A 132,899-nucleotide genomic window follows, 5' to 3' on the forward strand; every position below is an offset into this window, starting at 1 on the left:
GAAAAAAATTGTGCAAACTTTTTTCTTATTGCAAGGTAAAAATGTTTTAAGTTTAATTGAATAAAGTTTGAGCTTGAATAATCTTTAAATTTAGTTACCGTAACCTTATTCTTTTTAATTTAGGGGTCCTTCTCAATACTTTGAAGTAGTTTAGCAACTAGTGTTTCACCTTGAGATAATATTAACTTTTTTGACTTTTAAACAAAGGATAGTATATATATTACAAGAATGACATAAGTAGAAAGATAGAATGAAAAAGGGGTGATATAATAGAAAAAGGAATGAGTGTTTAGTATATATTGATTGGTGTGATGAATTACATAGGAAAGGGTTCAAACATGAGATACCACACACTTCACTTCCCCGTCTTCTGCCATTGCTTTCACTCGCGTGAAAATTAGACTCTGATACTAGTTGTTGGGGATCCCAAACGCACTCACACACACAATTGCAAGAGAGAAAGTAAATTAACAAGATATAAATATTTACGTGGTTCGTCAACATAACCTACGTCCACGACTGCACTAGATGGTATTTTCTATTTCATATTATTAAGTTTACAATTACATGAATATTTATAAAAAAAGAAAGAAAGCAAATGGGTCAAGCCCAATAAACCCTTCAGACTCCACATAGTATTTATAAAAAAGAAAGAAAGCAAATGGGCCAAGCCCAATAAATCCTTCAGACTCCACATACTCAACAGAGTATTGATTTATCATCTTGTTAGCAAATTGACATCGTATCTATAGAATTAAAGAGGCTTTTTGAGTAAAATTCTAATTTCTCAACTTCATACCAAGTGAAAATTGGAGCAACCAGTGGCATGGAAAAATCAAGTAAGAAACAACATCAAGGATTTTATGCTAACAACAAGACCACTTGTTTTACTTTAAAATTACAAAACAATTATTGGCGAGAGAGAAGAAAAAAAGAAAAATAGTGTAAGATGAATGAAATTGTGGTTCTCTAATATGCACCATTTCTATGTTATCACAAACCACCTATAGCATAGTCATTTCATATGAATAAAATATGAAAAAACATAGAAGTATATTTGGTAGTATAGCTTGATCTTTTTATCCTTTTTTTTTGTTCTCTCCAAGTTTCCCTAGTTTTTAATCAAACTATCCAATAAATAATATTCAAAAATGTTTTTTCTTTTAGAGATATTCAAATGGATTAAAGAACTGCCCCAATAATAAATATTCTAAGTTTAATTGGATAGAGCTCGTTCGAGCTTGAATAATCTTTGAATCTAGTTACCATAGCCTTATCCTTTTTAATTTAGGGGTCCTTCTCATTACTTTGAAGTAGTTTAGCAACTAGTATTTCACCTAGAGATAATATTAATTAGCTTTTCTAACTTTAAAACAAAGAATAGTATATATATTACAAAAATGACATAAATAGAATGAAAAAGGGATGATATAATAGGAAAAGGAAGGAGTGTTTAGTATATATTAATTGGTGAGATAAATTACATATATATAGGAAAGGGTTGAAACATGAGATACCACACACTTACACGATAAAAGATGGATTATAGCTAATTAATATGGAACGGGGAGATGAATAAGAGAAGAAAATGGTTTAAATTGTGTAGGGTGGTGGCTTGGGCAAATCCTTGACAATACCACAGAGAAGCTGGTTGTCAGGAAGACTATACTCATCCCTGAGAGAATGCTCAGGAGACAAGACACTGACGTACATTTGTTGGCCAAGGTAACGATTCTCGGCGAGCTCTGACCTCAAGTTCCACATTCCAGCATTGTCAAAGGTCAACATGATTGCGGCCCAAGACTTAGGGAACACCTGAATGGTGTGTCGGCTGACAGCATCAAGAAGGTTGTAGTTCTTTCTCTTCTCGGGGGTCCACTTTCCAGGCTCAATGCTATAATAAGATGAACAAGGAAAATAATGAATGTAAGAGAAGAGATAATTAAAAAGAGTGGTTAATTAAGAGTATGAGAGACTTACGCGACTGCAAAGAAAGAGTAGCCATCCAAGTTGTAAGATTGGGGAACCTTGGTGGGGTTCTCTAGAATGATTTCAATGTAGTTGCGGAAGGTGGCGTTGATGACGTTGGGAGCAACGGTGAGGTCGCCGAGAGTGGGAGCGGGTTCATCACTAATGAGGCCGTACTTGAAGACCTGGTCGGCGACTCCGAAGTATTCAGCGAGCTTAAGAGGGGTCTCAGGGTCGACGTGGGAGACACCGTTAAGTCCGTAACGGAGTTTCCCAGTGGCGCGGCTGAAGGAGTTAACGAGCTTGATGGTGCGGGTGATGTTGATTTGGCCGTAATGGTATGAGCCTTGTGGGTTGGGCCTTGCAGCGCTGGCAGTAAGGTTCCAACGGAAGGAGCGAAACTGGTTCAAGGACCAGGCCCAGCCCTCGGGTGCGGGTGGGAGCTCGGGGGAGGCGGGGCCGACGCCATTGGTGTAGCGAATGACACGTGTGGCGGTCAAGACCTTCTTGGTGAAGCGTGTAGAGGCAACCATGAAGTAGTCCTTGGGTTGCTGGTCAGCGGTGACGAGGACGGAGAAGCACTGTCCCACATGGACATCGAGGGAGTTGTAGACGTTCTGAACAACGTGTGAGCCTTCCATCTCAACGAGCTTCATGGGGTGGTTTTGGATTCTAAAGTTGAGGGCATCCTTGAGGCCAACGTTACAGATTCTGAATTTGTAAGTCTTGCCGGGCTCCATTGTGTAGAGGGGCTCAAGCCCAGCATTGGCCCCGTTGATGTGGACCCCGCTGGGCCTGCCGAGGCTGCGTCCACTGTCCAAGAACTGCTTTAGGGTCTGGTGTGTCTTGGCGAACCAGTCCCCGAGGAGGACCCAGTACTCGTCAGCAGGATCAGCATATGGAACGGGGATCAACAGGCGACTGTAGATCCTAAGACCACCAAATCCACCGACAGCACGGTGCATACCTGTGGTAGGATAATAAAAGTAGCTTCCGATTTGGTCCTTGACCTGGAAGTGGTAAGTGTAGTTGGTGCCTGGGGCAATGGGGCATTGGGTGCCCAATGTGCCATCTTGCCATGAGTTTTTCCTCAACTGGATACCGCTCCACGTGAACAAGAGGGGCTCGTCCAGGTAGTTGAATACGTTGATGACAATGTTGTTGTTGCTGGTGGAGTTGATTTCTGGACCTGGGAATTGGCCGTTGATGAGGATACCCTGTTGGGGAACACCCAATGGGGCTACGCTTCCGTATGTGACGTTCCACGTGAAGTAGAGGTAAGGGTCCTCGCTCCTCACCGTTGCTGCCATCAGGCAAAGCATCAACGCGATCATCGAAACCCTACCCATTTTTATTTTCACCAAGGATTTGTTTTTTTAATTTTCTTATTCAACCCTTTCCTATCTCCTTCCTTTTATTTTTGGGAAGAAGATAGTTTTTAGCTATCTCCTTCTACTTTTCCTTTGGGGTTCTAAAACTGCCCTTTTATAACTTAGTCTCAGTTTCCACCACCCGAACATGTCTCTCTGCCACCATACTTTTGTTTGGCTCACCTTGCATGTCGCTACCCAACGTCCTCGTATCTTTCGCTCTTCCACTCTTTTCTTTCCCACTTTGATTTTGAATTCTCGCCAATTTAATAGCTATGTCATAGTGATAATAACACTAAATAATTTAGAGAACAATTAGGCCATACAAAGTCAATAACAAATGGAAAAAGACAAAAAAAAAAATTTATATATAATAACAAGTAGATTTGCAAATATAATATAAAATTTTGGATATTGTAATAACTATAATAAATCATTCAGTTTTACAACAAAATCAATTATTATTTTATTAATTTATTCACTTCAGAATAAGAATATAGTAAGTAAACGAATTTCAATTTTAATAACTATCTCATAGTGATAATAACACTCGATAATTTAGAGAACAGTTAGGGCATACAAAGTCAATAACAAATGGAAAAAAATGGTATTTATAGTATATATAAAGAGAATAAATTTTTCAGTAATTATTTTTCACTAAAACTTTCGTCCAACATATTTTTATATATAAGTTTTATAAAATCATTTTAGTTTATGATTCAAAAACTACTATATATAAGTTAGATTTCTTCGTACTAACAGACACATATTCAACCCCCCTTCTATGTGTTTTTTCGCTAACTTCAAACCTTAGGTTGTGTAGCGCCCAGTGTGACCAAGACAAAAGCTCTATGCCAAGTGACATTGGACTTGAGATAAAATTGTCTTTAGCTGAAATGGGGTTGGGCGTGGGTTTAGCCACGCCAAACATAATTTGTTGAGGGCATTTTTGTTCACATCCACATCAGGTAGGAGTTGAATGGCGTGGGACATAGATGAGACAAAGAGTTCTCTATCTCAGTGATGTCGGGTGCAGGGTGGATAACATCGGACGTGAGTTGTTTCATGAAAACTTGTTGGATTAAGAATATGTTGAACATATATAGGTTAGGTGAATCTATTGCAATATTGTATGTTGATTAATGTTGTTAGTTCTATATTTGTTGATTTGGGATATTGCATATAGATGAATAATTATTTATTGTTGAGGTGATGATGATGAGAATGCTTTAGGTGTTTAGGCATGTTATGCTAATTAATTATTGACTATTGAGATGAGGATGTTGAGAATGCTTAAGGAAATCAACTGAGATCACTTTAATCAATTATTTTGAGCAATCTAACTTATATAGTGCGAAGAAATCTAACTTATATATAGTAGTTTTTGAATCATAAACTAAAATGATTTTATAAAACTTATATATAAAAATATGTTGGAGGAAAGTTTTAGTGAAAAATAATTACTGAAAAATTTATTCTCTTTATATATACTATAAATACCATTTTTTTCCATTTGTTATTGACTTTGTATGCTCTAACTGTTCTCTAAATTATCGAGTGTTATTATCACTATGAGATAGTTATTAAAATTGAAATTCGTTTACTTACTATATTCTTATTCTAAAGTGAATAAATTAATAAAATAATAATTGATTTTGTTGTAAAACTGAATGATTTATTATAGTTATTACAATATCCAAAATTTTATATTATATTTGCAAATCTACTTGTTATTATATATAAATTTTTTTTTTGTCTTTTTCCATTTGTTATTGACTTTGTATGGCCTAATTGTTCTCTAAATTATTTAGTGTTATTATCACTATGACATAGCTATTAAATTGGCGAGAATTCAAAATCAAAGTGGGAAAGAAAAGAGTGGAAGAGCGAAAGATACGAGGACGTTGGGTAGCGACATGCAAGGTGAGCCAAACAAAAGTATGGTGGCAGAGAGACATGTTCGGGTGGTGGAAACTGAGACTAAGTTATAAAAGGGCAGTTTTAGAACCCCAAAGGAAAAGTAGAAGGAGATAGCTAAAAACTATCTTCTTCCCAAAAATAAAAGGAAGGAGATAGGAAAGGGTTGAATAAGAAAATTAAAAAAACAAATCCTTGGTGAAAATAAAAATGGGTAGGGTTTCGATGATCGCGTTGATGCTTTGCCTGATGGCAGCAACGGTGAGGAGCGAGGACCCTTACCTCTACTTCACGTGGAACGTCACATACGGAAGCGTAGCCCCATTGGGTGTTCCCCAACAGGGTATCCTCATCAACGGCCAATTCCCAGGTCCAGAAATCAACTCCACCAGCAACAACAACATTGTCATCAACGTATTCAACTACCTGGACGAGCCCCTCTTGTTCACGTGGAGCGGTATCCAGTTGAGGAAAAACTCATGGCAAGATGGAACATTGGGCACCCAATGCCCCATTGCCCCAGGCACCAACTACACTTACCACTTCCAGGTCAAGGACCAAATCGGAAGCTACTTTTATTATCCTACCACAGGTATGCACCGTGCTGTCGGTGGATTTGGTGGTCTTAGGATCTACAGTCGCCTGTTGATCCCCGTTCCATATGCTGATCCTGCTGACGAGTACTGGGTCCTCCTCGGGGACTGGTTCGCCAAGACACACCAGACCCTAAAGCAGTTCTTGGACAGTGGACGCAGCCTCGGCAGGCCCAACGGGGTCCACATCAACGGGGCCAATGCTGGGCTTGAGCCCCTCTACACAATGGAGCCCGGCAAGACTTACAAATTCAGAATCTGTAACGTTGGCCTCAAGGATGCCCTCAACTTTAGAATCCAAAACCACCCCATGAAGCTCGTTGAGATGGAAGGCTCACACGTTGTTCAGAATGTCTACAACTCCCTCGATGTCCATGTGGGACAGTGCTTCTCCGTCCTCGTCACCGCTGACCAGCAACCCAAGGACTACTTCATGGTTGCCTCTACACGCTTCACCAAGAAGGTCTTGACTGCCACACGTGTCATTCGCTACACCAATGGCGTCGGCCCCGCCTCCCCCGATCTCCCACCCGCACCTGAGGGCTGGGCCTGGTCCTTGAACCAGTTCCGCTCCTTCCGTTGGAACCTTACCGCCAGCGCTGCAAGGCCCAACCCACAAGGCTCATACCATTACGGCCAAATCAACATCACCCGCACCATCAAGCTCGTTAACTCCTTCAGCCGCGCCACTGGGAAACTCCGTTACGGACTTAACGGTGTCTCTCACGTCGACCCTGAGACCCCTCTTAAGCTCGCTGAATACTTCGGAGTCGCCGACCAGGTCTTCAAGTACGGCCTCATTAGTGATGAACCCGCTCCCACTCTCGGCGACCTCACCGTTGCTCCCAACGTCATCAACGCCACCTTCCGCAACTACATTGAAATCATTCTAGAGAACCCCACCAAGGTTCCCCAATCTTACAACTTGGATGGCTACTCTTTCTTTGCAGTCGCGTAAGTCTCTCATACTCTTAATTAACCACTCTTTTTAATTATCTCTTCTCTTACATTCATTATTTTCCTTGTTCATCTTATTATAGCATTGAGCCTGGCAAGTGGACCCCCGAGAAGAGAAAGAACTACAACCTTCTTGATGCTGTCAGCCGACACACCATTCAGGTGTTCCCTAAGTCTTGGGCCGCAATCATGTTGACCTTTGACAATGCTGGAATGTGGAACTTGAGGTCAGAGCTCGCCGAGAATCGTTACCTTGGCCAACAAATGTACGTCAGTGTCTTGTCTCCTGAGCGTTCTCTCAGGGATGAGTACAGTCTTCCTGACAACCAGCTTCTCTGTGGTATTGTCAAGGATTTGCCCAAGCCACCACCCTACACAATTTAAACCATTTTCTTCTCTTATTCTTCTCCCCTTTCCATATTAATTAACTCTAATCCATCTTTTATCTTGTGTAAGTGTGTGGTATCTCATGTTTCAACCCTTTCCTATCCTATGTAATTCATCACACCAATCAATATATACTAAACACTCCTTCCTTTTCCTATTATATCATCGTTTTTTCATTCTATCGTCATTTTTGTAATATATGTACTATTCTTTGTTTTAAAGTTAGAAAAGCTAATTAATATTATCTCAAGGTAAAATACTAGTTGCTAAACTACTTCAAAGTAATGAAAAGGACCCCTAAATTAAAAAGGATAAGGTTACGGTAACTAAATTCAAAGATTATTCAAGCTCGAACGAGCTCTATCCAATTAAACTTAGAATATTTATCATTGGGCAGTTCTTTAATCCATTTGAATATCTCTAAAAGAAAAAAAACTTTTTAATATTATTTAATTAATAGTTTCATTAAAAACTAGGGAAAGTTGGAGAAAATCAAAATGGAAAAAGGATAAAAAGATCAAGCTATACTACCAAAAATACATCTATGTTTTTTCATATTTTATTCATATTAAATGACTATGCTATAGGTGGTTTGTGACAACATAGAAATGGTGCATATTAGAGGACCACAATTTCATTCATCTTGCTATTTTTCTTTTTTTCTTCTCTCTTGCCAATAATTGTTTTGTAATTTTAAAGTAAAACAAGTGGTCTTGTTGTTAGCATAAAATCCTTGATGTTGTTTCTTACCTAATTTTCCCATGCCACTATTGCTCCAATTTTCACTTGGTATGAAGTTGAGAAATTAGAATTTTACTCAAAAAGCCTCTTTAATTCTATAGATACGGTGTCAATTTGCTAACAAGATGATAAATCAATACTTTGTTGAGTATGTGGAGTCTGAAGGGTTTATTGGGCTTCTCCCATTTGCTTTCTTTCTTTCTTATAAATGCTCATGTAATTGTAAACCTAATAACATGAAATAGAAAATATCATCTAGTGCAGTCGTGGACGTAGGTTATTCTGATCGAATCACGTAAATATTTGTATCTTGTTAATTTGCTTTCTCTCTTACATTGTGTGAGTGAGTGCATTTGGGATCCCAACAACTGGTATCAGAGCCTAATTTTCACGCGAGTGGGAGCAATGGAAGAAGACAGGGAAGTGAAGATTGACAAGTTCGATGGGAGTGATTTCAAATTTTGGAAGATGCAGATTGAAGATTATTTATATCAGAAGAAGTTGTATCATCCTCTAGCCTTTTTTCAATCTATCATGTCATTTTTGTAATATATATACTATCCTTTGTTTTAAAGTTAAAAAAGATAATTAATATTATATCAAGGTGAAGCACTAGTTGCTAAACTACTTCCAAGTAATGAGAAGGACCCCCTAAATTAAAATGAATTTTTTAACCCAAAACTAAAAGTATAAGGTTACGGTAACTAAATTCAAAGTTTTTACCTTGCAATAAGAAAAAAGTTTGCACCTTTTTTTCTCACTTCAAATATATATATATATATATATATATATATATATATATATATATATATATGGGGGTGGTACATCGTATAGTTTTACATTAATTAATATATTTGGAGAGGTTTCAAATTCATATATATATATATATATATATATATATATATATATATATATATATATATATATATATATATATATATGTGTGTGGTGAGGTTTCATTTTATAGTTTCACAATAATTAACTCTATTTTATATGAACAACTTAAATGTAACATATTATGCAATTGTTTATTTTGTGAAACTCAATTATGAGAAAATTGCTCTTAGAAAATGGAGACTAAATTCAACATAATATTTAATACATTTAAAATAATAAAAATATTAAATTCAATGTTTGAATCATGTTATCATCATTGTAATTTTGATAGATAAAAAATATGAATTAAAATGATGAACAAATCTACCTTTCATTCAAAATCATTCTTAATGGCCTAAAACCAGTGATTTAAAAACCGGACCGAACCGGCCGGTCGGACCGGTTGGACTGGGAACCAGTGGTCCAGCCGGTTCGAATCTTAAGTTGGATCGGTTATGCAGTCGACCCGTTTCAAACCGGATTGAACCGGTCAATTTTCCGGTTCAACCGGTGAACCGGTGGGTCAAACTGGTTCAACCACTTTTTTTTCTTTTTTTTTTTATAAATTTTTTTAAGGGACCATAAACCACAAAAATAATAATGAAAATTGAATCTCTTAATGGAAAAGCAAGAAGTCTTATTAAATATAACAATGACTACATGCTCTAATACATTTGTTTGCAATATATACAACTTAAATAACTTTTATAGTATATTATTAATTTTAAATTATATATTTAATAATATAATATCTATGTAAATATTACATATATTATTTTGTGATATTAATTGCAAGCATATTATATATGTACATATTATTTATATTTTTAATTTGTATTAATATACCGTTTAACATGTAATTTTTTATGTATTTTTTTACAAAATAAAAATAAAAATAATTTAAAATAAGATAGAAAAATTGAAATTTAAAATAAGATATGAATTTATTAAAAATTATAAGTATAAAATATATTTAATATAAATATTTTTTTAATAAAAATAAATAAAAATCGAGTCATGCAGTTCAACTAATGACCCACCGGTTCAACCTTTGACCCACTGACCCAGTACCTTAACCGGTTCGATGACCGGTCCGATTTTTAAAACTATGCCTAAAACTAAAACCTACACTACACCAAAATATTAATTAATTATAAAATAATAATATTTGTAAGATTTGTATCGCTAGATCTTCCTACACCAATCATACTTTTTGTTGCTAAATATTTATCAAATCTTAAATATTTGAGTTTATCAATCTTATCCAAAAATATTAACTTAGCATTTTTGTTTCTAAAACATATTTTTTATTATTCAAATGTAGTTACTATTTGAATATCTCTAAAAGAAAAAACACTTTTGAATATTATTTATTACATAGTTTAATTAAAATCTAGAGAACTCGGACAAATCCAAAACGGAAAAAGGGTAAAAAGATCAAGCTATATTTCACCTATTTTTCATTCTATCTTTCTACTTATGTCATTTTTGTAATATATATACTATCCTTTGTTTTAAAGTTAGAAAAGTTAATATTATCGGCAAACACTAGTTGTTAAACTATTTCAAAGTAATGAGAAGAACCCCTAAATTAAAAAGGATTTTGTTTTAACCCAGGCTACGGTAACTAATTTCAAAGATTATTTAAGCTTGAGCTCTATTCAATTAAACTTAGAACATTTTTACCTTGCAATAAGAAAAAAGTTTATTATCATCGGGGTAGTTTTTTAATCCATTTGAATATCTCTAAAAGAAAAAATATTTTTTGAATATTATTTATTAGATAGTTTCATTAAAAACTAGGGAAACTTGGACAAAACCAAAACACAAAAAGGATATAACGATCAAGCTATACTACCAAAAATACATCTATGTTTTTTCATATTTTATTCATATGAAATGACTATGCTACAAGTGGTTTTTGACAACATAGAAATGGTGCATATTAGAGGACCACAATTTCATTCATCTTGCTATTTTTCTTTTTTTCTTCTCTCTCGCCAATAATTGTTTTGTAATTTTAAAGTAAAACCAGTGGTCTTGTTGTTAGCATAAAATCTTTGATGTTGTTTCTTACCTGATTTTTCCATGCCACTGTTGCTCCAATTTTTACTTGGAATGAAGTTGAGAAATTAGAATTTTACTCAAAAAGCCTCTTTAATTCTATAGATACGGTGTCAATTTGCTAACAAGATGATAAATCAATACTCTGTTGAGTATGTGGAGTTTGAAGGGTTTATTGGGCTTCGCCCATTTGCTTTCTTTCTTTCTTATAAATGCTCATGTAATTGTAAACCTAACAAGATGAAATAGAAAATATCATCTAGTGCAGTCGTGGACGTAGGTTATTCTGATCGAACCATGTAAATATTTGTATCTTGTTAATTTACTTTCTCTCTTACAATTGTGTGAGTGAGTGCATTTGGGATCCCCAACAACTGGTATCAGAGCCTAATTTTCACGCGAGTGGGAGCAATGGGAGAAGACAGGGAAGTGAAGATTGACAAGTTCGATGGGAGTGATTTCAAATTTTGGAAGATGCAAATTGAAGATTATTTATATCAGAAGAAGTTTTATCATCCTCTGTCCGAGAATAAACCAGAAACGATATCTTAGGAAGATTGGAATTCGCTAGATCGACAGGCTCTAGGGGTTGTCAGATTGACGTTGACGAAGAATGTCGCCTACACCATTGTCAATGAGAAGACGACATATGGTTTGAGAAAGACATTATCAAACATGTACAAGAAGCCATTAGAATCAAAAAGGTATTTCTTATTCATCAACTAGTTAATACGAAGATGGGAAAAGGTGTTAGTGTTACAAATCATGTTAATGAATTTAATTCCTTATTGTCGAGCTAGATTAGTATTAGTGGATATTAAATTTGATGATGAAGTACAAGCCCTATTGTTGCTATCCTTATTGCCTAATAGTTGGTCAACAACTGTCACAACAGACGCTAGTACATCTGGGACTACGAAATTGACCTTCAAAGGAATTAGGGATTTAATCCTTTGTGAGGATGTCCGTAGGAGAAATGCCGGAGAATTAGCAGGTTCCTTATTGAGCACAGAAGGTAGAGGCAGAAGGTATGAAAGAGGGCAAGGTTCTAGACGTGATAGATCAAATTCCAAGAAGCGAGGATAGTCCAAACCTCACAAGGATATTATTTGTTAGAATTGTCAGCAGAATGACCACTTCAAAAACCAGTGTACTGCTCCTTTTGCCCCTAAAGAAAATAGGCATGAAAACACAATTAATTCAGCACAAGAAGACATTTATAATGCGTTGAGAGTAAGTTTGAATCCTGGATCATGGATTATGGTGCACCTTTCCATGCTTCTCATTACAAGGACTCGATGAAAAATTTCATAATTAGGAATTTTGGCAAAGTTCATCTAGTAGATGATGAAGCTTTAGACATCATAGGCATGGGAGATATAAATCTTAGAATTTTTGCGGGTACAATATGGAAACTGAAGGACGTCAGATATATTCTAAGACTCAAGAGAATGTTAATATTTGTGGGTATGTTAGATGTTCAAGGATATCGACTTACATTCGGAGATGGTCAGTGGAAGGTGCTGAAAGGTAATCTAGTTTTTGCTCGCAGCTGAAAGAAAGGAATCCTTTACATGGTAGAATTACTTGCAGAAGAAGTAAATTCAGTTAGTAATGATGTTGGTCACTCTTTGACTCTGTGGCACCAGAGACTTGGTCATATGAGTGAGAAGGGTATGAAGATACTAGTCTCAAAGGGGAAGATTCCATAACTGAAAGACGTAGAAGTTGGTTTCTGTGAACCATGCATGTTTGGAAAGCAGAAGAGAGTTACTTTTGCTAAGTCAGGGAGGATGCCCAAGGTTGAGAAGTTGGAGCTTGTTCATACAAATGTGTATGAACCAACATTAGTCTCATCATTGGGAGGATCACGATATTATGTCACCTTCATTGATGATTCCACTAGAAAGGTATGAGTTTATTTTTTGAAGCAAAAATCAGAAGTATTTAATACCTTTAAGAAGTGGAAAGTTGTTGAGAATGAGACAGGATTAAAAGCTAAATGTTTAAAGTCTGATAATGGTGGTGAATACAATAGTAGTGAATTTGTTAATTATTGTGTGAGAATGGAATTAGAATGCTTAAAACTATTCCTGAGACACCTCAACAAAATGGTGTTGCTGAAAGAATGAATAGAACCTTGAATGAGAGGGCAAAGAGTATGAGAATTCATGCAGGGTTACCGAAGACATTCTGGGCAGATGTAGTGAGCACAACAACATACCTCATTAATTTAGGACCCTCAATTCTCATAGGGTTCAAGATTCCTGAGGAGGAATGGCAAAGCAAGGATGTAAGTCTTTCTCATTTGAAAGTATTTGGTTTTTTATGTTCGTGTTAGAGATGCTGACAGGGAAAAGCTTGATCCACAAGCAAGAAAGTGCATTGTTATTGGCTATGGAGAAAATGATATGGGATATCGCTTTTGGAATGATCAAAACAGAAAAATCATTAGAAGCAAAGATGTTACTTTCAATGAAAATGCCATGTGAAAGGATAGACTTGAGACAAATGCTAAAGCTGAAAAGAAACCAACAAAGAAGCAAGAGGTAGTGTTAGATGACATTACAGAAGACAACATTGTAGGAAAATGTGAGATCTCAGAAAATAGGACAGTTGAGGAGACCACTCTAGTCACTCCAGTAATTGAAGTGAGGATATCTAGCAGAGTTATTAGTCCTCCTCATAGATTCTTGATGGGTTCCTTCTCCATGAAATGACGTAGAGATGAAGGAGAGGAAGCTTTGCCCTTGATCTAGGTTCAACAAGGAAGACAAAGGTAGGTACTTGGTGAAGGAAAGGAAGTTGGCGTGAAAATGATGGTGTTTGGGCGGAAGCACTTAGGGTGGTGGTGTTTGGGTGCTCAAAGTTGGCTCACTCCAAGGTAGGTGGAGGCCACTCTAGGTCTCACTCTCCAAGGGTGGAGAATGAAGGTAGGCTAGCCGAATTTAGCTAGGGACTAAGGATAGGGACTTGAGGCATAAGAATGCTCACTCAAATTCATATACATCCAAAGTATTTACAAGTGGTGGGGTGTTGGGTATTTATAGGAGGGGAGGCATCTAGGGTTGCATTTGGAGTGTGCATGGCCGAAATTCACAAGGCAAATGCATTCCAAATGACATGCCAAATGAACCCTAGATGCTACTTGGTGACCAAGTTTGGAATCTATGGGTCTAGATTGGCTACATCAAGGTGTATGATATGATCATGCAACCTTTGCCCTCCACTTGGGCCTAAGCCTTTCTATCACCAAAAATAGATCCAAAACTCACCAAAAATGTGTCACCCTTCTAGTGTAATACCCTAGCCCAAATTAAAAACCTAATCATCTAAAGTACCCCATAATACAAGGGTAAAATAGGAAATACAAAGAAAATAAATCCTATGACTAAAATACCCCAAAATACAAGGGTAGAATAGGAAATAAAATAAATTCTAAAAAAACATAGGAGCTAAGGTCCAAAAATGGCCTCACTATCCCATTCCTCTTGCCTCCTTTAGTATATCACCTCTTGGTCTTCTCGGCCTTAGTGTTATTCCATCATTCCCTCCCTCTTGAAAAGGATTTGACCTCAAATCAAGAGGTTCTTCATGGTGGGCCTCATGACCAATAAAAACATAAAAATAAGCATTAAAGGTGACAATATATAATAGAAATGGAAAGTGTATCCAAAGAGGAGTTCCACTAAAAATGCTAAAAAGATTGTCTAAACTAAAAGGACTAGACTCTCTAATGCGAAAGATAGGATCCTCCTCATAGTGAAGTCTAGGTGTATGACTAAAGCCTAAAAAGTTAAAAAGACTAAAACTATAGCACACTAATGCATTAGTCCTAAAAACTAGAACATCTTGCCTAAAGTACCTTATGTGGTAACCTAGGCATTTCCTAGAAAACAAAGGAAATACAACTAGAAAATTTCCTAAGCAATTTTGGATTATATTATTTGTTGGATAGTTATGAAAAGAATTTGTCACAAGGAACCTTGAAGGTTCATATGGTATATCCAACAAATAATATATTCCATAAATTGGGTGCATTATTGACACAACTAAGGTAGGAAAAGTCCTACACAAAGGAAGGCTATCTACCTTGGGCACCACCAAGGAAGTAGCACAAGAAGTGGAACTAAGTGAAGTCCACTTCTTCTTCACTAAATCTTGAAGTTGAGATTCTTTTTCTTTAAAAAGGATTTGCTTTTGAATCTCCACTTCATGACTAGTGGCAATGTGAGAGAAAGAATTAAGGTCTTGATGAATAAAGAGAGTTTCTTTTAAATCATTTTCAATGGGAAAGTGACTCTCTTTAAGCATAAGCCCTTTGGAGGAAACATTATCCTCCTTACTCTTCTCCAAGAGTGTTGGTTGTGTCTCATTTTCTAACCACTCTTGAACTTTCTCTATACTTTTCTTTATTTTTTCTTTCTTTTCTCTTTTCTTTTCTTTTTCTTTTCTTTTAAGTTCTTCCTCTCTTTTTGTATTTTCTTCCTCATGCATACTCCTAGGAATTCTAGCTTCTTTCTCCTTTTGAGATCTAGATGGAACAATCCTAGGGTGGGATCCACGAGTTTCTACCAACTTTGCAAGTAAATTTCTTATTTCCTTGTTATTCTTTTCAAACTCTTTTTCTTTTCTTCTCAACTCTTCCTCTCTTTTTATATTTTCCTTTTCTTTTTTTCTTAGGTACTCTTTCAATTCCCTAAGTTCATCCCTAACACTAGACCTAGTACTACGAGAATTATGACCATGGACACTAGAATGATCACTCATCTTTGATCAAGAAAAGGTTTTCACAAATTATTTTCAAAGGGGTTAGAAAAGTTTTCACAAAGAGTGAGTGATAAAATGGTTTTCACAAAAGGTTTTCAAAGTGCAAGATAGGTAGGAAAAGGCCTAAGTGTACAAAGTGAACTTTCAAGGGGAGGTGGACTACAAAGAATCACTTAAAAACCAAGCCCTATCAAGTAAAAATCACTAAGCCTTTTCTACTTTTCTTACAAAACAATTTAGCACAACAATAAAGTGTGTGTGTGCACGTTACCCCTAGTAGGCAAATAGCAAGCCTTCTAAACGGATTTGAAGACAAAGATAAAAGCCTAAACAATTATACTACCAAAAGCTATAAAGCATGCAAAAGAAAGCACTTAAAACATAGTCTAGTCGAGGTCCTAGGTGAAGGTTTTCAAATCACCTTCAAACTACACGAAGCTAAACCAAAATGAAGAGGTTTAAGAATGGCCAATTACAAACTAAAAGAATGAAAACAAGGCCAAAGAACACAAAAGGCCGAAAAGAACAATTCAAGCAAAAATTATGAAAAACAAAAGTCTTGGTCTTCAAACTCCTCCACTTGGGGTTCCTTCACAAAGAGCAAACTTGTTAGTCCTCTCCAAGTGTTTAACACTCCTTTTGTATGGTGGAAATCCCTCCAAAGGCTAGGTTTGGATTCGGTTCACTCCTCCACTCAAATCCACCAAAGGTGTGCTAGTTTGCTAGATAGGTTCTTCACCTACAAACAAAATGAAACCAACCCAAAGAGCAAGAGTCCAAGAAATAAAACTGAAAAGCACAATTAGGGAAGGCTAAACTCAGAGAGAATTAGTTGAGACAAAACAAAAGAGGTCAAAGAAAAGACAAACTAAAATTAAGACTCAATCAAAAATAGGAAGCACACAAAAGAGTAATCCTAGAATGGCACTAGAATGGATTAGTGTTTAGTCCACTTGCTTAAGTCCTTTAATTGATTCGTTCCAGCCACCTTTAAGGTCTCAAAATAGGTCAATAATGGTCTTAAGTCCAACTCCAAAAAGCATAGGTATTGGTCCAAGTCCACAAGTCTAGCAACAAGTCCTTTTTGGTCAAATTTTTTTTTTTTGTTCTTTCTTTTCCTTTCTTTTCACGTCACTTTCTTTTATACTTTGGGTCCAATTTTTTTTTTAATGTTCAGCCCAATTGTTGCTTAGGTTTTGCACTTGTGGGTGGAGAGAAATTAGGTCAAATTTTAGGAGAAGGAGAGGAGGACAAGTGGCGGTTTCTTAGTGGTGCTTAGGGAATCTTTTGAGTGGAAATTGATTTGTACTATCTAGTACAAGTTGTTTTGCATAAAATTTTCAGCACACCTCTTAGATTCTTTTAGGGTTATTAAGCATCAAATAAAGACCATAACAAGTGGAATGCAAGGGAAAAGTGGGCAGCAATTTTTATGCATGTGCAAGGAAGCATTTCACACATGGAAACTCAAAAATACAAGGAACATGCTAGGACTAAGTAGCATGCATGAATGACCCCTAAAAAGCTTCTATATGTCACGCCCACTATCATATATTTTTGATTCATGCATTCATGCAAAGTGTTTGGCATACAAACATGGAATTTTTTTTTTGACAAAATATAGGAAACAAAACTTTGACAAAACTTAAAAGATTCAAAAATCAAAAAGCATATTCATATGAGACTCAAACCTAAAAATGAAAAAGCATGGCAACACCTAATAATGGAAACCTATAATATTCAAGGAAGACTCACAAGGAACAAAGAATGAGCCCTAAACTATTCGGCCACACAAGAAATGAGAAGGAGTAGAGAAAAGACCGAATAGGAAAAACAAGCAAGAAGACAAGGAAGACAAAGTTTTACCCTTGATGAACCTTGGCTCTAGATACCACTTGATGGAGTAGTTCCTTCCATGGATGATGATAGTGGTTGAAAGGAGACTCCTTGCCCTTGATCTAGGCTCATCAAAGGTTGGACAAAGGGAGGTTTATGGTGGAGAAAGGAAGATAGGCTAGCCGAATTTAGCTAGGGACTAAGGATAGGGACTTGAGGCATAAGAATGCTCACTCAAATTCATATACATCCAAAGTATTTACAAGTGATGGGGTGTTGGGTATTTATAGGAGGGGAGGCATCTAGGGTTGCATTTGGAGTGTGCATGGCCGAAATTCACAAGGCAAATGCATTCCAAATGACATGCCAAATGAACCCTAGATGCTACTTGGTGACCAAGTTTGGAATCTATGGGTCTAGATTGGCTACATCAAGGTGTATGATATGATCATGCAACCTTTGCCCTCCACTTGGGCCTAAGCCTTTCTATCACCAAAAATAGATCCAAAACTCACCAAAAATGTGTCACCCTTCTAGTGTAATACCCTAGCCCAAATTAAAAACCTAATCATCTAAAGTACCCCATAATACAAGGGTAAAATAGGAAATACAAAGAAAATAAATCCTATGACTAAAATACCCCAAAATACAAGGGTAGAATAGGAAATAAAATAAATGCTAAAAAAACATAGGAGCTAAGGTCCAAAAATGGCCTCACTATCCCATTCCTCTTGCCTCCTTTAGTATATCACCTCTTGGTCTTCTCGGCCTTAGTGTTATTCCATCAATTCTCTCCTTCAACAAATTATTTATTGTTGACTGGCGATGGAGAACCTTTATGTTATCATGAGGCATTATAGATGGATGATGCAGCATAGTGGGAATTAGCCATGCAAGAAGAGATGAAGTCACTTGAGAAGATTAAAACTTGGTGTTTGACTGACTTACCTGCAGGAAAGAGGGCATTGCAGAAGAAGTGGGTGTTCAAGGTTAAGGAAGAAAATGATTGCAACAAGAGATACAAGGCAAGGTTAGTGGTAAAAGGTTTTTAGCAGAAAAAGGTATTGACTATAATGAGATTTTCTCTCCTAGTTAAAATGACTACCATTAGACTTGTGTTGAGCATTGTGTCTATAGAGGATTTACATCTAGAGCAGCTAGATGTTAAGATAGCATTCTTACATGGTGACCTTGATGAGAACATCTACATGGTGCAACCAGAGGGTTTTCAAATAGCAGGGAAGGAGAACTTGGTTTGTAAGTTGACTAAGAGTTTGTATGGGCTGAAGCAAGCACCAAGGCACTGGTACTTGAAGTTTGACAGTTTTATTAATAGGAAGGGGTACAAGAAGTGTGCCATGCATCAGTGTTGTTGAAAAATTTTGTTCCATCTTATATCATATTACTATTAAATGTTGATGACATGTTGGTTGCAGGATCTAATATGGATGAAATCAATAGATTGAAGACACAATTATCTGAAGAGTTTGAAATGAAGGATTTGGGTGCTACAAAGCAAATTTTGGGCATGAACATTAGTAGGAATAGATCTGAAGGTTCCTTAATATTATTTCAAGAGAAGTATATTGGGAAATTATTAGAGAAATTCAGCATGCAGGATGCCAAGATTGTAAGTACACCTTTGGGGGTTATCTCCCAAAGGAGCATTCACCTAAGATGGATGAAGACAAGGCAGTAATGGCTAAGGTTCCTTATGCATTTGCAGTTGGTAGCTTAATGTATGCAATGGTATGCACTAGACCAAACATTACTCATGTAATGGGAGTTGTTAGCAGATTCATGTCTAATCCAAGAAGGAAGCATTGGGAAGCTGTCAAGTGGTTGTTACACTACTTGAAAGGTACTTCTAAGATTGCATTATGTTTCAGTAACAATGATGTTATTTTGGAAGGATATTCTGATGCAAATTTGGGAGGTTGTTAAGACACAAGGAAAGTACTACAGGATTTGTTTTCGCAGTAGGTGGCACAACAATTAGTTGGATGTCTCGACTTCAAAAAAGCGTTGCATTTTCAACCATAGAAGCATAGTACATGGCTATTTTAAGCTGGTAAAGAAATGATTTGGTTGAAGAATTTTCTTGAAGAGTTGGGCAAGAAGCAGTGTGATAGTGTTCTTTATAGTGATAATTTGAATGTCATTCATCTTGCAAAGAATCATGTGTTTCATGCAAAGACAAAGCATATCCATTTGAGATACCATTTCATTAAAGGGCTAATCAGTGATGGTACTTTGTTCTTGAAGAAGATCCCTGGGTCAAAGAATCCTACAAATATGTTGACCAAGGTGGTTACTACTGAGAATTTGAAACTTTGCATAGCTTCAACTAACTTTCATGGTTAATTGTTGAGAAGGCATCGCACTAGTTTGGAGGTGTTATGGTTTTGAGGTTTACTAGATTTACTTTGGAGTGCAGTTGATGTGATCAGCCTCTAAGTGGGAGATTATTGAGTATGTGGAGTTGGAAGGGTTTATTGGGCTTGGTCCATTTGCGTTCTTTCTTTTTTATAAATACTCATGTAATTGTAAGTCTAATAATATGAAATAGAAAATACCATCTAGTGCAGCCGTGGACGTAGGTTATTCTGACCGAACCATGTAAATCTTTGTACAAAAACATAATGATGTAAAAATGTGCATATGCATCACATAAAGGCTAGTGGCTTGGGTCCAGTTAAGGGCATGTTCTAAAATGTGTATTGGTTTATGAGAGGGATATCATTGTAAAAATTTCAATTTCTCTCTTAAGCCATAGCACTTTTAATCCTTGACAAATCATAAGATTGTTATTACTTGACCCAAATTGTCCTAATAAAGACCTTGTGATAAGTGTCTGCATTTGCCTTACCATTGGTTTAATTTGGAAACGGAGAGCAAAGTTGAATTGTGTGGCTTGAGTAGTAGATTTGAGAGAAACACTCACCTTGATACACCAGTGTGCACAAAGAGAAACACTTTCCTAGCGAGGATGCATTCATAGATGATCATTAACTTTCCTCAGCTCTTTGATCTTTTTTGAAACTTTTATTTGCACCTTGTCATGTTCCATTGCAATAATTGTGACTGAAAGTTCATCTAAGGTTCGTGCTTTCGAAAAGAAAATCCAAGTAAGCTAGAATTTAGGAATCTGACATACATGCATTGCTTGGTGTCTACAAGATCAATTACCTGTTGTTTGAGGGCAAGCAAGGTTCTAAGTTTGGGGGAGTTGTTAAGTCTCTTTTATACTTATTTTTATATAGGAATTATTAAACAATTTCACTCATCCCACACACTTTTGCAATATAATTGTTCTCTTTTGATTAATTTTTCTGCAGATATAGATAACCCAAAAATTATTTGACAATACCCTGATACACCTCATTTTTTGTGCAGGTATTGAGTTGAAGAGTTGAGGTTGAAGACCCATTGGATTGGAAATTGAAAGAGCTAAAGAGCAGAAAAAGCAATATCACATCAGGCACAAACTAACCATGTCGGGCTTGAGAAATACAGAGAGCATCACCTCTGCACTTTAGCATTGCACTGGGTGCAAGAGCATCCGCGCCGGGCGTGCTTCAAGACAAAGAGCATTCAAAACTCTCTAGAAGTCATGGCGTCGGGCGTAGGAGTATCCATGTCGAGCGTGATTCGAGACAGAGAGTAATTACCTGTTTGGAAGACCCAGCACCGGGCATGAAGTATAATGTGTCGAGCGTGTAAACCCTATCCTGTCGCACCCAGCTTCATATTTGATCAAATCTTTGAGGCTCATTCCCTCATTCACACATTGGGCGACTTCTAGGACCTGTGGAAGGGATTCCCGATGCTTGGGACCGTTTGTGTGTGGGTCTTTCCTTTGGTTCTTCCATCTTCTCTTCCATCTCTATTTTTGTTTCACCCTCATTATTTTGAGCGATTTTACCCATTATTTTGTGGGGTTAGATGTAACCAACGTAACTCTTATGTAATCTTCACTTTATTAATGATATATATATATATATATATATATATATATATATATGTTGTTTCATTGTTGTGTTATGTTTCTATTCTTAATGCTTGCTTTGAATTGATTCTCCTTTGCTTGATATAGAGTCCATTGGGTATTGGAAAATAGCCTTTGAAACTAGCTCTGAAACAAAATACCTAGTGGAAAATGTATCTAGGAATGGAGTTTGGCCCATTAGTAGTCTTAAACTCTAACCCGTAATGCAGGTGTATATATTGGATACTCAAGGAATTGATATTCACTATATGCACCTAGGCTCTTACTCTAAGGGATTAGGTTTGAGTAAACTTATGGGTTGACTAGGCAATGAATGCAATAAGAGAACAATGATTCATCAGAGTGAAGTTCGGTAATATCTGACCCCACAATCTTACAAATTCACAATACCATGTTCTATCCCTTCCACACACACCAATAGTTTATAGTTTTAAAATTCTAACAAGTCATAACCTTTACTTCAATTGCATGACAATTTATGAAAATTTTGGAATTATTATTTAGTCACGAATAGTCATTAAATGCTTATTTTACCTAACTAGTCCCTGTGGATACGATTTAAATTTACTACTTGTACGATCGGTATACTTGCCGTGTCTAAGTCCGTTGACGGAATTAAAATGATTTATAACAAAGACAAAAACTAATGTTCACGAAAAAACTCAACATTCACACATGGATTTTGTGATGAAAGATTGATTAGAAACAATTTTTTTATTATTATCAGAAAATAATTTATGAAATTGTGTCTAATAGTTTTTAAGATATATTTTTGATAGAGTAAAATATGAGAGAATAAATATTTTTTTGAAGAAAGGATTTTTCATAAATATATTTTTATTGTTCTAGAAAGTACTTTGGAAGTATATATATTTTTACTCTTCCAAAATGTATTTTTCAGAAGTATGTTTTATAAGATACTTTCTTAAACTAATTTCAAGAATAGTAAAAATATTTTTTCAAAAAGTAAGTTTTTGCTAAGTGTCAAAGTCTTAGAAAGTCCCAATGAGTTGGATGCTAAGTGAGAGGAGGTTGGCACTAAGTATGACAGCTCCAAAGTGCAACCTTTGCTATTTATTCTCTCAACACTAAGAAATGTTTGGCACCAAGCGAAAGTGCTCTAGAGAGAAACTCTTGCTCTTTAACCTATTAACATTAAGTGTGGATTTAATTACACTAAGCCCTTGAAGTAATAGTTGTGGTGTTAAATGCTTGTTACTTATGTAATCATGTATGTTCGTAAATAAAAACCTTTTGTATGTCAACAAATATACAAAGTATAATGTATTATATAAGATGTCATGGTGTATCAGTGTATGTTCTAATAGGTAGGATTTGTCAAGTGAAATAAATGTGAAATCATGTGCATTTGTATGAGTCATGCATCATAACATGACAAAATATATTTTGGAGTACACATATGAGCCTGAATGGAGAGGTCATTAAGGATTTTCGAATTTGGGCCTTGGGGGTGTTACTTAATGTAGAATTTTTGTGAGGCCTTTGTTAATCTCATAGGTTGGAATGTCCTTGCAAAGATAAGTTACCCCAACCGATCATCTGAAAGGTATCTTCCTAGTTAAAAGTCTTAGTGTTGTATACTTATGATATGGTGATTTGTCGATTTCTTGTACATTGAGACTACTTTTAAGAAAAGAGTTTTGAATGATACCACATGCATATGAGAATAGAACCTACAAAAGTATTGACTTGGATGAATATCTGTCTATGTATATTTATGTCGCATGAAATTATTGTCATGTTCGTAACTAGTTGACCTTCATTTTTATATTGAGAGCATGTCATAAGATGTATCTCCCTTCTTTTGATTGAATTTTTTTTTTATTGTTTTGATTGAACATCACTTGTAAATAAGGTCCAGTTTGGTGTCAATAACAATGTAAAGGAGGTCTCCTTCTCTAACTTTTGATTTGATTTTGTATGCTCTAATGAGAATGGGCATTAGTTATTATGCCATGATGTCCGTTATCCTTAGGAAAGTTTTTGAAACTGTCATTTTTATTTAAATTTTGCAACATAATAATTGAGATAGTGAGTGTCACACTTGTCATCCTTTTATTGCCACAAGAAAATAAAACCCATAATTTTTAAGCTCTCTGACGGCTCCCAAGTCTTCATTGACATAGTAGAAAGTGTTTTCTTGTCAACCCACTTATATCTTCATGATGTCTTGTATATTCCAAGTTTTCACTTCAATCTCATCTTAGTTTATAAGCTTGCTAAGTCACTTGATTACAAATTAACTTTTGATTATTGGTCGATGTCAGATTCAGGACTACCTCTCCTTGAGGACAATTGGTGCTACAAAATTAGAAGGTGGATCGTATATAGTATGTCTAGAACATAAATTTCATATTTCTACTTTATTTGTAAATAGTACATGCTCATTCTTGTAACATTTCCCATGTTCATTTTCATTTGGTGGCTAATGTCCATCAAAGGTTAGTCTGTCTAGAACATAAATCTCAAATTTCTACTTTACTTCATGGGCTCACGCTTCAAACATGAAAATGAATATGGAAATGAACCAAATTTCGTGTCTCTAATTTAAATCAATTTGTATTTAGATTATACTAGAAAAATGACGACTAAGTAATTTAAAATAATATAAGCTAATAATGGACTTTTCTTTTTTTAGTTTTGGAAAACAATTTTGATAAATTCAAAACTAAATACTCTCAGAACTTCCATTCTTCATATCCATAATTTCCCAAACAAGATAACGTGAATACATTCATAATTTTAATCCTTACAAATATTTCCAAACATTTTTGCTAACAAAGCTTCTGAAAAAAATAGTAAATATAACAAAAATAACTGTAAAAACTTTATTTTCCTCTTCTTTAGAGATAAGACGAATGAAATAAAAATAATATTAAAAAAATTACATATGGACCCAAAGGTTAAAATCAGCTTTTGTCGGGAACAAATTTAATGATAACGTTTCAACTACAATTAAGATTATATAATGTTTCTTATTTTCAAGTGCATTGACTTCCATGGAACAAAATGATATGGTCCTCATTGCATTCCTCCCATACTACTGTTTACCTATCAAGATATTTCATGCAACTACAGCTAATTTCACTCCCAAAAGCATTCCCTCCTTTTCTCCTTCAAAGGGGCATGTTTAATGCAGATGAAACAGAAAAATGACGATAAAAACAGATACCACTAAGAAAGCAAAGTTCATGCTAGATGGAAACCAAACCCTACAAAATAGCTAAATCACCAACCTAACATACGGTAGGCATGCGTGGTTGATACCTCAGCATGTATGAGAACTTAAATCCAAGTGAAATCTGCGCAAGGAAATCAAAATAAACAATCAAACATTATTACAAATTGTACCTTAGGTGCCAATCTATCCAAACAAGTACAAGTCTCTGATCCATTTTTCTTCCGTTATTCCTATTCATATTAACCTTGCCAAGCAATTCAAATTATTCTGCCGACCAACCAGAGTTTGCATTATTTCAAAAGCATTAATGGAAGAACAATTTTAGAAGGAGGAGGCTGAGGGGAAATAAAATAAAATAGCACAAATCAGACTCAAAGACAACACCCATTCTTATCCCATTGAAACCTTGGCAGAGGGACTAATTATTGCCTCGGAATACCCCAAGTTAGCATTCATCTTTGAGGGGGATCAACTGTGCGAACATTAGCAACTGACATTCCCTCAATTCGGTCCTTTGTGATTTCCACAAAGTGACCAACAATCTCGTGAAACTGCTTCAGCCCTGACAGGGGAAGAATGATGGAGGATCGATCAGAACCTGCAACCTGAAACGAAATAACAAGAATTTACAGCAGAAAATCCTCTTCCCACACTATATAAAACAAAGGAAAAGGACAAAAAATAATGACAGCACACCTCAGATATTCTTAAGAAATGACCCCTATTATTGCTCCCAAGATCGAAGAAGAATCTTTTTTGATCAGCCCTAATCACTTTTGAAACCCCCAAGTTTCCAATTTCATCCTGAGCTGGCAAATCAACAGACCTGTCCACATTCAACTCAGAAGAAGTGGCAGGTTGATTACTATGACCAGATATGAAGCCAGCACCAACATCATCCGAAAGTCCAACAAGACGCTCTGAAGATTCAGAATTTTGCTATGTGGAATGCAAACAAGCAAATAAGATGAAACAAAATAAAAAAATGACAGCTTCGACAATTCTTGTGGCTAAGCAGGAAAAAAAAAAAAGTGTGATTGCAAAAGAAGGAAACCTGATTGGGTAGAATGAAAAGCCTTGAGGCTTCATTGATCTCTGCCAAAATGTTCCTGAATGCTGCCCACCCTTCATCCCTGGAACTTCCAGCAGGAACAATTATAGTGCTACGGTTTCTGCTAACAGAAGCTTCAGACACCTTCAAAAAGATAAATAAGAATCATAATCATGAAACAAGATATACATGCAGATAATATTCTGCATAAGATAGAAATTCCAAAATAAATGTAAATATGAAAACCCAAAATGATGAAAAACAGGGTGACAGCTTTTTATGAGGGACTTCATGTAGGTTCATTAAAACATTTTCAGTTGACACAGCACCAACTAGGAGAACTTTTTGCAGAAGTTTGTGCAGATTTTACTTAAGGATCAACTTTTTCCAAATTCAAATGCAAATCTATTAACAGGGACCAATATAGAAGATAGAGGAATTACAGAATATAGATAGTAGTTGACAGAATAGCTACTGTCTAGTAGTGCAGATTGGTTTACTGTTATTCCTATGTTTCACAATGACGCATACTTTAAACCTTGTTTTTGTTTAATTGTTTGGGTTGAATAATAAATGCTGTTACACCAAAAATACAAACAACTTCAAAATTTCAAATACAAATTTATCTGGTCTTCACCTTTCACACCCTTCCTGCCCTCAAACACATTTTTGGCACTTAAATTACACAAGGGCAGGCAGTTAGATATGAACAATAATTTGGCAATAAGAATAAAAGGGGGCATAGAAGGTACAACATAAAAATTCTAAACCCAAATAGTGTACCAACTACATATACCCTCCATTTGCTAATACTTCATAAGGTTGTATACTGTGTACTCTAACCATGCCAGAACCTAGTAACTGTTTCAGATTCTATCTTGGTGATAAAAGAGAAATTAAGGGAGAAATAGGATGAAGAGGGGGATGAGGAGGGCAACAAAAGTTTAATGCATTGAACATAGAAGTTACAGATTAAACAATTGGGTAAGCAAAGCATAATATAAGTACTACGATGTGATTTATACAGGTTGGAGGTTAAGGGAGTATCTTTAGAAGAAGACCAAACTTGATGATGACTTTTGGAATTTTAACATAAAAATCCCCAAAGAAGAAAGCCAAATAAAAATCATTGATCAAACAGTGAAACTAAGCTTCAGAAGTCAAATCCCAAGATAAATCAGAAATTCTGCCATAGCATGATTTCTACATAAACTAACTTGTATTATGTTTTCTTTTTCTTACGTGTAGAGTCCAAGCCATACAAATCCAACATGTTGGTATGCAAGTTTTTGTTTCCACTGCTATCATAATAATTCAACTAAAAGTTGCAAAGCTGGACATATTCTCTATATCCATCATTATTTTGACCAGGAAGGCCATGAAATTCCAAGAGCTTACAATAACATTATGCATTTCAAGCAACTACATTAGGAATTTCCAACAAGATGCCCAGCATTTGCCACACAAATCAAATTAAAAATTTTGCTTCACTTTTCTACCTTTGATAACCACTATAGGGGTGCTAAACGCTATTGCATCACAGAATTCCTCGGATACACAATCATGACTCCATCTGCTATTGTGGGCCACTATGGTGTCATTTTTGCAGCATGTATCCTATATCCTCTAGTCATCATTGCAAAGTCTCCAACTAATTGAACTTTTGAGTTAATGTTATTCAATTTTTATGCATTTTATTTTTGCTTGCATACAACTTATGTTTTTATACATATATAATTCATATATATTTTAACTGCTATGCAACTATTTCTATTTACCCCAGACGTTATCTGCTATATGATATAGCAGATTATTAGATCATTCAAAACCCACAGCTTATTAATGCCCCAATCCGTTACATGTTATGCTCTCGCTCATGAATAAAACAAGTTGTAAAAGTAAATACTTAACTACCCCTGTTATGCGTGCATTGGATTGACCAACTGTTTCATTGTCATAATTAAATTTCCTTATTTCCCACGCAAACACATATATGCCTAGATATTTCTTAGCTTCATTCTATTACAATATAGAAAAGATTTTCCACATGCACAATCAATCTATATAAACAAACAAACAAAAGAAGGTCATATTAAAAAACTTATCTTAAATTCAAACATATATACAGACACCCCTATTCTAACTCATCAGACAATAAACCATTCCAAAAAGGCACCATTGTTTTGACATAACCAACACTCTCCTATTAACCATTTCTTACCAAAGTTATTACAGCCACGAATATGAAAACAGCACATAATTAAGCGAAAAATGTTACACAATTCACTTAAAATCTTAACCTATATCTATCAAAGCTGAGGGAGGCAATTAAGTTCTTGTTTGGGTTCTTGTCCACACAACTCAAACATGGATCAAAGAAGCAACTATCAGTTGCTTTTTGTGCATTTTGACATAAAAAGAAATGATAAAACACGAATCATCGATTAGAATCCAAACATGCACTAAAACTGGGTTGTTATTAATAGAGAAAATAAGCTATACACTGACAATAAAAAGTAGTTTTGCACTATTATCCAATTACAAGCCACTGTACATGGCAAACTTTCCAATAAATAACTAAAAAGTCATAACTAAAGTCATGCAAACAGAAATTTCTGATTAGTTGACCATATAAAAGTGTTTGACATTGTCAATGCATAATCATTAAACTCTATTAATATACTCTCTCTTTCCTTTCATCTCATTTTCACCTCATTACTTTCCCTCCATTTCCCATCACATATATCAGATTCTCTCTCTTCCTTTATTTTCCCTCTCTATCTATGTCCCTCAACCTGTTCACACATGAGAAATCTATCAATTTCTCTCTTTATTCATTGTTCCTCTTGATCTATGTCTTCCTTCCATCCCATACACCCTAGTCTAACATTCTCCATTAAGAAAAAATACAAATAACACACTCTCTCTAACACACTAGCTACTATTGGCTGAAAATTTTAGTTAAAAACCACTGTTTTTGGTAATTGTTAAAAAACCACTCTCTACTATTATCTGAAATTTGTCAAAATATTATTACAAAATTGTGTGAGTCTCACTCCACATTAACAAATTCCACTCATAATTTTCTAATTATCAATAAATTTTAGTAAGTGTGTTGCATTAAAAATGGAGCGTAAGAGGGAGAGAGAGAGACAGAGACAGAGTTAAGTACCTTCAAGAAACGCCCCCTCCGATTCTCGCCAATGTCGAAGTAGAAAACCTGAAAAGGGAAAAAGAGATTAGAGAAACGGTAGGGAGCGAGGAAGAGAGTGAAAAAAGGGGTTTACCTTGGTGTCGAGCTGCAACTCCTTGCTGAAGAGGTCTTGATCGTCGGAATTAACGTAGTAATTGAAGAGATCGAGGAACCAGGAAATGCCAGAGAAGGGGACGATGATGGTGGACCTGGTGGCGGAGGTCTTCTCGGAAATCTTAAGGTAACGACCGCGAGGGTTCTCCTTCAGATCGAAGTAAAACAGCTTGTGCTCCACCTGCAGCGTTTTGCAGAGCAATTCGACGTCGTTTCCTCCGCCGCCGCCGCCACCACCTCCGCCGGAGTTCCCCTCCATCTCCGCCAATAACGAATCTCGATGCCGCGACAGATCTGGCTAGTGGCTAACTGCGCATGAGGGTTCGCGACTTCCGCAGCAGCAACGAACGGCAACAGCGACGGTCACAACGAACTCCTCAATTTCGACAATTGGGGAGTGCACTGCACACTGCGTACGAGTACGAGGACGTGCTCTCCGATGTGTCGATGTTGGTTACACAAAGCCTCTCTCGCTTCGCAGATCCATCTGATAGGATCTTTTCACCGCACGAGTCAATTAGTAGCAATCGGTAATTACTGGATTTGCAAGTTTCTCATCGTAAATTCATCAAATTTAGCCAAAAGTCAAAGAAAAAAAAAACAATTTCATAAATGAAAACAAAATTGGATGTGTGGGATTTGGTTTAGTTAAATAAGACATTATTTTTTTTTTATTATTATCTTTTGGTGAATCTTAAAAGGCTTGACTATACCCACTCAGACAATTTGAAACGTGCTTACACCTACCCCTCTATTATAATTTATACATCTAAATCATCGTATAGAATATATTTGTACCCAAAAAGGAAAAAAATATTGAATGGGAATATTTTTAAGAGTTATTATTTGTATCATTTATTTTATCTAATATAATGAAATTTATTCTTTATTTTTAAAATATTTTAATTTTGATTTAAAGAATAACTATTAGTTATTTTAAGACTTGATGAAAATCAAGGGGGGAAAACTATAGGTTAACTCCCAATAAGAAAATGGAGAAAGATCCATAATTCTCTCTTTTTCTTCCTTTTGTTTTTTTGGTAAATTGAATAATAGAAGAAAATATTTTTCAAACTTAAAATTCATGATTATTGGAAAACATAAATATTCAATCATGATTTCTAATAATAATTAAAATATATTTGATTGTTGATAGATATTTTTAAAAATATTTATATATGTTCCTAAAATTTAAATATTTTTATGACATGAAATTAAAAAATAAAGGTAATGTGGTATATTAGTGCTATAAATTTTTTCCAACAAATGTCATGATATTTTTATTTATTTATTTAATAAAATAAAAATCTTTGACTTTTTAAGTAACATTTATTATGAACAATCAAACATATTTTAACTATTCTTAAAAATTATATTTTTCAAAATTTATGATTATTCTTATAAATTATGATTCTTAAACTTTAAAAAAAACTCAATGTAACAAATGTCTCCTTAATTAAAATGTTTGATTTCCACCTCCCTGTGGAAATAATTTAGTAAAAATTTATGTAAAGAAAATAAAAATTAAAAAAAAAATTGCAAGAGACAAGGCTAATGGCTGAAGGATTTTAAACCACACTAATCTTAGTTGACCTACTACAGTCTCCCTCGGTCAATCCTAGAGTATTAAACCTCTTCATGCCTTAGCACTCGAGGTTGAGGGATTGTATATAATACCAATCTTTAGCCAATCAACCATCTCCTTCTTCCAAGCTTATTTGTGTCATATTATTTAAGATTGAGGGAATGTGTATCATATCAATCTCAAGCTAACCTACCATACCCAAGAGATATTATGAAGTCTTTGTATGGTTACTTAGATCTAAGTGACTCGTTAAATTAGTTCAATTGGTTGACAATAAATATTAGAAATATTATTTTTTAAAACAATAAATTAAACATAAAAAAAAATAATGTTTCTAACTTTAAATTCTTGGAAAAACTAGCATTTCCACATTTAAATAAAGACAGATTTTAGAAAATATAACAAATAGCATCTTCTATTATAAAATTCATTTATTTGATGAAAAAATAAATTAAAATGTATAATAGTTGATTCAAAATCTCCTAAAAATAATAAAAATATTAAATAATCCAGACTGAAGAGTGAAATTAGTAAAGTTTTCTTATGTTTGTTTTAATTACTGAAAAATAAGTAGAAAGAGTTTAAAAATATGTTGTGAAAAAATGTTTTTTTTTTTTAGTTTTCATTAATAAATTAAATAATAATAAAAATTAAAGGTTATGTGGCAGACCTATCTCACCAAATCAAAAACACCATGGTCATATTTGACTTATAAACAAGGTGACAAATTCTAGCTTGTGGAGGAAAATGTGAAGTAATACCAATTAATTAAGTTATGCATTACAAATATATGTTGCATTTTTATGGAGGCTATCCACTTTGATTTAAGGTAGGGTTTGAGAAATAATTTATTTTATTGTTGTAAATGAATTCAAGTCGTTTATTTTATACACTCATAAATGGAGGTGATATTTACTTATGTCATTGTAGATTTGGAAGTCGAAGAAGAAAAGTTGAAAAATGGTCTTATCTAAAAAGGGATAATTTAGATACTTAAAAATTTATTTACTTTCCTAGGACCTTTAATCAATTAAAAGAAACCTTTTTTTAAAAAAATTAATTGATTTAGTCCATTTTAAAAACAATTGTCAAAGGAATGCAATCTTGATCAATTTGATGGATGCAAATGACAAATAATGCACAATGTTTCTACATCATGATAGAAGATACAAAATTTATGATAGTTTACTCTTACCACTTGAGAGCAACATTTATTCTTCAATCAATATTATTTAGATCTTCGTTAAAAATAAAAATGTTTTTACGACCACATTTGCTCACACCATGATTGAATCAAGAAAGTTTTTCAATATCCCATTGGACAATACTTTCTTCACAATAACAATTAAAACACCTACTTTCCTAGTTTTCACTCACTACAAAACACACTCAAACCTAGGTGTAAAGGAAAGAAATCATGGGAAGATAATACCATATACAAACTTGCCTAAATAAGAACTATTTGGAATCTCTTTTGTCCAAATGATTTATATAAACAAGTGATCAAGTACCGATAAAACTCTTTTATTTTTCTCAAATATCTCTCTAAAGAGTTTATCACTAATATTCTTTGAGTATATTTCGTTATGTTTTAAACTGATTTATAGAAAGTTATTTATAAAACTTTTCTTAACTAATTTAATTGATTAAATAACCATGCAATTGATTAATACATTATTAATCTTTTTGGGTATAGTTTTTGAATAAATTTAAGTGATTAATTTATCATGTAATATATTAAAAAAAAGAATTTTAAAAAACTGACATTTAAAAAATAACTATCGTAATCAATTACAAAACAAAGGTAATCAATTAAAAAAAAAAGAGTTTTAGAAAATTTGAATATTTCACATACTATTACTCTATTTTAAATTGAACTTTTTCTTTTCAAAACTATATGAGATCTTTTCCAAATTCACTTTTAACTATGAGCTTTTTCTTTATTAACTTGAAAGTTAGTTTTCTCTTTAAGTGAATAAAATTTTAAACTTTGGTTTGATGAAGCTTACATGACCTCTTCATCACACAATATTTCTAATTCTAAGACACCATTACACATATCCAAGACAACACTAAAATATAACAACTAATGTTGATCTTTAATGCTTTGAGATCTTGCTTTCATCATTTAGCTCTATTACTAACAAAAGCAACTACAAATGTTATGATAGACCCTTCTATGGTTGTCTAGGGTGGAGTCAAACAATTGTAATTGTTTTGTTGGGTAGATAATGGTGTCTTATAAAGTAAAGTTTCAACATTAGGTCAGATGCAAATGGCAGATGAAGTGAAGGAAGCTTTATACCAAGTTTTGGAAAGGCAGAAATCCCACCTATTAGGTGAAGGATAGGGTGGGAGACTTTAACATTTCTCCCACCCCAAATCTTATTTATAATCGTTAGATTTAATTGTTTTCAAATTGATGGCTGTGATCTTTTTTCATTTTTATTTTTTATTTTTCTATTTTTCCCTTGCTTGTCCATGTACCCCTCTTTTTTCTTTCTCTTTTCTTTAATAGAAGTCACATTCACACCAGCGACACCATGGCTTCAACATGTCCTTTTAACTCACCAGAATCACTACTTTTCAGCTCACCACCACAAGCCATCACCACCCCTCGTTGATGTAGAGACCAGTAATGGTGCAAAACTCACTCAAAACAAAATCGCAAAAATATTCAACAACAAAGAAAAATTGCAAAATCATTCATCATTAAAGAAAAAAGTGAGAAATAAATAAATTAAGTAGAATCCCAAAAAAGGAAAATCAAATTTGAGCTTTCTTTAGCTAGATTTGAGTTTTATTTTATATTGTCAGATCTGGTTTCACTTAGAAAAATCACAATACCTACTACTACTCCCCTGCCAAGATGCTTACAAAGCACTGCTTGATTTGGATCAGTGGTGGGTAGGGAATGGGCAAGTAAGGAGAAGGGTGGAAGAACATTAGAGAGATCCAGGGCCAATTTGGGGAAAATAGGGGAAAAAAAGGAAGAAAAAAAATCTCATACATTCATTTATAAATAAATAAATTTGGATGGATCAAAATAATTTCTGATAGTGAGAGACATGTTAAGATTTCTCACCCTAGCCTACCAGATCATAAAGATGCAAAGTTTTTTATGATGTATTGTGGTTGAATTTTTGTTCTTTAAGAGATTTGTTGTTACCTCTTTGATATATTGTTCGATGAAGTACACGTATTACCCATGATAGCACCTATTAGTTAATTAGTTAATAGATTCAGAAGTGTAATGTGATGGTTGTGACCTAAATTTTAAAGCCTATAATGAAGTACTTATAACCTTTTTATTATACATTTAGTTATTAGAGTGCTCAATAAATCTTTTAAGTTTTTGCTTTCATTGGAAGAGTTTTAGCCATTATCATTAACTAGGAATGAGTAAAGGACGAATTTATTTGTTTTTATAATTAGGTCATTTATTTAAATTCCAACTAAAACACAATTAAGGTATAAAATTTTTCATTTAAGCAAAAACTAAAATGTATTAGGGATGTTCAAAATCAAAGTAACCTAATCAAAATTAAAAATCGATTTTAAAAATTGAAAACAAATAAAAAAAATCAAATAACCTACAATTTGATTCAATTTTTTTTACCAAACTGACCGATTTGATTTAATTTGCAATTATAAAATTGATCAAAATTAAACCAAACAAAATCACAATTTGTGTGTGTTTATTTTTCCAAATATGCGTAGGTATATATCATATGAATATATGACAGTGAAAAAAAATGAAAAATAAACTTATACAGTCATTTTTATAGTTAGCGTTAATTTAAGTTTTTAGTGGGTGTAAAAAAAATTATAATTTTTATCAATCAACAAAAAAATATTAATTAGAAACGTTTGGCTTAACTTATATATCAAGCCAATTAACTAAATAGATTGGTAAATCATATTATATTTATAGGATACCAAATTTATTCCATTTATTTTGTTTTTTTAGATGAATTTAACAATATAAAAAAATTAAAATTTTTAATTGTGAGTCTCATTGTTAAACCCTACAATGTATCACTTTCAAACCCAACAATGTAACAATATAGAAAATTATGATTCATTTATAACATAATATTACATTTTTTAACTAACTTTTAAATAATATATTTTTAAAACTATAAAAACCAAACCAAATTAAATCACAAAAGATTGATTTTGTTGGATTTAAAATTCATAATATATTCAAATTAAATCAAATCAAATAGTACTTAATTAGTTTATTTAATTCAAATAACTTTTGAACCATAAGTCGAATCAAACCATACTACAAACAATCCCTTGGCATATTATGTTTGCTATGCATATCTACAATTAGAGTAGCATTAAATCAAATACATTTAATCAATTCTCTCATTTGATTTAAAGATGTGAAAACAGGAAATGAATATAAAAAGAAAAAATATCCCCTTCAATTTTATTCTTTCATTTTTTTTTCTTTATTTTATCTCTACCGAACAAACAGCAAAATCTTTCCCTCCTCCACTCCTCTTCATTAAACCCTCATTTGCTTCTTTAAACTAGTCACTCTGTTATAGTATGTTTCGAAAGAATGAAAGAGAAAATTAAGGGGGGAAAAGGGAGAATAAGTAGTAAAAAAAAAAAAACAACTTATTTAGGTTGATTATTGATTGAAGAAATAGAAGATAAAAGTTTTCTTTTTGCTTTTTTTGCTTATTTGGTTGGGAAAAAAATAAAAAGAAATAAAGTGAGATATTAATGTAAAATAATAGTACATAATTTGTTTTATCGTTAAAAATAGTAAATTGCACAAAATATTGTGAATAATTGAAAACAAAAAGATGTCCCGGGACATGGGTCTGCATTAAGAGGATTTATTCAAGAAAACTGGGGTGATGGGTGTACATCAAGAGAAGGTCCACAAACTGTCTATTAATTCATTCACACAGGAACCCCTAACTCGTTGATCTTCACTATCCGTTTGTTCAGCGCAGATCGCTGCCGGTTCAAAGTTGAAGCCATAGAAGCAACCTGATCACGTGTTTGAGGCAGAGAGAAAAACAATAAGAAATGAACATTACTGAACTTTAGGGAAACACAAAGAAAAAGTTGCCTTGCCTCAGCTCGAAGTGCCAGTGACTCACGACTTGGTATATACCGCAGCTTGTCTAGCAAATCTAAAGCATGACAAATGAGGGTAAATTCCAAAGCCGCAATATATAGCAACATAATACACAGAGCAAATAAGCAAGGGAGAATTACCAAAGGAGCTCCTGATTTTCTTCATTTTAAAACCAAAAATAAAACATGCGATAGTTTTTTTTCTTCTTAATTTGGTGTATAAGAGCGTTTACTTTTGATATTTTCTCAGTTAAAAAATATTATACTGTCAATCAATTATAAAACACCTTAAACATGACTATTTAAGTAATTATTACAAAATCAACCATTTCAATTATACAGTGATCCATGATTGGGCGACACCATAAAAAAAATAAAAATAAAAAAATAAAAAAAACTTTTATAATATCAGTATATTCTAATTGAATTCAATATTTTATCACAAGTTACTTAAAAGAAAAAGAAAGATAGCATACCAGCAGCTCGGGTTTCAACCTTGTATGCTGATTTTGCCAGCTGTTGAAATTGGGTTCCAGCGCCCCTATACATTGATTGGAACTAACAAACTTCAGAAATACTAGCAGTGAGCAAATAAGTCATATCCTTTCTTTAACTGATAATACATACACTAGTTCGGTATGCCCATATTTCATTTCTTTCTCAGCAAGAGCTGTCCTTTGAAGCAATTTCACACTTTCCTTCCTCAGTAAATCCAGTGAAAGGTTCAAGTCCTTTACATTTTTCTCAGTTCTAGCATATCGTGTCTTCAAAAAAATTCATGTAAAAAGGTGAAAGAAATACCAGAATATGAACTGGTGAAATAACAAAATAATACAACTTTCAATACACAACTGTATAAGATCTTGATAAATCAAGTTACATAATAAGGAAAGAGCAAGTTAGCATCACAAATAAAGAGGGGCAGACGGAAGAACAATACGTAAGGGATGCATCTTGATTGTTCAACTGAGTAATACCTCCTCACTCTGAAATCGACCAAATGTATGACGAAACAGAAATCTTCTTGGAGCTACAAAAACAAAAAATACTTCAGTTTAAAACAAATACAAACTCAGTTGAGACTTGAGACGGAGATACAGAAAACGGCATTGAAAAAACTGGTTTTGAACATAATCAGTATAGTGCAGAAGTGTCATAATGATCACATCTTCCAAGAAAGATATGTAACACTATATGGATCAACCTCATAAATCAATCAATGGGCTATATAAAAAAACCAACTCAAGCAATTTCTAAAAAAAAAAAAATAATTCAAGCAAAGTCATTTTTTAATGGTTTCTTCTATAGTTTTCTCAGGTCTTACAATTAATCCCTATTATCTTACACCAGTTCCCCTTCACTTGAATATTTTCCTGTCTTCAAATCTTCCACTCCAGATTCAAATATATTGTAAATTTTTTAATATTTGAAAACCTTTAAATTATTTCTTGTCTCGGCCTCCATATTTTGAGCAATTTGGGATCCCTTCCACTAGCACCATTAATAGATTGGTATCTGACTTAATAAATAAAATTTTTAACATGGTAGTTGAATCAGGATACAATTTATGTATCAGAAAACCTATTTTCCGAATCGTGAATCATAAGGTTCATAATCCATAAAAACATAATATATATATATATAAATAGCGATTCACTTACTCCAAAAAGTAAGTTTTGATAGACTTATTCCACTGAGTAACATGTATTTTTTTATCAAATTTCAATGATCCAATTGTTAAACTAAAAGTTCTTAATATATAGGGTAAGTGTACAAATTTTTTAAAAATTTGAAAACTATTTGATATTTCGTTTCATTAATTTAAATTGACAGATAATCATACAAACATTTTACACATTGATTTAATCTATATAACGACATATCATATGATTTTCAAATTTATTAAAACTTTGCAGACTTGATCTATATATTAAAAAATTTTAATTCAATGGTTAGATCATTGAAATTTAATATTGAACACAAGTTATTAAATGAAATAAGTGGATCCCTCTCTCTCTCTCTCTCTCTCTCTCTCTATATATATATATATATATATATATAGACACACACATATAAATGCTCTCTAGCCATATTTTAACATAAAAATCATATGAAAAATGAAATCATACACAAATATATAATAGCATATAAGCTTCAATAAATAATAACAGTCCCAAAAGTGGCTGTCTGCACAGTTCAGCAAAGAGCCTCCCAAAAACTCAGTTTTATTCCTTCAATTCCTTTTCATTTAACAATTTAACCTTATATGACTTTTCAATTATTCATGCGAATTGGTAATCTAAGGTAAAAAGAAAAAAATAATGAATCGATGATACAAAATTGTATAGATTCATTCATGTCTCATAAGATACAAAATCATTTTAGATTCATCTTAAGATACGTATCAGTAGGTTGTCAAATTGTATTGGATCGTCAGATTCCAATCATGTACCGTAAGATTCTGATAACTATGTTTCTTAACACAGAAAATTCTAAGAGCTCAGGTATCTAAAGATTTGTATTATACTATTGAAATTTTTCAAGAGGAAAACTTCTGGAATATAACATGCATAATTTTTCATCTTTGATTTGGAAAATCATCTCCCAATTCTATTTGTTTTGTGACTTCTTCATTATATCAACTAAAAACCAATTTATTCTTTGAAGTCTTTATATACTAAATCAGATGCCTTTTGAGGACCTATGGTTCAACAGGACATTATGGATTGGTTGAAGATTCCCTTCTACAAAGATGTTTTACTCTAGACTACTCACAAGGTCAAGGCTGCCTTCTTTATTTTCCGTGCAGGCTCCCCCATGATGCTTGTCACTGTGAACTGTGAAGCATGTGTTACACATAACAAAACTTCAAGCACATGGCAAAACAATTCCAATTATACTCTAAGCCTCACCATGTCATTATTTTTTAATACCACTTGAATTGTTGCAAGGAATGTAGAAAATAGCAGCTTCTTAATAGAATTACAGGTAGGAAAAATATATCATATGAAAGTTGAATTACCGAGTCCTAAGGGCTATTTAAACCAGGTTAATTACATATTACCAAGTCCAAGCCAAATCATATAAGTCCCATCTAAACTCAGCTTTCCAGTCACTAAAAGTTCAAATGCTAGTCATGTGACTAATTAGGACAATGAAAACTACATTAAAAACAAAATAAAAAGGAAAACAACGAAATAATTCACAATACATAAAGAAAAGAGTAGCGATCCTGCATTAGATTCCCAAGTTTGACACAATATAATAACTTGTATTATGATATCATATTAAAAACTAAACTGCCTGTCACAAGAGAATTTGTTGAAGATACAAAAATATTGGATTGAGTCTTTTAAGAAAAATTGAGCTGCCAAAGTAAAATTAGTTACTTTCATTTGCTAATGATAGGAAAAGAATTACCTCGCATGGCCAGAAGGGCAGCAGAAATAGCTAAACCAGCACCTAAAGCTGGATATTCCTTTGCAGTCAACAATCCATCTGCAAAAGGGTAAGAATATAAACCAATGCTATATATAAAAGGTTACTACAAAGCAAAAACTCATTGCTGTTTCTATAGCCATCAACTTGTTTGGGGATTGATAACATTCAGTATGTTAATTTGTCTAGGAAAAAAACAATTTTAAAATAAGATTAGTAACATTAATTTCTTAAGGGGAAAAAAAAGGTACAGATGAAATGCAAAATATCCTACCAAACAGGAAAAACTAAATACAATAAAACCATGAAAAGGCTCAAATATATATATCAAGGGTGCATGATCTTAAAACCCTTGAAGAAACAATTATGAATTGAACACCAAATAGAGGCCATATGTACAATCCTATCCCATGGCAAGTATAGGTACAAAGACCAATCCAAAGAAATGAAAGCATTTCCAATCAATAATTTTTAAAATGATCACATAAATTACAGACTGCCATAAAAATAAAAAATTTAACCTTACTTTTTCCAGAACCTTTATACCAAATCATCGAAAGATCATAAAAGTTGAAGGACACAACCAACACTCACAAGATCAAGACTATCAATTTTTTATCACCTTTAACTTTGTTGAAGAAGGCATCTTCATATGTTCTATACTGTGATACTGCTTCTGGTAAAAAATCCTGCAAAAAAATCATGCATAACCAGATGAGTTTTGGCACCATTCATATTTAATTTTATTGAGAGATAATAAGGGATTACACATGCAGGAATTTCCCAAAATTATATAAGATTGAACATGGGAAAAAGAAATCACATAATGAGAAAAGATGCTATGGCATCAGAAGAATGGTTATTTTCAATAAACAAGAGTAGGAAAGCAAATTGGAGAACACTGCCACCTCTTATAAAAGAAAAAAAAATGCAAAATAGAGCCTTCAACTTATGTACAATATTTCAAAAATATAATGAAAATAACTTACATTTTATCTTTAAAATGATTTGACTGACTTTCTTTACTATTTTCTTATATATTGTCAATGCAGGGCTTATATGTTGTAAAAAAAAAAACCCTAACTAATCATGTTTCATAACTTTAGACAGGTTTACCAGTTAGACCATATGACAACATGTTAATAGATGTTTCAGAATTAAATCTGATCCAAGGTTCCTGAAATTGAATATATGATCAAGTATGTACCAGACTCTGTTTGGATAACAAATATGAAATTCATGCATGGAATCATAGTTTCTATAATTTCAATTCTATATTTCTCACAAAAATCAATTGATCAGAGCTTCATATTTTATGTACAAGTTTACAAAGAATCGAGAAATAAATTATAAATCTAATTCTAATATTGAGTGAATGATCTAAATGTTTTAAAAAGTAAGTCTATAGTACAGTTTCTATAATTTTAAAATCACATAAATAACAAACTAATATTAATTATGGACACAGAGATGGAAGTCGTGGTCCACACAACAAAAATCATGATAGTAAAAAATAATAGTAGTGATGGTTGTGACAACCTGAGCAGCAGGGTTGATGGTGGCAGCAGCAAAGATTACTAAGTTGAAGATGATGATGGTAAAGTAAGATTAGTAGTAGCAGCAACAATGATAGAGATGGTAGAACGTAGAAGTGAGTGTTGGCACTGACACTAGTAGAGGTGGAATAAGGTGGAGGCAAAGGTCATAGTGAGCAGTGCATGTAAATGTACTGGTGATACTAACGAGTAACAGATACTCTGGTACCACATTGTGTACCCATTCTTCAATATTAGGAGGTAAGCCTGGTCTAACCCATGCCAGACTGGGCAAGGCATTCACAGTAAATGTGTTTGGCCCCACAGCTTTCCAGCAAATGTAGTCTGCCCCGGTGGACTTCCCAGACACACTGGTCCCAACTTGGTCCAGTCATTATCTAGCCATGGTCTCTCCAGCATCAGCTGAATCAAACGACCAGATGCATCTATTTCCAGCAGCATCAATCTCAAGCTATTACTAAAGTATACAGTGGTTTTTTCCTGGTCTAATCAAGCTCTTTGTTTCCATTGAATCCATGTTTGATACAGCCTTGTAACAAGCTTAAAGCTTAGTAAGCTTTATATTGAGGGGGAGTGTTAAAAATAACAATATTTAATGCACTTGGGAAATAGTATGTTCATGTATCACACAATGAAATGTATTTAGAGTTCATGAGTATTAGGCTATAGTGCCTAGGAAGTTGCAGTTAAACCTGATTGATAGTAGCCAAGGAAATAGTCCCCACTAAGTCTATTAAGATATATATAGACAGATAAACCAAGTCTTTTGGTCTAGTGGTTGTAAGATCTGTCCTAAGACACAAGGAGTCGATCTAGTGTTCCTAGGTTTGATTCCCGTCAATGTTAAAAATGATCTTGGCTAACAGAGGCAACAATCCACGAGTGTAGATTAATCTTTAGTTGTCAGCTTTGGAACATTGTGTAGACTATATCCGTGAACTAAAAGAGATATATATATAGACAAAGATAGATATAAATATGGATGATATGCAAAACCTGACACTACTACTACTACATTATCTTCAATAATACAGCTTTCCCATTCTCTAAATTCTCATCATAATATCCAGTCTATCTTCTTCTAAATCTCCCCCTCTAAATTCAACAGCTTCACTGCTATGGCACAGAAGCTTGGGTGGCCCTACACTATTTTCTCTTACGTGCTCAGAAAGAAATTGAGCATGAGCTTGTGGCATTTGCAGAAAATTGCAAATATTCTCACCAAGGAACTATCACATTCATTGTTTGAAAAGGGGGGTTAAAAATAGTATTAGTATCATATAATGGGGCAGTTGCGCAACTCAAATAGTATTAGCATCATATATATAACGAATGAAATCCTTTTGTTTCTCTCAGTCCCCTTCTTTCCGTTCATTTTCGGTTAACAAAGAAGATAGGAATTGAAACCCTCAATTCGGCATGGCATTCACCTTCTAAACCAGCTAAAGAGAAATTCAGGAAATAGGGAATTTTATCTACATCGCGCATAGCGCATAATATGCAAGATCCAGACAAAAATGAAAAGGGGGAGAGATGAGGAAACCTGAAAGGCACGGAAATGAGTTGAAGAGCTATGTTGCACATTTCGAGCAGATTGAATGGCGGAACGTTGAAGATTCTCCGCAATGGACACCAACGATGACGGTGCGGCTTCTGAGGACGCGTCTCCGTCTGAAGAGGACGACGAATCTGCCTTTTCCATGGTTGCACTGCACTGCCTTCGGTGGCCGTCACGGATTATGTGTATATCAGTATATATACCAATACCAATTAAATGCCGAATAAACAACGAGAATGAATACCTTACGAACACTATTCTTTTGGCTCAGGTAATGTAATTGCATTTTTTTTTACCTAACATGTAATTAGTATTTTAATCGGTCTATGTTTGTCTTTATATAATTAATTTCATTTTTGAAGTGATATAGTTAAAAGTTATAATAAAGAAATATATTTTGAATGTATAAATTATATAATAATGAAAGTTATAATAAATAAACATGTTTGAATAGACAAATTTTAAGTTTAAATAGTTTTTATTTATTTATGTGATATATCATTTTTATTTTAGTTTTTATAAAATTAATTTTGTAAAATAGCTCTTGTATTTTTTATCTTTGTTATTTTTTTTATCCTTATAATACATTTTTTTGTCCTTGTAATGACTAAGATTAATATTATATATATATATACATATTGTAAAACTAAAATATAATAATAATAATAATAATAATAATAACCAAATTTATAAATAAATAAAAAAACTACAAGAAACTTCTGACCAAAAAGAGAAGATTGATTGAAGATCGAATAGGAAGTTGGAGGTTGGTTGTAGTGCAATCATCCAAAAATCTGTCTTAGAAATCTATAGATCTTGGTAGTTCTACCATTTCAGTTACCATTGGAAGCTTACTTGTGGGAAAAACATCACTAGATTTAGGAGCTAGCATTAATCTAATGCCCTTGTCCATGATGAGAAGGATTGGAGACTTGGAAGTTAGGCCTATTAAGATGACTTTTTAAATGCTAGATAGGTTAATGAAGTATCCTCATGAAATAGTGGAAGATGTATTTGTCAAGGTTGATAAATTCAAGTTTCCAATGGACTTTGTGCTAATGGATACAGAGGAGGATAGGGAAGTTCCATTGATTCTTGAAAGACCTTTTATGAAGGCAACTAAAGTGATCATTGATGTTGATGATGGCAAACTAAAGGTCAGAGTTCAAGATGATGAAGTGAATTTTAATATTTTTGAAGCAATTCAACATCATAGTGATAAAAAAGAATGTTTGAGAATCGATGTTATTGATGAATTGTGCTTGACAACAAGAAGACAAGCAAATGATCCAAGTCCTTTAGAGAAGGCTTTGATAGATGCATTTGAAGATTTGAATAAGATAGAGGAGAATGAGATTGAACAGTGTTTGAGGGATCTAGATCAACAAAGGAGATTCCTTCATAAAAGTAAAAAATGAAGATTTGGAGACAAATATTAAGGTGGAAACTCAAAAGCTAGAATTGAAAATGTTACCACCTCAATTGAAGTATGTGTTCCTTGAAGATGGAGGAAATAAAGTGGTAATCATTAGTAGCTCTTTTTCTCCTTCCAAGGAAGAAAAACGGATTAAGGTGTGGAAGGATAACAAGGAAGCTATAGGTAGATGCTCTTAGATCTCAAGGGAATCGGTCCCTCTTATTGCATACATAAGATTCTCAAGGAGCCAGATTTTAAGCTTGTAGCTCAACCATAAAGACACCTTAATCCAACAATGAAAGAAGTGGTGAAGAAAAAGGTCTTAAAGCTTTTGCAAGTAGGAATCATTAATCTTGTCTCAAACAATGCTTAGTTAAGTCCAATACTAGTAGTTCCAAAGAAAGGTGGGATGATAGTTGTTTAGAATGAAAAGAATGAATTAATTCTTACATGGACTGTTACTGGTTGGAGGATGTGTATAGATTACAGAAAACTCAATCTGGAAACTAGAAAATATCATTTTCCACTACCCTTCATGGATCAGATACTTGAAAGGTTAGCTAGACAAGAATACCACTGTTTTTTGGATGGCTACATTTGATACAGTAAAATTGCAATGTACCCTAAAGATAAAGAGAAAATAGAATTTACTTGTCCATTTGGTGTTTTTGCATACAAGAAAATGCCTTTGGTTTATGTAATGCCTCAACTACTTTTCTAGAGATGCATGTTAGCCATATTTTCTGACTTGGTTGAAAAGTGCATTGAAGTCTTTATGGATGATTTTTTAGTATTTGGCACTTCTTTTAATACTTGCTTGGAAAATCTTGACACTGTACTAAAGTAGTATATTTAAACCAACCTTGTTCTCAACTAGGAGAAATGTCATTTTATGGTGACTGAAGGAATAGTTTTAGGTCACAAGATTTCTTTTAGAGGCATTAAAGTAAATAAGGCTAAAGTGGAGATCATTGAGAAACTTCCTCCACCAACCAACATCAAAGGAATTCAGAGTTTCCTTGGCCATGCTAAATTTTATAGGCGATTCATCAAGGATTCTTCAAAAATTGTCAAGCAACTTAGCAATTTGCTTAATAAGGATACTCCATTTAAGTTTGATGCATTTTGTTTGAATGCTTTGAATCGTTGAAACATAAATTGATTTCAACTCCTATAATTGTTGCCCCTAATTGAAGCTTAAATTTTGAATTGATGTGTGATGTTAGTAACTATGTAGTTAGGGTAGTTTTAGGTCAAAGAAAGTCAAAGATTTTCCATGCTATATATTATGCTAGCAAGTTTTTAAATGAAACTCAAGATAATTATGCAACAATTGAAAAAGAGTTGTTAGCTATTGTATATGCATTGAAAAAATTTAGATCTTATTTGATTAGATCAAAAGTCATACTATCAAGACATGACACAACCAATTAAATACAAGACTTTTTACATAAATAGATATACAATGATGTTCATGTGAATCTATCTTCTTTTTTTACGTCTTTCTAAATCTATCTTCTTTTTGTAAATCCTTAAACATCTCTCTCAAGCTTGCTTTGTCTGTCTTCATCTTTGCTCAATGTAAAGAGAAGTGTCCATTGATACATTAAATGCATTTCACCAAACTGTAACTTCTTATCTAATCGATGAAATTACTTATCACATTTTTTGTATCAAAAGAAAGGAATCATGTGTGTGTCAATCTAGAATAGTTTTTCATATAACTTTCCATGTTTTACAAGATATGCTACTTTTTTTTTATGTAAAGAATGCTTTTAGTTCCTTTAGTGAATTGTGGGTACCAAAGAAAATTTTCCATTCGATTTGTTAAGGAATCATGTAGACAAAAATGACTTTATTATTAGACATTATAAATAATATTCATACAAAGTATTTGTCTTATAGATGAAGTGTTTAATTTCCTAATAGTTGATCGTCTTAATAGATCATCTTATCTTTATTTGTCTTAAAGTTTGATTTGAAAGTTTTTTCTCTTATAAAAACTTTTATGTTCATTATCATAAAAACTTAAAGTTTGAGGAGTCTAAGATCATCTTTTGACCTAAAAATCAAAGCAATTCAAATATAAGTATCATAGCATAATTATACTAGTCAAAAAAATATATAAAAACTTCATAAAATAAACCCCCCCTAGGATGAAGCAACAAAGTTTGAAATATGAAAAATTAATCAAAATTCAAAAACTAATCAGACTATTGCTCTCCCCATTTTGAAATCAACAAAAGTCAAGACCAAAGCAAAAACAAGACTAGTTTAAAGATTCCTTGTCAAAGTTGACTTCAATGTTAATCTTGGTAAGAAGTTTATGATATTTTCGGTCAGAGAAACATTGCTGATGAATGAACTATTGGAGGGTCATACCAAAGTGTTCACCACTAACTTCAGTTTTGAGACAATTTTCAAGAGTGACTTCAAACGAAGTTGGTAACACAAGTGCTTCCTATGTAGGCAAAGAGGGGGCAACAACAGTAGATGCAAGAGCAATATATGTATATATGGAACATATATTAATAGGTAAATAAACAATAAAATGTAAACAAAAAAACTTGTTTTAACCCCTAAAATATTTTTAAAAAATGAAACTTTTTGATAACAACAGTTTTTATTGACTATCACAAACCATGATTATGAATTTATTTTTTTGTGAAGAATTAGCATTAGCATTAGCATGTAAATATATTTAGCATTAGCATGTCATATACATATTTAATAGTGTAGTTAGTTAATTAGGACTTTTACTTGAGAACAAACAAAGTTTTAAGTTGAGGGGAGTTGATAAGTGCCCATTTTACTCAGGAATCATAACTTTTTTTTGGAACTTATCTAACTAAGTTTAAAAGAAGAACAAAAAATTCATTTTAACCCCTAAAATATTGTAGGAATCAAAAGAATGTGTAAATTGGTTATTTTGTGAAGAGTTGATAGATTTTGGACCAATAAACCCTTGTTATGTAGATTTGATCAAGTCCTAATGATTCCAAAATTTGGAAAATTGCTCAACCAATTTGAATGTGTTTAGCGAATCAGACCAAAGAGTAAGGAATTATTGCATTAGGAAAATAATTTAATTGTTTGGAAAGAGTTGATCATATTTAGTTTACAGGAGTAAGAACATTTGGATCCAAAAAAGGCTCAGTAGATAAAGCTTTCTTCAACATGAAGAATTCAAAAATCTACTTTCTTTCCAATTGGCTAATCTGATTGCTCACTAATAGGGATCTTAAGTTCATCTCCTTTTTTTTCTATGCTTTCTTTGTACATGGAGACTACTCTCATCATCATGTGTAGCTAAGCTTCTTTCTTGTTGGGATTGAATGTAATCTATCAAACTCTTATGTAATCCTTTTGATTTATATATATGATACTCTATTATTCAATATTAGTGTTTTGATTATGTTCTTAATGCTTAAGGTGAATTGATCACTCATATTTTGATTTGAGATTTAGACTTTAATTGAAAAATATTTTCTAAATCTAATTTAAACCAAATCACCTAATGATTCTAAAGGCTAGAAATAAACTTAGAGTTATTAGTTGATTATATTCATGAGCTTAATGCAAGGACTCTGATTTGGTAAAATGAAGAATCAGTTATTAAATTAGAATCCTTAGAATTTCAAAAGACAAGGAATTGATTTAGAATTACCTCAAGACTTCAATAACACTAAGTGACAGAGATCATATGTAAATAATTTTAGAAGAGCTAGGGAGTCAGATAGGTGAAATTAAGTCTCAACAATTTCTCTCACTATCATCTTTTCAAATTTACACTTGTATTCTATTACTTGTTTAGGTACTTATTTAATGTTGAAATGAAAAATAATGTGTAAAATCAGTTGTAAATCATTCTTTTACAAGTATTAATTAGGATATTAGAAATTACAAAATATCTTCCAAGTCTATGTGAAATTAGCACTCATACTTCAATTTTTACCATAGTAGACTTAGTGAACTTGTAAAAGAAATCCAACACTATGCCTTCCTATGCAATGCAAATTGCATTCCTTCTTAGACAACTTTGTGATGAGCTTGATCGAAAGTGTTGTAGTTTTCTTTAGGGAGATAGTGAAAATCATACTAATTTGCATGTTGTGGAGAAAAAGAGAGACATCAGAAAGTGATTTCAAGAGTGTCACTTAAAAACTCACTTTTTGTAATACATAAAAGTAATAAAGTTATAGTGAGGAGTGTAGACGAGGAGGTAAACAAAATGAATACAAAGTGTTTTTATATTAGTTTATCTCAATCACCGAGACTACATATCCAGTTTTTGATCCAACTAAATCAAGTTTTACTATCTTATCCGAGATACAAGTATTCTTCACCAAGTCACTTCTGACTCAACTTTCTCTTTAATTTGTCTCTTCAAGCAACTACCCGAGTATTTTTTTTACAAAAGCTTCTCCAGGATTCAAACACCAATTATTCTTTTACAAACAAGCCTCTATAGGCTCAAACCCAATAATTTAGAGTTATAGAGGTTTACAAAGTTGTTTCGTCTTCCTTTCAAGATGTGATACAACCAATAAAGTACAAAATAATTTATAGAAAGAATGAGGAAATAATATTTCTTTGTATATGAGTTCTTTTTCTCTATATCTCTATATTTCTATCTTGATATATTTGAATCATTTAATTTCCTTATATAGGTGCTTCAAAGAAGATGATCGTTGTAAATCCTTGAGCTACCCTCTCATGGCTTGCTTTGTCTATCTTTATGTTTTGCTTATTGAGGAGAGAAGTGTCTATTGGTATAATAAATGTTTGCATTAAATGTTTTCACCAGATTTTTCCTTTTTATTTGATCAAATAAGTTACTTATGTTTTTTAGGTACCAAGTGGGTAAAACCATGCATGTGTCATAAATTATTAAGTCAAAAGACAATCTTGGATCTCTCAAGTTTTAATGATAACAAATGAGAGACTTTCTTTTTAAGCAAAGTCAAGTATCTACAAAGGTATACCATATCAGATGAAATATGGAAAATGTATATCATCTATAAGATAAAGAAGATCAAATGAAGAAAAAGACAAAATATCCATTAGAAGCAAAAAGAAAAAAGCAAAATCCTAGATATCACAAGAAAGGCTCTGGAAAAGATTGCTCTGCATTGACTTCAACTACTCTATTTTGTCATAGCTTCTGTCATGCTCATTTTAGAAGGAAATGATGATAAGTAGTCTGCTAGATTAGATAAGAGATACACACTTTGCTGAAAGACAATTAATGCTTGCATTAAATGCATCAATGGTAATCTCTAGGATCAACAAAGAAGATAGCGAAGCAACTCGTGAAGCAAATTGCAAGTTCAACTCAAAGTTGCAATAATAGTCATTTTCTATGAAGCTATTATAAAAGGATCAAACCTTCAAACAACTATAAAAGTGCGACACATATAGAACAAAAGCAATATACATTAAAAAAAATTGTATAGAGAAACATACAAATATACATAGAGCTAAAAAAACTACAAAGAAACATTCTACTAAAAATCTAGTAACATATTTCTTTGTAAATTACTTGTTCTTTCATTGTTGATTACATCATGTTTAACAGAGATGAAATAATTTTGTAATCATTCATTACCTTGTTGTAAGGGTTGAGCCTAAGAAGGCTTATGTAAAAGAATACTTAGTTTTGAGCCTAGAGAGGCTTAGTTAAAAGAATACTTGGTGCTAAGCCTGAAGAGGTCTGTTTCCAAAGAAATAGAAGAGCAAGTAGTGAAACGTTTGAAAGTCTAGTTTATTGAGGAAGCCAAACAATAGACCTTAACAGATGCTAAATTAACTGCTCGTGAGGCCCAACAACTTGAGGCTACAATAAGTTTGTCGTTGGCACCATCATAGACTCTGGCTCAAGAAGAGCCTCAACTTCAATCTCTAGCTGAATAGGAGCCCCAACTTCAAACTCTAGCTCAAAAAGAGCTACAGGTTCAAACTTTGGCTCAATAGCAAGCCACACAAGTGTAGTGTGACACCCTCTACCCCAACATTAATACACAATAAATGTAAACAATAATTTTTTTTTTCCTTTTTGAGTAAATAAAACCTTTCATAGTTTGATAACATCTTTCATGGATAAAATAATTGTCTCATATCATAAGGTAGAAGATTCACATTCGTAACTCATAAATCATAAGAAGTCAACATATAAGTATCAAAACTCAAGAAATCATATAAAGGAAAATAAAGATTAATTCCAGCAAAGGTGGCAGTGCCTCCTAGTTAGGAATTAAATTATAACTTTCAAATCATATAATAAAAATAATATGACAAAGATACACATTTTGGTCTTTTATCAATAACGTTTAAAATTACAAAAGAAAGATTATAAACTTTATTTACGTTATTTCTTCGCTAGAAATTACAAAAGAAAAGAAATTAAAGTTATTAAAACAATAACATATTAGACTAGGCTAGCTATGTCCCGATGTCACATCCTATCAGAACATGCTCAATTGAAGCCTTAAGTCTCATCACCAACATTCCTCATGATGATGATCACCTGCAACATAATTTAAACATATACAAGAACAACAAGGGAGTGAGAAACATCTCACTTAGTTTCAGGTGAAGAAATTAAGGTTGGATAGCACACACACACACAACAAATATAAGTCACATGTAAACAATACACATACATAATCAATATCAAATATACACTTATTTATCATGCAATGATGTCAAGGACTCGACTCATATATGCATGCATGTGGCGCCATACGAAAGTTTCACATATCATCACTGGTGACCCTAAGACACACCTGGTTACATCACTGGTGACCCTAAGGTACACCTTGTTAGCATGTTACATCGTGGGTGACCCTAAGGTACACCTTGTCAGTCGTGGGTGACCCTAAGGTGCACCTTGTTAGTCGTAGGTGACCCTAAGGTACACCTTGTTAGTCGTGGGTGACCCTAAGATACACCTTGTTAGCATAACTGGTATGCGGCCTCAGCAGCACACCTGGAGTAATATATGCATATGATGCATGTCATACATTCATAATTTCATTGACTCGACATTTAACTTATTACAGAATTTCATTTAGTACATCATGTCATCATTTTTCATGTTCTTATAATCATAGCTTGTCTCAATAGTCCATTTTTATGTCTCATGTCATTGGTATATATTTCACATGGTCAAGTCATAAATACTTCTCATAAAGTCTGCACAGGAATTCACAGAGAACATTCTTATTTATATTAAAACTTATTTATTTTTAACATTAATTACGTATTCATTTATTATTTCCAACAAGGAACAAAGTAAAGCAAACAGAAAGTAAAACAAAACAACAGGCAAGGGATTGGGGGCCAATCCGACAATCAAACTATCCAACAATTATCCCCACACCCACGAGCGAGGTTCCTCACTCCCCCCTTACCTGGATAAGCAGGAGCTAGAACTTGGGCAGGACCTCCTCCTCTGGATTCCCTCTTTCTTTCCCTTTCTTTCTCTTTCTTTCTTTCTTTCTTTCTCTCTCTCTCTCCCTCTCTCTCTCTCCCTTTCTCTCTCTAAAATTTTCACCTTCTCAGTCAGTATAATTTTTTTCACCCCCTCCCTCCTATTTATAGGCATCCAGGGGTTCCCGGAACGGCCCGTACTGAATCTGGAACGGCTCATTCCGGAGCCTTCGATCATATACAAAAATTGCAACTGGAACGGCCCATTCTAAAATCAGAACGGCCCGTTTCCAAAAAGCAGAACGGCCCGTTCTAAAATTAGAACGGCCCGTTCTAAAATTAGAACGGCCCGTTCTGGAGTTCACTTTTACACAGATTGACCACAAGGAGAACGACCCATTTCCAACTTAGCTTTTTAAACATTTTTCTTACTCTGGAACGACCCGTTTCACTTTGGGAACGACCCGTTCCAGAAAAACCCAAATAGGCCTTTGTACAAATTCGGAACGGCCCGTTCCACTTTTGGAACGGCCCGTTCTGCCACTTTGAAAATAACTTATTTTCATTGTTTGGAACGACCTGTTCCACTTTTGGAACAGCCCGTTCCAGCCTAAAAAAAATAGAATTTATAAAAATTTTCATAAATAATTTAAATTATTAAAAACCTTTACAATATTTTATAAAAACCCCTTTTAATTAACTAAAATAACTATAAAAAATAATATTCATAAATATATAAAAATAGATAATAATTGATATTGCAATAGTAGAAATTCCAGGATGTTACATGTAGGACGCACTAGATCCACAAGGTTAGGAGGCACCCTATATAGATGCTTAGGGGGAGCCTTCATTTGATGATCTTGCTCAGGCTCATGAGGCTGACATCGAGGCCATGAGAATTTATCCATCTTGTCTGACACCATCTTAGTCTGCTCTCTAATTTCCAACTTTGGTAGAGCCTCCATGGAGTAGGACGGTAAATACTCTTTCAATAGAGGTAATTTTTAATGTAATACCTCTGAATGTTGACTACTCTATGGTGAAAACAAACATGAGAGCTCCCCAAGATTTTGCATCGTCTGTTCCACCATTTGATGATTTTGAAAGTGGTAGCCTAGACTCTAAGGAGGAGCAAGAAATGGAAAGAATATAGGAGGAGATGTCCTTAGATGATGATTGGGTACCTTTTATCTATGACTCGACCAAACACAGTGAATTCCTCAACTTCATCGAATTTGAGCACATGCATCTCATTGAGGCACCTAGCATAAGCATTAATCCTCTTATAGTTAAGCAGGTGGTTAGAAGGGAGATTTATCTCCAAAACCGTTCTTGGTTGGATAGGAAAACCATGAGGATAGTCCAACAACAAGCTAAGATGTAGAATATGCTAAATTCTCGAGCTGTAGTGGAACTAAGCCTAAAAGGCACTTCTATGAACCTCCCTTCCATGCTTGAAGAGCCTTATAAACCATGGATGCTTCAACAATGGACCAGGTTCTATACTAAAGACATTGTCTCCAAACCTTCTCTTCACTCAACACATAAAGAGAAGGAGAAGATGCCTTAGTATATGCTAATAGACACTATGCTCACTATGCTAGGCACCACACCTTTCAAGAGCCCATGCTCGCGTATGACCAACTAGAATAACTACCTTAATCTAAAGGTCGATGCTACATGGTTTATCCTCCACCTTGCCAAACTGAGCCATCCCTCTCCCACATTCTTTCTTTCCGACAATGACTGTATCATTACAATTCCCCTTTCAATTTTACTTTTCATATTTTCTTGCTAGGGAATATCATTTTTCTGTACAGGAAAATGTTTAGGTTGCTTGCCCTTGAGTCTTTAGGACTGTTTGCTGCACCACCATCATCACCACCACATTCTCAAACACTTCCTCCCCTAGCTATTGAAGAGCATCGAGATCAGGTCATCACCAGGCTTTACAGGGCTTTGCACTACTCATTAAATAGACAGACATAATTTGAGACAAAGTTCAACAAGTTGTTGTCTTGCCTCAATATTAATTTGAGCTCCGATGAAGACAAAGCCTAATCTGGCCTAGATTTATTGTTGGCCTAACCTTTACTGGTGCCAAAAAGGGGAGTGAAAAATTATAATTCTTTTATTACTTTTCTTTTGAGGATATTATTTCTTTTTTGAAGTTACATTTATTTAATGAAGTTACATTTCTTTAACTCTGTTAATTATTTCTTTAGCCTCAATATTTTGTGCTTGACATTTTTTTAGCTCTAACATTATGTTTTGAATGCTTGATAACAAAATCTTTCATGCTTTGATACTTGTTTTGTGAATGCTCTAACATGTTCATTATGCATGTTTTTAGGGGGTCTCCTATGCATTGCATATAGTCTAAGACATTTCATAATGTTCTAATTGTCTGAATGCCTTAATTAAAATCAAGATAAAACCAAGTTTTTGAAAAATCAAACAAGTTTGAATAAATTTGTTAAGCTTCTAAACTTTTTCATTTCTTAAGAAAATGCTTGGACATAAACATATATGCTCTAATATACATAAATGCTTAAATCTATTCACAAATTGTATGCTCTAAATGCTCTGACGTCTTAGTTTATCACAAACAATATATCGTTTGACTGATAAGACCAAGAAAATATGATGAATCATATGTCATAAGAAAAATATAAGAACTTAATCAAACTTGCTCATATGATTTCTCTTCAAAATCTTAGATATATAATTCACTTTAGTATGATAATTTTTTTTAAGTATACCTTGTTAATCTAAACCTTTTTTGAAAACTCTTTTCATCCTATTAAAAGAAAATCACTTTCAAAAATAAAATAAGATTAAGTTTTTTAAAGAATGTTTGTCACCATCAAAAAGGAAAAAATTGTTAAGTCAAAAGACAATCTTGAATCTTTCAGTTTTAATGATAACAAACAAAAGATTTTTTTAAAAGTAAAGTCAAATATCTACCAAGATATACTATATCAAACAAAATATAAAAAATATATATTATTTATAAGACGAAGAAAATCAAACAAAATATTTAACCTATCTTTAGACATTAAATGTATACTTCCAAGTAACATTACCATTAAATTTCATCAAATATGTTATTTCTTAATAAATCAACCAAGAAATAAACTTTAGAATTCTTAAAATTTGTTAGACTTTATTGCCTCAAACGTAGACCAACCCTAAGCGTAAGCTAGATTTACTCAAATTCAACAAGCTTTTTCCTCTCGACTAGTTTAGGGAAGGATGGCTATCCAAGGAGGAATATCATGGACTCCGCCTCGAGAAGGTGTCTACAAACTAAATAGGGACATGGCAATTACAATAGGGAAGGGGGCATCTTGTGGAAGCATTATTCGAGATCACTTGGAAATTTTGTCCTTACATATTCTTGTAAGCTTTGTAACATTCTAGTGATTTAAACTAAACTTTAGGAAATTTTCTACGGTTTGAAGGAGTTTATGAAAGAGTTTCAAGTTGAATCAAATTCACCCATTATAGTGCAATTCTTAAATGATGGAATTAATTGCCACCATACATTTTACTCCTTGTGGTAATCAATATGACAGATGATTTGATTATTGTAAGTTATAAGCATATTCTTCGTGAGACTAACCATATAACTAATTCATTGACTAATAAATGTATAGGATTAGAAGATTTTAGCTTGGTTTAGTAAAAAAAAAAAAAAAAAAAACCTAGCACATGTGACATGCTACATCCTCCAAGCACCTACCATGAAGCATGGACAAGCAATTAATTGGTTGACAAATGTGTTAATGCTCGCATCAAGTCCGAATTCCACATTTAATATTTGTTTGCCGTGGTAATACCAAAGTAAAACTCCTTTAAAATAATAATAATTGTAAAACAAATGAAAAGCAAGCAGTGAAAAAAATTATTTTAACCAATACATTTTGTCACTACATGATTGAATTGGTGTGGAGCGAGACCATAGAGGAAAAAGTTAGTTACAGGAGTGGAGAGAAAAGGGCACAATATAAGTTGCAATCGCCCTCCAAAGCGTCGTTTCGCTCTGTGGATTTGGCTCCTCGAAATGGTAATTGCTCGCTAGTCGCCAACAGAGACAGAGAAAGGAAAACGAAGAATACGAAACCAGAGTGTGAACGACACAACGCAAGAACAAGAACAAGAACGTCGCAGTTTTTAGTTAGAAAGAAAAGAAAAGAAAAGAAAGCTTCAGGGTGGGGAATGACGCATTCTCCTTTTCCACTTCACGCGATTGATTTAGATTGAAGGCTAAATCGGTCACAGGCTTTTATGATGCTTTGTTGTTCATTCTGTTTGAATTTGAGAGACCGAATTCAGCCATGGATGCGCGACTACGATAGGCTCCAGTCATTCGCTGTAATCCTCATTTACGTTCAGGTGCTAACCGAGTCTCTCTCTTTTTTTTCTTTTTTCTTTTTCGGCATTGTAGTTTCGTGAATTTCTTGTTTGCATTGTGTCTTTTTTTATAATCGAAAATGCTTTCAGATTGGGTGCGCGTTAATTGGATCGCTGGGAGCATCGTACAATGGTGTGTCGCTCATTAATCTGGCAATCGCGTTGTTCGCTTTGGTCGCAATTGAGAGTAGCAGTCAGAGCCTTGGCCGTACCTACGCCTTTCTTCTCTTCTGTGCCATCTTGCTCGATATTTCTTGGTTCATTCTTTTCGCTCACGAAATTTGGTGCGTTCTGCAATTTCTTTCTTTCTTTTATTATATATTATATAATAATTTATTCGATATAGTATTGCTTGAGAACAAATGGTTGAATCTTGGCTTACTTTCTTGCGTAATGATTCTTTCTTGCCCCTAAGGAAGGGACATTGACTGTGTCATTGTCTTTGTCGTATTTTATGACCTTAGGTTATGAAGAGCAAATGCGGATTAGGACAAAATTTACTTAATGTTCTTTAGGTGTTCTTGGTGTTGTTCTTTGATCAGAATTGAACTCTTTAGGCTGACGATCATTTCTTGCTAATTTATCTTTCCTGTAATGTGAATCTCTATGACATCTCCTGCATCCTTGAGTTATTATTTCAGCCATGTTACATGGAGGCCACTGTATCCAAAAAGCTTATTTTCTTTTCTAAATTGTTTATTTGCAATAGGGTTAAAGCTTAGTCAAGTTAAATTTGAGGTTCACAACATGCATCCTACGTTGAGTATTGTTTATGAATTTAACAATAAGAAGTTGCTGCTGTATGTAGTGAAGAGAGTATACATATTCATTGAACCAAAAAATTCTCTGCTTGTAAGAATCAAACAAGTGATCATGATTCTGACTGTGTTTTTCATTCATATTTGCTGAAGAGCATCGTGTGTGTTTGCAGGAACATTTCTACTGAGAAGTACACAGCATTTTTCACGTTTTCAGTGAAACTTACTCTGGCTATGCAAATTGTTGGTTTTATAGTGAGGCTATCATCCTCGTTGTTATGGATTCAAATTTATAGGTTGGGTGCTTCCTATGTGGACACAGTTTCTAGAGCAGCAGATTCAGACTTGAGGAGTAGTTTTATGAGTCCTGTGACACCGGCAGTAGTTAGGCAATGTTCCGGTTCCAATGAGATACTTGGAGGCGCCATCTATGATCCATCATACTACTCATCCCTATTTGAAGATGGTCAAGAAAACAAATATTCATATGGGGTAGGCTAAACTTTTCTCAGAATCATATGCCATGATTAATTTTCAGTTGGTATTGGTTTGGCACTTCGTTGTGCAATTTTATCTGATTCTACACTCATCCCTATAGAGAGAAACAATTTTATCTATTTGGGTACTTCTAGTTCACCAGTACCCTAATTTGTTACCAGCTTTATTTACTATTGAATTGAATTGTTGGTGCCCAATACAATGGTCAATAGATTGCCAATAGGGCAGAGAACTGGTGCACTGTATACTTTTTTACTAAATAGAATATCATTCATAATATGTTTTTTTATGATAGGAAAGTATTCTACTATGTGCACGAAGTTATTATTGGTCCTTTTGTGAATTGTCCAGTTAACTAACCCACCACAGAATTCTTCTAGTGATAAATTTGGTCTGTTATAATGTTGAACAAATACTGAACCGAGTGAGAGAATATTATTTTGTTATTACTGTTGAAAATGTGAAATGTACAAATGGCACCCATCCTATGTACAAGAATCTTATTTATAATAGAGAGATAGGTTGAAGACTAGTTGTTAACTGACTTGTGGTCAGTTATAAAAATCTAACAATAACATAAAGTAACAAAGTTTAGTTTACAACAGGATACTAGCAAGATACAGAAACAGAAATTACAGGAAAATAAAATTGAGAAATGATATTCTCTTACAAATGTTTTTGATTATGAATATTCTCAAGGATTAAAAAAATAGAACTGGTCAAACAACCAGAAAACTGAATAATTGTTCAGGTCAGTGTGGTTCAGAATTTTCATCAAACTAAAGTAGCCAAAAACTGGAAAGAATCAGTTCTAGTTTTTGATTCTTTTTTAATTTCAAAATTTTTCCTTATTTTGTAATTGTTTTAGAAAAGGAAAAATAAAGGTCCACACGTGGATTGCTATTTATAGCCTTTTTGTTATTTGTTGTTAAACTTTTATCTTGTAGGACATAGAACATGGTTCTTTTATATTAATTTAAAATTTTAACTAGATTTCTTGTGACTAAGTTTTACTTAATAAAAAGCGCAACCTGGTGCTACAATGCTCCCATCACAGCGGAGTCCAGGAAAGGAATGGACCCTTATAGTTCTAATTTAGGCAGTTTTACTCGAGGCTGATTCTGTGACTTGAACTAGTGACCTACTAGTCACTTGGCAACAACTCTAACTGTTGCATCAAGTGGACAACTGGTCAACCATAAAACTGAATAATTTTTTAGATCAGTGTTGCTCAGAATTTTCATCAAACTAGAGATGCCAAAAACTGATGAAGAATCAGTTGAATTACCCTAGTTAAAATACTAAAATAAACAGGTTTGTTTCTTTTTTAAAATTTTTTTTCCTTATTTTGTAATTGTTTTATAAAAGGAAAAATAAAGGTCCATGCATGGATTGCTATTTATAGCCTTTTTGTTATTTTTTGTTAAACTTTTATCTTGTTGGACATATAACATGGTTCTTTTATATTAATTTAAAATTTTAACTAGATTTCTTGTGACTAAGTTTTACTTAATAAAAAGCGCAACCTGGTGTGCTACAATGCTCCCACCACAGCGGAGTCCAGGAAAGGAATAGACCCCTTATAGTTCTATTAGGCAGTTTTACCTTGCTTTTACATGAGGCTGATTGTGTGACTTGAACTAGTGACCTACTAGTCACTTGGCAACAACTCTAACTGTTGCATCAAGGGGACAACTGGTCAATGGTCCCCTTTATGAGTTATTTATACTTAATAGATTATTTAATGTTAAAATATATTTAATTATCACCGGTTAGTCCCACATTGACTAGAGATATAAACAATGTAAAACTTTGGTATTCCTCACCTTACAAACCATTTTGTGGGATTGAGTTAAATTAGGTCTTAAAAGACCATATTTTAAGGAGCCTTAATTATAGGAAAGGCTTTGATTTCATATTTTATCATCATATGCTTTTATCTATTCAATTCTCTTTTTGGATAAACCATATTAGAATTTATCTGACTCATTTCATTTGGTTGTAGATGCACAATCATGATATTACCCAGAATGAGTCAACATCATCTCCTGAAGTTTCTCAGAAGTCATCCGTGGGCAGATCTTTCCAGGCAGTGGATGTAAGTATCTTAATATATGCCCTTTTATAGTCTCTGTTAACCTTTTACAACATATCAATATGTATTAGTTTGTCTAGAACTTTATTTAGTCATTTACTCTGATCACATATTTGCAAGGAACTAGATTTCCAACAGTTTACCAAGAGTATCTGTCAGATAAGTGTTATTCAGATTACATGATGGTGCAGATGAGTGTAATGTTATATTAATTTTTATTGGTTTTATGTAACTTTTGCAATGGTCATTTTGGAGATTTTATTTATTAATGTAGATATAGATAATTTTATGGTAAATATATGAAGAGTAGGGTCCTATTAGGATATTTCAGAGGAATAGTTTAATCAACATCCCTATTTTATTGTGCCTATGGAAGATCCTGCTATGTATACAGCGTGAAACAACTTATATTTGCAGTAATTGTTGTGTCCTGGTTTATTCTGGAGTTTCTACCTAGTGGGCTCAAGGTTGCATCTTTAAGGAGATTTCTTAGGATCATTGGTTGATTTGGGATGAGGTTAGGTGATTGATCTCTACTTGATGTAAAGCACATGGTCTTTTAAAAGGAGTAGTTTTTTAATTTCATTGATATTTTATTTGAGTGGGTTGTTTCTAAGGTTCCATTCTTGGAATTTTCATAGATATAAATAATAGGGAGACTTCAAAGTTGATCTCGGTTTTTGTTCTCTTTATTTGATTCTATTGTTTTAGTATCTTTATTGTTCTATAGATTTGGATAGGATAATTTAAAGACCCTTGGTTTATTTACTGGTAAAATTTCTTTTCAGTTATTTAAGCAGTCTTATGCTAATTAAAGTCTGTTTCTGTAATTCTTTCTGGGTAAAGGGAGGTTAAGGCTCTGTCTAAGGTGGAACTTTTTGTTTGTGGTCTATTGAACTTAATTTGATTAAATGAACGATCTGTTATTGATGGGAAGGCTATGCAAATCTCTAGGTTCTAATGTGTTGTTGCAATTGAAAGACTGAATGTCAACTTTTCATCTGTGGCTCCTAAAGTCAGCAATGGCTTTGTTTGGGTTCTTTTTGTCTATTCAGTTAATACTTTTATATTAGAATGGAGATTACACTTTTGCAAACGTATGCTATATTTGCATGAATTCAGTAAAACAATTGATATTTGGTTACTTTCAAAGTTCATACATCATAAATAATCGTTGCATGTTGCAGCATCCTCAAACTGATTAAAGGCATTCCTTGTAGTTCATTCCATCCATGTCTCAATTTTTATGCTAGTTGCTGCTACTGTTTTACTCTGTTTGTTCCTATAATGCAAAGTTGTCATCATAAAATATCATTTATATTTTTCTGTGAGAATGCAGTCAATGCCTGCTTACAATCATTGTTACAATTGTAATTAAATCCTAAACTCGCTCCCCAGTCAACTAGTGTAATATTCCTTGTGTGGTCTGTGTTATACTCTCTTTACTTTCTAGTATCAGAATCAAGTTGGTAGCAGAGTGAATTTCAACCCAACTCTCTTCTGATCCTAATTCCTTACTTCCGAATCTATTGTGCTCACGGACCTGCAGCCTGTAGGGTCTCTCCCTGAGTTACCTCAGTTTCTGGACGTTCCTTTTCCTACAGTATCTCAATTTTGGCAAGTCTTCCATCTGTGCCTCTAATTTAGCTATGTTTTTGCCATTCTCTTAATTAGAGGTGTCAAATTTGATCCAGTCCGCTGGGTGGATGTCTTTATTTTGAGGCCCAAAAAAGACTGGGCCAATGTGGTCCAGCCTGACGGGCCAAAAAGGCCAGGCTGGGCCCAGTAAAAACCAGGCCTGATAAACATTGTTGCATTTTCAGGACTTTTACTTGACTTGTACAGAAGCTGATCATTCTGATTTGAAACATCCTCCAATTGTTGCATGTATCTTATTTTTTGTGAATGTCATTATCATAACAGGGAATAATGAAGCTAGCATTAAAACAGAATTTATTCAAGCTTCTCTAGTATTATTTTCCAGTACTTCATATAGTACAGTTTCAATTGAATTAGCTCATTGCCGTGATATTTCTACATTTGTTTCTTACTGCAAAGAAAGTAGTTGATGCTTAAATTTCCTTCTTTGTTTGCTCGAGTTTTGATTTTTGCTTCTCATTTTGATTTTTAAATTCATTATGTATATGATCTGCTTATCTTTCAGATCCTAATGATTTTGCATTTATATGTTAGTCTTTTAGTTGTTTCCCATTGCGAGATATCTTGGCACTTGTAATATGATTTGGTCCTTGCAGGAAGAGAATGGTTTAATCAAGAAGGAACTTGTTTGATATAGAGCCTCAAAAGCATTGTTCTCACTCCTATATTGGTACACGTTTCTTTTTCAATATCCAGCAACCTGTATGGGAATGGGTGTTTGTACCATATGCAATTTGTTGGCAACTTTCTCATTGTGAATGTTGGTGGAAAGGAGAGGCGCACTGACTGGTGCATCTTATGACAAGAATGATATCCCGTTTTTCCTTGAAATTGTGCTAAGGAAGCCATTCTGGTTTCGTGTTAGTTGTTACTGACAAATCTCAAAGCAGTTTAGCACACTGCGCTCTAGCTTTGCATGGTGCATCAATAGGTGGAAAAGATGCCTGGGGATGTATTATCTTTTTTCCTCGGTTCTTTTTGCCTTTTTTGCTCTTTTCTTTTCTTTTTTCCTTTTCCTTTTTGCAGTGGTTGATTAGGCGGCCAGTTAGTGAATCTGTAGTTACCAAGGGAATACCAGCAAAATATTATTTTCATTTCATTTTTTTAAAAATTAGACCATGAGGATATATACGGTATAAAAGATGCTTTGAAATCAATTGGTGTTCATATTGTAATTGAATTGAGCAGCACGTTGGCGACTATCGATTCTCCAACACTTATTGGTCTAGTAAAACACTCAGATATAGAATTTAAATTGACAGGACTCTAAAGCCTGTAAATTGATATAGTCTTCGGTCGATTTGATTTCCAGGGAGGTTTTATATTTCATGGTATTGGGTAGTTAAGATTCGCAACCTTGCTTTTATAGCTGCAAAATATGATTGTTAGTATAAGTTTTTGCTTAGGTCACGGGATAAACTGCTTTGAGATGAGTATTAAAGTAGGATCAGAAGGCAATTTCTTTGCTTTAGATTCCTTAAAAGGAAGTTATTTACTATGAGTATATATACAATTTTGGGACAAAAATTAAGTATAGCTCTATAAGTGTGGTATTAATGTTGTTTTTGGATCAAAAGTGGAAATCTATCTCGATAATTTGCATTTACACTTAATGTAGACATAAGTAATTTAATTAATATATATTAATGCATATTGCTAAGGTGAAACTCTCATTATGATTGAAGAATAATATCAATTGTACCTATAAAATTGTACCTAATTTTTGCCCTTTCTATAATAGTTGGTTTAATTTAGTGTCAATTATGATTTTTTTTTCTTTTGTGATTGAGGGAAAAATTGTAAGACAACTAACTTTGATGTTACTCTTATTAATTTTAAATTGGTCTTGCCTCAAAATTTTGTTTTAGACCTAAAAATTTGTTAGGTAAGTCCTGTATTAAAGTAATTTGTCATACTCAATTCACATTATTTTAATGTTATTAATGCTTCTCCACAAACATTCAATTTTTAAGATCAAGAGTATGTTTAGATAAACTATTATAAAACTAATTAAAATTTGTAAGTGTGACATAACTAGTTAAGTCTATTGTGTTTAAATTCTTTTATGCAAACTTGTAAATAGGGTGGAATAAGTAATTTGCAATCTCATTGGGAATATTCAAAAGGTTTGGTGATTAATTCTGATTTTGCATGTTATTGTGTCTTGTCTAATCAAAATATTTATATACAAAAGAAAATTAATTTATACATAAATTAATTTGTAAATTTTTTTTCATATTTTTAATCTATGTATGAGTTAGATTTAACTTATGAAGAAAAATATTTTTTTATTTTTTTTAAATACTTTTGAAAAAAATTATTTAAAAAAGTTCCAAGTTAAATCTTGAAGTAATAGAAGCCATTATGATTAGATAAGAAGCGAGAATCGACAATTTTGAACAATTAACATTAAATTTTAGGATTTTTTTTATCGATAGAATTTTATTTTATTTTATTTAACAATAATGAGATTCAACATAGGCACTCGTGCATCTATCCCGGACACTAAATTTTAGAATTAAATTTTAATGTTATTGTTATACTGCAAAAAAATATTCTCAAATGGTCTAAGCCTTAAGTTGTTAAAAGAAAATGACAAAATCCTTTCCAAAACTATCCTTAACGGGCCTCTCAAATGGTTGTATTTAATGACCAAAAATATTGGTGGCCCGTGTTATTTGACATATTAAATGGTTGTAAACTAAGTTTTATTATGTATGTGAATGTGAACTAAATACACAGCAGAAACAAAATATAACTATTCCTTGATCAAAAAATACTAACATCTTCCAATGCACATGAATAGATTGCAACATAATGCGATCGAGGATGTTCTACGTAGGGTTAACTCTTGTATTCATAACCCTGAGTGAGAAAACTCATTTGCTTTATCTAAATAAGTAAATTATAAAGATTCGTTGGATGACTAGAATAAGATGAGAAAAGATAATTATCATATTTTATTATAATTCATTATTTATTACATCAACAGAATATAATATAATAGTCGTATTTGGTATTCTATATCTTATTCTATCATATTGGTATAGTATATTTTTTATCATGAGAAAAGAGCTAATTTAAAAATCAATAAAATAAGATAAATTATCATTTCTTCTATTTATATACATTATGTTATATATTATATTACACACACAATATACAATATTATATAATATAATTTATATATTAATTTATATAATATATATATTATAAAATTTATATTCATAAATACATCTTATATACAATTATAATAATTTTGACATATAAATTTAAATTATATTATTAACTAAAATATTAAAATAAAAATATATAAATATTTTCTTAAAAATATTTGAATAATATTTATAATTAGTATTTTAACTTGTACAATGCACAAACATACTATATATATATATAATGAAAGATCTATTAACTCTAAGATTTAGACTTACTATTTTTAATAATTCATATTTTACATTAAATTTCAACGATCCAATAGTTAAATTTAAAGTTCTTAATATATAGATCAAATTTGTAAATTTTAAAAAAATTTGAAAATCATTTGATACTTCGTTTCATTAATTCAAATCAATGTATAAAATAATTTTATAATTATTTGTCAATTTGAATTAATGAAACGATGTATCAAATGACTTTTAAATTTTTTAAAAATTTGTATATTTAATCTATGCATTAAGAACTTTAAAATCAACGGTTAGCTTGTTAAAATTTAATATAAAATATGAGTTATTGAGTGAAATGAAGTAAATCTAAGTACGCTTACTCTTAGTATAAACGGATTCCTCCTCCTCCTCCTCCTCCTCCTCCTCCTCTCTCTCTCTCTCTCTCTCTCTCTCTATATATATATATATATATATATATATATATATATATATATATTATGTTTGAATGTATAAATTATATTTAAAATTAGTATACATAAATATTTTTAAACATATAAATTATACTTTAGATTTATGATTAAATAATTTTATTGTAACAATAATTTATTTTATTTATTGATAAATTATTTTAATGCTTAAATATATTTTTAGTCCTTTAAATTTACGATAAATTTGTTTTTGATTTCTTAAATTTAAAACTGTTATTTTTAGTCCCTGTAATTTTTAAAAATCTTGTTTTAATCTCTCAAGTCACCAATAATATATCTGAAACTGAAAATTTGAAATAGTTATGCAATATCAGTTAGTTTAATGTGATGTGTTTACTAACAAGATACTAATAGATAGATTTTATGTGACAATATTTTACATATTCTCGAACAAAATTTAAGTATAAGAACTAAGACAATTTTTTTTTTGAAATTACAAGGACTAAAACACAACAGTTTTAAATTTGAGAAGGTTTTCTTTTAATTTGAGGGACTAAAAATATATTTAAACCTTATTTTAAAATATTTATAAATTTAATTCGTAAATAATTATTATAAGTAAAAATTGAATTAAATAATAAGTTAAAAATAATTCCTAAAAACCCTAATGTTAAAGAAAAGCCAGTAAATATATTAAGATAAATGTTCATGTTTAATATATAAATATTAATTTTAAAATATTAATATTTAATTCATAAATACTTATGATAAATAAAAATTAAATTAAATAAAAAAGTTAAAAAAATCCTTAAAAACTCGAAAAAGTTCCTAAAATAACTCTCGTGCAAAATAAAAATTCATGTTTAATATATGAAAATTGTTTTAATTTGTAAATAATATAATATATAACAAATGTAAAGATGATAGTCTAATTTGGTATACACATTTTTTAGACGATTTTTCTTTTTAATTTTTAAATAATAAAAAATTAACTACCCTTACTAATACAAGACTCAAATTTGAGACTTTAAAATTTAAAGATCAAATGCGATATCAATTAATCTAACAAACGTTTGTAATTCTTAAATACCTTTATTAAATAAAATATAAAGGCATAACTTGTCTTGACTTCATTAATTATGATAAATAAAAACTAAAATTAGATAAGGAGTAAACTCTAAAAATTTTTGAGCAAAATAGAAATTTGTGTTTTATATATAAGTGTTGATTTTAAAAATATTTTATAATTTCTTGTTATAATTTTAAGAAAAGCATATTATAAATAATTTTGTATTATATAGTTAAAATTATATTTTTTGTAAATTAATTTGGAAAGTACCTATAGTTTTTCCCAAGTTTTTAATTAAGTTTCTATAGTTAAAAATTCTCTTAAAATATCTTTAAAGTTTAAAAATCTTATAATTAAATCCTCTAATATTTTTTTTATTTTATATCTATATATAAAAATTAAAAATATAATAATATAGTAAACAGCAATAATGATATATATACAGAGCTTGCAAAGCTCAGAAAATCAGAGTCATACATAATCCTAAAAATGAATCCAGGGACTACTAGTGATATCTACAAACAAATGAATCAAATCCAACCCCAATCCCATTTTTAACATGACAAATTAAATAAAAGAAAATATCACTGCATCATGACTCTAAATTCATCAAAGCTAAGCAACCCATCACCATTCAAGTCAAAGTGACCAATCATAGCTCTACATTGGTCCATGGATTTTGATTCTCCTAACCTACCCAGCATCCTTTGCAAGCTTTGTGGAGTTATAAAGCCAAACATTTGAGTGTCATTATACATCTCAAAAGCCTCTTCCAAATCCTTCATCTTCTCTTCTTCACCAGCTGCCTCCATCAAGTTCACAAAATCATCCAAACTCAACAACCCATCACCATCCGAATCCAATTCCTCAATCAACATTTCAACTTCTTTCGACAATAACTCACCACCCATCATGCCTAGCCTGTTCCTCAGCTCAGATGAGGAAACCTTGCCATCCCCATCCTCATCAAAATACTTAAGGACACGCTCAAACTCACAGTTGATCACCCTCATAATGTTACAAATCACAACTCAACAAAGTTGATGCAAATCGACACTAGTGAAATTGTTATGCACGTGCGGGGTCGTGGGATAGTTTTGTACGTGGAACATGTTGTGAGGGGTGATGTTTTTATACTATATATATGTCGTGTTTGTGATGTCTAGTTGTTGGTGCAAATTCGTGGATATGTAATGGCATCGGAAAGTTCAAGATACGAAGGAAAAAGGAAAAGGGCTTAACGCGGCAAAGGACAGTGTTCGAAGATGAATGAATAATGCTTACCGAATATTATTATGAAAGACGTGTTGGTACCACTTTTCCATGCACAAGTACAAGTCAAATTTGTTAGGGAATTGTTGCGTATTTATACTTCTGAAAGAAAAAGAAAAAGTACGATTTACTTTTTTCTCTTTTTGTCTTTGAGAAAAGTACAACACAAACTAATGTCTAACAAAAAAGTTATACTCATAGCATCGGTCAAAGCAATAAAATTTAACTTTTGAAGACAGGTTTTCCATGTTACAAAAATATCTTAATTAACAAGAAGAATCTTATTTAAACAGTCGATCTATGTATTGATGAAAGGAAACGTATCAAACTTGTTATCAATAGATTTAATTCTATTAATGAGCATTACGTGTGTGTTAAGGAAAAGGTGTAATTATACATTTATAATATATTATTTATGATAAATTTGTTAGTATTTATAATATTTGTTTTAGAAGTTATATTTAAAATAACTTTTAAGCTAAAAATAACCAGTTGCCAGCAGCCTTTAATGTTATATTTATTTGTTATTTGTTAACCGCAATATTTAAATATAATGGATATTGAGTGAATTTGGATCTACGTTACATTTTACGTCAAATATGTTGAGAAAATGCAGAAGCTACTGTGAATTGATTCACAATTGACCCGAGTAAAATACGTTGAGTTTTGGAACGCGGGTGGAGGGTAAGGATATAGCAACGTATAAAGTTTGAATAATGTGAAAAACATCATTATCACTACAATAAAATACATATACTAACACACACTCTATAATGATATTATAGATATCACTAAAAATTACTTTTACTCACACAATAACTACAATATATGTTGGTATATTATTAAAAAATATGAGTATAAACTATAAAAATACACAAAATATATTATTAAGTCTCGTTTAAAATCAACACTAAAATTGTGTGTAACTATATGTCAAATAGACATATACCTATATATATTATATTTATAATAACACTTTTTGTATGTCATTATATATAACATTTCTTGTGTATATTCAGACTATTTTAAAAATAAATAAGTAAAAATGAATAGCTGGATAACTAATTTTAGTCGAATATATTTTTATTTTACTAAAAAAAGAAAAATAATATAGAGTTGAGGATAACAAATTAGTTAAAAGAAGATAAGGTTGTAAAAGCTTATTGTGGAGAGAATATAATTGTTAATTAATCTGAACTAACATATAAAATATATTTTTTTAATAATTGTTTTAATCTTCACATTTTATTGATCACTATATTTTTTTAGTTTTAAAAAATTAGAAAAAATAATTTTTTTTTATCAAATTCAAGACATTAAAGTTAATAGATTAATCATAATACCAGTTAGACCAACATATTTTTATTATTTAATTTTTATTTTTATTTTATTTTTAATAAAAGTACGAAGTATCTTAACTTCACTAGTGATGTATAAAAAAAATAGGAGATTGTAAAGTGAACTAGATTAAGAAGAGATAAATCTGTCTGTTTCATTTTAATTTTTCTATTTAAGAAAATGAAATACTCTCTCTAAAAAGAAAACTCACAAACAAAAAACTTTGGGATTGAGAGAGTCTGTCTACATGAAATCACTAATATTTCATTGCATAACATCTTGTGTGACACATTACTATATTTGTGTTTGTATAAACGTTTATCTAAACGTGAATGTATTTTTATCCAAAAATATCTCTCATATTTACTTTTCTGATTCGTGTTTGAAAAATCGGGATTATTCATTTGAAGCTCGGCAAACGGAACTCATTATTCAGCCACACGCAGTATCGCATTGTTGGTTCTTGATTTTGACCAGACTTTCTTTCTTTGTTATTCAAGGTTGTAGCTTCCTATTGATTTTTAAATCTAATACCATTCATTTTGTGTTCGCTTCTATTACAAGTTCCTATTTATTTTTCATCTTGCATGATTTTGTTTCGTTTTACTTTTTTTTTCCCTCACAATTCCATGTATATATGTAATTACTTATTAAGATATTAAAATGGGGTTTTAAAAAGTTAGTTTTAGGTTGCAATTTTTTTAGGCTTTTATTTAATGTTTGGCTTTATTTCCATTCCACGTCTCTATATGTATATACGTAAAGAAACATTCTTCTTTGGGTTAAGATTTTTTTTAAGATTTAATTTTAGTAATATCAGTGTTTTGTGGAAGATGAGAACGTTAAAGATTTATGCCATAGTTTTATATGTCAGAAGCTTTGAATTGCTATTTTTTTTATATTAAAATACAAAATAAAAATAAATTGGTTATATATGATTTTGAAAATTTGTAATAAAAATGTTTTTAATATACTTCATAAATTATGATTTATGATGTTAGTTGAGTAATTGATCGTATCATTAATGTGATTTGATTTATATACAAATAGCTATTTGTTATTATGAGTTTTGCACATAGATTAAAATAAATTACTTTTAGTAAATGAAAAATTTTTAAAAATTATTTCAATATCATCGACCAACAACATTAATTGAATAAAAATTTATCTTTAATGATATTTAATTGTGAGAATTTAATGATTAATTATTTGTTAGTTTAAGTTCTTCTGCATGAAATTTTTATTTATAAAATGTGTAAAAAATGAAATTTGTCAACTTGCGATAAAATATTATAAAATATATTGTAATTGGTAATGTTAATTGAATATTGAGTAACACTTTTACCTTTAATATTATTGTGAGAGTTTAATTATTAGATATTTATTAGTTTAAATCTTTATGCAATTTTTTTTTCTTTAAATTAAAATCTATTAAAAATAGTCTTTTTCATATTAATAAATTGAAGGATCAACAAATATCTCTTAGGAGTAAAATAAATATTTATAAAGTTACATAATTTTGCACAATTTATTAAAGGTATTGTTTTTAATCAGCCTTGTAAGATGTCAATACCTCCTTTGTATGTAATTGACTTTTAAGTCCAACTCTAATTTCAAAGACCATTTTTTCTTGAAAAGGTTTTCCAATGTTTTTTTTTTTCATAATAAAAAATTGATAGTGACTTCATTAAAAATATTTTTGCGTCATTCTTATCATGATTCTGATTGCGACTATGATTTACATGAGAAGAAAAATAAAATATAGAAGGAAAAAATAAGTGAAAATTGAAAATATATCAAGCCTTTTAACTATGTCCAACTCTTGGTGTCAAAAAAATAAATAAATAACTACGCACAATTCTTCTATAAACAAATAAAGTATTTGGGTATTATTATATCAATGATATTTAACTTGTCTAATACTTGTTTGTAGAATATATCAACACATTCGATTCAATATTAACAAATTTTATTTCCTTCTTTCCCCTACGAGACTAACTATTTTGCATTAAGGCTTAAATATGTTTTTTAGTCTCTCAAATTTAAAATTAATCTTTTTAGTCCCTGTAATACATGTGATTTGACAACATCACCAAAATACTTGTAATACAACACCATTTTTACAATTGCCCAAAATACATGTGATTTGCTCATCAACATCCATCTCTGGTATGCATGGAAGAATGAAAGGTTATCTAATAATTGTTGAAAATATTGCACTAGGCATCTAGTTTCCCCATATACCATACTTCTTTGTCTTTTTGCTTAAGAGATAATTTCTTACATCTAACCGAGTATATTGATGAGTTTTTTCGCAAACCTATCACTTGGCAAGTGAACCAAGTTTCGAAGTAGTATTTAAAGATCGTCCTCAGGGATTTGAGTGTTTAGTAATTCTTGCTCTAATGATTTATACGAAATTGATGTTCAAATTGTAGATGAGTGAAAATAGATTAAAACAACAAAATAAAACAAACGTAGTAAGGTCAATGAATAAGAAACAAGGATTGGTTCGGAAGCACTTGCTAACTCATAGATCTTCTTAAAATAAATGCTATTCTAATTCCATTATTTCCACGTTCATTAAGTAATCCAACAAGATTCCTCAAGGTTGAATCCTAAAGTCATTAAGCTCAAAACATGATTCCTCTATGTTTTGAGTTCAACACTTCGCATTAAGAACAAGAACTTGAACAATGTGACTAACCAAATCAAGTCTATCCCTAGAACAAGAATTGATTAGGTGCAAGATTCAGTTCGGGTTTTCAAAAACGTTTTCCAACTGGATTCAAAAACCAAAAATTCATACAACGGGTGATCAAGCCGATATAAGCATTAAGTAAAGAATCATACACAAATAATGAGATTAAAATGCATATATTTAAGAAGGAGAAGAGTTAGTAGTTACATCCAACCAATCCTCAATGAAATTAGCCACTCATGGCCATTACAAATTCTGCAGCAAATTCCATAAGAGAGTACAAAGTTCCAAGTGAAAAACAGAGGTTTTTGGGAGCTCCTCCTACGTGTGTATGCTAGCCCCCCAATCTGTGTGTTACTAAAAAGAACACTTGCCCCCTCCAATTGGTCTCTAGCTGTAGCCTAGTGGATGTCCAGCTGTAGCCTCCATTAGTGGTTCAATTAGTGGAAAACCACTAATTATTTTTCCCTTTTTCCTTGTTTGTTCCTCCTTAATTTAAGGCCCCTTGTCTTTCTTTTTAATTTAGTGCTCATGTGCTTCTTGTTTCTTTCCTTAATTTTTGTCCCCCACTATTTTTCTCCTTAATTTTGGGCCTCACATATGTTCTGTCCAAGGAAAAGTTGGGATTTTTAACCCAAGGCTGCAGCTCTGGAATGGGGGCTGCAGCTCTGGAAGTGTTTCCATACGCACAAGGCTTCAAGGCTGCAGCTCTGGAATGGGGGCTGCAGCTCCAACTCTCTGGAATTGGTCTATATACGCACAAAGCTCCAAGGCTGCAGCTCTGGAATGGGGGCTGCAGCTCCAACTCTCTGGAATTGGTCTTTTTGGTTCATACTTCATGGCTGCAGCTCTGGTTTTGGGGCTATAGCCTTGGATTTCCAATTTCATCAAAACCTACACAAAAAGGAAATATTTTTAGCCAAAGAAACTACACTCTTGTAACTCCTTAGATTAATCTTAGTTCATCTATTTGGAGGGTCAAACATAACCAAAATTACTTATATCTCATCCAAAATAAGTGCCAAATTAAGCATAAAAATATGCAATTTGAGCACTTATCAACTCCCCCCAACTTACTCATTTGTTTGTCCCCAAACAAAGGTTCCACTATGACTACAAATTGACAACACTTTCTAATTCACAAATTGCTTTTATATCAACAAGAGAATAAGTCATCAATTAATTCACCTTCATTAAATTAATTCCTACTTACTTGAGGTGCCCACATTTTCAAGCATACTTAATCAAAGAATTCACAAAACAAATCACAAACTTGAGCACTATGAATCAGTGATTGAATAAATACTCCTCACTGGTGTATCTCTCCTTGGGTGAGTGTTTCTCTCAACTACACTCATCATTTCTATGAACATAAGCATTGATATCATCTCTCCATTACCACTCTTGAAAAGAAGATGAAGGATCTCAAGGTCTTTTGATGGTTGTAATGGGGCTTGGTTAACAAAGAAATATGATTTTTCTGGTTAAACAAGGTTCAAAGTTCAAACTCTAGAGAGCACAATAAACATAAGCAACAAGACTCAAAATTTATTCACTCTTCAATTTTCAACTCCAACCATATCTCTCGGCCCAATTTCTACCTTCACTTTTCCCATATTTACCCTCACAATCTATTGACTCAATTGCAAGAATCCCACCTCTTTTGAGACTTTTTGTACATTAACTTAGTTTTTTTTTTTTTTTTTTTTTTTTTTTTAACTTTTTATGAAGCTATTTTGAATGGAGTTGTACAGTACAATGATAACATTAGAGATGTAATTCTCACTTTAACACTTCACAACATGGTATTTCTTTTCTTTTTCTTCAACCTTTGACAATTTTCACTCCCCCCAACTTAACCCACAATCATTTTCATCATGCTCTCTAAGGTTTGGTTAGGGTGAGGAATTTATGATTGGTATAGGCTTAAGGGTTGAATAAAGGGTAATGCTCAAATGGGTTTCAAACAAAGATTTTTCTCAAATGAAGGTTAGCTGTTTGGTTATAGGCTCAACAGATCTTCAATATGAACAACATAATGCCTTGATCTTTTCCATCACTTCTTACAAGAGCAACAATTTCAAGAATCAAACAATGCAAACACATATGCTATGATGGTGACTCTCAAACATATAAGTGTTTGTATTGGGTGTTCTCACTCACTGGCTTGGCTCAATAAATCCAACCACTGACCTTTCATGTCAAGTTAAAGAGATGCTCATGAATTCTAAGATTATGCATAAATGATAGAGTGCAACCAAAAGATGAGTATTAACAACACTTTTTTTTTTTTTCGGTGAATTTAAAGATGACAGTTTTCTTCTTGCTGATTTGAAACAACTTGACTTGTCTTTCAAAAAGAACTGAGTGTTTCAACTGTCAGTGATTATTCAAAACAACACATTTATGCAATAAAAGTCAAAACACAACATGCACAAGTATAACATCCAACACATAAAACCATAACTAACACAAAACAACAGATTTTTTAAACGCAACAAGTTAACAATAAACCATAGTATTTAAATACTAAAATTTAAAATTGCAGAAAATTAAAATGAACTCTTCTCCATAGTCTATCTCAGAAATCCTCTGACTCGGATTCCTCTTCTTCTCCTTCCTCTTCTTCCTCTGCTTCTTCATCTCTCTCAACTTCCTCTTCCTGTCCATGCTCAGCAGCAGGTTGTGCCCTATGAACTCCTGGCTGCTGCACTCCACCCCCTCTTAAGGAAATAGGACTGTCCCCAGGCCATAAAATTTGGTCAGCAAAAGTTTCTAAAGTAGGCCAAGGATAAAGACTACCTCCTGTTTCAGATTGATGTAGGGTATAATTATAGCAATAGGAATGATGTGCCAGGTGAGCTCTATGATTGGCAGCCTGTTGGAGATGCAAATGACGAAGATAAGCGAGGTGTAATTTGCTTTGCTCCAGTTGTGCTTGGTGTCGTGCTTCTGCCTTTTGATCTTGCTCAAGTATAAGAGCCCTTAGGGTTGACAGATCAAACGGGGCCTCTGGTATTAGTTGAGGAACTTGTGTGTCTTGTTGTGGTAAGATATGAGGTTGAGTTGGTAAGTGCTCAAATTCTTTGGCATTGTTTATCCGGTTTTGATAATAGGCTTTATTGATGGGTCTATTGATGAATGTGAATGGTTTAGGAATAACCACACCAAAAGCCTTGCATAATCCTGTGATAAGTCCCGGAAATGCCAATGGTCTTGCCATGCCATTTGTAGAAGGTTGAGATAGGGTAATGGCATGAATCTCCTTAGAGATTAAGCTAGCCAAGTTGACATTCTTTTGTTGAATAATGCAATACACAAGCTTGGCTCGAGGGAGACTGATGTCGGAAGAGTGGGTGGTGGGAAGAATGTTATATTGCAAGAGAGCTTGCCACATGCGAGTTAATGATTTCAAATGAGCTCTTTTAATATGTTTGGGTTGTTGCTTGGTACCCAAATGAACCACAACAAGCATGAACCACAGAATTAATCAGCATTCAACAATCAAGAGATAGAAGAAAAGCAAGAGTGAAGAAGAAGAGAAGAATTTATGGCAAAGTTAATGTTTTTATGATGAAAGAGATGAAAAGAGAAGAAAAGTTTACCTTTAGAAATGTCTAAGGATCTTCTATTAGCAAAGAAACTATTGAGAATGAGAATTAGAGTAGAAGAAAATGGGAAGGGTTTAGAGGTTGAGAGCAGAGAGAGAGAGTGAAGAGAAGTGTACGTGTTGCTTAGAAGTGGAAAATGGGTCTTAAAATCACTTAAAAATTTTGGGCATTTGAACCTGGGGCTGAAGCCATGATTTTAGAGCTGCAGCTGCAATGATGGCAGAGATATTGAGCTTGGGCTTGAAAATCGGAGCTGCAGCTGCGTTTTTTTTTTTTTTTTTTTTTTTTTTTTTTTTTTTTTTTTTTTTGCTCTCATGTGGAGCTTGGCAGAGAGTTACCGCTGCAGCCGTGAATGAGGGCTGCAGCTCTGGACCCCTGGACGTTTTTTTTTTTTTTTTTTTTTTTTTTTTTTTTTTTTTTGCTCTCATGTGGAGCTTGGCAGAGAGTTACCGCTGCAGCCGTGAATGAGGGCTGCAGCTCTGGACCCCTGGACGTTTTTTTTTTTTTTTTTTTTTTTTTTTTTTTTTTTTGCTCTCATGTGGAGCTTGGCAGAGAGTTACCGCTGCAGCCGTGAATGAGGGCTGCAGCTCTGGACCCCTGGATGTGAAACAGAAAATTAAGGCTTGAGCCTTGGATCCGGGGCTTGAGCCCTCATATCAGAAAAAAAAATTTCAGCTTTTCTGCTAAATCCGCTGCAGCTTTGGATGAGGGCTGCAACCCTGAGACTTAAAACTTCATATTTTTACTTCCTTTTTCACTCTTTCATGACTCTCAAACTATTTAAAACTTATTCCTTCACCATCCAAATCTTTGACAACTATAATTAACTCCTAACTATCAAAACAATCACACAATTAACAAGTACAACTAACATGACACTATATAACATAAAACATGCAATGAAACATGGACATCACATATTCAAACATACATTAATAATATCATACCATTTACTCATAAAACTAAAATACACAACAAGTAATAACTAAAATATGAAATTAACACAACACATACATGCAAAAACTAAATCTATAACTAATTATGCAAACATCACAAAGCTTTTTACTATTACTCTACACTAGACATCAAGTTTAACATGTACTTATCTATCATCAACAACAATATAAACTCAGCCACAATCCACCACAATCATCATGGAACCAAATCTCTCTATGGACAAAGATATTTTACTCCACACTCCACATTATCAAAATAATCACAGACCCAACACCCAAAATAATGCATCATCACTCCAAAACAACAGACTAACATCCTACATTTTAACACACAACACATAAACACAAATTAAAACAAGAACATGCTAATTTAATGTCTTTAGCTTGACAATCCTGTTTGTTTATGGCTCCTTCAAATGTGTGCTGGCAGTGAATCTCTCAACTTCACCGCCCAAATAATGTTTGAGCCTCTGACCATTAACTAACCAAGTCCTTCCAGAAACAGGATCTTCAAGTTCAATGGCTCCATAGGATTTGATAGACTTAATTGAGAAAGGACCTGACCACTTAGATTTGAGCTTCCCAGGGAAGAGTTTCAACCTGGAATTGAACAGTAATACCTGCTGGCCAGGTTGGAAGTTCCTATTTAGAATCTTCTTATCATGATACATCTTGGCTTTGTGCTTGTAAGACTTAGAAGACTCATAGGCTTGCAACCTCATTTCTTCCAATTCATGCAATTGAAGTTTTCTTTTCTCCCCTGCTGCCTTCAAATCATAATTTAAAGCCTTCAAAGCCCAAAATGCTTTATGTTCCAATTCCACTGGCAGATGACAAGCTTTACCATAGACAAGTTGAAATGGTGAAAACCCAATAGGAGACTTGAATGCAGTCCTATAGGCCCATAGTGTGTCATCTAGCTTTAAGGCCCAATCCTTCCTAGAGCTGGCCACTGTCTTCTCCAGAATCCTCTTCAATTCTCTATTGGATACCTCCACCTGCCCATTGGTTTGAGGATGATACGGTGTGGCGACCTTGTGCCTGACCTTGTAGTGTTCCAGAACTTTTTGCAATTGAGCATTACAAAAATGAGATCCACCATCACTAATGAGTACCCTTGGTGATCCAAACCTGCAAAAAATATTTTTCTTCAAAAATTTTATGACAGTTCTGGCATCAGCTTTTTGCGCAGCACTAGCCTCCACCCATTTTGAAACGTAATCCACTGCCACAAGGATATACTCATTCCCAAAAGATGATGGCAAAGGCCCAATGAAATCAATTCCCCAACAATCAAAGATTTCCACTTCTAAGATGTTTTGCAGGGGTAACTCATGTCTCTTGGAAACTGTCCCTGTTCTTTGACACTTATCACAGCTCTTGCAATGTTCATATGCATCTCTGAACAAAGTTGGCCAATAAAATCCAGATTGGAGGATCTTTGCTGCTGTTCTTTCCCCATTGTAATGTCCACCATAGGGCGAGTTATGACAATGCCAGAGAATATCTCTAATCTCAGCCCCAAATACACATCTTCTTAGCAAACCATCAGCACCTATCTTGAACAAATACGGATCATCCCAGACATAGTGATGAGAATCTCTGAAGAACTTCTTCTTTTGTTGCCAGTTGTATTCTTCTGGAATAACCCCTGCTGCTTTGTAATTTGCCATATCTGCAAACCAGGGTCTTTCACTTACGGCAAACAACTTCTCATCTGGAAATTCTTCTAATATTTCTTTTTCTTGATTGGTCACCTCCTCATTGACAAGTCTGGATAGGTGATCAGCAACGTGGTTCTCACACCCCTTTTTGTCCTTGATTTCTAAATCAAATTCTTGTAGTAGAAGAATCCACCGAATCAATCTTGGCTTTGAATCTGCCTTTGTCAACAAATACTTGATAGCAGCATGGTCAGTATAAACAATGATCTTTGAACCCACAAGGTAAGAACGAAATTTTTCTAGTGCATACACTATGGCAAGTAACTCTTTTTCAGTTGTTGCATAGTTGATTTGATTTTCATTCAGCACCTTACTTGCATAGTGAATAACATGAAAAATTTTGTCCTTCCTTTGGCCCAAAGCAGCTCCTATAGCATAATCACTTGCATCACACATTAATTCAAAATTAAGTTTCCAATCTGGAGCAGTGATTATAGGAGCTGAAACAAGCTTGGTTTTTAACAATTCAAAGGCATGTAAACAATCATGATCAAAATCAAACTTGTTATTTTTAATAAGAAGGTTACTAAGAGGCTTAGCTATCTTGGAGAAATCTTTGATAAATCTTCTGTAAAATCCTGCATGTCCCAAGAAACTTCTAATCCCCTTCACATTGATTGGAGGTGGCAACTTTGAGATGATATCAACCTTTGCTGGATCTACCTCTATACCCTTATGAGAGACTTTGTGGCCAAGAACAATGCCTTCTCTGACCATGAAATGACATTTCTCCCAGTTTAGCACCAAGTTAGTCTCTACACACCGCTTGAGTACAGTGCTGAGATTGTTAAGACAAACTTCAAAAGATGGGCCAAACACAGAAAAATCATCCATGAAAATTTCTATGCATTGTTCCACCAAATCAGAGAAGATTGCAAACATACAACGTTGAAAGGTAGCTGGTGCATTACATAACCCAAATGGCATCTTCCTGTATGCGAATACACCAAAGGGACAAGTAAAAGCTGTCTTCTCTTGGTCTTTCGGATCCACAACAATCTGATTGTATCCTGAATAACCATCCAGAAAACAATAATAAGCTTGCCCTGCTAACCTTTCAAGCATTTGATCCATGAAAGGCAATGGGTAATGGTCTTTTCTTGTGGCTTGGTTCAACTTCCTGTAGTCTATGCACATCCTCCACCCAGTCACAGTACGAGTGGGAATCAATTCATTCTTCTCATTATAAATCACAGTCATACCTCCTTTCTTAGGCACAACTTGCACAGGACTAACCCAAGCACTGTCAGAAATTGGATATATCATACCAGCTTCAAGTAACTTGGTAACTTCCTTTCTCACCACCTCTTTCATAGTTGGATTCAAGCGTCTTTGAGGTTGTGCTACTGGCTTGTAATCCTGTTCCATATGAATCTTGTGCATACAATAGGCAGGACTGATTCCTTTCAAATCAGATAGGGTCCAACCAATAGCACCTTCATTGGCTTTTATTACTTGAATCAAACTCTCCTCTTGCTCTTTTGAAAGTTGGCTGCTGATTATGATTGGTTTCCCACCATTCTCTTCTAAGAAAACATACTTTAACTGTGGTGGCAATTGTTTCAATTCCAGCTTCACTATTTGATCTTTCACCTCCTTTCTTAACTCTTCCTTTGATTGAACATTGGTTGATGAGCTTTCACCTTTGTTCAATGCATCAATCACATCCTGGACTTCCTTATCTATACTTTATCCAAATCATCATCAAACATAGACAAAGCTTTTTCCAATGTTGATGAATTCTTGAAATTGCTTTGAGTTTCCAAGTACACATTATCTAACACATCAATTCTGAAACAATCCTTATTGCCTTTAGGAAACTTCATTGCTTCAAAAACATTGAAATTCACCTCTTCATCTTGAACTCTCACCTTCAGCTTTCCATCATCCATGTCTATGATAACTCTAGCTGTCTTCATGAAGGGTCTGCCCAAAATTAGTGGAACTTCCGAATCTTCTTCCATGTCCATGATCACAAAATCAACTGGAAACATGAACTTATCGACCTTTACTATCATATCTTCCACTATGCCATATGGAAGCTTAATAGATCTGTCTGCCAACTGTAAGGTCATTCTTGTAGGTCTCACTTCCACTTCTCCTATCTTCTTCAGCATGGATAAAGGCATTAAGTTAATGCTGGCTCCAAGGTCTAAAAGTGCCTTACCCACTGATAGATTACCAATTGATACAGGAAGAGTGAAACTGCCTGGGTCTCTGGACTTTTGAGGTAGAGACTTTTGTATAATAGCACTGCAACCTGCCTCAAGCTCCACAGTCTCCTCTTCAAGAATTCTTCTCTTCTTGGTTAACAATTCCTTCATGAACCGAGCATAAGTGGGCATTTGTTCCATGGCTTCAGTGAAAGGAATATTAATCTGCAGCTTCTTGATGATGTCCAGAAACCTTGCGAATTGTCTTTCCTTCTCTTTCTTAGATGGAGCATGAGGGTAAGGTAAGTCTTTAATAGGAACAGTAGAATTGACTTCTTTACCCTTCTTTTTATTTTTCTCCTTCTCAATCTCAATTTTCTCTCTTATTTTCTCACTATTTACACTCTCAATCTTATTTTTTTCTTCCTTATTCTTCTCACTTTCTTCATCAACCTCCCTCAATTCAACATTTTCTTTCTTTTCATTTTTTTCACTCACTCCAATATCCGCACCAACTACCTTCCCACTTCTTGTTGTTATGGATTTACAATGCTCCTTGGGGTTGGTCATGGTATTGGCTGAAAATGGTCCTCCAGACATGTCAGCTAATTGTTTAGCTAGCTGACCCACCTGCACCTCCAAGTTCTTGATGGATGCCTCTGTGTTCTTCTGGTTATTCATAGACACCTGCATGAACTGGTTCAGAGTATCCTCCAATTTACTGGTTCTTGCATGCATAGAAGGATAAGCAGGCTGGTGTTGCTGTTGTTGTTGTGGTGGTGGCCTATTGGATGATCCAGCTTCATTCCTCCATCCATATCCTTGGTTGTTATTGTTGCTTCTCCAACCTTGATTTCCCTGCATATAATTGTTAGTGTTATAATTACGGGAATTAAAATTACCTCCTTGTTGTTGGTTCCCCATATAGTTGACCTCTTCTTCATTTGGAATTTCTGAACAGTGACCATTGGGATGATCTCCTCCACAAAAATCACATTTTAAGGGAGGATTTTGTTGGGTTGAAGAAGAAGCAATAGCATGAAGCTGTTGTGGAATCTTGGCCATCTGCTTAGTCAATGCTTCAATTTGTTGAGATAGCAGTTTGTTCTGAGCAAGGATTGCATCATTAGTGTTAAGATCAAGAACTCCTCTTCTATGAGATTGATGTCTTCCATGCTCTGCTTGGTGATCAGAAGATGCCAAAGACTCTATAATTTGAGTGGCTTCTTCTGGACTCACGGTCATCATGGTGCCACCAGCTGCTGCATCCAATAACATCTTCACCTCAGGTTTGATTCCATTGACAAAGAAATTAAGTTGAGCTATATCTTCAAACCCATGGTTAGGACATTTTCTGAGCAATGACTTAAATCTCTCCCAGGCTTCACAGAATGGTTCATCTGCACCTTGCCTGAAAGTAGTGATTTCTGACTTGGCCTTAATATACTTGGATGAAGGATAGAATCGGTTCACAAACTTATTTTCCACATCACCCCAGCTTGTTAAACTTTGATTTGGGTGAGATTGTAACCAAACTTTAGCTTTTCCTGTCAAAGAAAATGGAAACAACCTCAAATATACAGCTTCCTCATCAGCCTTAGGAATTCCCATAGTTCCACATAACTCATAGAAATTTGATAGGTGTGAGTATGGGTCTTCATGATCAAGGCCAGCAAATTGTTGTGAGCTAACCAAGGTAAGGAAGGCAGGTTTCATCTCCATGGCTCTAGAAGTGTTTGGAGCTGCAATGCTAGAGAAATGTCTAGGACCTTGTTGTTGTGCATAATCACCTAGGGTCCTTCTGGGAGGCCTAGTTGGTCCATTTCCACCATTATTATTTCCTGTTCCGTCTTCAGCCATTGGTTGATTTGAAGAAGTAGAAGAATTTAGAAAATCTTGCTGTTGTTCTAGGATTCTCTCTAACTGTCTCAGCCTTCTTGTTCTGCTATTATTCCTCCTTGCTGTTCTTTCGATTTCAGAGTCAAAATGCAATTCTTCAGCTGGAGTTTTTCCTCTCATACAATTTTTAAGAAATCTGCACAGGAAGGTGAATCCACAAAACACAACAAGACAGATATCTCTATATTGTAGCTATTCACAAAATGGATTATCTACACAATTGCAAAATCACAAGATTAAAAATTACTAATTAGCACCAAATCCCCGGCAACGGCGCCAGAAACTTGATGAGTTTTTTCGCAAACCTATCACTTGGCAAGTGAACCAAGTTTCGAAGTAGTATTTAAAGATCGTCCTCAGGGATTTGAGTGTTTAGTAATTCTTGCTCTAATGATTTATACGAAATTGATGTTCAAATTGTAGATGAGTGAAAATAGATTAAAACAACAAAATAAAACAAACGTAGTAAGGTCAATGAATAAGAAACAAGGATTGGTTCGGAAGCACTTGCTAACTCATAGATCTTCTTAAAATAAATGCTATTCTAATTCCATTATTTCCACGTTCATTAAGTAATCCAACAAGATTCCTCAAGGTTGAATCCTAAAGTCATTAAGCTCAAAACATGATTCCTCTATGTTTTGAGTTCAACACTTCGCATTAAGAACAAGAACTTGAACAATGTGACTAACCAAATCAAGTCTATCCCTAGAACAAGAATTGATTAGGTGCAAGATTCAGTTCGGGTTTTCAAAAACGTTTTCCAACTGGATTCAAAAACCAAAAATTCATACAACGAGTGATCAAGCCGATATAAGCATTAAGTAAAGAATCATACACAAATAATGAGATTAAAATGCATATATTTAAGAAGGAGAAGAGTTAGTAGTTACATCCAACCAATCCTCAATGAAATTAGCCACTCATGGCCATTACAAATTCTGCAGCAAATTCCATAAGAGAGTACAAAGTTCCAAGTGAAAAACAGAGGTTTTTGGGAGCTCCTCCTACGTGTGTATGCTAGCCCCCCAATCTGTGTGTTACTAAAAAGAACACTTGCCCCCTCCAATTGGTCTCTAGCTGTAGCCTAGTGGATGTCCAGCTGTAGCCTCCATTAGTGGTTCAATTAGTGGAAAACCACTAATTATTTTTCCCTTTTTCCTTGTTTGTTCCTCCTTAATTTAAGGCCCCTTGTCTTTCTTTTTAATTTAGTGCTCATGTGCTTCTTGTTTCTTTCCTTAATTTTTGTCCCCCACTATTTTTCTCCTTAATTTTGGGCCTCACATATGTTCTGTCCAAGGAAAAGTTGGGATTTTTAACCCAAGGCTACAGCTCTGGAATGGGGGCTGCAGCTCTGGAAGTGTTTCCATACGCACAAGGCTTCAAGGCTGCAGCTCTGGAATGGGGGCTGCAGCTCCAACTCTCTGGAATTGGTCTATATACGCACAAAGCTCCAAGGCTGCAGCTCTGGAATGGGGGCTGCAGCTCCAACTCTCTGGAATTGGTCTTTTTGGTTCATACTTCATGGCTGCAGCTCTGGTTTTGGGGCTATAGCCTTGGATTTCCAATTTCATCAAAACCTACACAAAAAGGAAATATTTTTAGCCAAAGAAACTACACTCTTGTAACTCCTTAGATTAATCTTAGTTCATCTATTTGGAGGGTCAAACATAACCAAAATTACTTATATCTCATCCAAAATAAGTGCCAAATTAAGCATAAAAATATGCAATTTGAGCACTTATCATATATCCAACATTAACTTGGTGCCCCGCATGTGAACTCAAGCTTAAATGACACCTTTTGACCTAATCTCGAGTCCTTAACTAAAATTATTTCATAAATTTACGGTACAAAGCAAGCACTTGTATTATTTTTACAAATTATAATCGATGAATTATGCTCTTCTAAAAACTCATATTACATATTTACCATTTTTTTCACTGACAACTCAAATCTAACATGACAATTAATTCTAGTCTGAATTATATGCTTGATAACCGTTACATCTATTTTTATCTTGCTTTTTAAACCCCTTTTTACAACAAACATATATAAAAGAGGTTATAACATTATCTTTCTTTCACTTGTTTTTGAATTATCTCCTAGCTCCAAAACCAACTTTTTGGTCATATTCCTTCCAAAATTCCTATGTTTCTTCTAGATCTCCAAACTCTAAGCCTGTATTTGATTTCACGTTTGAAACGTGATTTAACGTGAAGCTACAATAAACCAACATTCGGCTTCCAATCAAGATTTTCTGAAGTCGTAGTTAGTATTCTATTGAAAAGAGATATAGTATTATATTAATAATTAGTAAAATTAGTGATCTCCATCAAAATGCACAAGTACAAGACTTTATCTAATGGTTATGAGCTTCTCTTTTGTGTAAACACCTGTCCTGCTTCACCACCTATATTTTAGAGATTTGCCACTTTAACTGGAAAGACTGGGTGAAAAGGAGAAATACCTCGTTCCAAATATATGTCATGGGTTATCTAACTCACAAGCCAAAGAATTGGCGGAAAAAGGTGATGCGCAAGTTACTGTAGCAATCCTTGGCATGTAAACCTATGAGTTGAGAATTTGAGTGAAACGGTGAATTTTGCTAAAAACAAATCTGGATCGTTAATTCTAGAGGCGGTGGGAATAATCTCGGGTTACTTGTGAATTGAGGAGACCCGATCCCTTTTCACATCCCTCATTTATGCTGACGTACTCTTTTCACATTCATCAATAATGCTAATATGCTAATGACAAAAAAAGATTAACTTGAAAGATCATTTGAATGCAAATTGAAAAGCAGAGAAGTATTCCCACCAAATATTGACGCCGCATTTATTCAAAAGAATTCAAACAAGTTATTTCATATTCATAGAGAGAGAAAGAGGAATTACAATGGAGAGTCTGGAAGGAATAAATTGGAACAATTTTGGTGGCTGCTTCCCTTCTAGGGAGGCTGCTTCCCGTGCAGCTGCAGGCACCAGAAGAGTGTCTCTATCATCCCTTCACAACGTCATGAGCTTCACAGCCGCCATTGACTTTTGAACTTCTAAATTGTCTACCGAAAATTCATTGATAGTTTTTCAAATTATAGTTCCGAATTTCATTTCCAGAAAGTGTATATCATATCGACTTCCACAATTTAAATTCTAGAATTATGAAAAAAGAAATTGACTATATATCTTTTTAACTTTTTTTTAAAATTTTATATTATAAACAAGCTTATTTGCCAACCCATCGTAATTGGAATGGGTTAGTTTTATCAACTCAGTGTTGAAAAAAAAAAAAGGGAATAACCTAGATTTGCCAATAATACTAAGAAAAACCATACACTAATAGATTAAAACAACTTTCGACCGTAAATAATTAAAATCCAGATGTCGGCTAGTTTTTCGGTTTACCAAAAGCCTCATACAAAATCTTAAAAATGAAAACAGGTGGCCACTCGCCACAATGACAAGGCAAATGTAAAAAAGAAACAGTAACATATGTTAAGTGTAAAACAGGGTACTCATGCCAAATAAATGCTTCCAATTGAAGTTTGCATCCAATGTAGCTTTTAAATCGTATGATGAGACCTCTATTGCACCATCCAAAAAAATTGCCAAAAGCAGCAGAAGAACCCCCTTTTAATGGATGATCATTTCACAGTCAAGATCTTGATGACAGATGCAGTGCCCACACGATGCAGTGCGACGATAGAATCCCCATTATGGCAGAGACCCTTTGCCTTGGCATGTTGCGTGGCAAATTCTATTGCTTCTTCCGTTGTTTCTTCATGAGAAGCTCTAGCAGAAGCTGCACTCAATATTGGAACCAACCCACGGAATATCAGGCTGTGTCTCGCAGGAGCCTCATCACTGCATGACCAGTCAAAGGTATCAGTCTTGAGCTCAGGAACAACTACAGAAAGAATTGGCATGCCTGGCCTGTACTTAGCCACCAATTTTGCAGTACTCCCTCCTCTAGTTAAAACCAATATAAGAGCCGCTTTAGCAGAGTTGGCAGTTCTTACAGCAGAAGAAGCTAGACTCTCCAATGGGCTCATTGGAACTGGTGAGTGCTCCATAATCCTTTTAAACACATCTCCATAGTCAAGGGTGCTCTCAGCTTCAACACATATTTTAGCCATTGTTCGAACAGCAAGTTCTGGATAAGCTCCAGCAGCTGTTTCACCACTAAGCATCACACAGTCTGTACCATCCAGAACTGCATTGGCAACATCAGTAGCTTCAGCCCTTGTTGGCCTGGGAGATTTGATCATTGACTCCAACATCTGGGTTGCAGTAACAACAGGTTTTCCTTGGATATTGCACTTATAAATCATCACTTTCTGTGCGAGAAATATCTTCTCTATTGGAATTTCCATTCCAAGGTCACCACGTGCCACCATAAATGCATCTGAATTTGCAAGAATTTCATCAAAATTTGCAACCCCTTCTTGGTTTTCAACCTGCCACATTCATTTGAAGTAACAGACAGAATAAGTGACCAGAATCAAGTACAAAATGCTTGCAACAAACTCATTATAAATGAGTGAAAATATATCATTAGCATTCCTCTTAAATATAGTTTCTTTAAAGAATATCACAAATTCGTTAGATGCTTAGTAATAACATTCTCTGTCTAATAATAAGTGTCATGGTTAAAAAGAAAAAAAAAAGTCCCAAAGTAAATGTCATTTTACCTTTTCAATGTAATATTAACTACTTTTTTCTATTTATACCTCTAATAATATTTTAGAGTCTTGATGTTGTGCTACACTGTTTCCATCGAAGAAAATAATAATAAGATTAATTTAGTAAAATTGCTACACTCTTTCATTTATTTGCTAGTTTTTCTTAGTTTAAAAAAAATTGAGACGACACTTACGTGGGAGTAGAATCTTACAATTCAAGACTTACTATACAATGCAACTAGTTACCGATTCGTATCATTGGATGAATCTCAAATGACTTTGAACCTTATGATACATGAATAAATCAATGCAATTTCATATTATCAATGCAAATCACATAATTCAACTATTCTTCTTTTTTTAAAAGACATGTAAGTTGAAATTCTCAAATAAAAAGAAACTTAAAGGGCACTTCTTAACTATTCCTGTTTAATTATTCCAGGACTTTATTTGTCACTCACACATTCAATGCATGCACTCCAATTGGCTATTTCATTGTTTTGTCTACATACTTCCAAAATAGAAGCTTCAAAAAGTCGGATATAACTAATTAATTTATTTTATGACTATTGGATAAGTTGTTTTTATCTATTTCTAATTTAAAATTATTAAATTGAACACTAATTATATATCATCTATATGAAATATTTGAAGTTAGTCGTCATTGTCTTTGAATGTTATGATTTCATACAAATAATGATACATAGCGGGGAAAAATAGTTTGACTTGATAACCTTGGTCAGATGACATCCTATAACATACATTGATGTGGATGGAATATGCATCTCAAGCATATCATACCCGATTCAGAACACTTAACACATTTTTTAATCAGATCTGCAATCACTTAGATTTTCCATAAAGGAGAACGCAACAAACATACCTTAGACATGAGCATAATGCTCTTAGCATGTTTTCCCAGAACTTTCCTGACTTCCACCAGGTCAGAACCTTTTCTAACAAAAGAAAGAGCAATCATGTCAATCTTATTGGGAACTCCCCAGTTCAAGATATCTTCCTTGTCTTTGTCTGTCAAGGTTGGGAGATCCACAACCACTCCAGGCAGGTTAACATTCTTCCTCTCACCAAGAAAAGCAGAGTTCTCACATCGGCATTGAACCAAACCTGCTTGTTTGTCACACGATAAAACTGTAAACGATATGGTGCCATCCGCGCAGAGTATGACACTCCCGGGCTTCACATCCTCAGCCAGCTTTTTGTAGCTCATACAAATCATCTTGTTATCACCCTTTATGCTATAGTCAGTGGAAACGGTTATTTCCTGACCTTGTTTCAGTGGGATAGGCTTACCATATTTGAGAAACCCAGTCCGAATCTCAGGCCCCTACAGCAACGTAGATAGTCACATAAAATAAAAATAAAAAAAAAAATAAAAAAAAACTTGTTTATGGATGGAACGTTTCAAAAAAAATGGTCCACTGCATCAGTCACATCTGTTTTCACAATTTTCTACAATATCAACTATCACAACTAACTGCATCAGTCACAAATTTTCTACAATATCAATCCAACTTAATTGCATCAGTAGCATTTGTTCGCAATTTTCTACAACACTCCATCAGTTACATTTGTTCACAATAATTTTCTACAATACTGCGCCAGTTACATTTGTTCACAATAATTTCAAAGATCGAGATTAAATGCGTCAGTTACATTTGTTCACGATTTTCTACAACACCATACAGGTTGTGACTAAATCCAACCAACCGTAATTTAAAACCTTATGCACATAAATAAAGCATATCAGGTAATGAAAAGAGATTCATTCATCTCGATTCTCCAACATCCGATTCAAGGTTAGATTTAATTTTCTTCATACAAGATTAGTTAAGCACTCGATACAAACTTTTCTCAGATTTCACTTCACAGTTTACAGTCCATACAGCACACACGTGGCTAGATTCGATAACAACAACCTCTCACAAACCTATTCCAATCAGAATCAGAAACTGGAGCAATTATAAAAGGAAACAGGAGATTTATAAATAAATAAAAAGAAAATCGGCGATGAGAAAGTGAAATGAAATAGGAAGCGTGCCTTGGTGTCGAGCATGACGGCGCAGAGAATACCGGTGTTCTCCATGGCGGCTCGGAGATTATCGAGGGTTTCCTGATGGTATTCGTGGGAGCCGTGGGAGAAGTTGAAGCGAGCGACGTTCATGCCTGCTCGCAGAAGCTTCTCGACCATAGGGACGGAGCGTGATGCAGGTCCCAGCGTGCACACGATCTTCGTTTTAGGTTTCTTCTCTGCCACCACCGTCGACGCCATCTCTCGCTCTCTCTCTCTCTCTCAAACGACGAAAGCCACACTCTTTGTTTTTCAACGGACCAAAAAAAAAGATGATGCGACTCTCGTGTTACGCTGCCTGCGATGCAATTCGCTGCTGCTGCCTATTTAATTTCTTTTTTATTTTCTATACCCTTTTCACCAATACCATCCACACATTTTACTTCCAACACCTTCTTTTGAATAAGGTCAACTGTTCAATTTTATTATTATTTATAAATTTTTAAAGATTTAAATATGTTTTTATTTCCTTAAATTTAGGGTAAATTTGGTTTTTGTCCCTCAAATTTAAAATTATTATTTTTAGTTTCTATAATTTTAAAAAAATTTATTTTAGCCTTTATATTCAAATGTTGTTAAGAAATTTATCAAATATTATTGTATAAAGTCTATTTATTGGTGTCCTTATTAATGAAAATATCACATTAAATTTAGTTGATGTTGCATAACTGTCTTAATTAGTTACTTTTAAATATATTATTAATAACTTAAGGAACTAAAATAAGATTTTAAAAAATTACAGAAACTAAAAATAACAGTTTTAAATTTGAGGAATAAATATAAATTTATATTAAATTTTAGGAACTAAAAACAAACCATTTTTAAATAATAAAATTATTTTTAAAATGCATTAGAAGTTTGTTACTGACTTTTGTGTTACTTCTGGAAAAAAAAAACACATTTGTGGTCAAACAAAATAAAAAAAACATTTGTGTTACTCGTCTATTTTATGAAAAGAAAACTTAGTTCCACTTTGATAAGTGTTTTAATTACTGTTCACTTGATTGCAACATCATTTCTTTCTTAAAAAAATCGAAGTGACAATTGAAACTTCACTTCGATGCAGTGAAAATTGGTATTTAATGTAAATTTTATTTTCTTTTATTGTAGAAAAGATTTACTCGCAACGAGGTAAAAATCTGATTTTTTTAAAAATATTTTTTTATTTAAATAACCTAAATCTATTTTTATTTATCTAAATAACTTACTAAGTAATTGATTTCTCAATAGAATTTAAAAAAAAATTAAAATCTCATTGAGAAATCGATTATCTAATAACCAATTTTTCATGGACCTTTTTTTTATTTTTAGTTTTTAAAAATTAAAAACAAAATTATTTTAATTTTTAGAATATGAAAAATATATTTAATATTTAAATTATATTTTTTTTAAAAATAATATTTAATAATGAAATTAATATTATACTTATTTTTAAATTTTATTTTAAATTTCATAATTCAATATTATACTTATAATTAATTTTTTAAATTGATTTTATTATTTAAATTAAATTTATAAAATATAAAAAATTAAATAATGTAATTTAATAATTAATTTGTTATATTTGTAAATATGTATAATTTATTTAATATATTAACTTTGTATTAATAATTATAGATAATTAAATTTATTATTAAATAAATGATAATATTATTTTATTAAATATTAGAAATAGTAGAAAAAAAGTACAAAATTGTTGAAATGAAAAGACAAATTAAAATTATAGAACATGATATTTTCGAAGACACACTAAAATCAACCAAAATTTAGATGTAGGCCATGAAAAATTATCGATTTAAGCTTGTTAACTTGAATTTCCTTGACGATAAGAACATTTTTTTTCTTGGAGTGACCTACATTCTTGCATAGAGAGCATCTTTTTAGTTGTCCTGATTCAACCATATCTATTTTAGTGCATCCCATATGCTGTGAAATTAGATGAGCAAAAAATGAACAATTTAGTATTGTTAAAACATGGTCAAACAAATAAAAATAATTAGTGATAAGTTTGAAATAAAAAATACTACATACCCATATTGATGAGTACTTTTTTTCTTTCTACATTCTTGAAATGTCTCATGAAGTTTTGGATAATATGGCGAATACAAAACACATGCACTGAATTCTTTGATGTCCAACCACTACCTTATCTAGCGTAAACATTTTTTATGGACTCGTTCTTGTCGAAAATTAAGCAAAGGTCATCTTGAGGGCAAACATGTATTTTTAGGTAATGTAGAAAGAAAAATCATGCATCTATTGTTTCACCCTCAACAATGGCAAAGACAATTGGAAAGATTTTGTTGTTACCGTCTTGAGCCACGGCCACGAGGAGAGTTCCTTTGTATTTTCCATACAAGAATGTGTCATCAACTTGAACAATGGGCTTGCAATATTTGAACCCATTGGTACGAGGTTTAAATGTCCAAAATACTCTATGGAATTGAACATAATCATGAACCATCTCACCTTGTTGATTGTATAGTGGCATTGTTTTCTTCTCAACAATAAATCCATTAAGAAATATTGTCATGACATTGAACAACTTGGGTAAATCATGGTAAAATTGTTCCCAATTACCTTGTAAGTCGTCAATTACCTTTTGTTTTGCCATCCATGCTTTGCGGCATGAGATTGTGTACCCTTCAACACTTTTGATATGTGTTATTATTGTTGGAATTGAAATTGATGGATTACTCTCCACCAATACAAGAATACTTTTGTTAATATATACATAGCCAAGGTTGACATGGTCTTGTGTGATAACAGGGGATGAACAAAAATGTTCACCTGATAGCTTACGAACCTCCCATTTTTGGCTTCTATTAATGAAAGTCGCTTTGCATCTCCAATCGCATCCAACATTAACACATTGTGCAACAATTAATGTTGGTGACGATTTCTCAACCCTATAATACATACCTTTCTTTATATGGTGCGTGTTTAAAACATGTTGAACTTCCTCCTTTGTGTTGAAAGCCATGCCTTGAAACAAGGTGTTAAGAGCGTACTTAACGTCAACATGGTCAAGTGCATGTCTATAATTTGGGTTGCTGAAATCTGTTTGTAAATCAATATTATGCATGTGAAACTGAATGTGGTTGAAGATGTGCCTACATGTTGAGGTTGTTGTGGAACAATATCTTGTTTGTCTTATTGGAGTCTTGCATCATCTTGTTGAAGTCTTGCATCGTCTTAGCCCTCACTGAAAGGACTGACTTCTTCTTCAGGAACTCCTTCTTCTTCTTCTTCTTGTGGGACTCCAAATGTAAGGAGGTTGGTAAAGGATCCATGTGGTAAAGTATTTTCGTTTAGGTATGGTGAGTCATAGGTTCTTTGAAAATGATTAGAATCTAGGTGGGTGAATGGACTTGTGTGTGGGTGAAATTCGTCTAACAAAGATTGGTTTTGATAAGAAAAAAGTTGGTTTTCATAGGAATAAGGTTGGTTTTCATAGGAAGGTGAAGGATTATTATTTATTGGTGTGAGATTCGATATAGTTGAGCAGAAGTAAGAAGTTTATGGCTACAAACCATTTGAATCATACCATGAATGTCTTCATCGTCGGTAAGCTTGAAAGATATAAAATTAAGCATTCCTCAGCCTACCACTTATGGATATCGAAAGTAAAGTTGATCAAATGAATGTGGTTGTGGTAAGTTGAGTCTTCTTTGGATCTTGGCTTTCAATGCATCAAGTGTGATACATGGATTAAATGAGAAAAATATTGGGTCAGAGGATACAAAAGTATCCCCTTCGTTTGTTTGAGTGATTTTACCATTGAAGAAGAGCAACACACAAAAAGAAGAGGAAGACATTATAGTAGACAAAGAGTTTGTATATCTGGATTTGAAAACAAGAATACTTGGCTCAATTGCACTCTGCATTTGAAACCAAGAATGGTTTCATTTAAATAGAAGGTGGAGATAGGGTTCAATCAATGACACTCATCACTAAAGGTATTGGATTCTTGACGCACATGCATTAATGACACTCTGCATCAATGACACTCATTACTAAAGCATTAGATTCCTAACGTGCGTAAATCAATGACAATCTGCATTAATGATACTCTAAATCAATGACACTCATGATTAAAGCATTAGATTCCTGACGTGCGTAAAAAATCATGACACTCTGCATCAATGACATTTATGACTAAAGCATTAGATTCCTAACGTGCGTAAATCAATGACACTCTACATCAATGACACTCATGACTAAATCATTAGATTCCTGACGCACGTAAATAATGACACTTTACATCATTTCCTATGTCTCAAATTAAAGGAAAATAAAAAATTAAATTAAATTTTACATATTTATAATTTTAACAAATGATTTACTAAATTATAATATTAAATTTTCTATATTTTAAAAATATAATTTCATTATTAAAAAATATATTATTCTTTATATTTTATTTGTAAATTTTAAATTAAATTATCTCTATTTTTAAATAAATTTCTTTATCAATAAAATAAATAAGCTTTAACATTATCTTTATTTTTAACATAAATTTAAAATATTAAACATAATTTTTAAATTTTATATATAATTATATTGTTAAATATTTCAAAATAAAAAATATATAATTTAATTATAAAAAGTTCATTTCCAAATTCTGAAAATTAAAATAAATTAAAATTTCTTTTAAATTTTTTAAAAACAAAAAACAAAAAATGAAGAAAAAAAAATTGGACCCATGAGAAATCAGTTACTAGGTAACCGATTTCTTAATAGGCTTTTGAAAAAAAATTTCAAAATGCCATTGAGTAACCCATTTCTTACTTGTACCCGAAAAATAGGTTATTTAGGTAAATAAAAAGGGCTCAACTTATTTAAATAATATATATATATTTAAAAAAAGTCTAAAAAATCTAGGTTCTTTTGCTTTTATTTCAACTCTTTTCCTTTTATTTATTAAGCTAATCTTAGTAGTCTATAAATTTTATTATACAAATTATTTAAATAAAATTTTAATTATGATTAGAAAATAATACTATAAGTGCCCAAAAAAATTAGCATTAACTTATTTTTTTTTATCTATAGAATTCACAAAGACAACAAAGTTTGAATCCAAAACTTTGTATATAATATCTTAATTCTTAACTTCGATCTACATAAAATATATCATCTCATTTTTTTTAACATACTTTATTGTTAAGCAACTAATTTTTATGTGTGTACTGTAACATCTCAGTTTCCAACATGATTATTACTATTATTATTATTATTGTCATTATTATTATGTGGTATCTGGTCATAATTTGGTGGTTATATTTTACTTTAAATATAGATAATTCACACTCCATTTATGCTTAGAAAGATATGTGTGTTGTTGGATCTAATTAGATAGCTGTGAAATTTTTTTAAGAATCATTTCTCGCTGGACTGACTGACAAGTCTCGGTTTTTGGGGCATAACTTGGGTTGTAGTGGTCCAAATGATGAAACATTGGTCTCAATAGAAATCTAAGAGAAAAACGCACAACTTTTACAGAAATAGCCATTTTCAAATTTGGTCGTATAGAAGGACAAAATTGGAATTTTTTTGATACAATTGTTTCTCGCTGGGCTGATTGGCAAGTCTCGGTTTTTGGAGCATAACTTGGGCTGTGATTGTCCAAATGATGTAAAGTCGGTGTCTATGGAAAGATAAGAGAAACATCTACAACTTTCATGAAGTAACCATTCACACATTCGGCCTTCTAGAAATTCAAATTCGGTGGTCAAAAATCGGTGCGGAAAAGAATATGGCATCCAACTCATCCCATTTCGTTTTGTCTAAGATTTTTTCATTATTTTCCATTATTTTAATGTGTCATGAAGGCTATAAATAGGCCTTCACTTCTCCATTGCAAACCATCCCAAGAAACACTTCTCATTATCTTCTCTTATACTCTCTTCTTTCCCTCTTCTTCTCTTTGAAGACCAAGGGAAATCCAGAGGAAGAGGTTCTGTCCTAATTTTAGCTCCGGTCCCTGTTTTAGACGGAAGGAGCCTTGGGGAGGCAGCTGTGCTATAGTCTCAGTTTCTGCCCGAGTTTCAATTCAGGTTTATCCAAGTAAGGGTGGCATTTATAAAATTAATCTAGTATGCTAAGTAAGGGTAGTACTTATAAGACTTAATCTAGTATACATGAGCATGATAGGAGTAGTATAACTTTTAATATGCTATTTTGTTTGTATGAAGGTTGTTATTTATTTAAGTTGATGGTTGTTATTTATTCAAGTTGGTGGTTGTTTTGGATATTTAATTTGGCATGGTTATGATTATATTTATATATATATAATTATGAAGTATGTTATGTGTATGTGGTTTGGAAAAGTAAATAGGACTGAGAGGAGTAAGGTTATGGATGGGAGATCTCTTGGTGAGATCAGGGATATAATCTTTGGAGAAAATATGGAATTTCGGAATCCCATTGTGAGGATTTCCAATTTGGAATTTTTCCAAGGATTATATAGTAAACCACTTCAGATGTTAGGTGGATTCTGAAGTACTCCTCTAAGTATCTATTTGCTACCGGTATGGGTCTGGGTCGAGTCATACCGATGGATGAGGTGACCCCACCAGGGTTACGTGACGACGTAATCCAACTGTATACTTTCCATGAGAGGTTAGGCGTGAGACATGGGTTGCTGACATGTTTCACCGTATCAACACTTGGTTTGGATAGGTGTTGAGGCCAACATTTGGTTTGGATGTGTTGGTTACATCATGGATTATACGGTGGTGTGACTTTGCTTTGGATGTGGATTATGTATACATATGGTATGGATTGTATACTAGGGTTATGGATTTCTTTAATTAATATGTATGCTATTGGTTTATATCTATCTTGGAAATACATGTTGGTTTGAACAAATAATTGTTAAATGATATTTATACTATGGTTGGTTTTATACGTGCTAACCCTTATGTTTCCATGTGGTGGAACTGTGATGATCTCACTATGTGGGGGAGCAGATCAGGTGTGAAGCCATAGGATAGCAAGGAGTCTTCTGGGTAGCTGCTTTGAGAAGTGGCTAGGCTTAGAGCTTGACCAGCACCTAGGGTGTTTCTGTTAATGGTTAATGTTAATATATTTTGGATGACTGTATGATTTTACTGAGAATGACTAATATACTTATGTTTGCTATTATGAAAACAATTTTTACACTCTAGCGTAGCTGGCTTTTGCTCTATTTTTTTTATTATAAATGCTCTTTTATTTTGGTTGGTTATTGATGTGATGACCTAAGGTGGGTCGTTACAATTTTGGTATCAGAGCTGGTCAAGTCTCTTTAGGGTTTGTGGGAAATGGTCTTGTTGCATTTCCGTTGTGTGGAAATGAAAGGAACTTCATGAGTTTCTTGATCTTGATTAGGAATTTCTTATGAGTTTTAGTGTAAACTCATAAAATTCCTTGATTTTTTTTAGGATGGTTGGTAGGGGAAATCATTCTAATTCTTCTTCAAGCATGGATGAGCGGCAAATTGCTCAAGCTATGGAGTTAATTGCTGCTGCTATTGGACAACAGAATACTTTGTTGGCTCAGATGGAGGCCAATCGGGCTGCAGCTGAGACAGCTAGGACTAACGTACCTGATGAGTATAGAGGCTTGTCAGAGTTTAGAAAAGGGAATCCTCCTCAATTCACAGGTGTTGATGGACCAGAAGTTGCTGACCAATGGATTGAAGAAATAGAGAAAATTTTCATGGTGATGCAATGCCCCGAGGAGAGGAAGCTTGTTTATGCTACTTATATGTTGGTGGGTGAGGCTAGCTGCTGGTGGAAAGGTGCTCAGGTTATGATGAAGGCCAGAGGGGAGGCGGTGAATTGGGAGAATTTTAAAAAAGGTATTTCTGGAGAAATATTTTCCAGATAGCGCCAGATATGCTAAGGAAGCCGAGTTTTTGAGACTGCAACAAGGGAACATGTCAATACAGGAGTACGTGGTCAAGTTTGAACACTTGGCTAGATACTATTCTCAAGCTATCACTGAAGCATGGAGATGCAGGAAGTTCAGTGAAGGTCTAAGATTTGAGCTGAAGAAAACCATTGTTCCTATGGGAATTATGGAATTCCCAATGCTGGTTGAAAAGGCAAAAACGGTTGAAAGATTTGAGGGAGGGAATAAAATGGTGAAAGGACCAGAAGGATCATCTGGAAGGGGGAAACAATCTCAAAAGAGACCATCCCAATTTCAGATTGGGAATGCTAATAAGAAACCCATGGGGACTACTACTACAGGAGCTGTTAGATGTTATACGTGTGGAGGCCCACATATGATGAGGGACTGTCCTACAAAGAATTATGCGTGTTTTAAATGTGGCAAGGTGGGTCACATATCTAAAGATTGCAATATCAGAAATGCTCCAGCTAGAGAGAACCAAAAGGTGGATCGACCTACTGCAGCAGGACGTGTTTTTGCCTTAACAAGTGTTGAAGCTGAAACATCATCTGAGCTAGTAAAGGGGAAGGGCAAAATTGATGGTAATGATATTTCTATTCTATTTGATTCTGGTGCATCACATTCTTTTATTTCTTACGAATGTGTGAGGAGATTAAAATTAGTTGTGAATTCCTTGAGTGTGGATCTAGTTGTTTCTACCCCAGCTTCAGGGTCTGTTTTGACTTCTGAGGTTTGTTTAGGATGTACAATAGAAGTAGAAGGGCGTTGTTATAAGGTGAACTTGTTTTGTTTACCTTTATCGGATTTGGATGTGATTTTAGGGATGGACTGGCTTTCTATCAATAAGATTTTGATAGATTGTTCAGAGAAGAGATTAATCTTTCCTGCTGTTAAACAGGAAAGGTTTATTTCTAATAGACAGGTGGATGGGTTGTTGAAGGATGGAGCTCTAGGGTTTATGATCCTATCCTTTATTAGTGTAGAGAATGAAAAATTGTTGAATAGTATTGAGGTTGTTAGAGAGTTTCCAGAAGTTTTTCCAGATGATATTCCTGGATTACCACCAAAGCGAGAGTTGGAGTTTAGTATTGATCTTATACCAGGGGCGGGACCAGTATCCATTTCTCCTTATAGAATGGCACCAGCAGAGTTGTCAGAATTGAAAAAGCAGATTGAAGAACTTTTGGAGAAGCAGATGATCAGACCTAGTGTCTCTCCGTGGGGAGCACCCGTGTTATTAGTAAAGAAGAAGGATGGTAGTATGAGGTTATGTGTAGATTATAGGCAGTTAAATAAACTGACAATCAAGAATAAGTACCCATTGCCAAGGATCTATGATTTGATGGATCAGTTAAAAGGAGCTTCTGTTTTCTCCAAGATTGATTTGAGGTCTGGGTATCACCAGATACGGGTAAAGGAGGAGGACATACCAAAGACTGCTTTCAGGACTCGGTATGGTCATTATGAGTATATTGTCATGCCTTTTGGAGTGACGAATGCTCCAGCTGTTTTCATGGATTATATGAATAGGATTTTCAGACCTTTTTTGGATAAGTTTGTTGTAGTATTCATTGATGATATTCTAGTTTACTCTAGATCTGTAGAAGAACATAGAGAACATTTGAGGATAGTTTTGCAAGTATTGAAGGAGAAACAATTATTTGCAAAATTATCAAAATGTGAGTTTTGGTTATCTGAAGTTAAGTTCTTGGGCCATGTAATATCTGGACAAGGAATCGCAGTTGATCCTACTAAGGTGGAAGCAGTTTTGAGGTGGGAGCGTCCGAAATCAGTTACTGAAGTTAGAGGTTTTGTGGGATTGGCTGGCTATTATAGAAGATTCATAGAAGGATTTTCTAAAATAGTTATGCCTTTAACACAGCTAACCAGGAAGGATCATCCCTTTGTATGGACGGAGGAGTGTGAAAGGAGTTTTCAAGAGTTAAAGGAAAAGCTGACGTCGTCTCCAGTGTTGATTTTGCCAGATCCTAATAAATCTTTTGAGGTTTATTGTGATGCATCTCATCAAGGTTTAGGATGTGTTCTTATGCAAGATAGGCAGGTTGTGGCCTATGCATCTAGGCAGTTAAAGACTCATGAACGGAATTATCCTACGCATGATCTAGAGTTGGCGGCGGTAGTTTTTGCTTTGAAGATTTGGAGGCATTATCTCTATGGGGCAAAGTTTGATGTGTTCAGTGATCATAAGAGTCTGAAATATTTGTTTGATCAGAAAGAGTTAAATATGAGGCAAAGGAGGTGGATTGAATTTTTGAAAGATTATGATTTTCAGTTAATGTACCATCCAGGTAAAGCAAATGTGGTGGCAGATGCTTTGAGTAGAAAATCTCTCCATATGTCTTACATGATGGTTAAAGAGATGGAGTTGGTAGAGAAATTCAGGGATATGAATCTTAACGTGGTGGTTGCCCCAAATTTCATTAGTTGTGGTATGACTACCATTACTAGTGATTTCTTAGAGATGGTGAAACAAAAACAAGTTCAGGATGCGAGTTTGAACAAGGTTAAGGAGTTGATGAGTTCTGGGAAAGCTGAAGGATTTGAACAAGGTACAGATGGAATTTTGAGGTACAAGAGTAGAATTTGTATTCCACAGGATGAGGAGTTGAAGAAATTGATATTTGAGGAAGCTCATAAAAGCAAATTGAGTGTACATCCAGGTATGACAAAAATGTATCAAGATTTGAAGAAAATGTTTTGGTGGAATGGGATGAAAAGGGAGATAGCTGAGTATGTTGCATCTTGCATTGTGTGTCAAAAAGCTAAAGTGGAACATCAAAAACCAGGAGGTTTGTTACAAATGATGGAGATCCCTGAATGGAAATGGGATAGTATAACCATGGATTTTGTTGTTGGATTACCAAGGTCTGCTAAGAATTGTAATTCTATTTGGGTGATCGTGGATAGATTAACTAAGTGTGCTCATTTTCTTCCGGTGAATATAAAGTGGTCCTTAGAAAGGTTAACTCAATTGTATATTAAGGAGATTGTTAGATTACATGGTGTGCCCTCTAGTATCATCTCTGATAGGGATCCTCGTTTTACATCCCGATTTTGGCAGAGTTTGCATCAGGCGTTAGGAACTAAGTTAAGACTCAGTTCTGCTTATCACCCACAAACTGATGGGCAATCTGAGAGGACTATTCAATCTTTGGAGGACTTGTTGAGGGCTTGTATTTTGGATCATCTAGGGAGTTGGGAAGAGATGTTGCCTTTGGTTGAGTTCACTTATAATAACAGTTTTCACGCAAGTATAGAAATGGCACCATTTGAGGCTCTGTATGGGAGGAAGTGTCGAACACCTTTGTGTTGGTTTAAAGAAGGAGAATCAATGATGGTGGGACCAGAGATTATCTTGCAAACTACTGAAAAGGTGAAACAAATTCAGGGAAGAATGAGAGCTACTCAGAGTCGACAAAAGTCTTATGCGGACAAGAGGAGGAAACCTTTGGAATTTTCAGAGGGAGAACATGTATTTTTGAAGGTAACTCCTACCACAGGTGTGGGAAGAGCTATCAAAGCGAAGAAGTTGAATCCTAAGTTTATTGGACCGTATCAAATTCTCAAGAGGATTGGACCAGTGGCATATCAGATTGCATTACCTCCATTTCTATCTAATCTGCATGATGTATTCCATGTGTCACAACTGAGGAAGTATATTCACGATCCGAGTCATGTCTTGGAATCAGAGGCAGTGCAAGTGAAGGAGAATTTAACTTTTGAGAAACAACCAGTTTCAGTGGCAGACAAGAGAGTTAAGAAGTTGCGAGGTAAATCTATCAATTTGGTGAAGGTTATTTGGGATGCAGACACTAATGAAGCCACTAGGGAGTTGGAAGACAATATGAAGGATCAATACCCATATCTCTTTTGAGTAAGTGAATTTTCGGGGACGAAAATTTTTGTTGTTGGGGAGAATTGTAACATCTCAGTTTCCAACATGATTATTACTATTATTATTATTATTGTCATTATTATTATGTGGTATCTGGTCATAATTTGGTGGTTATATTTTACTTTAAATATAGATAATTCACACTCCATTTATGCTTAGAAAGATATGTGTGTTGTTGGATCTAATTAGATAGCTGTGAAATTTTTTTAAGAATCATTTCTCGCTGGACTGACTGACAAGTCTCGGTTTTTGGGGCATAACTTGGGTTGTAGTGGTCCAAATGATGAAACATTGGTCTCAATAGAAATCTAAGAGAAAAACGCACAACTTTTACAGAAATAGCCATTTTCAAATTTGGTCGTATAGAAGGACAAAATTGGAATTTTTTTGATACAATTGTTTCTCGCTGGGCTGATTGGCAAGTCTCGGTTTTTGGAGCATAACTTGGGCTGTGATTGTCCAAATGATGTAAAGTCGGTGTCTATGGAAAGATAAGAGAAACATCTACAACTTTCATGAAGTAACCATTCACACATTCGGCCTTCTAGAAATTCAAATTCGGTGGTCAAAAATCGGTGCGGAAAAGAATATGGCATCCAACTCATCCCATTTCGTTTTGTCTAAGATTTTTTCATTATTTTCCATTATTTTAATGTGTCATGAAGGCTATAAATAGGCCTTCACTTCTCCATTGCAAACCATCCCAAGAAACACTTCTCATTATCTTCTCTTATACTCTCTTCTTTCCCTCTTCTTCTCTTTGAAGACCAAGGGAAATCCAGAGGAAGAGGTTCTGTCCTAATTTTAGCTCCGGTCCCTGTTTTAGACGGAAGGAGCCTTGGGGAGGCAGCTGTGCTATAGTCTCAGTTTCTGCCCGAGTTTCAATTCAGGTTTATCCAAGTAAGGGTGGCATTTATAAAATTAATCTAGTATGCTAAGTAAGGGTAGTACTTATAAGACTTAATCTAGTATACATGAGCATGATAGGAGTAGTATAACTTTTAATATGCTATTTTGTTTGTATGAAGGTTGTTATTTATTTAAGTTGATGGTTGTTATTTATTCAAGTTGGTGGTTGTTTTGGATATTTAATTTGGCATGGTTATGATTATATTTATATATATATAATTATGAAGTATGTTATGTGTATGTGGTTTGGAAAAGTAAATAGGACTGAGAGGAGTAAGGTTATGGATGGGAGATCTCTTGGTGAGATCAGGGATATAATCTTTGGAGAAAATATGGAATTTCGGAATCCCATTGTGAGGATTTCCAATTTGGAATTTTTCCAAGGATTATATAGTAAACCACTTCAGATGTTAGGTGGATTCTGAAGTACTCCTCTAAGTATCTATTTGCTACCGGTATGGGTCTGGGTCGAGTCATACCGATGGATGAGGTGACCCCACCAGGGTTACGTGACGACGTAATCCAACTGTATACTTTCCATGAGAGGTTAGGCGTGAGACATGGGTTGCTGACATGTTTCACCGTATCAACACTTGGTTTGGATAGGTGTTGAGGCCAACATTTGGTTTGGATGTGTTGGTTACATCATGGATTATACGGTGGTGTGACTTTGCTTTGGATGTGGATTATGTATACATATGGTATGGATTGTATACTAGGGTTATGGATTTCTTTAATTAATATGTATGCTATTGGTTTATATCTATCTTGGAAATACATGTTGGTTTGAACAAATAATTGTTAAATGATATTTATACTATGGTTGGTTTTATACGTGCTAACCCTTATGTTTCCATGTGGTGGAACTGTGATGATCTCACTATGTGGGGGAGCAGATCAGGTGTGAAGCCATAGGATAGCAAGGAGTCTTCTGGGTAGCTGCTTTGAGAAGTGGCTAGGCTTAGAGCTTGACCAGCACCTAGGGTGTTTCTGTTAATGGTTAATGTTAATATATTTTGGATGACTGTATGATTTTACTGAGAATGACTAATATACTTATGTTTGCTATTATGAAAACAATTTTTACACTCTAGCGTAGCTGGCTTTTGCTCTATTTTTTTTTATTATAAATGCTCTTTTATTTTGGTTGGTTATTGATGTGATGACCTAAGGTGGGTCGTTACAATTTTGGTATCAGAGCTGGTCAAGTCTCTTTAGGGTTTGTGGGAAATGGTCTTGTTGCATTTCCGTTGTGTGGAAATGAAAGGAACTTCATGAGTTTCTTGATCTTGATTAGGAATTTCTTATGAGTTTTAGTGTAAACTCATAAAATTCCTTGATTTTTTTTAGGATGGTTGGTAGGGGAAATCATTCTAATTCTTCTTCAAGCATGGATGAGCGGCAAATTGCTCAAGCTATGGAGTTAATTGCTGCTGCTATTGGACAACAGAATACTTTGTTGGCTCAGATGGAGGCCAATCGGGCTGCAGCTGAGACAGCTAGGACTAACGTACCTGATGAGTATAGAGGCTTGTCAGAGTTTAGAAAAGGGAATCCTCCTCAATTCACAGGTGTTGATGGACCAGAAGTTGCTGACCAATGGATTGAAGAAATAGAGAAAATTTTCATGGTGATGCAATGCCCCGAGGAGAGGAAGCTTGTTTATGCTACTTATATGTTGGTGGGTGAGGCTAGCTGCTGGTGGAAAGGTGCTCAGGTTATGATGAAGGCCAGAGGGGAGGCGGTGAATTGGGAGAATTTTAAAAAAGGTATTTCTGGAGAAATATTTTCCAGATAGCGCCAGATATGCTAAGGAAGCCGAGTTTTTGAGACTGCAACAAGGGAACATGTCAATACAGGAGTACGTGGTCAAGTTTGAACACTTGGCTAGATACTATTCTCAAGCTATCACTGAAGCATGGAGATGCAGGAAGTTCAGTGAAGGTCTAAGATTTGAGCTGAAGAAAACCATTGTTCCTATGGGAATTATGGAATTCCCAATGCTGGTTGAAAAGGCAAAAACGGTTGAAAGATTTGAGGGAGGGAATAAAATGGTGAAAGGACCAGAAGGATCATCTGGAAGGGGGAAACAATCTCAAAAGAGACCATCCCAATTTCAGATTGGGAATGCTAATAAGAAACCCATGGGGACTACTACTACAGGAGCTGTTAGATGTTATACGTGTGGAGGCCCACATATGATGAGGGACTGTCCTACAAAGAATTATGCGTGTTTTAAATGTGGCAAGGTGGGTCACATATCTAAAGATTGCAATATCAGAAATGCTCCAGCTAGAGAGAACCAAAAGGTGGATCGACCTACTGCAGCAGGACGTGTTTTTGCCTTAACAAGTGTTGAAGCTGAAACATCATCTGAGCTAGTAAAGGGGAAGGGCAAAATTGATGGTAATGATATTTCTATTCTATTTGATTCTGGTGCATCACATTCTTTTATTTCTTACGAATGTGTGAGGAGATTAAAATTAGTTGTGAATTCCTTGAGTGTGGATCTAGTTGTTTCTACCCCAGCTTCAGGGTCTGTTTTGACTTCTGAGGTTTGTTTAGGATGTACAATAGAAGTAGAAGGGCGTTGTTATAAGGTGAACTTGTTTTGTTTACCTTTATCGGATTTGGATGTGATTTTAGGGATGGACTGGCTTTCTATCAATAAGATTTTGATAGATTGTTCAGAGAAGAGATTAATCTTTCCTGCTGTTAAACAGGAAAGGTTTATTTCTAATAGACAGGTGGATGGGTTGTTGAAGGATGGAGCTCTAGGGTTTATGATCCTATCCTTTATTAGTGTAGAGAATGAAAAATTGTTGAATAGTATTGAGGTTGTTAGAGAGTTTCCAGAAGTTTTTCCAGATGATATTCCTGGATTACCACCAAAGCGAGAGTTGGAGTTTAGTATTGATCTTATACCAGGGGCGGGACCAGTATCCATTTCTCCTTATAGAATGGCACCAGCAGAGTTGTCAGAATTGAAAAAGCAGATTGAAGAACTTTTGGAGAAGCAGATGATCAGACCTAGTGTCTCTCCGTGGGGAGCACCCGTGTTATTAGTAAAGAAGAAGGATGGTAGTATGAGGTTATGTGTAGATTATAGGCAGTTAAATAAACTGACAATCAAGAATAAGTACCCATTGCCAAGGATCTATGATTTGATGGATCAGTTAAAAGGAGCTTCTGTTTTCTCCAAGATTGATTTGAGGTCTGGGTATCACCAGATACGGGTAAAGGAGGAGGACATACCAAAGACTGCTTTCAGGACTCGGTATGGTCATTATGAGTATATTGTCATGCCTTTTGGAGTGACGAATGCTCCAGCTGTTTTCATGGATTATATGAATAGGATTTTCAGACCTTTTTTGGATAAGTTTGTTGTAGTATTCATTGATGATATTCTAGTTTACTCTAGATCTGTAGAAGAACATAGAGAACATTTGAGGATAGTTTTGCAAGTATTGAAGGAGAAACAATTATTTGCAAAATTATCAAAATGTGAGTTTTGGTTATCTGAAGTTAAGTTCTTGGGCCATGTAATATCTGGACAAGGAATCGCAGTTGATCCTACTAAGGTGGAAGCAGTTTTGAGGTGGGAGCGTCCGAAATCAGTTACTGAAGTTAGAGGTTTTGTGGGATTGGCTGGCTATTATAGAAGATTCATAGAAGGATTTTCTAAAATAGTTATGCCTTTAACACAGCTAACCAGGAAGGATCATCCCTTTGTATGGACGGAGGAGTGTGAAAGGAGTTTTCAAGAGTTAAAGGAAAAGCTGACGTCGTCTCCAGTGTTGATTTTGCCAGATCCTAATAAATCTTTTGAGGTTTATTGTGATGCATCTCATCAAGGTTTAGGATGTGTTCTTATGCAAGATAGGCAGGTTGTGGCCTATGCATCTAGGCAGTTAAAGACTCATGAACGGAATTATCCTACGCATGATCTAGAGTTGGCGGCGGTAGTTTTTGCTTTGAAGATTTGGAGGCATTATCTCTATGGGGCAAAGTTTGATGTGTTCAGTGATCATAAGAGTCTGAAATATTTGTTTGATCAGAAAGAGTTAAATATGAGGCAAAGGAGGTGGATTGAATTTTTGAAAGATTATGATTTTCAGTTAATGTACCATCCAGGTAAAGCAAATGTGGTGGCAGATGCTTTGAGTAGAAAATCTCTCCATATGTCTTACATGATGGTTAAAGAGATGGAGTTGGTAGAGAAATTCAGGGATATGAATCTTAACGTGGTGGTTGCCCCAAATTTCATTAGTTGTGGTATGACTACCATTACTAGTGATTTCTTAGAGATGGTGAAACAAAAACAAGTTCAGGATGCGAGTTTGAACAAGGTTAAGGAGTTGATGAGTTCTGGGAAAGCTGAAGGATTTGAACAAGGTACAGATGGAATTTTGAGGTACAAGAGTAGAATTTGTATTCCACAGGATGAGGAGTTGAAGAAATTGATATTTGAGGAAGCTCATAAAAGCAAATTGAGTGTACATCCAGGTATGACAAAAATGTATCAAGATTTGAAGAAAATGTTTTGGTGGAATGGGATGAAAAGGGAGATAGCTGAGTATGTTGCATCTTGCATTGTGTGTCAAAAAGCTAAAGTGGAACATCAAAAACCAGGAGGTTTGTTACAAATGATGGAGATCCCTGAATGGAAATGGGATAGTATAACCATGGATTTTGTTGTTGGATTACCAAGGTCTGCTAAGAATTGTAATTCTATTTGGGTGATCGTGGATAGATTAACTAAGTGTGCTCATTTTCTTCCGGTGAATATAAAGTGGTCCTTAGAAAGGTTAACTCAATTGTATATTAAGGAGATTGTTAGATTACATGGTGTGCCCTCTAGTATCATCTCTGATAGGGATCCTCGTTTTACATCCCGATTTTGGCAGAGTTTGCATCAGGCGTTAGGAACTAAGTTAAGACTCAGTTCTGCTTATCACCCACAAACTGATGGGCAATCTGAGAGGACTATTCAATCTTTGGAGGACTTGTTGAGGGCTTGTATTTTGGATCATCTAGGGAGTTGGGAAGAGATGTTGCCTTTGGTTGAGTTCACTTATAATAACAGTTTTCACGCAAGTATAGAAATGGCACCATTTGAGGCTCTGTATGGGAGGAAGTGTCGAACACCTTTGTGTTGGTTTAAAGAAGGAGAATCAATGATGGTGGGACCAGAGATTATCTTGCAAACTACTGAAAAGGTGAAACAAATTCAGGGAAGAATGAGAGCTACTCAGAGTCGACAAAAGTCTTATGCGGACAAGAGGAGGAAACCTTTGGAATTTTCAGAGGGAGAACATGTATTTTTGAAGGTAACTCCTACCACAGGTGTGGGAAGAGCTATCAAAGCGAAGAAGTTGAATCCTAAGTTTATTGGACCGTATCAAATTCTCAAGAGGATTGGACCAGTGGCATATCAGATTGCATTACCTCCATTTCTATCTAATCTGCATGATGTATTCCATGTGTCACAACTGAGGAAGTATATTCACGATCCGAGTCATGTCTTGGAATCAGAGGCAGTGCAAGTGAAGGAGAATTTAACTTTTGAGAAACAACCAGTTTCAGTGGCAGACAAGAGAGTTAAGAAGTTGCGAGGTAAATCTATCAATTTGGTGAAGGTTATTTGGGATGCAGACACTAATGAAGCCACTAGGGAGTTGGAAGACAATATGAAGGATCAATACCCATATCTCTTTTGAGTAAGTGAATTTTCGGGGACGAAAATTTTTGTTGTTGGGGAGAATTGTAACATCTCAGTTTCCAACATGATTATTACTATTATTATTATTATTGTCATTATTATTATGTGGTATCTGGTCATAATTTGGTGGTTATATTTTACTTTAAATATAGATAATTCACACTCCATTTATGCTTAGAAAGATATGTGTGTTGTTGGATCTAATTAGATAGCTGTGAAATTTTTTTAAGAATCATTTCTCGCTGGACTGACTGACAAGTCTCGGTTTTTGGGGCATAACTTGGGTTGTAGTGGTCCAAATGATGAAACATTGGTCTCAATAGAAATCTAAGAGAAAAACGCACAACTTTTACAGAAATAGCCATTTTCAAATTTGGTCGTATAGAAGGACAAAATTGGAATTTTTTTGATACAATTGTTTCTCGCTGGGCTGATTGGCAAGTCTCGGTTTTTGGAGCATAACTTGGGCTGTGATTGTCCAAATGATGTAAAGTCGGTGTCTATGGAAAGATAAGAGAAACATCTACAACTTTCATGAAGTAACCATTCACACATTCGGCCTTCTAGAAATTCAAATTCGGTGGTCAAAAATCGGTGCGGAAAAGAATATGGCATCCAACTCATCCCATTTCGTTTTGTCTAAGATTTTTTCATTATTTTCCATTATTTTAATGTGTCATGAAGGCTATAAATAGGCCTTCACTTCTCCATTGCAAACCATCCCAAGAAACACTTCTCATTATCTTCTCTTATACTCTCTTCTTTCCCTCTTCTTCTCTTTGAAGACCAAGGGAAATCCAGAGGAAGAGGTTCTGTCCTAATTTTAGCTCCGGTCCCTGTTTTAGACGGAAGGAGCCTTGGGGAGGCAGCTGTGCTATAGTCTCAGTTTCTGCCCGAGTTTCAATTCAGGTTTATCCAAGTAAGGGTGGCATTTATAAAATTAATCTAGTATGCTAAGTAAGGGTAGTACTTATAAGACTTAATCTAGTATACATGAGCATGATAGGAGTAGTATAACTTTTAATATGCTATTTTGTTTGTATGAAGGTTGTTATTTATTTAAGTTGATGGTTGTTATTTATTCAAGTTGGTGGTTGTTTTGGATATTTAATTTGGCATGGTTATGATTATATTTATATATATATAATTATGAAGTATGTTATGTGTATGTGGTTTGGAAAAGTAAATAGGACTGAGAGGAGTAAGGTTATGGATGGGAGATCTCTTGGTGAGATCAGGGATATAATCTTTGGAGAAAATATGGAATTTCGGAATCCCATTGTGAGGATTTCCAATTTGGAATTTTTCCAAGGATTATATAGTAAACCACTTCAGATGTTAGGTGGATTCTGAAGTACTCCTCTAAGTATCTATTTGCTACCGGTATGGGTCTGGGTCGAGTCATACCGATGGATGAGGTGACCCCACCAGGGTTACGTGACGACGTAATCCAACTGTATACTTTCCATGAGAGGTTAGGCGTGAGACATGGGTTGCTGACATGTTTCACCGTATCAACACTTGGTTTGGATAGGTGTTGAGGCCAACATTTGGTTTGGATGTGTTGGTTACATCATGGATTATACGGTGGTGTGACTTTGCTTTGGATGTGGATTATGTATACATATGGTATGGATTGTATACTAGGGTTATGGATTTCTTTAATTAATATGTATGCTATTGGTTTATATCTATCTTGGAAATACATGTTGGTTTGAACAAATAATTGTTAAATGATATTTATACTATGGTTGGTTTTATACGTGCTAACCCTTATGTTTCCATGTGGTGGAACTGTGATGATCTCACTATGTGGGGGAGCAGATCAGGTGTGAAGCCATAGGATAGCAAGGAGTCTTCTGGGTAGCTGCTTTGAGAAGTGGCTAGGCTTAGAGCTTGACCAGCACCTAGGGTGTTTCTGTTAATGGTTAATGTTAATATATTTTGGATGACTGTATGATTTTACTGAGAATGACTAATATACTTATGTTTGCTATTATGAAAACAATTTTTACACTCTAGCGTAGCTGGCTTTTGCTCTATTTTTTTTATTATAAATGCTCTTTTATTTTGGTTGGTTATTGATGTGATGACCTAAGGTGGGTCGTTACATGTACTATTTTTTTGGTTAAATAAAATTAAAATTCACACTAACATGCGATATGAGATATGTTGAAACTATGGAAATAACAAATGATAAATTAAATTAACAAAGACTAAAACAAATAAGAATAAGAGTTTAAAGAAATTTGGATTGAAGTACGTTAAGTATAATCCTTAGAGAGAGAAAATGTTTTACTACACAGATTAATTAATTTATAGTACGGTCATCTCTCAAGATATGACAATCCATCACATTGATCATGTACAACAAATAATCTCCAAAACAAAAAACATCACTCTAAAATATATTTAGTAATAAGAAATAATTCTTAAAGTGTGAGAAGATGAATTTTCCACAATAGTGTGATACTCTTGTTGCTACTCTTTTTATGCATGTAGAAGATATATATATATATATATATATATATATATATATATATATATATATATATATAGAGAGAGAGAGAGAGAGAGGGGGGGGGGTGTCGCAACCCGAAAATTTCCGATCTCACGACGTATGGTTTAGACATCCTTTTAAAAGTCTCATTAATTAAGGGATGCCCTGACACCAGACTAATCCTTAATTAATGGTTTTTGAAAATAGGTTCATGGAGTCGCCACCAATATTTTACTCAAAACATTGGAAAAAGAAAAGGTTTTTTAAAGATCCAACTATGGCCTTGATAACCAGAATTGGGTTCGAGGGTCGGTTACGTGTAGGGAAGGTATTAAGCACCCCTACAGCGCCCTCAATTGGTACCCTATGATGAAGTTAACATTATAAGAATTAATAAATTAAATATTGAATCCCCTCTATTAATATTTTATTTGCATGCTTAAAATATAAATCATGCTTAAAATATAAATTAAGCGATTAACCCTAAAATATCTACATTATGACGTTTATTATAACAAAAAAAAGAGATAAAGATAAGAAATAAAAGGAAGAGAAAAAGATTAGCTGAAATACCTCTTGAACAAGCTTTATTGAATCTTCAAATATGAAAAAGGTGCTTTATGACGACCTTTCACACTACAGTATGTCTCACAAATCTCAAGAAATACAATAGGGGGGAGAGAGTATAGAGATGCGACACAAATCTCAAAAAATATAATAGAAGGGAGAGAAATAGAGAATTTTCGTGCTCAAAGGAGTCTTATTCGAAATTTCTCTGGCCGCCCTGAGAACTGTGCCCGAAGCTTCAATTTATAGGAACCAAAAGGGGCCAGAACGACCCGTTCCAGATTCGAAACGGCCCGTTCTGGCCCAATCATTATGGGCAAATTTCGTACCCTGGAACGGCCCGTTCTGAAAACGGAACGGCCCGTTCTGGGGGACCAGAACGGGCCGTTCTGATTTCAGAACGACTGTTCTAGGGTACAAAATTTTGGCCTTTGATGGGGGTTTGGAACGGCCCGTTCTGGTATGGAACGGTCGTTCCAACCTACAATTTTATGCCTTTTTATGAGTCTAGGAACGGCCCGTTCCAAATCCAGAACGGCCCGTTCCGGACTTTAGAACGGTCCGTTCCGATTTTGGAACGGCCCGTTTCGGGCTACTAAAACCACCTTTTTTTTTGCCTTTAGGCCTTCTGATGTCCTGTCTTTTTGTTTGCCTGCTTCGAAAGCTCCTTCCCTTCATAACGGAAGTCCATTTCTTTGTTTGTGTGCCCCCCGGACGAAATTGGGTGTCTACAGCTGCCCCTCTTTACTTGTCCTTTGGAGTAGCTATGTGTTGCTTTTCCGAAGGTAAGTAAAGACGTAGACATTTCGTCCGGGTATCCTCCTCGTCTCTTTGGTATTGACGCTTCTACGTTCCTTCTCTTGGATAGGTGTATTTGCTCGTGTCCTCGCCCTTTAGAGTAGTTGAGTGTTGGTTGCATACTCTATTGGGTAACAAGGCTGACAAACTGTACACCTGATCTTCGATCTTCAAGTAGATGCTCCATTGTTTCTCTTGTGATAGTGCGTTCTTTTATTTGTAGCTTGTTGAAGAGGGAGTATTTTCGTAGCTCAGCTTCTCTCATGGCTTTGTCGTATACCGGATTAGGAGATGGCTACAGTCTCTCCAGACCTTTCCCTCACGGCTTTGTCGTATACCGGATTGGGATGCGAGTACAGTCTCTCCAGAATTTTCCCTCACGGCTTTGTCGTATACCGGATTGGGATGCGAGTACCGTCTCTCCAGACCTTTCCCTCACGGCTTTGTCGTATACCGGATTGGGATGCGAGTACAGTCTCTCCAGACCTTTCCCTCACGGCTTTGTCGTATACCGGATTGGGATGTGAGTATAGTCTCTCCAGACCTTTCCCTCACGGCTTTGTCGTATACCGGATTGGGATGCGAGTACAGTCTCTCCAAACCTTTCCCTCACGGCTTTGTCGTATACCGGATTGGGATGCGAGTACAGTCTCTCCAGACCTTTGTTGTATTTTGAGGAAACTGTCGGTGCCCTCATTGATTTGCTTGAATTGTGGTAGATATTGTCCCAAGGATGTTGGACAAAAGGTGTGTTGTGATGCCTCTAATTTAGGCTGCTTTTGTCTTTTGTTCAGATGCTGTCAATTGGAATTTGTGCTTGGCTTTTCTTGTTGGGATGCAGAAATGTTGAATGCTTATTTATGCAAGACTTATTTATTTATTTTTTGAATAATCCCCCATGGATAAAGAAAGCTTTCTAAGTGTGTGAAATGTTTTTGGATGCATGCAATGCATGTTGATTTTAGTTTTTTTTTTTAGAAGGTGGCTTCCCCTTGCTCCTTCTCACGAATAAATTACTTTGCTTGATGCACAACATTTAGTTGTATTGGCCGTTTGATGTGTTGAACCGTCTTGGGGCTCTCTCTTTTCTTCTTTTTGTTTAGACACCCTAACTTTTGCCTAGGATGTATCCTAGCGGGTTATTTTTGCTCTCTTTTTTTTTTCACCCTAATTTTTGCCTAGGATGCCCTTTGCGGGTTTTCATCCCAGCGGGTCATTTTCATTTTTTTTGGACATGTTTAAATTTTGACAACCATCAACAATATATGTCATTAGGATGGGACAAGACAGAAAGGAAAAACGGATGATTTAGAATGGATATGTGGTTGAGGTAAGTCATGTAGACCCCTAAAATTGTCCGGGTCGGAAATAAAGCTTGAAGACTCTCGAAGACTGAAGGATAATCAGCCAGAAGGACTCCTCGAAGGCCCTAGGAGGGTTCTCTGTAGGTCCAGAGGTCTTAGAATAGCTCAAAATAAAGAAGTGGAGGGAAAAAGCCCAATACGGCCGTACTGAACTCAATACGGCCGTATTGAAGCTTCAATACGGCCATACTGAAGTCAGTACGACCGTATTGACACTTCAATACGACCGCGGCGAACTCAATACGGGCGTATTGAAATTTCTGAACTTCAATACGACCGTATTGAACTTCAATACGACCGTATTGAAGTTCAAAAATTTCAATACGGCCGTATTGCCCCTGTAGGCCGTATTGCGCCTATTCCCTATAAATATGACGTCAATTGGACGTCATTCCACACTTTTCAACATAGTTTGAACCCTCTCCTTGAGTATTCTGGGGTTTTTGAGCAGTGTTCTGCCCTAGAAATCACTCGGAGAGTTGATCCGACGAAGTTCTTGAGCCCCGAGCCATTTTGCTTGAGGATCGAACCTAGTCGAGGGGAAATCTTTTTGATTCCCTTAGTTAAAATTTTGTTCTAGGAGAGCGAGGAGCAGGCTTGTAGAGCGAGGGAACGCCAAAACGCTTCCCAGTTCATTTTTTATAAAAAGCACGCTTCAAGAGGTTTCCCTTCAATCCTTCCTTTTACTGCTTTCTGTGTGCACATTTAAACTGTCATCATGTAGATAGTCAATTCATAATTGTTTAGAATAAATAGGGGTAATTTAGTAATTTTATACTGTTCTTTTAAAAAATAATCTGTCATAGGGAACCCGAAAGGGGCGCCGTGGGGTGCTAACACCTTCCCCACGCGTAACCGACTCCCTTACCCAACTCTGGTTGTAGTGGCCAAAGTTGATTTTTAAATCAATTGCCTTATCCCTTTTTCCAATGTTTTGAGTAAAACATTGGTGGCGACTCCACGAACCCTCCTTTTATGAAAACCACTAATCCATGGAGGGTCCCGCTTGGGATTAATATGGATTAGTGAGCCTTTTAATAAAATTGCTCGTTTGACGAGGTCTCAGTTTGAGAATAAGTCATTCTAGCAATCCACATTTTTCAAACAAATAAACGAGTCCAACCATCCTTCGCGAATGCCGAAAGCCCGTTTCGGGCCGGTGGCGACAGATGGCGACTCTGCTGGGGAAGCCTCGAGAGTCAGTCCCATTTAGTGACAGATTATTTTTAACAAATAATAGTTAAAATTACCTCATTACCCCTTGCTTGTATTATAATATGTTTTATTATATGGCTTTAAATAACTGTTGTATGTTTAAATTCCGCAATTGTTTGAAATAAAAACTGCACACAAACCTTTGCACACAACAGTTCCCTCTATACCCGGGGGCATGAGTGATTAACCATAGGGAGTGGATGTTAGTACGGCCGGTTGTCGAATGGGTCTATAGGTGCCCGTAGACCGTTGTCAGAAAACATCACTCAAGGTGATAACCATGAACTTGAGTCCGACGGTGCGTTGGAACTTTCCATCGACCTACGACGAGAGGAATTGGGTCCCTATAATGGGGGCACCTTGAGGGCCTTTGACCAAGTGAGAACAGTTAGATCCTCCTTGAATATGCACTTTTCTGCAGGAGACCCCTACCTCGTGATTCGCTCGTGACTGTTCGTGGATGAGTGAATTGTCTGTGCATTGACTATGTGACATTGTATGAGCATACGTTTGCATTCTTTAAACATACAACATCCTTAGTAAAATAAAAATAAATAGAAATAAGGATCTTCTAGTGCATGGTGTTAACATCTACCCTCATCACATTCACGTAGGCAGTTTCCCTTTTCACCCAAAAAATACAAAAATACAAAAAATGATATTTACCTAAACCAAGCAATATCATGCATCATGTTAGGAAAATCCCAAGAAACATGATAATGTTTAGTTAAATAAACACTATGCATGCATATTCATCTCCATCATCTCATAACATGCATTTTATTGTAGATCATGGAGGGATCTAGGGGATTGCAAGGGCAATTAAAGAAAGTGGACTTCTTATTATACCGTGCCGAGAGGTTGGATCACCTCTGTACCTTGATGCCACGAGAAGCTCGTTTGGAGTTTGAAAAATCCTATGGACGAGTTCTCGACTTGATGAAGATTTGTGTAGATCCATCCTTTCTGAGAGCATTGGTCCACTTTTGGAGTCTCGATCTACATTGTTTCGAGTTCCCCCAGTTTGACCTAGTTCCTACTCTCGAGGAGTACGAACTCATGCTTCGATGGCCCAAATCAACAGGGGTCTATATTTTTCATGGAAATCATGTGGCCGTAGAGAGAGTTGCCACTCAAGTCAAACTACCGCCACGATTATCTGCTTTAGTGGGGAACGGCAGTATCAAGGGTTGGAAGCTTGCTATGATTGAAAACCACCTTTCTTCTTTGGCTGATGAGGGAGATTGGTTAGCTTTCAACAAGACTCTAGCGTTAGCCGTGTTTGGGATGATCTTATTCCCCTTTCACGCTAACACAGTGGACCATGCTGCCATGGACGCCTTCTTTGCTTGGGACGTACATATGAAGAGTCCCGTGCCTGCCATTCTTGCCGACACTTTGCTTTCTGTCAACTTATCTCAACAGAAGCAAGGGAAAACTATCCGATGCTGTACTTCCTTGTTGTATGTGTGGGGCATCACACACTTTTATGCCTCTAGTCATATGGGGACTTTGCCCGACCCTTTGAGAAGTTTTTCGAAGATCCCCGTACGCCGCCGGTATGCTTCCGAGTGGAAGGAAGAGATGGAACAGTGGAGTATTGAGCACTTCACGTGGGTTTGTCCTTGGTTCCGTCCAAGCAATGTATTAACAAGATGCGGCAATTATCCAAGCGTACCATTAATGGGCCTCAGAGGTTGCATAGCTTATTCACCTAGATTGGCTATGAGGCAACTCATGAGGACTCAAATTGTTCTTACCAAAGAGGAGCTTGGAGGGTTGTGTTTCTCCTTTGATTCCGAACATCAGAGGGACATGCATGCTGTCATTAGAGCATGGGAGAAACCAATCTATGAGGGAGATCGCGAGCTTGGAAAGCCTCGGGTATCCGCCTCCACCGACTACGAGATATGGAGGAACGAGAGAGGGGTGCCTCAACCATCCACCTCTTGCGCAACCACTACCACAAGGAGGTTAATGCAAGAACAAGTCGACGCCTTGACCAAAAAGCTGGAAAGTATGGAAGCTCAAATGAGGTTTCTTGAAGAAAAAAATGAAGAATCCAGTTTTACTATTGATGGTCTTCAAAGGCAATGCAAGAAGAAAGACCACGAGATAGAGCGGCTCAAGGACGAGTGTGCTAACCTCAACGAGGAGACTACGCGGGCATCCAAAATGCCAAAGATTGAACCGAGTAGTCAACTCCAAGAAGTCAATGCAAAGATAGCACACCTGGAAGCCGAACATGCAAGGCAGGCTCAGTTGATCAAGAACATGCAAGAAGATCTGCTCTTGACTCGATCCGACGCACAACAATGGCGGGAAGTTGCTCAACAACAAGCCGCAAACCTTTCCGATTTCCGCAAAAAGGAGAGGGAGGGACTAGCACAAATGGCTAGACTCCGAGAGGAGAAGGATCGAGCCGAAGACGAGCTTAATGAGCTACAGGCCATGATCAACTACTATACTCAGAAAGCGAAGGAGGCTCAGAAAATCAGTGACGATATGAGCCAAGCGGTCCATACACAGATTAAAGCAATGGGTCGTCACATCGAGGAAGCCGAAGATGAGTGGCAAAGAAACATGAACCCGCCTGTGGGTTTTTACCGGCTTTTCTCTTATTGTAAAAAATTACTTCAAAGCATTGTATAAAAAGTTGTACACTTTCTTCAATGAATAAAATCGAATTCTTGAGATTTATCGCCTTTGCATCTCATAGTCATTCATTTGCATTTATCTCTCCCGGTAATTTAATAATAAATGTTAATAAAAAGAAAGAAATAATCAATGCGTATGTTCAGAATGGATCGCACGCCGTTGGTCATTAAATGCAAACCAACAACTGCGCAAAGCGAACACACGACGACGCCGTTGTTGGTAATCAAGACAGACGAAAGGGAAGGTCCGACACCGTTAAGGATCATCGCTCCGAGGCCTTTCCCCTATAAAACAAATAAGGCTGTGCCGTGGATATACGACATCCACTCTTCTGCCGACAGCGATATCTCCAACATCGCTGGACTTGGGGGCATGACTAGGAGTGGCAGGATCTACACTCCCGAAGATCTGCACGATAAAGCTCCCAAGAATAAAGGAAAAGAAAAGGAGAAAACCGAGGAAGATAGAAAATCCGAGGAGGAGACTGATGAGTTGTTAAAATTCATCAAACAAAGCGAGTACTCCATTGTGGATCAACTTCACAAGACACCAGCAAAGATCACTTTGTTGTCGTTGATCCTAAGCTCCGAACCGCATCGGCAAGCTCTGTTGAAGGTCTTGAACGAGGCGTATGTGTCGCATACCATCTCCCAAGACAAGTTTGAGGGAATTGTTAGCCACATCACGGCTAATGATCACCTTACTTTCACCGATGAAGAAATCCCCGCCGAGGGACCTAATCACAATAAGCCCTTGCACATCTCTGTAAAGTGCAAGGAATACCACATCGCAAAAGTCTTGGTGGATAACGGATCTTCCTTGAATGTGATGCCCAAAAGAACTCTTGATCAAGTGGCAATCAAGGGAGTCCAAATGCGCCCGAGCAACATGATCGTTCGAGCTTTCGACGGTTCTAAAAGAGAAGTGGTGGGAGAAGTCAATCTTCCAATCCAAATTGGACCCACCATCTTCAACGTCGAATTCCAAGTGATGGATATTACTCCTGCATACAGCTGTCTCCTAGGCCGACCTTGGATTCATGATGCGAAAGCTGTACCCTCTACGCTCCACCAAAAAGTCAAATTCATCGTGGGTGACAAACTGGTGACCGTGCAAGCTGAAGATGACATACTCATCAGTAAGCCATCCAACATACCTTATGTGGATGCAGCAGAGGAAGCTTTAGAAACCGCCTTCCAAGCATTGGAAATTGCCAATGTTGAAACGTTTCCCCGAGAAATGAAGAAGGTAGCCCATATGCTCACAAAGAACGGATACTTGCCAGGACAAGGATTGGGCAAGTACTCCCAAGGAATCCCGGAGCTACCTATTATCAAGGACAATTCGGGGAAGCAAGGGTTAGGATACAACCCTGTTAAAGATCAAAGAACGAAGAGGAATCAAAATCCTTCTCGACGTTCTTTAAGCCAGATCTTTAGGAAGGCTGGTTCACAAATGTCGAGGCCAGCTGTTATCATCAAGTGTCCTTCTCCTTCCGATAGGGATGTATAGACTCAGTGACTATTAGAGATCACTCCTCGGGGACAGCCCGACCCCCGAGCCTCGATAGGGCACATGTTTCCGCTGCGATTATAATAAAATCATTCTTCATTAATTTCTTATTGATTCTTTTCTTGCTTACAATAAAATTCTAAACCACGTCATTTAACCCTGTTTGGATAAACATGAGTGAGGTTAAAATCGTCTTAATAATCAATAAACCCGCATCATTTTTATGTGGAAATGTGCATGACAGCTTGGAGCACCTTTTCTTGGCATCAATAAATGCCATCATGGATAAAGAAATCCTAAAGATAATAAGCTCGGCAGGAAACCCAAAAGGGGACTGCACAAAATAAGAGCAAAAGACCCGCTAGGAATCCCACAAAAGGGTGACCTAGGCAAAAATTAGGGCTACAAAATAATGAACAAAAACAAAAGCCCGCTAAGACATCACAAATGGGTGTTTTAGGCAAAAGTTAGGGCCGTCAAAAAAAGAAAAACAAAATAAATCCATGATGGTACCATCAATCGAATTCAACAAGGGGCTCAAGAAAAGCTATCCAAGTTGTCAAAGCACAATCATTAATAACGAAGATGTGCTTAACTTCATAAATGTTTAATCAAACAAACCTAAACACATAAGCCTACCATGGCCAGCCATTCTTACAAAATCCATTTTTCAAAAATAAAACAATCCCCTCTAAAACACAAACTTTTGAAAAATATACCTTTTCCTTCTTTTTTCTCTTGTCCCCAACGATTTTTGAATAATCTAGTGGAAACATGGAGATATAGTGGTCAATAGGAGGGTTGACACATCTTCTAAAGGAAGGGAGAATCATTTGGTTGATAACACCAAAAAACAAATACGCATCATTCCTCGGTTACAGAAATCGACAAAGCACAGTCTGTCTGGAGGAATGGCAAGATCCAAACAAAGAACGCATCGATTAATTCTTTTGAAAAACTGAATCAAATAGAATTAGGTGCATCTCATTCGCATACATACATACAGATGATAGGTGTACTAGAAGACCACTTATTCTCTGTTTATCAAAAAAAAAAAAAAAAAAAAAAAAAAAAAAAAAACCATAAAATCAGAAAAAATCCAATACGCCCGTATTGGTATTAATACGGTCGTATTGGAGTTAACGTTAAGCACAACGTTTCAACTCCAATACGGGCGTATTAAAATCCAGTACGATCGTATTGAATCCCAATACGATCGTATTGAATCCAATACGGTCCGTATTGGTTGTAGATTTTGTACATCAACGGAAAGGCCAATACGGCCGTATTGAATCCAATACGGGCCGTATTGGCGGAATTTTGCCTATAAATAAAGGCTTCCCCTCCCTCATTTTGCATACCTTTCTTCATTCTCCACATTCCTTGCTTGTGAGTGCATTCCTAGAGAAATTATCGGAAATGGCAGAATCTTCTCGCAAAAGGCAGAGAGCCCCGGCCAGACGTGTAATGACAGACCGACACCGAGACCGTCTGCAGCTCATAGAGACGTTCACCATCGAGCCGTCAAGAGTGCTCGACTTTGAGCTTCTCCAAGCGGTGGGCTTGGAGAATGATGTCAGGAACTACTTCGACGCTATAGGATGGGGATTTGTCCTTAATCCACCATCCCAGCTATATTTGACGGCCACGAAGGAGTTCTTGGCCACAGTCGGCGTCACGGAGTCGACTAACAGCTACGGGGAGGATGTTTGCGCGGTGGATTTCTGGATGAATGAAGGATACCGCACGCTGACGTTGGATGAGTTCAACGTCCAGGCAGGGTTTTTCAGCCGCACTGATCAGCTGGCCTTCCGAGATGCCATATGTGAGTGGCCTGATCAGTGGACTCCGGTTGAGATGTGGAGTTTGCTCACTGGCCGACGGGATTATCATTCAGGGGTGAAGGGCTCCCGGCTCCCGACTGCTCTTAGGATCTGTCATAAGATCCTCACCAGTACCATTCATGGCAGGTCCAAGAGTCAGGAGTCGATTACACGACCGGATCTGCTGGCCTTATACTGCATGGCCACCGGCCGGAAGGCCAACCCTGGATATTTCTTCCTTGAGCACGTGAAGAAGTTTGGGATACGAGAGGGAGGAGAGTCCAGACAGGGGTACATCTTGGTTGCCCCACTCCTCTCACAGCTGGCGGAGACATGGGGATGTCCCGATGGTGCGGAGCCAGGGGCGTTGGCGCCAAAGTTGATTGGTGCCTCCACCCTGATCAACATGAAGATCATCGCTAGATCGCCAGGAGGGGGGTTTGTGCGAGTAGATGGCCTCGAGACCTTCGACGACCTCCTCAACAATCTCGACTTTGAGGGAGGCGACACCCCACAGCCAGAGGCTAGCACGTCACGGTCGGACAGGGGATACTTTGACGCCCGCTTCGACACGCTGCAGCAGAGCATTGACACGCGATTCGATGCTTTTCAGCAGAGCATCGACACGCGATTCGATGCTTTTCAGCATAGTGTCGGTACATGGCAGCAGAGTACCGATGCTCGACTAGATACCTTGGTGCAGGGGTTCGACAACCTCTCCGTCTGGATGCATCGCCGCTTCCCGGACTCGCCACAGGACCCGCCAGCAGAGGAGTGAAGACTGGCTTCTGTTTTAGTGCTTTTTCATGTACTAGTTTGGTTGGGCTTAGCCCCATTTCCCAAATTTTTCTTGTACAAATTCATTTTTAATGAAATTTGCCACTTTTGAATTCAAAATTCTCTAGCAATTTAAATTCTATACAGCAAAAGCCAAAAACATAAAGAAAAAGGCAAAATACAGAAAAAGCCAAAAAATAAAAAAGGCAAGGATACAGAAAATCCAACAACCAGTTTGCACAGAATAACTGAGCCTGGAGAGGCTTGCCGAAACAATACTCCTCATCCCCCACATCAAAGAATAACTGAGCCTGGAGAGGCTCGCAGAAATAATACTCCCCAGAGAAACCTCAACTCACGCTCTTGGACTCAAAATCCCCAGCAAGAGCTATCAAAGCAAGATCGACGACATTCTCAATGGAAGTACGATCACCCAAGCAGAATATCCAAGTCAAAGGACTTAAACTTCCTCAATGAAGATAGCTCTCCAACTCAAGTGTCGAGTGAGGCTAAGCCTGTAGAGGCTTCCTAAATAATACTCTGGGGTACATAAGATCCCCAAATCCCCAGTCGCCTACTCAAGAGGCATCCCTGCAGAAGGAGAAGAAAATAAAAATCAATAATCATTCCCCAAGTGGAATCTGGCTCAGCCAATCATTGAACGTCAAGCTGATACGCCTAACAGAAGAGGCTAATCAAAATCAACGACAAAATCCCCCAGTGGATAATAGCCTACACAGAGGCAGCAAAATCAAAAAACCAAAAGAGACACCCGAACAAGGATAACCGGGATACTCCACCAACGTCGAAAGGACGTCAGCCAATCATAAGGCACCGCTCACATCAGAAAGAGCATCTTTGTGTCTACACCCCAAAGGAATCAGAAATTCTCCAGTGGGCACCAACTACGCAATGGAAAGTTGGGACACAAGAACCTATGAGTAACTGCACATCCCCTAGACGGATCCCTGCGTTATCCAGCCCTTAGTGGCACAAAATCAAAAAACAACCGTCGAAGCAGCATCGTGGACTGTGGAGACAAAATCATCACGAATCCCTGGAAAGGAGATATTCACGCTACCCCGTCGTCACAAACACGGAGGTATGCAGCTTCCGGCTCGGACAATGAGCGAAGCTATCTCTGAAAAAGGGTACTCACCGCCTACCGTTGTCATAAAGGTACTTAGCTTCCGGCTCGAACAAAGAGTGAAGCTAAGCCTGGAGAGACGGTACTCACAGCTTCCAGCTTGGGCAACAAGCAAAGCAAGGCCTGGAGAGGCAAAACTCATACTGCTCACCGTCGTCACAAAGGTGCTTAGCTTCCGGCTCGAACAAAGAGTGAAGTTAAGCCTGGAGAGACGGTACTCACAGCTTCCAGCTTGGGCAACAAGCAAAGCAAGGCCTGGAGAGGCAAAACTCATACTGCTCACCGTCGTCACAAAGGTGCTTAGCTTCCGGCTCGAACAAAGAGTGAAGTTAAGCCTGGAGAGACGGTACTCACAGCTTCCAGCTTGGGCAACAAGCAAAGCAAGGCCTGGAGAGGCAAAACTCATACTGCTCACCGTCGTCACAAAGGTGCTTAGCTTCCGGCTCGAACAAAGAGTGAAGTTAAGCCTGGAGAGACGGTACTCACAGCTTCCAGCTTGGGCAACAAGCAAAGCAAGGCCTGGAGAGGCAAAACTCATACTGCTCACCGTCGTCACAAAGGTGCTTAGCTTCCGGCTCGAACAAAGAGTGAAGTTAAGCCTGGAGAGACGGTACTCACAGCTTCCAGCTTGGGCAACAAGCAAAGCGAGGCCTGGAGAGGCAAAACTCACACTGCCCACCGTCGTCGCAAAGGTGCTTGGTTTCCGGCTCGAACAAAGAGTGAAGCTAAGCCTGGAGAGGCGGTACTCAACCATCAGCGTCATCAGAGGCGCGTTGATGTCCAACTTCCGGCTCGGGCGTCGAGTGAAGTTGGCCTTGGAGAAGGTAAACTCAGCTACCGAGGATGTCAGAAGCGCCGAGGTATGCACCCACCTGGAGAGGCTACTCAACATTTTCCCACCGGAAGACGCTACAAGTCAGAAGGTCGGCACAATACCCGGACAATTGGGTCAACTCCTTTACTTGTCAGCCGATACACCAAGAGGCCGTCCGACTAAGTAAAGGGGGGGCAGCTGTAGACCCCTAAAATTGTCCGGGTCGGAAATAAAGCTTGAAGACTCTCGAAGACTGAAGGATAATCAGCCAGAAGGACTCCTCGAAGGCCCTAGGAGGGTTCTCTGTAGGTCCAGAGGTCTTAGAATAGCTCAAAATAAAGAAGTGGAGGGAAAAAGCCCAATACGGCCGTACTGAACTCAATACGGCCGTATTGAAGCTTCAATACGGCCATACTGAAGTCAGTACGACCGTATTGACACTTCAATACGACCGCGGCGAACTCAATACGGGCGTATTGAAATTTCTGAACTTCAATACGACCGTATTGAACTTCAATACGACCGTATTGAAGTTCAAAAATTTCAATACGGCCGTATTGCCCCTGTAGGCCGTATTGCGCCTATTCCCTATAAATATGACGTCAATTGGACGTCATTCCACACTTTTCAACATAGTTTGAACCCTCTCCTTGAGTATTCTGGGGTTTTTGAGCAGTGTTCTGCCCTAGAAATCACTCGGAGAGTTGATCCGACGAAGTTCTTGAGCCCCGAGCCATTTTGCTTGAGGATCGAACCTAGTCGAGGGGAAATCTTTTTGATTCCCTTAGTTAAAATTTTGTTCTAGGAGAGCGAGGAGCAGGCTTGTAGAGCGAGGGAACGCCAAAACGCTTCCCAGTTCATTTTTTATAAAAAGCACGCTTCAAGAGGTTTCCCTTCAATCCTTCCTTTTACTGCTTTCTGTGTGCACATTTAAACTGTCATCATGTAGATAGTCAATTCATAATTGTTTAGAATAAATAGGGGTAATTTAGTAATTTTATACTGTTCTTTTAAAAAATAATCTGTCATAGGGAACCCGAAAGGGGCGCCGTGGGGTGCTAACACCTTCCCCACGCGTAACCGACTCCCTTACCCAACTCTGGTTGTAGTGGCCAAAGTTGATTTTTAAATCAATTGCCTTATCCCTTTTTCCAATGTTTTGAGTAAAACATTGGTGGCGACTCCACGAACCCTCCTTTTATGAAAACCACTAATCCATGGAGGGTCCCGCTTGGGATTAATATGGATTAGTGAGCCTTTTAATAAAATTGCTCGTTTGACGAGGTCTCAGTTTGAGAATAAGTCATTCTAGCAATCCACATTTTTCAAACAAATAAACGAGTCCAACCATCCTTCGCGAATGCCGAAAGCCCGTTTCGGGCCGGTGGCGACAAGTCAGTGTTTAAGTTTTTAAACAAACATTTCTTTGGATAATTATTATAATCATTCTTCTAATTGTCTTGGACTACATATCTGAGTCTGGGGCAGAGTCTTCAAAAAGTTTTGGCCTTTTACAGGAGTATTCAAGCCGCCTTTTGGTTTTCGACTTGAAAAATCGTCACTTGCTATTTTTAATCTTTTTAGATCCCTAATTTTTGCCTAGGACATATCCTAGCGGGAACTTTTGATCTTTTTTTTTTTTTTTTTTGCGTAGGACGCCCTTTGCAATTTTTCATCCAGTGGTATTTTGCAAGTGACTTTTTCGCTTTGACAAAACCTCCTACCGTCTGCATTTGGGAGGACTAGTGTCTTTTGTGATTAACACTGCCCCCGTCCGTACACCAAGGAGAAAGATGTTGCCCTAGCCTACAGGTGTTGAGAGTTCTTTCATGGACCGAGATTTGTGCTTCCTCTGTCAACCAAATTGAGTCGATGTTTTTGTAAGACTCTTCTTGTGCAATAAGAATCTCATGATTTTGCATTTTATCATTTTCCTATCCTTTTATGCTTCGAGGAAGTGATCTCCATAGACTCAGATGATGTGTCGTAGATGTTCAAAGCTTTAATTAATTTTATTATCTTTAGTCATGTCTTTTTTTTTTTTTTTTGGTATTTGGGCACTATGATTGTTTTAGACTTTAGTGATAAAAGGGAAAAGGGAATGAAACAGAGATTTGTAGGAATGACATATCTTATTGATAAATGTAAAAATTTATACAAGCCCTTATTTTGAACTCATGACCATGGGCGAAGGTCATGAGTTTTGAGCATGAATTTAAATTTATTTATTTATTTATTATTTTTTTTGAAGAAAAAAAAAAAAAAAAGTCCCCCTACTCTAGTAATTTCTCAATCTTATACTCCAAGGTCATTCCTCGTCATGCTTGTGCAGTGGGTGCTTGTCGATGTTAGGTGTGTTGGTGTCAAATTTCAACCACCCAGCATCTATAAGTCCTTGCACGCGGAATTGCAGGGCCTTGCATCGCTCCACGGAGTGCCCCGGAGAGTTAGAGTGATAGTCACACCTTTCCTCAGGTTTGTACCACGGCGGGTAAGGAGGGTCCATCTTCTTCGCTGGAGGAAGTCGGACTATCATTGAAGCCTCTAGGAGTTGGGGTGTAGCTCTGTGTATGTGATGGGGATTTTGTCTACTACCTTGTCGTCTCTAGGCTTTGCCTATGATGTGACTTGACTTTTTGGAGTAAAGATGACGGCGTGGACCCCTTCTTCCCTCTTCTTTTCATAGATCTTCCTAGGGTCATAACTCGTCGGAGCCTTCCCTATCTTCCCGCTTTTTAAGCCTTGCTCAACCCTTTCACCTATAGTGACTATGTCAGCAAAAAGGGCCGACGTGTTCCCTATCATCTTGTCATAATAGGGTCCACTTAAAGAGTTGATGAACATTGTCACCATCTCCTTGTCAGATAATGAAGGCTCTATTTGCGCAGCCAATTCTCTCCATCTCTGTGCATAGGTTTTGAAGGACTCATCGCCCTTCTTGCTCAAGCTTTGTAAATCAGACCTATCAGGAATTAGGTCGATGTTATACTTGTATCGCCGAAGAAAAGCATCAGCTAACTGTTTCCATGTTTGGATCCTCCCTCCATCCAGCTGCATGTACCAGTTGAGAGCGACATCTGAAAGGCTTTCCTGAAAACAATGTATCAGGAGCTTTTCATTGTCCACGTAGGTTGCCATCTTCCTACAGTACATTGTTAGATGTCCTTTTGGACAACTGGCTCCAGTGTACTTTTGGAAGTCAGGGATTTTGAACTTGGCGGGGAATTGGATGTCTTGCACCAAGCACATGTCTGTAGCCCCTTGAACATCAAAATTGTGGCCTTCCACAACTCTCAGTCTTTCTTCCAAGGCGTTCAGATGATCTTTGGAAGCGTTACCAACATTGCTAGTATTATTGTCGTGCTGCAATTTGTTCATGGCCTCAAGCATTCTAGCCATTTGTTCCTTGAGCTGTCCGAGCTCCTCGTTGGGGCACGATTTCTCTCCTCTAGGTCTTCCATAGCTTTTATCTTTTGAGCTCGTGTGAGTACGGAATGTTGAAAAGCCACCTTTAAGGGATAAGATAATTTCCTATTAAGCTTATTTAAATGATAATGCATGAAGGAGGTTTCTCAACAAAGACTTGGTGGCCACTCCTTTGAACATGAGATCAAAGTGTCCCTTTTTGTAATTTTTTACGATGTAACAAAGGTCACACTAATTGGAGTTCATCAGTCTTTGTGAGAAATCTCCTTGTGATCGTAGGAATGTATGTAGTATGCATGTCCCTCCTCTTTACTCTCTCTTTTATATATTTTTTTATTTTTTATTTTTTATTTTGGAAAATGCATGATGCCCCCCCCTTTTTTTTTTAGTAAAAAAAAGGGATGTATGATTCTCACATATTTTATTTTCACACTAGGTTTTCTCTCGCATGATAATGCATTTTTATTTTTTTTATTTTGTGTTTTTCTTTACCGTAGGGGAACTATAAAAATAAATGAATGGTTTGAATAAACAAAATGCAACAAACATGTGTTCATACAATCCACAAGCAGTCGCGTATAAATCCATGGTATGTGGTCCCTGTTAAGAAAAGTGCATTGTATAGGGCGGTCCTAATCATCCTCACTTTGGTCTTAAGGTCCCCAAGGTGCCCCCATTATAGGGACCCAGTATCTCTGTCACCGTCACCTGGCAAACTCTAAGGTCTGTCGCAGTATTTCAGGCTAGAGTAACCGGTTATCACCTTGAGTGTGATTTCCGACAAGGCTCGCAGGCTCCAAGGCCAAACTTGGGCCGGTCGTACGTCAACCACTCCCTATATTTAATACCCTCATGCCCCCGGGTGTAGGGGAAACTGTTGTGTGCTATGGTTTGTGTGCAGTTGTTAATTCAAACAGATGCATAATTTAAACAAACAAACATATATTAAAGCCAAACAAATAAAACAAATAAAGTAAAGGGGAAAAATATTTAAATTATTATTTTTATTTTATTAACTTCATCAATTAAATGGGCCTGACCCTCTTTAAACGTCCCCAGTGGAGTCGCCATCTGTCGCAACCCGAAAATTTCCGATCTCGCGACGTATGGTTTAGACATCCTTTTAAAAGTCTCATTAATTAAGGGATGCCCGGACACCAGACTAATCCTTAATTAATGGTTTTTGAAAATAGGTTCATGGAGTCGCCACCAATATTTTACTCAAAACATTGGAAAAAGAAAAGGTTTTTTAAAGATCCAACTATGGCCTTGATAACCAGAATTGGGTTCGGGAGTCGGTTACGTGTAGGGAAGGTATTAAGCACCCCTACAGCGCCCTCAATTGGTACCCTATGATGAAGTTAACATTATAAGAATTAATAAATTAAATATTGAATCCCCTCTATTAATATTTTATTTGCATGCTTAAAATATAAATCATGCTTAAAATATAAATTAAGCGATTAACCCTAAAATATCTACATTATGACGTTTATTATAACAAAAAAAAAAGATAAAGATAAGAAATAAAAGGAAGAGAAGAAGATTAGCTGAAATACCTCTTGAACAAGCTTTATTGAATCTTCAAATATGAAAAAGGTGCTTTATGACGACCTTTCACACTACAGTATGTCTCACAAATCTCCAGAAATACAATAGGGGAGAGAGAGAGTATAGAGATGCGACACAAATCTCAAAAAATATAATAGAAGGGAGAGAAATAGAGAATTTTCGTGCTCAAAGGAGTCTTATTCGAAATTTCTCTGGCCGCCCTGAGAACTGTGCCCGAAGCTTCAATTTATAGGAACCAAAAGGGGCCAGAACGACCCGTTCCAGATTCGGAACGGCCCGTTCTGGCCCAATCATTATGGGCAAATTTCGTACCCTGGAACGGCCCGTTCTGAAAACGGAACGGCCCGTTCTGGGGGACCAGAACCGTTCTGGGGTACAAAATTTTGGCCTTTGATGGGGGTTTGGAACGGCCCGTTCTGGTATGGAACGGCCGTTCCAACCTACAATTTTATGCCTTTTTATGAGTCTAGGAACGGCCCGTTCCAAATCCAGAACGGCCCGTTCCGGACTTTAGAACGGTCCGTTCCGATTTTGGAACGGCCCGTTCCGGGCTACTAAAACCACCTTTTTTTTGGCCTTTAGGCCTTCTGATGTCCTGTCTTGTTGTTTGCCTGCTTCGAAAGCTCCTTCCCTTCATAACGGAAGTCCATTTCTTTGTTTGTGTGCCCCCCGGACGAAATTGGGTGTCTACAGGGGGGAGGGAGAGAAAGAAAGAAAGAAAGAGAGAGAGAGATAAAGAGAGAAATATTTGTTACAACTTAGGAACCAATTCTTAATCAAAACAAGCATGCAACGTGCAACTAAAGGTATAAGAACCATAAAATAAAAACTAGATTAAAAGTGGAGCATGACATATTATTTTCTCAATATAAGGAATCTTCCTAGTTTGAGTCTTACATCTAGTATATATGAACATCCACCTAAGAAAAATATGAAGACTTAATTTTCTTGAGCCATATTACCTTTAAGTAGGCTTTGGAACCTGACACAAATAATGTGTTGATTTTGAGTTCTAATTAGTAGTACGCATTACAACCTTGTACATGTATCTTGTTTTGTGGGTGTGACTTAGATATTTGTCTATATCTCACATTGGCAGCTTCACCACCACACTCACTAGATGAATCTTTCAAAGGGTGACATATGATCCTCACTCCCACAATTATTCTGGTTAGGTTCATTAAAAGATATTTATTTTGTTTTTATTAAAAAGGAAAAAGTATATAAAACCTTGTAATTGTCGTAATTTAAAAAATTACGCATCACCATAAGAATAGGAACCAGAACATCTCCATTCATGGAATTGCCATTCACATAGAGTTGGATATTCATTGTTGTAACTAATTAATAGACTTAAATCTTCTTCTCTTCAACGATTTAGTAAGTGTTGACACATAATTTTTTTCTTTATAAGTGGATCTGCAAATTTCCTCTAACAAATAACTTCACTCTCTGAAGATGTATGTACTTAAACATACTCATTTAAGTATCAAAATTATATGAACAACATAAAGTGAGATATAAAAGGATAAAAAATAACATTAATTGATTTATCCAACATTATCTTATTTTTTCACAAAAATTTTTTGCAAGTGTTTTCCTCTTTCCAAACATAAAAGTCATAAAGTGTATATGCTTTTCAATTTCATTGTCTAGCTTTCTTACTCTGTCAACATTAAACTATGGAACCATTAGTAATCATCCTTCCATTAGTTACAAATCAATGAAAGTAACAAGTTGTAAATCAAATATGATTATAAAAAAAATTAATTCACATTGGGCATAGAAGTTTCAATATCACAAACTTTCACGGTTAAAAAAAACATGCAAACATAATGGTTAAAAAAACATGCAAGCATAATATTTAGAAATAGAAAGAATATTATTGTATCAAAATAAATATTTTTGGTTACCATGATAAATAATTCGATAAATAAAATTTTGAATTTAAAATTACTTTTTTTAAATACTAAAACATGTTTACACAACTAAAAATCATGGGAGCATTAGTCTTATCTCAAGGTCATCATGGGTGTGTTGTAATTATGTTATCCATTATTGATACTCTTTGTTTCTAAACTTCTTTCTTCATGACAAAGTACTTTAATTCCATATGTTTAACATCTTTAGAGTACTTGTCATTCTTAGAGAGAAACACTGTTGTAGAATTATCAAAATACGTTTTCAATAGCTTGACAATACTATCAACAACCTCAAGCCTTAAAATAAAGTTCCACGACCAATTAGCCTAAATTGTAGCCTCAAAACATGCTACAAGTTCAACTTTCATGGTCGATGAAGCAACAATTGATTATTTTGCCCTCTTCCACGATGTTGCTCCTCCAGCTAAGATAAATACATAACCAAGAGTGGATTTTCTTGAATCCACACATCTAGCAAAGTTCGAGTCTAAATATCCAATCACCTCAAGCTGATTAGACCTCATATATGTAAGCATGTGATCTTTCATTCCCTATAAGTATCTCAAAACTTTCTTCACAGCTTTCCAATGTTTCATTCCCAGGTTATTTTGATATCTTCTTAACATTCCAACTAGAAAGCTTATATCTGGTTGAATACATCCATATGACCAATCATGTCCATTGGGTTATCATTCTCTACCTTTATCCCCATATTTTCACATGATTACATAATTTATTCTCCAAGACAATTTATTGCAATCATACCACCATCATTCAACATTTTTCCTCTACCACATCAAAACAAAGATTATTAAATTATAACCAATTTTTATCATTTACATCTAAATTAATAATTTTTATTTTCATGATAAATATTTTTTATAAAAGTATTTTAATTTAGAATTAGGTTTTTCTCTCTAATATGTATTATTTATCAATGAAATGTAAGTTTTAGTTTTCTAAGACTATCAATTATAGAGAAATAAAAGAATCTTTGAAATTCATATTTCTCACATAACAAAGGAATAATGTGTACCTTTCTGCTTTATGAGAATCTTCTTGAACCTTGGAACACTTTGATCTTCTTGAGAGAAGAAAGAAATCAAGTTTTCACTACCTTTGACTCTTCCTTCAACCCTCTTTATCTTCTATGATGGTTAGCATTTGAGATAATACTTTTCTATCATGAGAGAGACCTTGTTTCACGTTAGTGAATATTTATAACCCCTTAAATTGTTATTCCCATCAAATAATAATTATATTCAAAACTCGCTTCATTAAGCCTATTTACAATTTATTCCTTAATTATTTATTTATTAGTCTCTTTATACCTCACATGTCCCTCACACGAGATACAATTATCTTACATTCTCCCACTTGGCTCATGTGACATTTCTCATAACATACAAATAAAAAAATTAATTAAACTAACATAATGCGCATTAAAATGACTAAATCATTTTATACATTGGGATCGTCATAATTTAATAATTAAGAATATGAACTAATTTGAGTCATGACGGTTGTAATCACTTTAATCGACATAGTCTCTTTCATGTACTACAAACTAGTTTTCTCCTTAATATGATCATTAATAAGAAGCAAATAATTAGTCCAACATAATGTCTTTATTCAAGATATTATTTGTTTACATTACTTTAACACAAATATGCATGCAACCATAGAAAACATGTTTAATGAATTTTTAATTACACTTTTTGTGGAACTGTACTCCTACTGATTTCACCATTTTTAATGAATTTTGCATTTCCAGTTTTAACGATTCTCATACTAGATTAGGGAAATAAAACATATACCCTTTTGATTTTTCATAATAACCAATGAAATATCCATTGATTTTTCTTGCATCCAATTTCTTTTCTTACGGATTGTAAATCCTTATTTTTGCTTGACAACCCGAAACATGCAGGTGCCTTAAACTAGGTGTCCTATCAACCTGTAGTTCAAAAGGTATCTTTGGAATTTCCTTACTATGAATCCTATTTAACAAATACATGACAATTTTCAAGGCATACATCCACAAATATATGGGTAAAGTTGAATTACTTAACATACTTCTAACCATATCCATTAACATTCTATTACTCCTTTCTAATACACCAGTTTGTTGTGGTGTACTTGTCATCATGTATTGTGCACAAATGCCACGTTTCTAAAAGTGTTTAGCGAATGGACCTGGGTGTTGTCTAATTTCATCATATTTTTCGTAATACTCATCACCTCTATCAGATCTTACAATTAACTTTCACCTTTTTATCTAATTATCTTTCTATTTCATTCAAATAAACTTCCAAGGCATCCAGTACTTGAGACTTCTCATGTGGTAGATAGACATAATCATAATGTGAATAGTCATCTATAAAGTTAATGAAGTATTTTTCCTTTCTGAAAGAATTGACATTAAAAAGTCCATATATATCGGTATGCACAATTTCAAGAAGCTAAGTGCTTCTTGTAACTCCTTTCTTTGTTTGTTTTGTTTGTGTTCTTTTAATACAATCTACACAAATATTTAGACCCGTAAAATCTAGATTTAGAAGAATTCCATTCTTTATTAATCTTTCTATTTTTTCTCTAGACATATGACCCAAACTTTTATACCTCAAGAAAGTAGAACATTCATTTACTAAACTACATTTAGTACCAATGTTATGATGTAGAGTTAAGAGGATTTCAATATGCAAACCATCTAAACTCAATTTATATAAACCACCACAAAGAATACTAGTACTAATGAGATGATAATTCTTAAATAAACTGAAACATCCATTAACAAAATTAAAAGAGTATCCGTTAACATCAAGTTTAGATAATGAAACCAAGTTCCTAAATAAACTAGGTACATAAAGAGTTTCCAATAAATCTAAATAATGTCTAGTGTCAAGAATTAAATGATAAGTCTCAATTGCTTCTACTAGAGCTTACACTATATTCTCCATGATTACGAACTTATCACTTAGGCTTTATGGTTTGGATTGTAATGAATCCCTGTATTGTATTAGAAACATGAGTCGTACATCCATAATCAATCCACCATGTATTATGGGGAAATTTAGTTAAATTTGATTCAAAACATACATAAGCATTAAACTTATCTTTCTTTTCAAACAAAGCCTTACGTTTTAGGCAATCATTCTAGAAGTGTCTAGATTTCCCACAAAAATGACAATTATTACCCTTTGATGTTTTCTTTTTCATTTTCCGCAAATGCCTCACTAATTTTTAATCGCCATTTGCCCTTATCATGTTTCTTTACAAATTTCTTTCAAACTCTTTGATTTCCTTGGTGGCTTACATAGTGAATTGAGTGACTTCCCTGATTCATAAGCCTCGTTTCCTCCTAAACTAACATACTGTGCAATTCATGCACATTTGATTTGTCTTTCATGGTATTATAGCTCATTTGAAATGGGTCATACTCAGTTAGTAATGAGTTAAGAATAAACAATACAAGTAAGTTCTCATTCACAATCATTCCCAATGACTTAAGTCTTGTTACAATATTTATCATCTCAACAACATGCTCATAGTGGTTAGTGTAATCATTATTGTCCTAACAAACGACTTATCAATTGTTTGAGAATGTTTTGATCGAGTGAAATTAAATTTGAGATCATTAAGAAAATTAGGCCTCAAATTCAAAATTTGTAAATGAAAAGAATTTAAAAAAAAATTACATTGAAAACAATCATTTAGATTCTCTGTTTAATAAGTAAATTTAATGAATATTTTGTACTAACAACTTAGTTTAAAAAACAAATGTCACAAACTTAATAATTATATATTTTAATAGATATTATTTTAAAAATATATTTAGAATGATTTCTAATTAATTATATACAATCCTTTTTACACCAATTATATACAAATCTTAAAGCTGGCCGTGTTTTAAAACTGAACTCATACTTTTATCCAAAAAGAAATAAACTGAACTCCTACTAAAATGACGTATTGTGATGTTGACATTTCTTTTTGAAGGGGAAAAAAAGTATCAATGCTACACCCTTTTTAACGTGATATTTTCAACTCATACTTCTATCATTAGGTAAAAGTTAAGCATCTAATTTAATGATATGGGCCTCATCATTTAATTAATAAGACTCACACATCTTGATTAATAATAAAATGTGTTCAAAAAAAAAAAAAAAAGGTATCATACGCGTCTTGCTAGCATTATTCTTTTTGGAATTTTTTTTCATCTAATGTAACATTGATATTAGCCCGTGAGTCCGTGACTAAACATGAACTTGCATGTCTTCAAATACGAAATGAAATTTGAAATCCAAATTTTATCTTGAAATGAGTATTAACTTAATTTTTATGATATTTGAATCTTAAACATAATATTCAACTTACTTTGGTTTTAAAATAACTTTAAATAAAATCTTAATTGAAAAACCTTTTTATTTAACTAAATCAGTAAACTTTCTTACAAGTAAAATCCAAAATATGCACTAACCACTAA

At 34.9% G+C, this 132,899-nt stretch overlaps 10 protein-coding genes and 1 non-coding gene across 11 annotated transcripts; 4 read left to right on the forward strand and 7 right to left on the reverse strand.

Annotated features, from left to right (window-relative positions):
• Positions 1-1,431: 1,431 nt before the first annotated feature.
• LOC109803478 (L-ascorbate oxidase homolog) lies at positions 1,432-3,442 on the reverse strand. The gene is made up of 2 exons (XM_083071064.1): positions 1,981-3,442; positions 1,432-1,894 (listed from the first exon to the last, which is right to left on the reverse strand). Exons 1-2 carry the CDS (start codon positions 3,315-3,317, stop codon positions 1,594-1,596), a joined length of 1,638 nt encoding a protein of 545 aa, XP_082927190.1. The 5' UTR covers positions 3,318-3,442; the 3' UTR covers positions 1,432-1,593.
• Positions 3,443-5,340: 1,898 nt separating this feature from the next.
• LOC109798450 (L-ascorbate oxidase homolog) lies at positions 5,341-7,352 on the forward strand. Its single transcript, XM_020358757.3, has 2 exons — positions 5,341-6,802; positions 6,889-7,352. The coding sequence occupies exons 1-2, from the start codon at positions 5,466-5,468 to the stop codon at positions 7,187-7,189; spliced, it is 1,638 nt and encodes a 545-aa protein (XP_020214346.1). The 5' UTR covers positions 5,341-5,465; the 3' UTR covers positions 7,190-7,352.
• A 17,472-nt stretch (positions 7,353-24,824) lies between these two features.
• On the reverse strand, positions 24,825-29,623 carry LOC109795425 (purin-rich alpha 1). The gene is made up of 5 exons (XM_020354932.3): positions 29,029-29,623; positions 28,914-28,961; positions 25,745-25,885; positions 25,387-25,629; positions 24,825-25,295 (listed from the first exon to the last, which is right to left on the reverse strand). The coding sequence occupies exons 1-5, from the start codon at positions 29,305-29,307 to the stop codon at positions 25,143-25,145; spliced, it is 864 nt and encodes a 287-aa protein (XP_020210521.1). The 5' UTR covers positions 29,308-29,623; the 3' UTR covers positions 24,825-25,142.
• A 5,725-nt stretch (positions 29,624-35,348) lies between these two features.
• Positions 35,349-42,495, reverse strand: LOC109796543 (chromosome-associated kinesin). Its single transcript, XM_020356213.3, has 8 exons — positions 42,274-42,495; positions 39,797-39,863; positions 39,157-39,234; positions 36,714-36,766; positions 36,364-36,500; positions 36,213-36,277; positions 35,734-35,792; positions 35,349-35,646 (listed from the first exon to the last, which is right to left on the reverse strand). Exons 1-8 carry the CDS (start codon positions 42,430-42,432, stop codon positions 35,557-35,559), a joined length of 708 nt encoding a protein of 235 aa, XP_020211802.1. The 5' UTR covers positions 42,433-42,495; the 3' UTR covers positions 35,349-35,556.
• Positions 42,496-55,073: 12,578 nt separating this feature from the next.
• On the forward strand, positions 55,074-61,781 carry LOC109800095 (uncharacterized). The gene is made up of 5 exons (XM_020360821.3): positions 55,074-55,537; positions 55,646-55,839; positions 56,487-56,805; positions 58,817-58,909; positions 61,162-61,781. Exons 1-5 carry the CDS (start codon positions 55,430-55,432, stop codon positions 61,195-61,197), a joined length of 750 nt encoding a protein of 249 aa, XP_020216410.1. The 5' UTR covers positions 55,074-55,429; the 3' UTR covers positions 61,198-61,781.
• A 4,082-nt stretch (positions 61,782-65,863) lies between these two features.
• LOC109800772 (calcium-binding protein CML38) lies at positions 65,864-66,685 on the reverse strand. The gene has a single exon (XM_020361643.3). The coding sequence runs from the start codon at positions 66,459-66,461 to the stop codon at positions 66,033-66,035; it is 429 nt and encodes a 142-aa protein (XP_020217232.1). The 5' UTR covers positions 66,462-66,685; the 3' UTR covers positions 65,864-66,032.
• Positions 66,686-80,536: 13,851 nt separating this feature from the next.
• LOC145956642 (small nucleolar RNA R71) lies at positions 80,537-80,642 on the forward strand. Its single transcript, XR_014432881.1, has one exon. It is a non-coding gene; the product is annotated as a small nucleolar RNA R71 (small nucleolar RNA).
• A 3,779-nt stretch (positions 80,643-84,421) lies between these two features.
• LOC109795302 (pyruvate kinase, cytosolic isozyme) lies at positions 84,422-88,200 on the reverse strand. Its single transcript, XM_020354761.3, has 3 exons — positions 87,843-88,200; positions 86,667-87,128; positions 84,422-85,558 (listed from the first exon to the last, which is right to left on the reverse strand). Exons 1-3 carry the CDS (start codon positions 88,071-88,073, stop codon positions 84,746-84,748), a joined length of 1,506 nt encoding a protein of 501 aa, XP_020210350.1. The 5' UTR covers positions 88,074-88,200; the 3' UTR covers positions 84,422-84,745.
• A 1,920-nt stretch (positions 88,201-90,120) lies between these two features.
• Positions 90,121-90,957, reverse strand: LOC145956396 (uncharacterized). Its single transcript, XM_083071988.1, has one exon. The coding sequence runs from the start codon at positions 90,955-90,957 to the stop codon at positions 90,121-90,123; it is 837 nt and encodes a 278-aa protein (XP_082928114.1).
• A 19,801-nt stretch (positions 90,958-110,758) lies between these two features.
• Positions 110,759-115,418, forward strand: LOC145955842 (uncharacterized). The gene is made up of 2 exons (XM_083071065.1): positions 110,759-112,209; positions 113,552-115,418. Exon 2 carries the CDS (start codon positions 113,555-113,557, stop codon positions 115,412-115,414), a length of 1,860 nt encoding a protein of 619 aa, XP_082927191.1. The 5' UTR covers positions 110,759-112,209; positions 113,552-113,554; the 3' UTR covers positions 115,415-115,418.
• Positions 115,419-124,109: 8,691 nt separating this feature from the next.
• Positions 124,110-124,892, reverse strand: LOC145956397 (uncharacterized). The gene has a single exon (XM_083071989.1). It carries the CDS (start codon positions 124,890-124,892, stop codon positions 124,110-124,112), a length of 783 nt encoding a protein of 260 aa, XP_082928115.1.
• Positions 124,893-132,899: the final 8,007 nt, after the last annotated feature.

The sequence above is a fragment of the Cajanus cajan genome, chromosome 3 (assembly GCF_000230855.2).
Source record: "Cajanus cajan strain Asha chromosome 3, NIPB_CcT2T_4, whole genome shotgun sequence".
Classification (NCBI taxonomy): Eukaryota; Viridiplantae; Streptophyta; class Magnoliopsida; order Fabales; family Fabaceae; genus Cajanus; species Cajanus cajan.

Excerpts from the sequence above, each read along its gene's own strand:
- LOC145956397 (XM_083071989.1), bottom strand. The coding sequence starts at position 124,892 with ATGGCTAGAATGCTTGAGGCCATGAACAAATTGCAGCACGACAATAAT.
- LOC109798450 (XM_020358757.3), top strand. The coding sequence starts at position 5,466 with ATGGGTAGGGTTTCGATGATCGCGTTGATGCTTTGCCTGATGGCAGCA. Across the intron at positions 6,803-6,888 it reads TACTCTTTCTTTGCAGTCGC|CATTGAGCCTGGCAAGTGGA; the intron begins GTAAGTCTCTCA and ends ATCTTATTATAG.
- LOC109800095 (XM_020360821.3), top strand. The coding sequence starts at position 55,430 with ATGATGCTTTGTTGTTCATTCTGTTTGAATTTGAGAGACCGAATTCAG. Across the intron at positions 55,538-55,645 it reads TAATCCTCATTTACGTTCAG|ATTGGGTGCGCGTTAATTGG; the intron begins GTGCTAACCGAG and ends AAATGCTTTCAG. Across the intron at positions 58,910-61,161 it reads GATCTTTCCAGGCAGTGGAT|GAAGAGAATGGTTTAATCAA; the intron begins GTAAGTATCTTA and ends TGGTCCTTGCAG.
- LOC109795302 (XM_020354761.3), bottom strand. The coding sequence starts at position 88,073 with ATGGCGTCGACGGTGGTGGCAGAGAAGAAACCTAAAACGAAGATCGTG. Across the intron at positions 87,129-87,842 it reads CCGTCATGCTCGACACCAAG|GGGCCTGAGATTCGGACTGG; the intron begins GCACGCTTCCTA and ends ACGTTGCTGTAG. Across the intron at positions 85,559-86,666 it reads GCATTATGCTCATGTCTAAG|GTTGAAAACCAAGAAGGGGT; the intron begins GTATGTTTGTTG and ends TGAATGTGGCAG.
- LOC145955842 (XM_083071065.1), top strand. The coding sequence starts at position 113,555 with ATGGAGGGATCTAGGGGATTGCAAGGGCAATTAAAGAAAGTGGACTTC.
- LOC109800772 (XM_020361643.3), bottom strand. The coding sequence starts at position 66,461 with ATGAGGGTGATCAACTGTGAGTTTGAGCGTGTCCTTAAGTATTTTGAT.
- LOC109803478 (XM_083071064.1), bottom strand. The coding sequence starts at position 3,317 with ATGGGTAGGGTTTCGATGATCGCGTTGATGCTTTGCCTGATGGCAGCA. Across the intron at positions 1,895-1,980 it reads TACTCTTTCTTTGCAGTCGC|CATTGAGCCTGGAAAGTGGA; the intron begins GTAAGTCTCTCA and ends ATCTTATTATAG.
- LOC109795425 (XM_020354932.3), bottom strand. The coding sequence starts at position 29,307 with ATGGAGGGGAACTCCGGCGGAGGTGGTGGCGGCGGCGGCGGAGGAAAC. Across the intron at positions 28,962-29,028 it reads AGTTGCAGCTCGACACCAAG|GTTTTCTACTTCGACATTGG; the intron begins GTAAACCCCTTT and ends TTCCCTTTTCAG. Across the intron at positions 25,630-25,744 it reads TTTTCATTCTACCCAATCAG|CAAAATTCTGAATCTTCAGA; the intron begins GTTTCCTTCTTT and ends CATTCCACATAG.
- LOC145956396 (XM_083071988.1), bottom strand. The coding sequence starts at position 90,957 with ATGCATAATATTGATTTACAAACAGATTTCAGCAACCCAAATTATAGA.
- LOC109796543 (XM_020356213.3), bottom strand. The coding sequence starts at position 42,432 with ATGGAAAAGGCAGATTCGTCGTCCTCTTCAGACGGAGACGCGTCCTCA. Across the intron at positions 39,235-39,796 it reads CTTCTTCAACAAAGTTAAAG|ATGGATTGTTGACTGCAAAG; the intron begins GTGATAAAAAAT and ends ACCCTTTTGCAG. Across the intron at positions 36,278-36,363 it reads TATGGGCATACCGAACTAGT|GGGCGCTGGAACCCAATTTC; the intron begins GTATGTATTATC and ends ATCAATGTATAG.